The sequence below is a fragment of the Ochotona curzoniae genome, unplaced genomic scaffold (genome assembly GCF_017591425.1).
Source record: "Ochotona curzoniae isolate NIBS_2020 unplaced genomic scaffold, NIBS_Ocur_1.0 scaffold_1037, whole genome shotgun sequence".
Classification (NCBI taxonomy): Eukaryota; Metazoa; Chordata; class Mammalia; order Lagomorpha; family Ochotonidae; genus Ochotona; species Ochotona curzoniae.
The window spans coordinates 30,082,175-30,200,127 of NW_024467083.1; the positions used below are offsets into that span (position 1 = coordinate 30,082,175).

The 117,953-nt window shown below is 47.5% G+C and overlaps 7 protein-coding genes and 1 non-coding gene across 18 annotated transcripts; 5 read left to right on the forward strand and 3 right to left on the reverse strand.

Moving 5' to 3' along the window:
- Window positions 1-2,441: 2,441 nt before the first annotated feature.
- Window positions 2,442-5,122, forward strand: TNFAIP8L2 (TNF alpha induced protein 8 like 2). 3 transcript variants are annotated; one of them, XM_040998800.1, is made up of 4 exons: window positions 2,442-2,502; window positions 3,581-3,644; window positions 3,844-3,901; window positions 4,015-5,122. In XM_040998800.1, the coding sequence occupies exon 4, from the start codon at window positions 4,075-4,077 to the stop codon at window positions 4,627-4,629; it is 555 nt and encodes a 184-aa protein (XP_040854734.1). In that variant the 5' UTR covers window positions 2,442-2,502; window positions 3,581-3,644; window positions 3,844-3,901; window positions 4,015-4,074; the 3' UTR covers window positions 4,630-5,122. The 3 variants fall into 3 exon arrangements, with proteins under 3 accessions (XP_040854734.1, XP_040854735.1, XP_040854737.1); XM_040998801.1 differs by having other exon boundaries at window positions 3,844-3,900; window positions 4,066-5,122; XM_040998803.1 differs by having other exon boundaries at window positions 2,484-2,502; window positions 4,071-5,122.
- A 355-nt stretch (window positions 5,123-5,477) lies between these two features.
- Window positions 5,478-12,248, reverse strand: LYSMD1 (LysM domain containing 1). The gene is made up of 3 exons (XM_040998749.1): window positions 11,355-12,248; window positions 6,941-7,305; window positions 5,478-6,597 (listed from the first exon to the last, which is right to left on the reverse strand). The coding sequence occupies exons 1-3, from the start codon at window positions 11,532-11,534 to the stop codon at window positions 6,462-6,464; spliced, it is 681 nt and encodes a 226-aa protein (XP_040854683.1). The 5' UTR covers window positions 11,535-12,248; the 3' UTR covers window positions 5,478-6,461.
- SCNM1 (sodium channel modifier 1) lies at window positions 12,246-18,317 on the forward strand. Of its 3 annotated transcripts, XM_040998745.1 has the most exons (7): window positions 12,246-12,443; window positions 12,680-12,750; window positions 12,941-13,029; window positions 13,109-13,206; window positions 13,305-13,393; window positions 16,899-17,096; window positions 18,161-18,317. In XM_040998745.1, exons 1-7 carry the CDS (start codon window positions 12,393-12,395, stop codon window positions 18,258-18,260), a joined length of 696 nt encoding a protein of 231 aa, XP_040854679.1. In that variant the 5' UTR covers window positions 12,246-12,392; the 3' UTR covers window positions 18,261-18,317. The 3 variants fall into 3 exon arrangements, with proteins under 3 accessions (XP_040854679.1, XP_040854682.1, XP_040854680.1); XM_040998748.1 differs by lacking the exon at window positions 16,899-17,096 and having other exon boundaries at window positions 12,259-12,443; XM_040998746.1 differs by lacking the exon at window positions 12,680-12,750 and having other exon boundaries at window positions 12,259-12,443.
- Window positions 18,318-18,872: 555 nt separating this feature from the next.
- Window positions 18,873-22,391, reverse strand: TMOD4 (tropomodulin 4). Of its 2 annotated transcripts, XM_040998743.1 has the most exons (9): window positions 22,229-22,391; window positions 21,887-22,043; window positions 21,507-21,623; window positions 20,946-21,035; window positions 20,637-20,767; window positions 20,437-20,544; window positions 19,929-20,072; window positions 19,337-19,481; window positions 18,873-18,979 (listed from the first exon to the last, which is right to left on the reverse strand). In XM_040998743.1, the coding sequence occupies exons 1-9, from the start codon at window positions 22,349-22,351 to the stop codon at window positions 18,957-18,959; spliced, it is 1,038 nt and encodes a 345-aa protein (XP_040854677.1). In that variant the 5' UTR covers window positions 22,352-22,391; the 3' UTR covers window positions 18,873-18,956. The 2 variants fall into 2 exon arrangements, with proteins under 2 accessions (XP_040854677.1, XP_040854678.1); XM_040998744.1 differs by lacking the exons at window positions 20,946-21,035; window positions 21,507-21,623.
- Window positions 22,392-24,249: 1,858 nt separating this feature from the next.
- VPS72 (vacuolar protein sorting 72 homolog) lies at window positions 24,250-33,564 on the reverse strand. Of its 2 annotated transcripts, none has more exons than XM_040998845.1 (6): window positions 33,361-33,564; window positions 29,525-29,677; window positions 29,239-29,353; window positions 28,718-28,894; window positions 25,032-25,176; window positions 24,250-24,854 (listed from the first exon to the last, which is right to left on the reverse strand). In XM_040998845.1, exons 1-6 carry the CDS (start codon window positions 33,475-33,477, stop codon window positions 24,443-24,445), a joined length of 1,119 nt encoding a protein of 372 aa, XP_040854779.1. In that variant the 5' UTR covers window positions 33,478-33,564; the 3' UTR covers window positions 24,250-24,442. The 2 variants fall into 2 exon arrangements, with proteins under 2 accessions (XP_040854779.1, XP_040854781.1); XM_040998847.1 differs by having other exon boundaries at window positions 24,250-24,821; window positions 33,361-33,546.
- Window positions 33,565-38,841: 5,277 nt separating this feature from the next.
- Window positions 38,842-88,821, forward strand: PIP5K1A (phosphatidylinositol-4-phosphate 5-kinase type 1 alpha). Of its 4 annotated transcripts, none has more exons than XM_040999206.1 (15): window positions 38,842-39,363; window positions 61,818-61,852; window positions 64,721-64,801; window positions 66,975-67,105; window positions 67,813-67,930; window positions 68,106-68,258; window positions 71,938-72,237; window positions 74,434-74,639; window positions 79,578-79,661; window positions 81,535-81,583; window positions 81,757-81,841; window positions 82,838-82,984; window positions 83,170-83,299; window positions 86,930-86,974; window positions 87,295-88,821. In XM_040999206.1, the coding sequence occupies exons 1-15, from the start codon at window positions 39,282-39,284 to the stop codon at window positions 87,368-87,370; spliced, it is 1,722 nt and encodes a 573-aa protein (XP_040855140.1). In that variant the 5' UTR covers window positions 38,842-39,281; the 3' UTR covers window positions 87,371-88,821. The 4 variants fall into 4 exon arrangements, with proteins under 4 accessions (XP_040855140.1, XP_040855139.1, XP_040855141.1 ...); XM_040999205.1 differs by having other exon boundaries at window positions 38,923-39,363; window positions 61,815-61,852; XM_040999207.1 differs by having other exon boundaries at window positions 38,923-39,363; window positions 61,815-61,852; window positions 86,930-86,978; window positions 87,295-87,379.
- On the forward strand, window positions 79,391-79,481 carry LOC121168917. Its single transcript, XR_005885782.1, has one exon.
- A 9,842-nt stretch (window positions 88,822-98,663) lies between the features above and the next one.
- PSMD4 (proteasome 26S subunit ubiquitin receptor, non-ATPase 4) lies at window positions 98,664-114,407 on the forward strand. 2 transcript variants are annotated; one of them, XM_040999209.1, is made up of 10 exons: window positions 98,664-98,771; window positions 110,088-110,228; window positions 111,120-111,234; window positions 111,594-111,680; window positions 112,246-112,314; window positions 112,479-112,694; window positions 113,066-113,183; window positions 113,379-113,510; window positions 113,606-113,673; window positions 114,140-114,407. In XM_040999209.1, the coding sequence occupies exons 1-10, from the start codon at window positions 98,746-98,748 to the stop codon at window positions 114,308-114,310; spliced, it is 1,143 nt and encodes a 380-aa protein (XP_040855143.1). In that variant the 5' UTR covers window positions 98,664-98,745; the 3' UTR covers window positions 114,311-114,407. The 2 variants fall into 2 exon arrangements, with proteins under 2 accessions (XP_040855143.1, XP_040855145.1); XM_040999211.1 differs by having other exon boundaries at window positions 113,066-113,174.
- Window positions 114,408-117,953: the final 3,546 nt, after the last annotated feature.

A 117,953-nucleotide genomic window follows, 5' to 3' on the forward strand; every position in this document is an offset into this window, starting at 1 on the left:
TTATTTTCCAACAAGATTATGACTTTTTTTAAAAGATAGATTTATTTTTATTGGAAAGGCATATATACAGAGAGGAGAGACAGAGAGGAATCTATTCACTGATTCATTCCCCAAGTGACCGCAATGGCTGGAGCTGAGCCAATCCAAAGCCAGAATTTAGGAGCCTCTTCCAGGTCTCCCATGCGGGTGCAAAGTCCCAAGGCTTTTGGGCTGTCCTTGACTGCTTTCCCAGCCCACAACCAGGGAGCTGGATGGGAAGTGGAGCTGCCAGGATTAGAACCAGCACCCATATGGGATCCTGGCACGTTCAAGGCGAGGACTTTAGCTGCTGAGCTATTGTGCCGAGCCCATTGAGTGACTTCAAGGTTACCATGAGCTGGTCTTGGTGCTTATTCTCAACCTATGTTTGGGATGTGCAGAATGAGATCATGTATTGCTGAAAATGATTTCTGTGAGCTTTATCCCCTGGATGTGTTCACTGCTCTCTAGCCTCTGTTTTAAGCTTGCTTTCTTTTTTGAAGTTCAGTTAGAGATCTTTCATCTTCTGGTTCGCTCCCCAGATCGCCACACCAAATCCAGGGTTTCATTCTGATCTCCCCTGTGGGTAGCAGGGCACTAAGCACGTGGTCCATCCTCTGCTGCTTTTCCAAGCACATTAGTAAGGAGCTGCACGGGAAGTAGAGTAGCTGGGACTGCAGAGTTAGAGAGGGAGAGGCTGGCGTCGTGACACAGTGGGTTAAGATGCACCTGTGAATGCAGGAATCGCCGATGACTGAATCCCCTTTGGGGTCCTAGCCACTGCACTTCCAACACAGCGCCCTATGAATGTCCCTGGCAGGGAGCAGTTGCAGATGGTCCCAGTGCTTGTCTCCATGCCACCCACATGGGAGACCTCGGAGTTGCTGGTTATCTCTCTGGCCCAGCCCAGCTTTCGTGGTCATTCAGGGGCTGACCCAGTCAATGGAACATCCCTTCCCCTCTCTGTGACTCTGCCTCTCAAATGACTACATCTCTTTTTAAGAAAGATTTATTATTTGTATTCATGTGAAAGGCAGATTTACACAGGGGAGACAGAGACGGTCTTCCATCTGCTGGTTCACTCCCCAAATAGTCACAATGGCCCAAACTGAAGCAATCTGAAACCAAGAGTCATGACCTTCTTCTGGGTCTCCCATGTGGATGCAGGGGCCCAAGAACTTGGACCATCTTCCACTGCTTTCCCAAACTATAAGCAGGGAGCTGAATTGGGGCCCAAGAACTTGGGCTGGATCAGAACGGAGCTGCTGGGACAAGAACCAACACCTATATGGGACACTGGCACCATAGGGAGGAGTAGGGTTAGTCAATTGAACCACTAGGCTAGCCTCAAATAAATGCACTTTTTGAAGAGAAAGAAGAAAAAAAAAAAAGTAAAGAAGCACTCAAACATAGGATGTTGGTGTTGTAAACACACCATGCTAGCTCCTCATAATCCCTAAATTTCTATTAATAGAGTTAATTCTATCATTCAACCTGTATTATAGTTATCTGAGTTTATCCTCCTGACCAAGTTGTAGGATTTTTGATAGTAAATATGACGATGGAGTTTTTCTCAAGTTTAAATCTTTTCAGTTCAGCAGCTTAAAATTAGTGATTTGGTGCTGTGCTGACATCTGCTGGTCACATATGGTTCTGCAGCCCTGGTGCCAGCTTGTTCCTTTCTGGATAAAGAGCTGGAACTGTCCTGGCAACCCTTATCTGCCAGCCACTTAAGGATGCTTTGGCTAGCACTGCCCGCAGCCCCACCCTTCAGCTTTCAGAACTTTCCTCATCTCACCAAATCCCAGAAACATGAAACTTACATTTTCCCAATATCAAAGAAAACAATTTTTAAAGATTTATTTTTATTGCAAAGTCAGATATACAGAGAGGAGGAAAGACAGAGAGGAAGATCTTCTGCCCAATGATTCATTCCCCAAGTGGCCACAACGGCTGGAGCTGAGCTAATCTGAAGCCAGGAACCAGGAGCTCTTCCAGGTCTCCCACGTGGGTGCAGGGTCCCAAGGCTTTGGGCCATCCTCGACTGCTTTCCCACAGGCAGGGAAGTGGAGCTGCCAGGATTAGAACCAGCATCCGCATGGGATCCCAGCGTGTTCAAGGCGAGGACTTTGGCAGCTAGGCCACTGCACTGGGCCCAACCAAAGAAAATTTTTAAATGGCATCCCAAGAAGACGGTAGCAAGGGAAGTATGAAGCAAAAATTTGAGATCAGCGCATATATAATGTCTGCTCCCCACCTCAAAGAATCAAGGCTACTCCTTTTGACCTTTGTCTTATTCCTAGGTTGTTCCCGGGTCACAGGCCTTCTTGGGTGACAGTGGTGATGAACCGGAGGTTGAGCAAAGTGGGTAGGCGGGGCTTGAGGGGTGGGGCCTGATCAAAGGGCCTCTTACTCAGAAGCTTCTCCATTCTGTGAGCTTGCTAGGGGACATCCAAGGCAAGACTGGCACTGAGACGACAGCAGGTGAGGTGTCACGACAGGAGGGAAGGTTTTACGGTAGGTGGTGGCCGCTCAGCCTCAGCTTTCCATGACTCAAAACTCTCGCTTGTAGAGTCTGTGGGTCCCTAGTAGAGCTTAGCTTTCCCTGAGGCTGAGCAGCCTCTAAGCAAAGACTGTTGGGTGGGGATGGGGATGGGGGACAGGGCTAAGGGACAGCGTGGATGCCGGTCCGTGACAGAGTGCTGAGATGCAAAGGAAGCTGAGGCAACGTGGAGCTAGACAGGTCAGGGCCGGGGGAAGAGCCTGGCCAAGCCAGAGGGTGACAGGGGAACGCAAATGATAGAAGAAGGGAGACTGGAACAAGGATTCGGGGGAGGTCAGCGGACCAAACCCCAGATGGCAACAGAGGCAATGGAGGGCTGGTAACAGGAAGGCCAAGGAAGAAGGAGAGCTTGCGTGGGGCAGACTCTTCTTACAGCTGCAGAGCACAAGCCGGAAAGTCCCAGGGTGCTCTGGGAGCAGAGCAAGCTTCCAGATTCCCACTGGACTGTCTCAGGGAAGAAAACGCCCCCAGGTGCCCATCTCCCCTGACTCTCAGACTCCTGCTTTGGTTTGGGGGACAGGGTGAGGCTGTTCCTCACTGCGGTCACAGCCACATCCTGCAGAGCAAGGGCAGGGGGAAGTAAGAGGCAAAACAACCAGAACCACAGGCAAAGACCTGTGGGAGAGAACCGCGGCTGTGTGCAGTGGCTCTGCCCCCAGGAGGGTCCCGGGGCAGCCCAGCAGAGGACGGTGTGAGTGCTGCCTGGCCAGCCTGGGGCGCCTTGTGCTCCAGCGCCACTGACAGCACTTGGGGGGAAGGCATTTCTTCCAACTATTTGGTTTGAAGCCCATTGTTATCAGTTACTAGTGACTTTGGCTAAGTTGTCTCATTTCTTCTCTCAGTTTCAGTTTTCTCATTGCGAAATGGGATTTTACAAGGGGTTGGGAAAACAGAAATAATGCATCTAGAGCACGTGGCATGTGGCGGGCTCTCGGTAAATGTCAGTGACTCTCTCTCTTAGGACTCCAGGCACCCTATGTGTGTCTCATTTCCTTACAGGCAATACGGCACTCTAGTCGACATGGGCTTTTGAAATCAGAAACACAGCTGTGCTTGATTTCAGGTAAGTTATTTGATCTCAGTTTCCAGTTTGCTGGGCTGTACAACAAGGATCGTAGGGCCTCTCCCTCATCGATGCAAGGCGCACACAGATATCAGTCAGTCCCCAAAAATGGCAGCAGTGAGGTTCTCTGCCAGGTAGGCCCTCTCCTCTGCATCATGGCAGGCCAGCCCACCGTGTGCCCCTATTTCTCTGGTCACAGCTGCCTCCGCTCCTCATGCTGTTGTGATCAAGACTTCTTCAAGCACTGAAAGAACAAGGTAGGAGCAAGGCGGGGAGGACTGAGGGGCTGCGGGAAAGAGGACACACAAAGACGATAAGACAGAAACTACAGAAGAGACAGAAAGGGGAAAAGCCATTTCTCTGTTTCTAGGGAAGCCAGTGGCCTCTCTTCTACGGACTGACCACATCCCCTCCCCCTCCCGGCAGAGCCATGGAATCCTTCAGCTCCAAGAGTCTGGTCCTGCAAGCAGAGAAGAAGCTACTGAGTAAGATTGCGGGTCGTTCCGTAGCTCATCTCTTCGTCGACGAGACAAGCACCCAGGTGATGGATGAGCTCTACCGTGTGTCCAAAGAGTACACGCACAGCCGGCCGCAGGCGCAGCGGGTCATCAAGGACCTCATCAAGGTGGCCGTCAAGGTGGCCGTGCTGCACCGCAGCGGCTGCTTCAGCCCCAGCGAGCTGGCCCTGGCTACCCGTTTTCGCCAGAAGCTGCGGCAGGGTGCCATGACGGCACTCAGCTTTGGCGAGGTGGACTTCACCTTCGAGGCTGCGGTGCTGGCCGGCCTGCTGACCCAGTGCCGGGACATGCTGCTGGAGCTGGTGGAGCACCACCTCACGCCCAAGTCACACGGTCGCATCCGCCACGTGTTCGATCACTTCTCCGATCCAGGCTTCCTCACTGCCCTCTACGGGCCTGACTTCACGCCGCACCTTGGCAAGATCTGCGATGGGCTCCGGAAGCTGCTGGACGAGGGGAAGCTCTGAGAACCTAGAACCTTCCACCTGGGCAAAATGGCTGACTGGACAAAACGGACGAGGGGCTTTCTAACCCTGCTCCCCTGCACTAATCCTTGAACCCTCAGGCTTTGTTCTTCCCTGAGAGAGCTTCCGGCTCAGAACGCCTCACTTCCAAGCTGCTGGAGAAGAAGCCATGCTAGGAGCGAGGGCTCTCTCCCTCTCTAGCTCAGGACAGCAAACAAAGCTGCCCGAAAAAGTTGAAATGAAACTTGGGTCTGCATTTCTCCCATAAGGGACGTTTGAAACAGGGAAGCCCCCCCTTTCCTATGACTCATGGCAAGGGAGGGGGTACAGTCCATATATTCCCTCTGGGGACACTAAAAACAGAAGGGGGAGGGGGACCCTTGGAGACTTCCCAGTCCTCCAACTAGGAAGATTCTAGAAGTTCTGTTGCAAAGTGCAAGAAAAGTGGGCTAGGGTACGGGAGATTTTCATAGGGAAATAAAAATACTAGCACATGTACAGGGCTCAATGTTTACTATCTCCATCTTCTTAGACCTGCGGCCACCACAGGGAGACATAAACACCACTTATCTCACTTCTCACCATTTTCTTTCTTTTTTTTAAAGATTCATTTTATTTTTATTGGAAAGTCAGATATACAGAGAGGAGAAAAGACAAAGAGGAAGATCTTCCATCTGATGATTCACTCCCCAAGCAGTCACAATGGCCAGAACTACTTCTGGGTCTCCCATGCGGGTGCAAGGTCCCAAGGATTTGGGCCATCCACAACTGCTTCCCCAGGCCACAGGCAGGGAGCTGGATGGGAAGCGGGGCTGCCGGGACATGAACTGGTGCCCACATGGGATCCATAGGCAAGGATTTTAGCTGCTAGGCTACTGCGCCAGACCCCACTTTTCATCATTTTCATACAGGAGACATATTTCCTACCATCACTGAGGTACCCTTGCCTACTTCTAAGAAACAAACAAGCTGTTCTGCTGATCAATGTCACAAATTTCAAACAACTATGCAGTTGAGGGGCATGGGATAGATAAGTGGGTTCCAGTGGGAGGAAGGGGCATAACAGACTCCCCAACCTGTCTTCCTCTTTACACCCCAAGGTATTCCTCCTTTCATCTCTTCACACCAGGACAGGCTGAATAGAGAAACACATCACAAGGGTCAACTGGCGGACTGGAGGGTTCAGGTCCCTCTCCATCCTGCCCGTCTTTACAGTGAACATTGTGGAAAGGTTACAAAGAACCCCTAGGTCAAAGCTGATCCGCTGAGGCTAGCGGAAAGGCCCGGCACAGTCTGCCCCTCCTCAGCAGTAGCACTTAGTTCACTGACTGCCTGCACCCTAGTCAGGCCTCCCCGGGGGTACCAGCAGTCACTGGCTCCTGTTCACAGGTGGCCCTCACCACAGGCCATGTGGCACCTTGTTTTTTTTTGTTTGTTTAATTTTTTCTCAGCTAAGAGTAGGAAGGAATAGAATACAACAAATAAATAGTACTTGAACATAGCACCAAATAAATTATATGACTTCATTGGAGACCAGGGGAGCCCCTCTTTCCCTGCTCTAATGGCAGGGCCCCGTGAAACGGACAGGGAAGGCAGCCAGGGCGCAGAGAGAGCCTTCTGCAGCTGCGGGACAGCACTAGGTTCAGTCCAGGAACCAGGAAGGAGTCCAGTACCCACCCCTACTCTTGCCAAGAGAACTGCCCCAGGCCAAGGAACTCTCGAAGGGCAAGGGGGCTGGAGCTGACAGAGGCAGGCTGGGAAGCCATGTTCTTGAGCCTCACCTCAGGCTCCTCTCCCCTTCAAGCTGCTGCTTCTTTCGACCAGTTATGGAGACATCAGAGTTTGAAGATTTCATCCTCCTGGTCCCGTAGTGTCCGGGTCCGAGAGGTCCGGGTCAGGGGCACAGGACCTAAGACTGCTCGCTGCTGCGTCCGAGGGGAGTTGAGCTGGAGATCTGCCTCCCCAGGGACCCTGTAGGTGAAGAAAGCAGGGGAGACAGTAACAGGTCAAGGGACGAAACCTGAGCATGGGCCAGGCGAGGTGCGAGGGGAGCCTCCATGTGAACTGGTTGCCCTAGGAGAAAATCACGATGCTTTCTGGGCAAATCAACCCCAACACTGCTTCCCACATGGTCAGTCACCCTGAGGACAAAGCCCAGTGTTCCACTGTCCCCACCATCCAGCAGCCACTGGCTCTGGGGCCCCCTGGCTGAGAGCTAGTGTCTGGCTTCTGCTGGTGCTGAACTGACTTATGGTGTCTGGCTGGGGAGGAAGGAGTCTCTGGAAGATCTCCTCAGCGACCATCTTGGACTCACCCACTTTCCCCCCATTTCAGCTTCTGAGCGGCAGCTTTCTTTGACAGGCTGATCTGTGAGTCAAGCTTCTTCAGGAAATCGGAGGCTGAGAGGTCATGGGTGGGTGTGGCAAGTTCCTGGCGAGCCGTTGGGGGGACGTCACCGTTGGCATGTCCTGCACCTGTCTCTCCTTTCTTCCTCTCCGTGGAGTGCGGCCAAGCATCATCCTTGCTTGGGTGTCCATCTTCCTCTCCATCTTTTTCTTCCTCAGAATCCAAACCACTGAACAGGTCTCTGGGCTCTGTCAGGATGGGGATGTAGAGGGTTTTCTTCAGGAAGATGGAGTCATTTGTATAAAGGCGGTTTGCACGCTTAATCTGTTCCATCTTTCAAAGAAAGGCAGCAGAGTTAAGGACAGTAACAGTGGCCAACCTCTCACGGCAGCTCAAGCTTTCTAAAGGAATAGCAGAGTTGTATCTGGCCTGCTAACAACCATGCCCAAGTGCAAGTTGGAATTACTTCTATTTTTCACAGTTTTTTTTTTTTAAGATTTATTTATTTTTATTGAAATGACATACATACAGAGAGGAGGTAGAGAGAGAAAGATCTTTCATCCGTTGGTTCATCCCCCAGGTGGCCCCAACGGCCGGAGCTGAGCCAATCTGAAGCCAGGAGCTTCTTCTATATTATAGTTTTTAGCTGTTTTTGATTTCAGAGGTTCTTTGTTTTCAAAATTATTGGAGGAAAAAGTTTTTATTTATTTAGAAGCCGTTATTATTTAAAATATTATGAAATCTTATTACTTTTAAAGATTTATTTCTATTGCAAAAGCACATTTTACAGAGAGATCTTCCCTCTGCTGATTCACTCCCCAAGCAGCTGCAATGGCTGGAGCTGAGTTGATGTGAAGCTGGAAGCCAGGGGTCTCTTCTGGGTCTCCCACACGGGTGCAGATTCTCAACACTTTGGGCTGTCCTCTGCTGTCTTCCCAGGCCATAACGGGAGCTGGACAGCAGGTGGAACAACCAGGATACAAACCGCTGCCAATATGAAATGCCATGCTTGAAAGTGGAGGATTAGCTGGTTCAGCTATCGCACCGGGCCCAAATATTACAAAAACTTTAAAGTATTTATTTAGGGCCCGGCGCAATAGCGAAATGGTTAAAGTTCTCGCCTTGCAAACACAGGGATCGCACATGGGCGTTGGTTCTAATCCCGGCAGCTCTACTTCCCATGTCCCTGCCTGTGGCCTGAAAAAGCAATCGAGGCCGGCCAAAGGTTTTGGGACCCTGCACCCACATGGGGGACACAGAAGAGGCTCCTGGCTTCAGATTGGCTCAGCTCTTGCCATGGTGGTCACTTGGGGAGTGAATCATTGGACGGGAGATCTTCCTCTCTGTCTCGCCTCCTCTCTGCATATCTGACTTTATAATAACAATAAATAAATCTTTTAAAAAATGCATATGTGGGTGAAGTATTTAAAAAAAAAACAAGTAAATGAACAAATCTTTAACATATAGAGTCTGGCACAGTAGTCTACTGGAAAAAAGTCTTTGCCTTGTACTGCCAGGATCCCATATGGGCACTGATTCATGTCCCGGCAATCATGCTTCCTGTCCAGTTCCCTGACTGTGGCCTGGGAAAGCAGTGAAGGATGGCCCAAAGCCTTGGGACCCTGCACCCACATTGGGAGACCCAGAAGAAACTCCTGGGTTCTGATCGGCTCAGCTCTGGCCATTGTGCCCACTTGGGGAATGAATCAGCAGATGGAAGATTTGTGTCTTTCATCCCTCCTCTTTGTATATCTAACTTTCCAATAATAATAAATAAATCGTAAATCTTTAAAATATATATCCTTTAAAATACATACCAAGGTATGTATTATGCATTAACCTAGCTGCTGAAGTCCTCGCCTTGCATGCACTGGGATCCCATAAGGGCATCGGATTGCATCACAGCTGCTCCACTTCCCATCCAGCTTGCTGTTTGTGCTCTGGGAAAGCAGTCAAGGATGGCCAAAGCTTTGGGACCTTGCACCCACGTTGGAGACCCGGAAGAACTCCAGGCTCCTGGCTTCAGATTGCCTCAGTTGTGACCTTTGCAGCCATTTAGGGAATAAACCAGCAGATACATCTTTCTCTCTCTCTCTCTCCCCTATAACTCTCTCCTTCAATTAAAAATAAATGATTCCTTTGGGCCCGGCGTGGTGGCCTAGCCGCTAAAGTCCTCCCCTTGAACACGCCAGGATCCCATATGGGCTCCGGTTCTAATCCCGGCAGCTCCACTTCCCATCCAGCTCCCTGCTTGTGGCCTGGGAAAGTAGTCAAGGATGGCCCAAAGCCCTGGGACCCTGCACCCGTGTGTCAGACCTGGCAGAAGCTCCTGGGTCCTAGCTTTGGGTCAGTGCAACACTGGTTTTTACTGTCACTTGGGGAGTGAAACATCGGATGGACGATTTTCCTCTCTGTCTCTCCTCCTCTCTGTATATCTGACTTTGCAATAAAAAATAAACAAATCTTTAAATAAATAAATAAATAAATGAGTCTTTTTTTAAAAAACAGAAAAATTGTGGGCTCGGCATGTGAGTCTACTGGTTCGGGTCCTGGTGTCCTGCTTCCCATCCAGCTCTCTGCTTGTGATCTGGGAAAGCAGACAAGGAAAGTCCAAGGCCTTGGGACCCTATACCCACGTGGAAGACCCAGAAGCAGCTCCTGGCTCCTGGCTTCAGATCAGCTCAGCTCCAGCCACTGCAGCTGCTTGGGGATTGAATCATCTGATGGAAAATCTTCCCCTCTGTTTTTCCTCCTCTTTGTATATCCAATTTTCCAATAAAAATAAATAAATCTTAAAGAGAAAACAAAAATTGTTAGTCTTTTAATCTAGCTAAACACATTTTGTGTGTGTGTAAGCTGAAACTGGATTTTTGAGAGAAACTTCATCGACCACAATTATATATATAATTTATTTTATCCTATTTTTTATTGAAAGGTCAGATCTACAGAGAGAAGCAGAGACAGAAAGATCATGTGTCCACTGGTTTACTCCTAAAGTGGTGGCCACGTTCGAAGCTGAGCTGATCTGAAGCCAGGACTGTGGAGCTTTTTCTGGGTCTCCCACGTGGGTGCAGGGTCCCAGGGGTTTGGGCCATGCTCTGCTCCTTTCACAGGCCACAAGCAGGGAGCTAAAAGACAAGTGGAGCAGCTAGGATTCACCCATATGGGATCCCGGAGCATATTAGGCAAGAATTTTAGGATCTGGAGCCAAGGCCTAGTAGCTAAAGTCCTTGCCTCGAACGCGCTGGGATCCCATATGGGCACCAGTTCTAATCCTGGCGGCCCCACTTCCCATCCAGCTCTTTGCTTGTAGCCTGGGAAAGCAGTGAAGGGAGGCCCAAAGCCTTGGGACCCTGCACCCGTGTGGGAGACCCGGAAGAGCTCCTGGCTCCCAGCATCTGATCGGTACAGCACCAACCGTTGCGACCACTTGAGTGAATCATCGGACGGAAGATCTTTCTGTCAGTCTCTCCTTCTCTCTGTATATCTGACTTTGCAATAAACATAAAGAAATCTTAAAAAAACTTTAGCCACTAGGCTACCACACAGGGCCCTACGCAACATGCTTACATCTGTCAAATCCCTTGCATTACCTGCGCTTTGCACACAGTGAGACTGTAAGTTAGAAATAAGTATGAGAATGGCATATTATGAACTTAAAACTGAAACCCAGCTTTCCGTGGGTTAAGTCAAGAACTATTACACCAGCGTCACACAGGGCATGTGTTCGGGTCCTGATTCTCTATTTGCAACCCAGCTCCCTTCTGATGCACGTGGATAGCAATGGGGATGCTTTCCCTGGTGCAACGGGATGTCCCCAGCGCTTGGTCCCTGCAGCCACATGGGAGATCCCAAAGCTCGAGGCTCTCGTGGCTTCTGCCGAGCCACATCACTCTGGAACCATCTGGGAGGGATCCAGAGGATGCAAGATCTGTGTCTCTCCTCTCTCCCTGTAACTCTGCCTTACTAAACAATAAAACAAACCCCGGAAAATAATAAAAGTTCTTCATTGTCGTGAGTTAGAATTTTCCTATGTGGTTAAACAGTACAGACTTCAGAGACAGACCTCTGACAGTTACTCGACCTTGGTCAAATCGATGAAGCAATTTAAGCCCTTATCATCATCATCATCATCATTATTTTAGTTGCAAAAACGGCACAACAGCTGACCACTTGATAGGTGCACAAGGCTCCAATAGGCTACTAATATGCAAAGTCCCCAGCACCGTGTGTGGCTTCACAAACAGGAGCGGTTCTTCTCCACGGGGTGGCAAGGCAGCAGCTGTCCCAGCCACAGGGCACCGCTGGCGGGGAACAGAGAGCCCTAGCAGGCCATTTCAGGGAGACCTGGCTGCCGACACCCCAATCCTTAGAAGACTCACCGTCACCCCGTATTTGAGAGCCAGTCCAGCCAGGGTGTCTCCAGGCTGCAGCAGATGCTCCAGGCGTCTTTCTCTCACGGGGGAGCAGGCCGACTGCACCAGGCTCCCGTAAGAACGCGCCCGGCTCCCCTGCAGCAGTCCCGACCCCCCCAGAGGGGGCTGTCTCGAGGGAGAGGCCATCTCCTCACGCTGCAGATCGCTGTGGGGTTGCGACTTAGTGGTTGATCCCGCGAAGGGACAGGGTGCAAATCCGTGAAATTCTGGGGACTCCTTGCTCCCCTCGGCGCTACGTCCGCCCCCTCAACACACACACACTCACAGCTTCTCCTCCCTCCACGCCCCTTCCCACAGATCTGTCCCCCAAGGAGGCTGTCCTTGGAGTCTCCCTAGCGCCCCTGCCACACTCGACCCCCCCAACTCTTGGCTACACCGACCTCTGACCTTTGAACTCTGGCCACCCTCCTCAACACTCTGCCCTCAGTCCAGCAGCACGGCATTGGGGCGCCCCTACATCCCAGTTCTCTCTGGTCCCTGGGCTCGTGAGCTAAGGGGGCTGGGAAAAGAAAAATCAGGCCCACTCCAGAGCGCGGAGGAAGCGCGTGGAGACAGTGGGAGTGTGGTACACTTTCCACTCAGCGAACGCTCGGTCCGCGTCAGATAAGTCACTCCCTCACATCCGGGGCCCACATCTGAGTTCTTTTTTTCTCCCGACGCTTAGACGCTCCGAGACGCGAGGACCCAGATGCAGCGGAGTTTCGGCCAGCCCTTGACTAGAAGACTTCATTTCCCAAAAGGCTTCGCATCCGCGTGGTCGCGGGGCACTCTAGGAAATGCAGATGCCCTCAGCGCGCCGCGGGAGGCATTTCCGGACGCGCATGGCTTACGTCAAAGGGCGTTGCCGGGAGTACGGAGGCCGCCCGGAAAGAGCGAAGGGAGGAGAGGAGGAAAGGAGGCCGACCCCTTCTCCTACGGTGGCCTGAAGGAGTGGCGAAGTGGTTGCGAGGGGATTGATCTTTTGTGGGATTTTTACAGTCCGTAATGTCTTTCAAGAGGGAAGGGGACGACTGGAGCCAGCTCAATGTGCTCAAAGTAAGCGCCAGCGGTGTGGTTCCGCCTCTGCAGCCTTGAGGAGCTTGGTTTCGTTGCTTTGGCAACAGGGCGCGGGTTGGGGGCGGAGACGGTGGGGAACCAGACCACCGGGGCTGGGAAAGCGACCCCTGGCCTCTTGGCTTCGCGATCCCTGTCCCTGCCGTCCCTGTCTCATCCGACTCCTCCTCCCTGTCGTCTCCCTTTCATCCCCGTCCCCACGTCCCCCCACCCTGCAGAAACGAAGAGTGGGAGACTTGCTGGCCAGTTACATCCCGGAAGATGAGGCGCTGATGTTACGGGATGGACGGTGAGGGCGAGCGTGTCAAGCCCGAGGCTCTATGGTCAGAGGCGGAGAGGGGCATCAGGGATTGCATGAGGAGAAGTGTGGTGGAGGTTGAGAGACCTCGGAGTTGGGCTTTGCAAGGGTTACTGAGGCAGAGTGGGTCCCACAGAAGGAACCCTCCCTCCCTTCCCAAACATCGTCTTCTCTCCCGCAGCTTTGCTTGTGCCATCTGCCCCCACCGACCGGTGCTGGACACTCTGGCCATGTTGACTACCCACCGTGCAGGCAAGAAACATCTGTCCAGTAAGTGTGGACTAAGAGAAGAAACCCTCCAACTCTCTGCAGACACCCCTGGCTGGTACACTTTTCCCCTTCTCCTCAGGCCTGCAGCTTTTCTACGGCAAGAAACAGCCAGAAAAGGGCACGGAGCAAAATCCAAGACAGCAGGGTGACTCGAGGAGGGATGAGACCCAGACTGAGGTAAGCAGAGAAGGCGAGATTCCTTCCATCCAGGCAGGGTCCTGCTGCCTACGCCAGGCTGGGAAGGCACTGACTTTGTCTCCTGCCCCCTGTGCCAGGCTCCTCTGCTAACCCAGACCCGCCTCATCACCCAGAATGCTCTGCACAGAGCTCCCCAATATAACAGCTGCTGCCGGCGGAAATACAGGTGTGTGGGGAAGGATGGCTCTAAACATTTTTAATTGTAACCTGAGGAGTACTAGTGTTCTGTAGATGTTAGTTGCTTTTTCAAGGAAAGAAAAGAAGAGCTTTTGATTTGCAAATAAGATTTGCAAGTGATACTTCTGCAGTTTTAACTTGTGGAATAATATTATTTTTCAAGGGCTCTACAAGTGTTTACATAACAACGTTTAAAAGCTTTGAGCTAAGCTGGTGTCAAGCCTCAGCCTGTGGTGCTGACACTCACACGGGCGTGTTTGTTCGAGTCTTCCCTGCTCTGCTTCCAATCTAGCTTCTTGGCTCCTGGTTTTTCAGGCCGACACAGCTCTGGTCATTGTGGTCATTTTAGTAATGAACCAGCAGATGGAAAATCTCTCCCTGTTCTTCTCTGTCTGTAACTCTGCATTTCAAATAAAAACAAATCTTTTTTATTTTCTAAAGATTTTTAAATTTTTTTTTATTGGAAAGTCAGATATACAGAGAGAAGGAGAGACAGAGAGGAAGATCTTCTGTCTGTTGACTCACTCCCCAAGCAGCTGCAGTGGCCGGAGCTGTGCTGATCCAAAGCCAGGAGCCTGGAGCCTCTTCCAGGTCTCCTACATGAGTGCAGGGTCCCAGGACTTTGGGCCTCCCTTCACTGCTTTCCCAGGCCACAAGCAGGGAGCTGGATGGGAAGTGGGTCGCGGCATTAGAACAGGCACCCATAGGGGATCCCTGGGCCTGCAAGGTGAGGACTTTAGCTGCTAGGCTACCGTACTCAGCCCCCTTTTTATTTATTTATTTATTTATTTATTTATTTATTTATTTATTTATTTATTGAAAGGCAGAGTTACAGAGGCAGAGAGAGATTCTCCAACCACTGGTTCACTCCCCAAATGCCTGCAACAGCTAAAGCTGAGCTGATCCAGGAGTTTCTTCTGGGTCTCCGATGTGAGAGTCCCAAGGCTTTGGGCCGTCCTCCACTGCTTTCCCATTTTATCAGCAGGGAGCTGGATGGGAAGTTGAGCAGCCGGGATACAAACCAGCACCCATATGGGATTCCTGCACCACAGGCCAGAGAATTAGCTCACTGTGCTGACCCCCAAAAGAAATTTTTATTTTATTTTTACAGTCTTTGTGTGTATGTGTGTTTGTGTGTGTTAAAAGAATTTAATCTGCCTGTACATTTCTGTCCACACAAAACTACAGAAATCAATACATACTTTACAAATATTTACCTGTCTGGAGACATTCAAGTTATATTTTTACAGTCTTGTAACTTTATTTAGTTGTCATACACATTGTAGATTAATTTTTTTATATTTTCATTTCGAATTTTTTAATTGTGTGGTACAATTTCATATAGACTGGGATTTACCCCAAAAGCTCCCACCCCCGACAGATTTTTCCCCATTTTACTACAATGATATAGTCCTTCATAAGGAATCACAATTCCATCAGTCTCTTATTTAAGTGTACCCCGACATTACTGGTACAAACAATGTCAGACAGTCCAGCATCCCATTGTCTACACATTTCCAACAGTTTCATTGGGAGTCCATTTTTAATCTGGAAGCAGGAATGAATGTTTCATTATACCCCCACATCTGGATATGGTGGACCCCAGTATTCCATTACTATATACATTTCCATAATTGAGAAGCCATGAAACAAGGTCAACAACTGGTATGAATTAGAACAACTGCAACAACAACGATGACAAAAACAAATTACAGCACAATGAAAAAACGCTCCACTGAGTAACCAACCATGGGTGACAAAAAGGAAGCACAGAAGGCTCTTGGGAAAAATGATGACACCGTGTAACCCATGAGCCAGCAATAAATTTGACAAGAGAAAAGAAAGTCTTTGGAATAAATAAAACTGAGATAAAAACATCAGAACAAATGGGATGTAGCACCCCCCCCCCCAAAAAAAAAACACCAGTATGGATTGGATTATTGAAGTTACTCTTTCCATGCTGGTTTCTTTATGTAAGAGAGAACATATGGTATTTATTCTTTTGTGACTGACTCATTTCACTGAGCATAATGCTCTGTACTTGGGACCACCTAGTTGTAAATAGTATGATTTCATTCTTAACAGTTGAATGATATTCCATGGAGTAGATATACCACACTTTCTTTAACCACTCTTCTTTGGACGCACATCTGGATTGTTTCCATGTCTTTGCTATTGTAGATTGTAGTGCTGCAGATGTAGGATTACAGATCCCCTTCTCATATGCAGATTTCATTTCAATTGGGCATATTCCTAGCAGCGGGATAGCTGGGTCATATGGCAGATTTATTTGCAGTTCTCTAAGCACTCTCCATACAGACTTCCACAGTGGTTGTATTAGCTTACACTCCTACCAGCAGTGAAGGAGGGTACCTTTCTCCCCACATCCATGCCAGCAGGTGTTGTTAGTTGAGTTCTGAATGTCAGGCTGATCTCACTGGAGTGAGGTGGTACCTCAATGTGGTTTTCATTTATATCTCTCTGATGGCTAGGGAGCCTGAGCATGTTTTCTTATGTCTGTTAGCCATTTGAATCTGTTCTTTTGAAAAGTATCTGTTCATTTCCTTTGCCCATTTTGTTACAGGGTTGCTTTGTTTTGCTGTTCCTGGGTTTCTGAAGCTCTTTGTAAATCCTGGATATTAGTCCCCTATCACTTGTGTAGTGTACAAAACTTTTCTCCCATTCTGTTGGTTGCTTCTTCACTTTGTTGATGTTTCCTTTGCTGTACAGAAGCTTTTTAGTTTGATGTAGTCCCATTTGTTCATTTTGGCTTTTGGCATCTTTTTCTAAGAAGTTTTTCCCTGTTCCTATTTCTTGGAGTGTGCTTCCTATGTTTTCCTTTAATACTTTGATGGCTTCTGGGTGTAGATTTAAGTCCTTGATCCATTTAAAGCTGATTTTCATATAATGTGGACGTCTGCAGATTTTTTAATATACATAGGTACATAGGTAACCAAAGTACAGAGCTCATTTAGCGAATCTTCATCCTCATCACATTTTCTGGATTATCTCACACAGAAGCAGTATGGGACATTCCTTATTCTTTGGCCCAGACAGTTTTGTTGAGCCTGGTATCAATGCACACATCTGGAGTCCCCATCTCTTTCATGGCAAACTTCCGGATCTCTCTGAGCGCCTAAGGAGCACGGTTCTTGAAGCTCACCCCATGGATGCCCTTGTGAATGTTGTTGGTATACCCCCACATCACCACCTCACTGATGGCAGAACAGCCCTTCTTGCCACTCTTCTTTGCAGGAGCCATTTTCTAGGGCCCAAGCTGGAAGAGGCCCTAGAAAGCTGTGCTCACTCCCAAAAGAAATAAATCTTAAAAAAAAAAAAAAAAAACTTTATCCCAAACGATCCCAAAATTATTTCTGTGAGGAGCACGTCCATGAGGGATGCAGTTGAGGGGTCACTGCTGTAAGGGGTTAGAAGTGATAGTCATAGAAGATTTGGTCCCTTTATTGCTTTATTGCTTTTTATTCTCTACCCAGACCAGAAGCTCCTGGTTCCTCTGTCTCTCACTCCTCTTTGCCATCAGCTGCAGAGGTTGAACTCCAAAGTGAGAAAATGAGCAGGGAGCCTGAGTGTGGGCCCAGCCCACCGGCCAGAGAGGCAGCAACCATCCCAGCCCCTGCACCCGTGAGCCCCATGAAGAGACGAGCCCTGGATCACTACCTCACTCTCCGAAGGTGAGTGTGCCAGATCACTTCCCTTGGATTTTTCTCTTTTCTCTCCGATTTTTTTTCCACACTTAGTTATTTTTTTTTTTTTGTTACCACTAACTTCTTAAATGTTTTTATAAAGATTTATTCATTGTGGCTGGTGTTGTTGTATACTGGATAAAGCCACCGCCTGCAACAGTGGCATCCCATGTAGGCGCTTATTTGAGTCCCAGCTTCTCCGTTTTTGATCCAGTTCCATGCTGATGACTATGGAAAAGCAGTGGAAAATGATTCAAGTGTTGCAACCATCTGGGGAGTAAGCAGGAGAGTGGAAGATCTCTCTTTTTTGTCACTCTTCAGCTTTTCAAATAAATAAATCTTTAAAAAATTACTCATTTATTTGAAGGGGGAAAGTGACACAAAGATCTTGCATTCGCTGTTTCATTCCCCAGATGGCTGCAATGGCCAGAGCTGGCCCAGATCAAAGCTAGCATCCTGGAGCTTCTTCTGGGTCTTCCACATGGTTAGCACAGGTTCAAGTCCTTGGGTCATCCTCAGCTGCTTTCCCAGGACATTAGTAGGTTGCCGGATTAGAAACAGAGCATCCGGGCTCGGCGGCGTGGCCTAGCAGCTAGAAGTCCTCGCCTTGAATGCACCAGGATCCCATATGGGCGCCAGTTCTAATCCCGGCAGCTCCACTTCCCATCCAGCTCCCTGCTTGTGGCCTGGGAAAGCAGTGGGGGACGGCCCAAAGCTTTGGGACCCTGCACCCGTGTGGGAGACCTGGAAGAGGCTCCTGGATCCTGGCTTCAAATCGGCATAGCATCGGCCATTACAGTCACTTGGGGAGTGAATCATCAGACAGAAGATCTTCCTCTCTGTCTCTCCTCCTCTCTGTATATCTGCCTTTCCAATAAATAAATAAATCTTTTTTTAAAAAAAATAATCAGAGCATCCAAGAATGGAAGTGGCACTCTGATAAGGGGTACCAGCATTACAGGTGGCAGCTTAGCTCACAACACTACCCCCTCACCACTCACTTTTTAATAAACCTTTTTCCCTGAATAATTACTTTTTTCTGATGTTTCTAGTTCCGGGTGGATTCCAGATGGAAGAGGTCGATGGGTAAAAGATGAAAATGTTGAGTTTGACTCGGATGAGGAGGAACCACCTGATCTGCCCCCAGACTGACACCCCCTTTACCCCATTCATTTCACAAATAAACAAGAGTTTACTTCGGGGACCTCACTTTCCTCCAGTGTGGTTCCTTGTTCCATCACAAGATTTCCCATCTGTTCCTTCTCAGCCTCCCTGCTGCTTCCCTGGGATGTATATAGCCCCTCCTCACACTTCTAACCCCTCCCCCAGCGTTTACCAGAGTCATGCCAAGCGTCAGCTGCACGCAGCCCAGTGCCCTATTAATAAGTCCATCAGCAAGAGATCTTTGCCCTTCATGTTGTCTGCTTGCTTCTCCACCCACCTCTGCTTGGAAGTACCGCTCCTCTCATGAGCACTGTGGACAGGCCCCAGGGGGCTTGGCCACATCTGAAAACAGGTCCTAGGCTTAGTGGCCTGTGAAAGGAGAAGAGATTAAAGGTCCTGGCAGGATTCTGGGGAACACCGGGCGGGGAGGAGGGGTGCAGGGAGAGGCACTCCCCCATTGCCTCCTGGTAACCTGAACTGCCCTGCCTGCTGGTCCCCAGGGTATAAATAATCCCCCTCCTGAACTGGCAGGAATTTGGGGGGTTAATGCCAAGATTCCCAGCATGAAGGCCAAGACAAGAGGCAGGCTGAGAGGACAGCGGGCCTTTATTTACAGGAAAGGGGGATAGAGGAGGATTGACATGTCCACGGCACCGGCTCTGGCTGGCAAAAGGAAAGGCTGTGTCATCTCTTCTTTTGCTGGCGACCTGCAAAGGGGCAAGAGGAAATCCATGTCTTTCTCCCATCTCCTGCTTCTGGCAAAGGCACTCATGCCCTTCCCAGTTCCTCAGCCAGACTCATAAAGTGGTAGCGTGTTTGGGCCACCTGACCGGTCCACCTCCCCATTAACAAAACAAAAATAAGGAGGCACACCACAAATAAAAACATCATGATTCCAAACTAGTATAATTATGTCTAGCTTCCTTTCCTCCTCTCTATGGTCTGTGTTTGGGGGCAGGGAGACTTCTATGTTCGGATTCTTTCTGGGATTTAAACTTCTCACATGAAATCACTTCCTGACCCTCTGCCACGCACACACCACACCACATTTGCAGTTGACTCACGCAGCTCGTTGTTTCGGGTCATGGCCTGGGCTGCCCGCGCTCGTGGTCCCTGCTGTGTAAAGTGGTAGCCGAAGCGCACAATAGAGGGACATTGCTCTAGTACAGTGGCCATCTCCATCTCCACTGCATCACCAGGCCACTGGCGCTGTAGGAGGGAGATGGGAAAGCTGTCAGCCACTGTTCTCCATCCTAGACCACAGACTCCTTCAAGTAAGACATTGAGGCTAGTGTTTCCAGAGTGGGGGCAAAGAAACAATGAAAGGTTGGGGCTAGCACAATGGCTCAACTCACTATTCCTCAACCTCCAAGTATCAGCATACCACACGGGCACCTGGTTGTGTCCCAGCTGCTCCACTTCCCATCCAGCTCCCTGCTTGTGGCCTGGGAAAACTGAAGGATGGTCCAAAGCCTTGGGACCCTGTATCCACATGGGAGACCTGGAAGAGAAGCTCCTGGCTTCTGACTAGCTCAGCTCCGGCTGTTGTGGTCATTTGGTGAGTGAACCAGTGGTTGAAAAATCTTTTTCTCTGTCTCTCCTCTCTAAATCTGCCTTTCCTATGAAAATAAATAACCCAGAGATGAGAATGCTGACCTGATTGTCTACACGGAGCTCGGTGAGTGTGTCATTCTCCCGAACTGCTTTCAGCACAGCCATGAGCCCTATGCTGCTAATGAAGTTGGATTCGATGTTCAGGCTCTGGACGCTACGATTCTCACGCAACATGTCAGCCACCGCCTGGGGAGCAGGGATTTGGGTTAGAATTAACAGTTTCACAGACAACTGAGGAGAGAAAGCACAGGAGCAAGAGAGAAACATGATTGAAACAAGTCCTTGAGGAGCTGCAGGTGGGGTAGGCGAGACAAAGTGGTAGGAAAAACTGGGAGACTGTGCAGTGGAATTCGGCGATGTTAGAAAGGATTGATGCTCATTGGGGAAATGATCTCTGGGTTTCAGACTGGGGAGCCTTAGGACGGCAGATCAGTATCTCCTTAAAGGTGTCCCTAACAAAGCGTGGTGGGGATAGCACCACTTAACACAACCCTATGAGGTGGGGCATGTCAAGGTGTGGCAGAGGGTTGTAGATGTCTTCTAGTCTTACATTGGCAATAGGGTCACCACTCCTTGTGGCCACCAGACTGAAACTCCGGACATAGGTGTTTGTCTTCATTGCCTCACATAACTCACTTAGCATGGGTATTGGGATATCCTATGGAGCAAAAGAGAAGAAGGAAAGTTAAGGGACTCTCGTATGTCAGTAGTTATCCCAGTGTCATGCCTGGGAGGATGGGAGTCAAATACCTGTATGTTGTTGAGATTTACTTCCTCTAACTCCTTGTCATTGCTTCGAACCCTCTTTAAGATCTCCTCGATGTTGGCAGGATTTGGAGGCTCATCAGGTACTGGCTTGTACTTGTCAGGCTGTACCACACCTGGTGGGTGAAGGCAGGGAGGGACCCCAACATGGCCCCAATAAGAGCTGCATTGGCTCTTGGGTACCGTGCTCTAAGTTCTTCCCCAGATTCACCTGTTTGCACCCTTTGTGACCTTTTCTCAGATTCCAAGACTTCCTGCCCAGAGCCCCAGGGGCCATCCTTCTCAATCACTCACTGCTAATGCCTTCAGTGTTGCAGATTTCTCCGCTGCAGATGGCGTCATAGTACTGCTTGTTGCTCATCAGTGTGTACATGCCCAGAATTGCTGGAGAGGGAGAGCAGAGCAGGCACCGAGGTTTAGAAAGGACCAGGTTTAGAAGGGTTTTTAGGTCCCTCCTTCTCCCTTTTGCTGAATCTGCTGCATTTATGAGGCCTGACCATTTCTACTCTCCCAGGGGGGCCCTCAGGGGTCCCTCTGGAAGCTGTCAGAAGCAGCAGATTCTAAACCACTGAGCTAAGGCTAAGGGAAGCTGCCAGAAGATGCAGCATGCAGAGATCCAGTCCCTGAATACGCCACTTTGGTTTTTACAATCCCCCAAAATTGCTCTGTGAGATGTTAGTTTATTGAGCTAAAAGATAAGTCAGCCCCTAAATAAGAAAAACAGAAGCTATGGTCTGAGGCTCTCTTTTGGCTACCTATGTCCTAGGACAGGACCTTCAACAGCAGTCAGACTTCAAGGCAGCAGCCCTCTGACCCTGAGCCTCCAACCCTCCTCAGGTGCCCACAGCTGCCCACCTGCAATGTCACACATTTCAGCATCCGTGGCATTGGCCAGTGCCTCCTCTAGCTCAGGCTCCAGGGTGATCTGCTCCTGTGCCGGGATCTCCCTCTTGGGCTCAATATATGGTTTCCCTGATGAAGAGATAAAGGATGGTCTTCAGTTGGAGGTCATTTCCCCAAAGATGCTGGTCTCCACCTTCCTTTCCTTCTCCAGGAATGCCAGGGGACAGTGTAAGCCTGAGTCCTCAGCAAGCTCAGGACTCAATGGTCCTCTGACTTCTTGCAAGAACTGAAGGGTACAGGCTGGAAAATAAGAGGGAAGCTGGGCAGGGGAGACACAGGATAGTTGTTGGGCTCTAGGAAGTGTGTAGGCATGGAGGCCAGGGTCCTCATACCCTTCTTCTCGCCTGTGTAGGGCACCAAATCTTCACGCTCTTTGACCTCCAGTGCCTGTTGCTCCAGGTACTGTAAAAGGGCATCTCGGTCCAGGGGCCCCGTTGGGCTCTTCTTTGTCTGGTCACGTTGTCTTAGTCCAGCTGGCAGAAGCATGTTCTTAGGGACGAGTTTGGGGAAGCAAGTCAGAACTGCCTTCTGACCTATCTTTCAATTCCCCTGACACTTTTTTGTCCCCCCACGGCCCTCTTGGGAGACTCCAGACCCTATAGGTATCCCTGATCCCAACACCCTTCGCCAAATGCCTGGAAACTGCCCAAGGTGCCCTGGGCCGGAGCCCCTACCTCGGGGTCCATCTCCTGTAGCTCGCAGTCCAGCTGCTCTAGCTCCTCAGGGCTCAGGGTCCTGAGGATCTCATCTTCATCTATATCTCTGTATTTCTCCAGTTCCTTCTGATACGATGACATGGTGGCCCCCACCCCTTCCCCACTGTGTGGCACTCAGACCCTGAGAGACATTGAGAAAAGTGATTGGACAATGGAAAGAGAGACAAGGACACAATAGTGACACAAAAAAGACCAGCCACAGGGCGGAACATTGAACCCAATATTTCAGAAGTCAAACATCTACCTGGGGACAAGAAGATGGGGAAGATTAAGTTGTTTAGAGTTAAGATTAGAGTCTCCTTCTTCTTGCTTCCCCAGCTTGCAGTCACTCTGGACAGGGACCCCAGGCGTCCATGCCGGGTTTGTCTTCCCACTGTGTAAGAGAGAAATCCTGGCAGTACCCCTGCCCTATAACCTCGCCCGTCAGTGCCTCCTCCCCTCGCACAGCTGCTGGAAGTTGTGCCAGAGTACAGCGGGCTCCATGCCCAGTTCCTACGAAAAGGGGGAGAGGGATGGCAAACAGCTTCAGGAAAATCTCTCCTCTCTTCTCCATAACCCAGCCTTTTTTTCTGAACCATTTACAGCAAGCCAGCAAAGTTGAGCAAGGCAGTGTGTGTGTCTGTGTGTGTGTATAAAATTTTGTACCCTACCTTCATGACTGTTCATTATGGAGGATCCAGATTTTACTTTCTGTTTGCTAAGATTCTCACCCTAAGGGAAAGCAAGGATTTCAAGAACCTGGGGGCAGTTCCAGGTTGGGGGAAGATTGTAAGGCCTCAGAAGAAGGCACGCAGTCCCCATGGTGTGTCCCTGACTTTGGACAGGAAGGTGACACCAGACCAATGAGTGAGAAATACCTTCTCAATGGAGTAAAGGTTCTCTAAAAAGAGTCAAATTGCACAATATTTTGCAACATAAAACACACACACACAAGCAGTATATGTATCTATATACACCATGCTGAATACCAAAGACCTGGAAAATGTGAGGTACACTGACAAGGTACATTACCCAGGACAATGGCAGAAACACACACTGAATGACAGCCAGCGACAGATCATGGATTGCTCCCCACTCCTCGCCCATCTTCAGCCAGGCTCTCATCCATTCACCCCTTCTCCGCACCTACCAGTCCCAGCCGTCACCTCCCTTCTTTCTGTCCGTCAGTCTGTCTGCTTCACTGGAGCACTGTCCCGGTGGCAGGAGGAGCCCGGTGCCGGGGGAGAGGGTGGGGGAACAGTGAGCTCAGCATTTTATTATTTTAGCTCTGGCCAGGTGGGGGGTAGTGGGAGATCACATATACACAGCCCCCATACCCTGCCCAGCCCTGAGAGCCTCTAGTGGCCATGAACAGCCATGGCACCTCCTCCCAGGTATTCATTAGCAATGCATCCTGGACACTGGAGTTCTACAAGAAATCAGATAGTTCCAACCTACTATGTGCCTGCTATGGTTCAAGCTGTGAGCATCAGGTGACATAAACTTAAAGATTTTGGTTTCCATGTCTAAGATGGTTAAATTGGGCCCAGCACCACAGCCCAGCTGCTAGAAGTCCTTGCCTGGGATCACAAATGGGCACTGATTTGTATCCCAGCAGCTCCACTTCCCATTCAGCTCCCCGTTTGTGGCCTGGGAAAGCAGGCGAGGATGGCCCAAAGCCTTGGGCCCTGCATCCACATGTGGAAGGCCCGGAAGAGGCTCCTGGCTCCTGGCTTCAGATTGGCTCAATTCTGGCTGTTGTGGCCACTTGGGGAGTGAGTTAGCAGATGCAAGATCTTTCTCTTTGTCTCTCCTCTTTGAATATCTGACTTTCCTAAATAAATAAAATCTTTTTTAAAAAAAGATTGTTACAATCTAGTTGTAGGAATGAGGTATTTTAAAAAGGACAGCTTGTATTCAAGTTATCTAACAAATGCAAAGGATTCGATAAATCCATTCACTACAAATACTTTCTGTTCCCAATTCTAGATAAGACATCAGACAGAAGCAATCTATTTTATTAGGTTAAAAAAAAAACATACAACAAAACCCGTAGCAACTAGGGGAAAAGATGCAGAAAGAGGATTGGGCAAACATCAAAGATGACAAAAGGGGAGTTGCAGAGAGAGGTCAGGGAGAGGCAGGAACTCCAGGTCAGGGCAGAACAGTGGTTTCTAGGATCTAGGTATCGCTTCATTTGATGACAATTTTCTGGCGCAACGCTCGGGGCCCAGAGCCAGGGAGGGGCTCAGCAGGTGGGGGTCCAGGGCCCAGGGCCGAGGCAGTGGGCGGCAGTCCATGCGCAGTGATGTACTTCTTATAGGCCTCACGGATGATCTTGAAGGCCCGAGCAGTGGCGTAGGGTATGTCTGTAACAGGGTCTCGGTACAGAGCTGGACGGTGGGTCACTGGGCAGACCTCCCGAACAGGGATCTTCGGGGGCCGTCCTTGGGGGAACCATTCCTCAAATGTCGCATCATCACTAAAAGTGATGAAGGTACGTGAGCAGCGAGCAGGGGGTCCAGTGCCAGCATGGGGAGTCAGTGTAGAAGCTGTGGGAGCGGGATCAAGTCTGGAGGAAAAAACAGAGACAAACCACGAAGAGCTGAGATCACAGGAAGAAAAATCAACGGACTGAAGAAAAGGGAAGAGGGAGGAAGGGTCATGGAGACATCCTGAGCACTCAACTAAGTGACAGGTGGGGAAAGCAACTAGGCTGCAAGGAAAAACACAGCTGACCCCAGCAGGGAGGACCCCTTTTCTCTTCCCAAGAGTCACTCACCCTTCTACATCGACATTCTCTTCCTTGGGGCCCAGCTCCCCAATAAGTGGTACTGTCACTGAATGATAGGTGATTATGGGCCCAGGGCACTTGCGCTTCTTGTGAACCTGCTTCTTCTTGTCAGCCTCAAGCCTTTCGTATGTCTCTTCAGGATCAAAGGAAATAAGAGGGGAAGGTCAGTTTCCTTTCCTCTCATATTTGATTTCTGTCTTATTATTTCTAAGCTATTTTCCTGACCATCTAGTTATTGCCAATTACGCCAACACCCAGGGAGGCCCCCTAGCAACTTCCATCCTGTAAGTTTTCTGCTTGTCCCCCTTATTTTTTGGAGAGGCATAAAGAAACAGATGGGCATAGACACAGATAAAGCAATGAGACAGAACTCCCACTGGTTCAGTCCTCAAACGCCTTCAAGGGATCTCAGCCAGATGCTCCAGCAGGGAAGTGGGAACATAATCCCATTTGGGTGGCAGGGTCCCAGCTACCTGAGTCATCACCCCTGTCTCCCAAGGTCTGCATCAGCAGCAATCTGGAATCAAACCCACGCACTCTGATGTAGGTCATGGGTGTCTTCCCACTAAGCCGATCATTCGCCTCTGCTTGTACCTCCCAACATTCTCTCCATGCCACATTTCTCAAGCACATGAGTCTGCACCCACTCAGAGAGAACTTGGGACATCAGAATTAGAAGACTTTCTGACAACCAACTGTTTACTTCCCCAGATGCCAGAATCTCCTCTACAACAGCATGGCCACTTACTCCAGCACAACAGAGTTCTTTCCTATTCTGACTTGACATACACTTCCTGGCAAGTTAGGCCTTTTAAGGCCCTAAAGGATACAATCTGGCCTCCACGTGGAAGTTCTGTAAACACGGAACTGAATGTTCTTGTCCCAGATGAGTCTTCCCCAGGCTGACGACAAGACCTACTACACTGAACTGTTCTTCATGCAACATGGTTTGAGGCAGCCCCTCAGTTATGGCTCCCCAGTACAAGTATGCTCTTCTACTATCGTACTTGTCAGCTTATGGAAGAAGTTGCAGAGGGCAGCCTACTTAAGATTTTTTTTTTATTTGTATAGTATCCTAAAGAGAAAAATCTGGATTAATTAACTGACAATCAAAAAGTAGGAAATCATGTTAACTATACAGTTAACATACAACTATATAGTTAACATACAACTCTTAAAAAAGCAAAAAACAAAAAATAAGGAAACTTGGCAACTGCCAGTCTGCATCCCCACTGGGCGACAATTTGCTGAGGTAGTTCACGTTCCTTTCAGGCGCCTCCCCCCGCCCCACATGTGCACTCTGCGTGTTACCTCCCGGGACCAGTGACACCGCTCTGACACTGAGTTACCTCCCGGGACCAGTGACACTGCTCTGACACTGAGTTACCTCCCGGGACCAGCGACACTGCTCTGACACCGAGTTCGAATGTACTCACATACATACCAGGGGCCATGACTCACACAGAGTCATGCAGCACTGCCCACACTGCAGGCACTCAGTAAGTATTTGGCAATAATAAATAAACGAATCAAAATACTTCTGGTCATTTTCTTCTGAATGAACTCCAAACACTGCATCCTTCTTCACTGGGGACACTGTAAACACAGCCCTCTGAAGTCTGATCATAAAAGGTTCCTCTGCGGGGAAAGGCACCTGATAACAGTGGCTCAAGCTGCTGCTTGGGACACCTGTAGCCCCGATCAAACTGCCTCATCTGAGTTCTGGTTATTTCACTTCCAATCCAGCCCCTGCCAATGAACATCACGGGAGACAGCAGCTGATGGCTCCAGCACTTGAGTCCCTGTTACCCAATGGGAGATGTAGATGGATTTCTGGTCTAGCCCTAGCTACTATGGCATCTGGGGAGTGAACCAGTGATGTAGTAACTCACTCTTTCAAATACAATGAAAAAAAAATTATATTTCTTAACATATATATATATGTATATTTTTTTTTCTCAAGAAAAAGGATCCTCTGGAAACTTTTCCACTGATCAAATCTCTTTTGTATCTGACTTTTGTTGCTTTCTCTATCTTGAGCCATCCATCCAACCACTCTTCTATTCTCTGTATTCTTTTGGAACCAAGCAATCTATATTTTAAAACTATCACTAAGTGGGAAATGGTTGGATCCCCAATGAGAACAGATTCTAAGCATTTTAAGTTTGGAAACTTTTGAGATTTTCTTTAGAATATTTATGGAATTCTTGTCAATAAACATGTTCTTAAAAAAAAAAAAAAAAGGTTGGGGCCCGGCGGCACGGCCTAGCGGCTAAAGTCCTCGTCTTGAACGCCCCAAGATCCCATATGGGCACTGGTTCTAATCCCGGCAGCTCCACTTCCCATCCAGCTCCCTGCTTGTGGCCTGGGAAAGCAGTCAAGGACAGCCCAAAGCTTTGGGACCTTGCACCCGCGTGGGAGACCCGGAAGAAGTTCCTGGATCCTGGCTTCGGACCGGTATAGCATCGGCTGTTGCACTCACTTGTGGAGTAAATCATTGGATGGAAGATCTTCCTCTCTGTCTTTCCTCCTCTCTGTATATCTGCCTTTCCAATAAATAAATAAATCTTTTTTAAAAAAAAAAGGTTGGGCCCGGCGCGGTGGCACAAGTGGTTAAGTCCTCGCCTTGCACGCCCGGGATCCCATATGGGCGCCGGTTCTAATCCCGGCAGCCCCGCTTCCCTTCCAGCTCCCTGCCTGTGGCCTGGGAAAGCAGTCGAGGACGGCCCAAAGCTTTGGGAACCTGCACCCGCGTGGGAGACCCTGAAGAGGCTCCTGGCTTCGGATCGGCATAGTATCGGCCCGTTGCGCTCACTTGGGGAGTGAATCATCGGATGGAAGATCTTCCTCTCTGTCTCTCCTCTCTGTATATCCGCCTTTCCAATGAAAAAATAATAAAAATAAATCTTTAAAAAAAAAAAAAAAAAAAAAAAAAAAAAGGTTGGATCCAAGATATCTCAAGCAAATCATCTTTTATGCTACAGGGAAGTCCTATCTGACTTATGCATGTTTACCTATGTAAATAATAACATACACATATATAGTAATATATACAGGGGCATATAAGACTATAAAGCTGTAACATGTGTACAGATGTGTATTTACTCATGCATACTTCGTTTAAAAAAAAAAGCACAGGTTCATGGAAAAACAATATTACATACTGTAGGTGATCCCATCCACCATTTCTTTCAATAAAAGTATGTGCCAGAGAACATTTAAAGGTATGTACTAACTGCCTCCTCAACTTCTCAAGTCCCTGAGACTCATTATTCATAAAGAAATGTTAATTCATGATGTTGCTGTACACAATTATATCCTTAGCAGCACCTACACTGAGGAGATTTTTAGGAAGTTCTTAAAGCAAGTTTTCTTTTGTGATCTGAGCAACTCTACTGATTTTTCCACTCTCCTGTTTCATCATTAAAATATGCATTGACACTCATTTTGCGAACAAAGAATGATTCAAGCTAAAGAATCTGCCTGCAGTCTTCACTTAGATAAAAAGCAAGACAAGGATCTGAATTCACTCTTATTTTATACCAAAGAATCTCAATACGGCTTGTCCCTCACACTGGCCTAGTCCCTGGCCATTTCATTCTCCTGCTCCCCATGTCCCCTGCCTCACACTGCTGCTCCTGCGCCTTGGTCCCTCTACTTCTCTTCAGACTGACCCAGTGACCGTAAGTTGAGCTCTTCTGTGATCTTGGCCTCCCTGAGGAGCTCTTCCTGGGTCAGTGGCCGCTCACAGTGGGGTCCCTTCCGCCGCCGTGACTGGCCTTGTCTCTCCTGGACCCGAAGGAACGTTTGTCGGGTATGCTCAGCTGTAGACTGACGCATGGACTTGCGACCTGGGAAGGAGTCAGACGGGAAGAAATCTTTGAATTCATGTCTACCTCTTTATTGGTTTATCTATTTGAAAATTATATTTGGGAAGAACTTTAAACTTATATAAAAGTGCAAAAATAATACAAAGACCCTGTATTCTTTGTCCCCAACATCAACTCTTAACATTTTGCTTCATTTGCATTTCACTTTTTTTTTGTTACCCTAAATGAGCTGTGAGTTAAGCTGCATATATCATGGCTTTCCTTTCATAGCCGCAATAAAGCTGTCAACGTTAGCAAATGGAACACAGATAAAATAATTAATTATCACAGTCTAGCTTTGTTAACTGACCCAACTGCTCACTCACTGTCAGAGCCATCATCCTGCAGCTCTAGCGGCAGCAGCGCCTTCTCCTCTCGGGCCTTCTGAGAGCTGCTGGCTGGGGTGCTGACCTTCCGAGGCCTCAAGCTCTTGAGAGGCTCCTGCAGATGGAGTGGGACCAGACACCAGAGAACAGAAGAGAGCGGCAGAAAACAGATGAGGGTCTTAGTGAAAAGAAACTGGCATTGCAGCCATGGGACTGAAATGAGGGTATATGGGGTCCCCGACAGAAGGGGGCATAGGAATCAAGGAAGCCAGGAGTCCCCCTGCACCTTATAGGCTTTGGTAACCACTCGGCGCTTCCTTCTGGGCTCTTCCACTTCTCCATCGCTGGATGGTTCATCCCCTTCATCAATGTCAAAGTCGGAATCCACCTCATCCTCTGTGTCTGACTGGTCCCCTTGATATTCATCATCTCCCGACTCCTGAGGACACAGCAGGTGAGCAGGTGAGAGCTTACTGGCACTGGAGTTACCAATGCCCTTCCAGGAGGAACAGAATTCACTCTCCTGATAAGGGCTGTCCCACTCTCCTTTCCTTTCACCTGGTCAAGAAGCCCTACTTGTTGGTCTTTGGCTCTCATGTCACATGGCTCTTCCGTTAACGGAGCGCCCCTTATCTAGGACACTGTGTAAATCCTGGGGGACAAAAGCTTATGGTTTGCTCCCCACCTTGGGTGGGGGTCAGCTGGTGAAGGACAGGACATTATCACAGGAAGGAGCTTTAATACAAGGCCACATATACAGCATTGCATGGCAACTACAGGATATGATAGGAAGGCTTATTGCTACCAGCTGGTACTGGAGAAAGGTCCACACTTTGATCTCTTAGATCAGAGATTGGGAAACGTTTTCCATAAAAGGAAAGACTACAACCAGTAATGGGAGGGGGGTGTGTTGTGGAGAAATGGGCGAAGCCGAAACCTGTAACAAAGGGCATCCTATGTGGGTGTTGGTTCTTTTGTTGGCTATTCCACTTCTGATCCAGCTCTCTGCAAATTATGCACGGGAAGGCATTGGAAGACAGTCCAACTCCTCGGACCCCTGTACCCACATGGGAGACCCAGAAGAAATTCTTGGACCAGCCCAGCTCTGGTCATTGTGAACATCAGGGAAATGAACTAATGGATGGAAGATTTCTTTTCTGTCTTTTCCTCTCTTTTTTGTAACTCTGACTGTTGAAATTAATAAATCTTAAAAGAAAAACAAAACAAACAAAAGTAGTGGGCAGATCTGGGACACAGGTTTTAGCTTGGTGAACCATGCTTTAGAATCCAACAAATGGGGCCAGTGCAGTACTGTAGTGGCCTGAGCCGCTGCCTGTGATGTGCATCCCATATGGATGCCACTTCACATCACACCTATTCCACTTCTGATCCAGCTCCCCACTTACGGCCTGGGAAAGTACCAAAAAAATGGCTCAAGTCTTGGGATCCAGTACCCATGTAGGCGACCCAAACGAAGCTCCTGGCTTCAAGGTGGACCCATTTGAGGATTGAACTAGCAAATAAAAGATCTCTCTCTACACTTCTTTTTCTCTCTGTAAATCTGTGTTTCAAATAAAAATAAATCCTTTTTTTTAATTACTTATTTTTATTGGAAAGGTAGATTTCTACAGAGAGAAGAAAGAAAAGTCTTCTGTCCACTGATTCACTCCCCAAGTGGCTGCAACAGCCGGAACTGAGCTGACCCAAAGCCAGGAGCCAAGGCTTCTGCCAGGTCTCCCATGTGGGTGCAGAGTCGTAAGGCTTTGGGCTGTCTTCTGCTGCTTTCTCAGGTCATAGGCAGGATATGGATGGGAGGTAGAGCAACCAGGACTTGAACCAGCACCTGTATAGGATTCTGGCGCAAGCAAGGTGAGGATTTAGCCACTGGGCTACCACACTGGGTCCTAAAAATACATCTGAAAGAAAAGTCCACAGAATGAAGATTATCTGGGCCATGACTGTCAAACATTTAGACAGTAGAAAGATCACGCACAGATAGCAAAGCAGGAAAAGAGGCCAAGAAGTACAAGTGCACAGAGCATGCCTATGGACAGAACTGCGACTTGGGCAAAGCAGAAAAAGCTGAAAGGTTATTTCTGCTAAGAAGTGTCCTTTCCCACACTGACAACTCTAGAATGGTTCCACTCACTGCTAACACTGGAAAAGACGGCTGCATTTGATATATGGATTTACAACTTCACGCTAATAAATTCATGATTTTTACATTGCAGGCCGGCGATTTTTAATCACTTCATTCTCCTTACTTGTCCCAGCACTGATAATGATTATTGCAGCAAAGTTACTGAGAAAACTAGGTGACAAGGGTAAAAACTGTAAAACTATGTACAATGCATATTCCAAAACGTTATAGACGTGAGTTTCAGGAGCTGAAGTGGAAAATCTGAAGTATGATTTAGACCTAATGTAATACAGGTTAGGGCTAGAGTGGCAGCCACAGTGGAAAGGAAGGAAAAAAATAGTTTAGGGTGCAGGATCAGCTGGGGTGGGTAGCACCTCAAGCTTGTGACTCCCTATCCCCCCAACAACGTAGACTACTACACTAATCCTGGTGCACAGGCTGCCAGAGGAAGCAGCTAACAGACAGCAACACAGTCACTTTATATTAGCTTAGTGACGAATCAAAACTCTTCCAATACATTACGCATTACCATTGTCTTCTAGTCATTAATAAACATGACTAGATGAGAGAATGTTTATATATTACCTACAGGGCGGGGTTATATCTTAAGCCCATTGGTTCCTTTACTTAGATCTGGTTTTAGGATGTAAGGGTAAATTCTCCCTAGAATTTAGTGCTGAATTGGTTTGTGTCTCTTGAGGAACATGTATGTATGTCTGCTACTTAAAAACAAAAAGAGATGTAACTCAGTCTGGCTGCCAAGAAGCTCACAGCTCAACTCAGCATCAACTGCTCTTCCCACGCCAGGCCCGCTCTGGGGCAGTTACTTTGTTACTTTGGCTTTGTCTCTACTTTCACTGCCCCTACTTTTTGTTTCTGTCATAAGCCTCTTTAAATCCGTGTTGGAAACATTCAGAGTACATATTAAATAACGACTCATAAAATGACAGAAATAGGAAAATGGCTTCACAGGAGGGATGAGAAAGTTCTATTTTAAACCAGCCAGTTAGGGATGTGGAAGTAATGACCCAGAAAGACACCCAGCCCTGTGGAGTCTACCTTCTTTCATATCTTGAACTCTCCAGCCATCTGGAACCGCCCCCTTCAAACCACCCCTCTTACTACAGGGTAATCTTAACGAAGTACAAATCTAATTCCAGAAATGCAATGTCTCCTTCTTGCCAGCCCTACCAGTCTTTATTCCTCCAAGAAAAGGAGATTACACCTGCAGATCGCAGTCCAGGATCTCCAACCCCTTCACGGGCGTTCTTCACCCTGTCAAGCCCTAAGTTGCAGACTTGTTTTGTTTAAACATTCCCCCCACCCAGAGATCTTCATCCTGACCATCAACCTTGGGTCCTACAGTTTGCACAAGCTTATCCTACTGGATGTTTGACTGATGGTGAACCGGGTCTGTCCTCGCGTCGGAATCGGGGGTACACACAGAAAACGTTTTTCAGACAGTCCCGCTGAGCTGATCACCATCCACATCCTCGGCGCACTCCGCCTACGCAATGTGTATGGAAAGGGATGGCTTCAGTTAATAAATATTTAGAATGTGCAGGCCCAATGCGGACGCCGCACGCAGCACCACAGGGATCATGCTGAAGTAAGAGCTGCTGTAACTTCACGGAGCTTAGGGATCTAACAGCAAATGACAAACCAGTCCACAAGCCAAGCCTCGCGCTGTGAAGGCACGAATGCTCCAAGGAGAAATGTTTCCAGCCAAACACTAACACCGAAGCCCCGAAGTTGAAAAGGAGCGGGCGACTTCCTTCGACACCCGGCAGGTGAGCGTCAGGAGAGCCACACTCCGGGGGCGCCCCGACCTGGGACCCCCTCCCGCCGCCCCTCGAGGCCGCCCCTTCCGGGACCGCAGGTCCCCCCTCTCCCTCCGGAGACTCCCCGCCCCCTTCTTTGTCCAGGGGCTTTCCTTCTCTCCGCTTCCCCCACCCCCTCACTTCCTGGGCCCCGACTCTTGCCTCGGTGAAACCCCCATAAGTCGTCTGATAGAATTCATCTTCCTCCTCCGCCTCCAGGAGCCCAGAAAGCCGGTTCCCGGCGGTCTTCCGGGGGGCCCGGCCCCCGGCCAAACTCATGTCGCCCACGGAGCCTGCGCCGCCGCCTCTCCCCCAGCGCCGTGCTCGGCTCGGAGCTCGGCACTCGACGCCACTGCCTGCGGAGCGGAGGCCGCCGCGGGTGGGAGGGAGCCGTCGGCAGGCAGAAGCAGCGGAACGTCGAGAGGTTCGCGGCCCCGCCCCCTGAGGCTTCTTGGGTATTCAGCCCCGCCCACTCCTGCCTTGAGCCCCCAAACCACCTGCCAATGAGTCCTCCCCTGATGGTGACACTAGGATTAACTACAGAATGTGGCAGTCAACAGATTTTTTTAATGTTTTTTTAAAAGATTTATTTTTATTATTATTATTTTTTCATTGGAAAGGCAGATATACAGAGAGGAGAGACAGAGGAAGATCTTCTGTCCGATGATTCACTCCCCAAGTGAGCACAACGGCCGATGCTATGCCGATCCGAAGCCAGGAGCCTCTTCCGGGTCTCCCACATGGGTGCAGGGTCCCAAAGCTTTGGGCCATCCTCGACTGCTTTCCCGGGCCACAGGCAGGGAGCTGGAAGGGAAGTGGGGCTGCCGGGATAGAACCGGCGCCCATATGGGATCCCGGGCGTGCAAGGCGAGGACCTTAACCACTGCACCGTGCCGGGCCCTAAAAAAGTTTTTTAAGGTTTATTTATTTGAAAGAATTACTGAGAGAAAGAGGCAGAGAAAAGAGAGAAAGAGACCTTCCGTCCGTGGGTGCACTCCCCAGATGGCCATTATGTGGGGTGGAGCTGGGGTTGGGGTTGGACCAGGCTGACTCCAGGAGCCTGAAACACCATCGTGGGTGGCAGGGGCCTAAGCACTCTGGGTGCTCCTCTGCTGCTTTCCCCAAAGGCGCAGGCAGGGAGCTGGATGACAAGGGCAGCAACTGGGACATGAGCCGGTCTTCAGATGGCGTGCCAGCATTGTAGGTGGTGGCTTAACCCCACAGACCTCAGTGCTGACACCAACAAATATTCTTTCAGAAGTCAGTGTCCTATGTTCCAGTCTGTTTTTCATTTTGATGCCAACAGAAACCTTTCAACAAATGCGGACTACTAACTTTCCTCTCAAAAACTTTTCATGGAGGCCTGCTTGGAGGGCCACTGCATTGACCCTTCCCTGGAATGTCAGCATTTCCTATGGGCCATGGTTTCAAGCCCTGCTGTTTCACTTCCGACCCAACTGCCAGGTAATATGGCTGAAAAGCAGCAGATTGCCCAAATGCTTAGGCCCTGCCACCCACATGGGAGAGCAGGATGGAATTCCTAGCTCCTGGTGTGGGCTTGGCCCTGCCCTAGCTGTTGCATCTGTTTGTGGAATGGATGGAAAAGCTGTCTTTTTTTTTTTTCCCCTTCCTCTTTCTATGTAACTCTACCTTTATATAAATATATCATCTTAAAATCTTTAAGGGCCTAGCACATTAGCCTAGTGACTAAAGTGCTTGCCTTGCACGTGCCGGGATCCCATATGGGCGCCAGTTCCCAGCTGCGCCACTTCCCATCCAGCTCCCTGCCTGTGGCCTGGGAAAGCAGTCAAGTACAGCCCAAAGCCTTTGGACCCTGCCACCTGTGTTGCAGGCCTAGAAGAGACTCCTGGCTCCTGGCTTTAGATCAACTCAGCTCCAGCCGTTGCAGCTGCTTAGGGAATGAACCAGTGGATGGAGGATCCTCCTCTCTGTATCTCCTTCTTTCTGTATATCTGACTTTTTAAAATAAGTAAATCTTAAAAAAAAGAAGGATGCAGTTTGAGTCTGAGCAGTTAAAGCTCTAGCTGCATAGCCTTGAGTGAGTTACTTTATATTCCTGGATGTCTTTCCATCTGTAAAATTAGGGCCAACACTGTGGTGTACAGGAAGAAGCTTCCACATATGAGGTCCTATATGGATCATGGTTGGAGTCTTGGCTGCTTCACTTCCCATCCAGCTCCCTGCTTGTGATCTGGGAAAGCAGTAGAGGATGGCCAAAAGCCTTAGGACCCTGTACCTGCTTAGGAGACCCAGACAAAGCTCTTGGCTCCTGGCTTTGGATTGGCTCAGCTCCAGCCATTTTGGCCCCTTGGGTAGTGTACCTGAGGATGGAAGATATTTCTATCGTTCTCTCTGTAAATCGCCTTTGCAGTAAAAATAATAAAACAGATCTCTTTTTTAAAGATTTATTTTTATTTTTATTACAAAGTCAGATACACAGAGAGGAGGAGAGACAGAGAGGAAGATCTTCTGTCCGATGATTCACTCCCCAGGTGAGCACAACAACCAGTGCTGTGCCAATCTGAAGCCAGGAGCCTGGAACTTCCTCCAGGTCTCCCACGTGGGTGCAGGGTCCCAATGCTTTGGGCCGTCCTCCACTGCTTTCCCAGGTCACAAGCAGGGAGCTGGCTGGGAAGTGGAGCCACTGGCTTTAGAACTGGTGCCTATATGGGATCCTGGGGCGTTCAAGGCAAGGACTTCTAGCTGCTAGGCCACCATGCAGGGCCAAAAATGGATCTTTGGATCTTTAAAACAAACAAACAAACAAAAAAACAACAACAACAAAACAACCATCATTGGGAGGTGGTAACTGCTGTTAGCCTGGCATCCATAATCCTGGATAATTAGCCTCTCCTGTCCTTCTAGTCACACCTCTTGCTACATTGTCCTATTCCAACATCACTCCTCTAAGATACCCAAGTCCATCATGCCTTTGTGCCTGTTCTTCTCCTTAGGAGCCCTTTCATTGGTACATGGAAAAAAATTCTAATTTTATAGGGTGGTGAAGCTTTCCTGTGTATTATCATCTCTCTTTCCAGGCACAGTTCCCACAACCACTGAGATCATGATTCTTTGGGATAATGCCAATCTCAAATAAGTCTGTAGTACTGTTAAAACTTGGTGTCATCTGTTTACTTTTTTTTTTTTTAGCTTAAAAATGTAATTCTTGGGCCCAGCAAGGTTACCTAGTGGCTGAAATCCTCACCTTGCATTCACCAGAATCCCATGTGGGTGCCAGTTCTTGTCCCAGCAGCCCCATTTCCCTTCCAGGTCCCTGCTTCTGGCCTGGGAAAGCAGTCAAGGATGGCCCAAAGCCTTGGGATCCTGCACCCACAAGGGAGACCTGGAAGGCGTTCCTGTCTCCTGGCTTCAGATCAGCTCAGCTCTGATCTGCGGCCACTTGGGGAGTAAATCAGAATGGCCTAGTGGCTAAATCCTCACCTTACATACACCAGGAATTCATATGGTTGCTGGTTCATGTTCCAGTACCCTATTTTCCATCCAGGTCCTTGCTTGTCATCTGGGAAAACATTGGAGGATGGTGCAAAGCCTTGGGACCCTGCACCCATGCAGGAAGCCCAGGGCGAATCTCCTGGCTCCTGGCTTCAGATCAGCTTTGCTCCTGCCGTTGTAGCCACTTGGGAAGTCAACCAACAGACAGAAGATCATTCTCTCTGTACACCTGCCTTTCCAAAAAAAAAAAAAAAAAAAAAAAGAAAGAAAAGAAATATTCAAAAAAGGGGAATTATTCTAAAACTTAAAGGATGCACTCACATGAACTTACATCATCTGTATGTGTGGCCCTATTATTGGCACAAGGATTTTCCCTGTTTCCTTAAGTACATATTCGGTAAGCTCCCTTTTCCGTTTCCTTGGAGGCTCTAAGCTAACAGGTCGTGTCCTGCCCTGCTTCCACGCCCTGCCACGTCACCCCAGTTTGGCTATGCCAGGAATGTTCCTAGGGAAGAGTAGCTGTATGACTCAGAAGGCACCCTAGGGATTACATGGAGGTAGAGACAAAGTTTAGGGGGAAAAAATGGGAGACATTCGCTTCTTAAAATACCTATAATTTTACTTTTGCCTGCATCCATTCAAATATTTAGGAGATAGGCTGTGCCAGGCACTATTTTACAAGCTTGAGATATAAAAATGGCTACGATATGATCTTTGCCCTGAAGAGATCAGCTTATGAGGAAGATAAACAGGTAAACAGACTGACATAATACAAGACTGTATGTATCAAAGTAGTTATTTTATGGTGCACAAGAGATAAACAACGATCTATAAGAAGCTACAAGAAAACAGGGATTTCTTATTTGAGTAGGGCTGACATCAGATTCACAGATCAGCCCCTAGGGAGAAAAGATCCCTGTTGGATAACCCTTGTCATTCAGGAATTTATTGGTTATTCCCGCTGTTGAAATCAGAGATAGCCTTGTCTCTACATTAGCTAGTTTCTATGGTAACTCAGGGAATAACAGCAAGCCCAGTGCCTTTTTTGGGAATAAAAGTAATGTATTACAAAATTTTGATTTCCTGAAGGCCAATGAGCCAAATCCTCTGTCTTACACCCCCTGGTTCCTGCTTTTTAGTTGGGTGGGAGATACAGGAATAAGGCCATCATAAATTACGTCAATATGACACTGCTAGAGAATTACAAATGACAACCCAATCTCTCCTGTGGCTATCTTGGCATGTGAAGGAAACCCAACTGGCCAGCAGGTGGCAATAGGGAGAGGCTGAGATCTCTGCGGAGGACATTCTACACACACTGGAGGTCCTGGGTTTCCTTTGGTGGGCCTGTTGACATCTCACTTCCGGATGTCAACAAAACCGAGGATTTTCCCATTCTCTTCATATTTGTTCATTCCACGTATAAAGACTGGGGCATCATATGTGCACAAGAGGAGTGGAAGATAGCAAGGGTGAACCAAACCCAGGCCTCACCCTCCAGAAGCCGACGGTTTATTCAGGCAAGCCTTCAGGCTTGCCCACTATGTGCCCAATCTGCAGAGTGGGAGGGCCATGTTTCCACGTGCTTTCATGCCCTTTGCAGTATACACCGTCGATGACAGAGAAGGGCAGCGAAGGCTGTCGTCTAGTTACCTTCCATGGCTCCTTTTGGCTCCTTTAGATCTAGTGATCGAGCTGTTAAATATTTACTCAGTCCTGTCACTGTGTCCAGCCTTGACTGAGGCAAGGAAAACATCTATTTTCAACGTCCTCCGAAGGAAGACAAGGCAGGCGCACACGCTGAACAGTCAACAAGGTCGTAAAAACGGACAACGGCAGTTTTTATCGGCATGTGACGTTTTGCGACATTCGACTTGAAATTGGCGCGGAGTGTGCGGAGTTCTTCCCGGGGCTGGGAATTCCAGAGTCTCTCTGGCTCCCGGAGTGCGGAGCGCGCATCGCCCAGGCTTCTCAGCGAGCTGACCCGCCGAGCCACCGTAGGGGCCGTCGGCCGTCCGGCGCGCGCCGGGCTGCCTCACCTGGGAAGGCGTTAGGACGGGAGGTACTCGCCTCACGTGACCATCACAAGTCTCCCCATAGGCTCTGGCTCCTCTCTCCTGCCCACGGAGTGGCCCGCGGAGCTGCCCGCGCGCACGCGCACTGCTCGGATTTCCTCGGCCACCTAAGAGCGGAGCGGCGGGGCTGGGCGATAAACAGGCTGAGGCTGGGAAGGAAGGGGAGGGGGTGTTCGTCGCTTATCTGGCCTTGTTTTCCTTAGACGTGTGCTTTAGTCGTGACAGGGGGTCCCAGCAGGCAGCTTGAGCCTACTCTTCCCTTGTGAAAGGGGGAAAGCAGCCCCTGCGGAAGGCGGTTAAAGTTACGTAGGGGGAGCGAGACGGGAGTTCTCCCCCGTGCTAGGCGAATGGTGCGGCCCTGAGCTGGTCCAGGAGTTGGCTCGAAGAGTCTGAGAGGCCCCAGAAGGGGGGGACGGGAAAGTGGACCTCAGAACGCGGGTTCTGTGAAGAGACGTGGGGAAGATTCGATTCCGAGGAGAGCAAGAGTCCGGTTCAGAGGGAGCGAGGACGCTGAGGGGGGAGGGGGCTGCCAAGATGGCGACGGCCTCTTGTGGGCCGTCGGCGGTCGGGTGTTCAGCCTTGGATTCCGGGATCCCTTCTGGTACCTCGGTCTCAGGTAAGCCTGGCGGGCCGCGGGCAGGGAGGCTCATGAAGGCTGTGGCGGTGGCAGGAAGAGCGAGACTTGGGAAGGCACCTGTGGCTCGGGTCCGTGCGAGGGATTCCCGGGAAGGGGGAATAGAAGGCTGGGCTTTTCGAAAAGAGGACTAGTTTCTGAGCGGGCAGGGGCAGTGGAAGGAAAATGGAGGCCTGTGAAGTCGAGAGGAGCTACTTCGTGGGAGAGGCAGGTCCAGGACGAGTTGATGGATAAAACATGTCAGAGAGAAGACCCGAGACTTAAAAGGGATTGGAAAGTTGTCGGGGTCTTTTGGGTTGCTGGGGAGGAAAGGGGATTGTGAGTTTTGTTGGATGTGAGAGTTACTGGAATTGTATGATTAGAGAGCCCCCCGCCCATCAACACCACTACCACCACCACTGCGTCATTCGTTCGCACTTGGCCCTCACTCCTAGTTGAGCTAAACTGCTTTGGAGAGTGCTCAGCGACGGGAAATAATGAGAAGTTTCGAAGCAAGAAGTTTTGAGGATGTGGGATGTTGTCGCTCAAAGCCCCTCAGAGTAGATGGCGAGGCTGGGATGGAATCTGAAGGTGCAGGAGCGAGGTGGTTTTGGAAATCATGTCAAAGCTGGGGGTGTGAGCTTGCGCTCCAGGTACTGCGGGTGGGGGGACTATTGCATAATAGGAAATGATGGGAAGAATGCTTGGGATGTGTCAGGAAGCTGGAACTTGGGGGAACGGGAGTAGTTAGGAACTAAGGAAGATTGAGGGAGGCCCACAAGGACAGCAACAGATTTTGTGTAGGAGGGAAAATGTGTTTGGGTGGGGGAGTTTCGTGAGTCAGAAACTGTTCTAGAGCTTCCATCCTAGTTGTCCCGCTGTGACTGTTGCCTTTGCGCTGGAAACAGGAGGGGCTGCCAGAGGCTGGGCGCCTTGCTGACATTACCTCAAGGCCTGAGATTGCGTCCTTGCCATTTGGAATTACCTCAGTAGGTGATGATTCCACCTTAAACACTGCAGCTCAAGTGAGAAGAGCTGATAGTCACGAATAGCTTCTTCACAAGCTGTCGTTTTATTTATGTGCTCCTATTTTTAGTTTCTTGAGAGATGATTTTTACCTTTCCTGTGACAGCCTTAGAGGGCCGCAGCAACTCATGTTGCCTCCCACACATTACAAGGGAGGGGTGAAAAGTGATAGAATTTGTATGTATGTTAACTTTTTAATTTGTAACCCATTGCCACTGTTCCCACATCCAGAGAAGAGGGTGGATGGGTGTGGTCTTTAAGCGAACTTTGCAGTGCTGAACTCAGGTATTCTGTTAGAGACCAAGGTCGACCTTTAAAGCAGTGATTCTGCCCCACAGTTTGATTAAGCCTCAGGAATTACCTGCCCAATTAGGCCAATTTAGGAGTCATAAGAAATTACCTGATGTGTCTTCGGTTTTCTTCTGCCTCCTATTTCAGGTATCTTATTAGATACCTGTGTATCTATTTTTTTAAAGATTTATTTTTATTATTATTTTTTTATTGGAAAGGTGGATATACAGAGAGGAGAGACAGAGAGGAAGATCTTCCGTCCGATGATTCACTCCCCAAGTGAGCGCAATGGCTGATGCTATGCCGATCCGAAGCCAGGAGCCTCTTCCGGGTCTCCCGCGCGGGTGCAGGGTCCCAAAGCTTTGGGCCGTCCTTGACTGCTTTCCTGGGCCACAGGCAGGGAGCTGGAAGGGAAGCGGGGCTGCCAGGATTAGAACCGGCGCCCATATGGGATCCCGGGCGTGCAAGGCGAGGACCTTAACCACTGCGCCACCGCGCCGGGCCCTACTGTGTATCTTTTTATGTTTTATGCCTGGTCTTAGGGATGGGCAGTTCTGTTTTGCTTTAAACAGGTCAAATAGTACATTTCAGTGAATTTATAGCTCCTTGACTCTTAATGGTAAATCAAGGTGAAGAATGTCCAAGTTAATGTATCTACAAATCACATTGAATTTGTTAGAAATGAATTTAAGGTTTAAAAAAAAAAACCTCTGGAAAAAATAAGTCTTAAGTGAAAAATGAATTGCCTGGGACTGGCACGATGGTGCTGGCTTCCCTTAGGTAAGTGTTTGAGTCTTAGCTGTTCCACTTTGAATCCCGCTCCATGCTGGTGATCCTGGGGAGGCAGTAGAAGATGGCCTAAGTGCTTCGGCCCCTGCAGTGGTGTGGGAAATCTGGATAAAGCACCTGGCCCAGCCCTGACCTTTCCCTCTACCTCTTATACTCCTGTCTGTCTCTGTGCAACTCTGTCTTTCAAATAAATACATCTTTTAAAAAAAATAAATTGCTTTAGATTACATTTCTTAAACTTTGGTAGACCCTCCTGTGCTTCTTTGACTTCTACTGAAACAACCAAATTAAGGAAAATTCTGAGGATGGCATGTATGCTAAGGTGCCTGTGGCACCAACATCCCATATGGGTGCGGATTCTTTTTGTTATTGCTGTTGCAAAGTCAAACACACAGAGAAGGAGAGACAGAGAGGAAGATCTTCCCTCTGATTCACTCCCCAAGTGACCACAAGCAGGGAACTGGAAAAGAAGCAGGGCTGCTGGGATTAGAATCTGCGCCCATATGGGATCCAGATGTGTTCAAGGCAAGGACCTTAGTCACTAGGCCGCTGCACCAGGCCCCAAGGTGCTGATTCTTGTCCTGGCTGCTCTACTTCCAATCCAGCTTCCTGCTTATGCTCTGGGAAAACAGCGAGAGATGGCCCAAGTCCTTGGGTCCTGCCCCCCCAGGTGGGAGACTGGAGGAGGTTCCTGGCTTCAGATCTGCCTGTTGAAGACATTCAGGGAGTGAAGATCTCTGATTCTGCTTCTCTCTGAATCTTTTCTTGTGTATCTGCATGTTGACTTAGCTTTGAGATTAGTGAATTTTCTAAATTTTTTTCTTTTTTTTTTTGTTTGTTTGTTTTTGTTCATAAGGCAGAGAAGGAGGGACAGAGATCTGTCCACTGCTGGCTCACTGCCTAAGTGCCCACAACAACTAGGGCTTGGCCCTGACCAAACCGGAACCCAGAAACCACTCTGTCTCCTGCGTGGGTGGTGGCACCTCAAGCACTTGAATCACCATCAACTGCCTCCAAGGGTGTGCATTATTAGTAGGAATCTGGATTGGAAGGCCGGTAGAGGAGCCAGAACTTGAACCAGGCCCTCAAGAGATATGAGCATCCCAAACAGCATCTTCAGTGCTGCCCCATTTGCATGACCCAGTACATGTTAATAGATTTTCTTCTTTAAAAGATGTTTTTAGGTATTATAACATGTTTGAGCTAATGCAGGATAGGGTTAGGGCTTTATTTGTGATTGGAGAAGAGTTTGGATGGTGACAAGGGAACTAGGAAATTGGCAAGAGTGATAGTTTGATTTCTTTAGCTGTTAAAGAAGGCTAACCTGGGCCCGGCGCGGTGGCGCAAGTGGTTAAGTCCTCGCCTTGCACGCCCGGGATCCCATATGGGCGCCGGTTCTAATCCCGGCAGCCCCGCTTCCCTTCCAGCTCCCTGCCCGTGGCCCGGGAAGGCAGTCGAGGACGGCCCAAAGCTTTGGGACCCTGCACCCGCGTGGGAGACCCGGAAGAGGCTCCTGGCTTCGGATCGGCATAGTATCGACCCGTTGCGCTCACTTGGGGAGTGAATCATCGGACGGAAGATCTTCCTCTCTGTCTCTCCTCTCTGTATATCCGCCTTTCCAATAAAAAATAATAAAAATAAATCTTTAAAAAAAAAAAAAAAAAAAAAGAAGGCTAACCTGGGAGCAAGTGCAAGGTGTGGGAGCCAGGTGTATTTGCTGAACTCATCTTAAAACTGGTTTCTTGTTCTTAGATGTTTCCCTGAACTCTGCTTCAGTTTTGGTGAAACTCTGAAATTCTAAAGTCATGATTCATTTGTGATGTGGAAAGTAGATGTGAAATGATTGTCAGAGTTCACAACAGCCTGATTGTGTTAGAGAAGCCGTTCATAACCTTAGAGTTCAGAAAAGTGGGGGACAGTCACATTAGGAAGACGTGATTTTGAGGAGTTCCCTGCCTGCGATCAACTGTTATCTAGATACCACTTAAACTATAGCTGGTCTTCTGTACAGTTGACCTGTGAAATACAGAAGGTGCAGTAAGCCCTAATGTCTAAGAGACGTTTAACATCTTTTCTAGTGGAGTAGCTGTCATGCTTGAATTTGGATGAGGCAAATATAAATGAAATCAACTTTTTAATAATTTTGAAATCAGCTTTTTTTTCTTATTTATTTGAGAGAGTTACCCAGAGAGAGGAAGATACACAGATCTTCCGTCTGCAGGTTTCTCCCCAAATGGCTACAACTGTTAGGGCTGAGGCAGACCGAGGCCAGGAGCTTTATTTGGGTCTCCTACATGGCATCGGGCCACACATTTGAGCCATCTTCTGCTTTTCCCAGATCATCAGCTGGGAGCAGGATTGGAAGTGGGGCAGGACAGACACAAGCCATTTCTCATATGGGGTGCCCGTGTTGTAGAAAGAGGTTTCACTCACTACCCACATTGCTGGCCCCATATGCATTCATTTTTATAAGAAGACTTGTTTGCTATGTGTTTTGAAGACAGGCAGATGGTTGCAACAGGCATGACAGAGCCAAAGCCAGGAGCCTGGAACTCCAAGTCTCTTCCTTGGGTAGTAGGGGCCCAGGCACTTAGGCTGTTTTCCTCTGTCTGCACATTAGCAAGGGGCTGGATTGGAAGCACAGCAGTCAGGACCCAAGCTTTATATTCTGGTATGGGATGCTGACATTGCAAATGTTTTTTTTTTTTTTAAAGATTTATTTTTATTATTTTTTTTATTGGAAAGGCAGTTATACAGAGAGGAGAGACAGAGGAAGATCTTCCGTCCAATGATTCACTCCCTAAGTGAGCGCAACGGCCGATGCTATGCCGATCCAAAGCCAGGAGCCTCTTCCGGGTCTCCCACGCAGGTGCAGGGTCCCAAAGCTTTGGGCCATCCTCAACTGCTTTCCCGGGCCACAGGCAGGGAGCTGGAAGGGAAGCGGGGCTGCCGGGATTAGAACTGGCGCCCATGTGGGATCCCGGGCGTGCAAGGCGAGGACCTTAACCACTTGCGCCACCGCGCCGGGGCCACAAATGTTTTTAACTCTCTGCCTCGTAATATTGGTACCTGTGTGTTCATTATTACACTTTATAAATAATGTAGAGACGATGAAGTTTGCTGTGTCATTTCAGCTGTTTAGTGTATAAAATAAAGTTATTTCCTGTTCTCCATTCCTATATTTGAACAGTGGCACTTCTTAATAAAATCAGCTTTGATGAGGTGCTGTTAACAGTGCCAAGGTCTGTCAAGCCAGTGTTCGGAGATCTTGTTTCTTTATCTCTGGTTGAACTGCATGTGGACCATCAGAGCATGAAATTAATCTATTTTATGCCCCTTTAACTAGAAAAAAAGGTGAAGAGCTTCTGTTTTGGAGAGCTAATATAAAGTCAGTGGAAGGGTCAGAAAGGCAAGTTATTATGCTAAGGGTTACATTGCTCCTCTGAAATAGTAGCCTTGTGATAAAAATCACGTTAGTCCCCCAAGTAAATACACTTGAAACCTTATATCGACAGGAATGAGAGCTCCCTCACCTTCTGAGTAGGACGTTTCGAAATGGTCACTACTGGACCTGACATCGTAGCCTAGTGGGTAAGTCCTCGCCTTGTGTCTGCCGGAAACCTAAAGGGGTGCTGGTTCTAATCCTGGTGGCCCTGCTTCCCATCCAACTCCTTGCTTGTGGCCTGGGAAAGCACTGGAGGATGGGACACTGCACCCATGTGGGAGACCCAGAAGAGGCCCCTGGCTTCAAATCAGCTCAGCTTTGGCTATTATGGCCACTTTTGGGGAATGAATCAACAGACAGAAGATCTTTCTCTGTATCTCCTGACCTGACTTTCAATAAAAATAAAAATACAATAAAAATATCTTTTTTTTTTTGTAGAATGTTCTTCACTATGAATTTTCTTTATTTTTTTATTACAACTTCTTTAGAGATTTATTTATTTTTATTGGAAAGGCAGATATACAGAGAGGAGGGGAGACAGAGAGGATGATCTTCCGTCAGATAATTCACTCTCCAAGCGGCCGCAACGGCTGGAGCTGAGCTGATCCCAAGCCAGGAGCCAGGAACTTCTTTCCGGGTCTCCCATGCGGATGCAGGGTCCCAAGGCTTTGGGCCAACCTTGACTGCTTTCCCAGACCACAAGCAGGGAACTGGATGGAAAGTGGGGCTGCCGGGATTAGAACTGGCGCCCATGTGGGATCCCGGCGTGCTCAAGGCGAGAACTTTAACCACTGTGCTATCACTCTGGGCCCAATTTAAAAAATCTTAAAAAAAAAAAAAGTCACCGTTCACCTTTGTGATGTTCATCAGAAGCAGGTGATTTGGAAGGAGATCCACACTGCTTTTCTTGGTCATCTCCCCCCCCCCCCCACTCCCCGCTTTCTCTCCCCGCTGCCAATTGCTGAAGGAAACCCCAAAAAAGACAGGATTGTAGTATTTTTGCCTGATATGTTTTTAGTAGAGTTAGCTTCATTAATTTCATCACAAGTAAATTGTTCTGTATTCTGGAGACTTCAGTGGTAGAGGTACTTGTGGGTGTTGTGTCCCCACTTTTGTGTTTTTTTGCTTATTTTGTGTTAAGATTTGTTTGTTTGGGACCCTGTGTTGCGGCTCAACTAGCTAATCTTGCCTTTTCATCACTGGGATCCCATGTGGGAACTGGTTCATGTCCCTTGGGACCCTGCACCTACTTGGGAGACCCAGAAGAAGTTCCTGGCTCCTGGCTTCAGATTGGCCAGTTCCTGCCATGCGAAACTTGGAGAGTGAACCAGCAGATGGAAAATCTTTCTCTCCTCTCTGTAAATCCTGCCTTTCTAATAAAAATAATTTTTTTTTTTATCTGAAAGGTCGAGTGGCAGAGAGAAAGAGAGATCGGTCTTCTGATTCAGTCTCCAGTTGTTCATGATAGCCAGGGCTGGGTTGAACCAAAGCCAGGAGCCAGGACCCCATCATTGTCTCCCACATAGGTGTCTGGAACCAATGCGTTTGAACCATCGCCCAGGCTGGGTTGGAAATGAAGAGTAACCAGACTGCAGCTGTGACTCTGAGATAGCATGTGGACCTCCATGCAGTGACACAGTGCCTTGCAGTCTGTTTTCTTTGTGTATAGTATAAATTACTTGTAAGCTGATCTGTTGTTTTGCTTTTAGGATTTGTTTATTTATTTGAAGGGTATAATTAAAGGGAGGGAGATAGATCTTCCATCAGCTGGTTGACTCCTCAAATATCCTCAGTGGCCAGGGCTGGGCCAGGCCAAAGCCAGGAGTTACTTCTGGGTGTCCCGCATGGGTGGCAGGGGCCATCTTCTACCACTTTCCCAGGCCATTAGCAGAGAGCTGGATCAGAGGTAGAGCAGCCAGGGACATGAGCTGGTACCCAAATGGGTGGCTTTACCTGCCATGCCTCAATGCTGGTCCCATTCTTCTCTTCTCCTCTACTCTAATGAAAAATGAAGCAGTATAGATCATCTCATTGTACTGAGGAACTGAAATTTGCAAGTAAAATAGTGGGCTTTGCCCTTGTCCTGGTCAGAATATTACCAGATACCATTTTGTTTGATATTTTATTGTAAGTAAGGAGAGAGTTTTCTGTTTTCTCTCTCCACAGGGGAGTTTTAGCCTCCCTCCCTTTTATTTTTTTTGATAGGGCTGTAACAGCCAGAGCTGAGCTGATCCAAACCCAGGAGCCAGGGGTGGATCTCCCACGTGGGTGCAGAGCATCCTCGACTGCTTCCCCAGGCCACAAGCAGGAAACTGGATGGAAAGTGGGGCTGTTGGGATTAGAGCTGGCGCACATATGGGATCCTGGCGTGTTCATGGCGAAGACTTCAGGCGCTAGGCCACCATGCTGGGCCTTGTCATTATTTTTCATTAGTTACTCTTGTTGCTTCCTAAGTCCGGAGTCATTTATAAAGAACTAGTCATTAGCTAAATCCTTGCCTTGCAAGCACCAGGATCCCATATAGGCACCATTTCATGTTCCAGCTGCTCCATTTCCCATCCAGCTCCCTGCCTGTCGCCTGGAAAACAGAGAATGGCCCAAAGCCTTGGTATCCTGCCACCCATGTGGGAGACATGGAAAAAGCTACAGGCTCCTGGCTTTAGATCAGTTCATCTCTGGCCATTGTGGCCATTTGGTGAGGGAACTAACAGAAGATCTGTCTCTCTTCCTCTCTGTAAATATGCCTTTTCAATAAAAATAAAGAAATCTTAGGAAAAAAAAACTCTGTTAATCAGAGAGGAGAGAGACAGAGGAAGGTCTTCCATCTGCTGGTTCACTCCCCAAGTGGTTGCAATGGCTGGTGCTGAGCCGATCTGAAGCCAGGAGCCCCATATTCTTTTCTGGGTCTTGCAGGTGAGTGCAGGGTCCCAAGACTTTGAGCCATCCTTGACTGCTTTTGCAGACCGCAAGCAGGGAGCTGAATGGGAGCAGAGCCACCAGTATTAAAATTGGCAGCCATATAGGATCCTGGTGCATGCAAGGCAAGGACATTAGCCACTAGACTACAGCACCGGGCTCAAGAGCTACTATTTTATTATCATGTCTTTCTTTGCTGATACAATGGAAAACTATAATCTTGATGTGAGCTGGTTAAAGGGGAAGTGGTTGTTTTATTCATCAAGCTACACATTTTCCCTAGTAAGATTTTGGAGTGTTTTTTTTTTTAAAGATTTATTTATTTTTATTGGAAAGGCAGATATACAGATAGAGGAAGAGAGACAGAGAGGAAGATCTTAAGTCTGATGGGTTCGCTCCCCAAGCTGCTGCAATGGCTCATACTGAGCCAATCTGAAGCCAGGAGCCAGGAGCTCTTCTGGTCTTTCGCGCAGGAACAGGGTCCCGAAGTTTTGGACCATCCTCAACTGCTTTCCCAGGGCACAAGCAGGGAGCTGGATGGGAAGTGGGGCCTCTGGGACTAGAACCAGCACCCACATGGGATCCCGGCGTGCTCAAGGTGAGGACTTCAGCCACTATGCTATCGTGCAGGGCCCAATTTTGGAGTATTTTTGCTTGAGGTAAAGATGGCAACAAGATCATTGTTTACTTATTTGAAAGGCAAAATTACATAGTAAGAGAAAGGAGTCAAAGAAGATCTTCCATCTCTCCTCCATGAATAGCCAGCAGCATGGTCAGGTCTCCTATGCAGGTGACAAGGGTCAAAGCCATTGAGCAATCCTCTGTTGCTGTCCCAGGTACATTAATTAGCAGGGAACAGCCAGGACTCAACGTAATGCCCATATGAGATGCTGGCATCATAGGGAGCAGCCTAACCCGCTATGTTACAGGTTTGCTCCCCACCCCCAAATAGCCAGGACTGGGATTTGAACCAGCATAAATATGTGTTGCAGGCATCACAAGCAACAACTTCATAACACTTACCCCTAAATTCATGTCTCCTGTAAGTTTCTTTTTTTGAAAAAAGAGTGATTTCTGTATTTTAATTTGAAAGGTAAGTTTACAGAGGGGAGAGACAGGCTTTTCGTTTACTGGTTCATTCTCCTAAGGGGCCTGATAGCCAGAGCTCGGCTGATCCAAGCCGGGAGTCAGGAGGCTTTCTGGATCTGGCACATGCATGCAGGGCTTCAAGGACTTAGGTAACTCTCCACTGCCTTCCCAGGCTGTAAGCAGGAAGCTGGGTTCAAACTGAGCAGCCAAAACACGAACTAGTGCCCTTATGGGATGCCGGTGCTGCAGGGTAGAAGATCAGCCTGTTGAGCCAGGGCCCCAGCCCCTGCTATAAGCTTTTAATTCTTTGACCGTTTTCTGTTTAAAATAAACTTCCTTTAAATCTCAGCTTCTCCATCATTCTTAACTCTTGTCTCCAATCATTTTCTTCCTCTTGTGAAATTCCAGTCTGTTTATTTGTAATGGGTACATACGGTATGTATTCATTTATAACCATTTGATTCTTGGAGCAGTTCCCTGAGGTGATCTAAGCATCACTTAAGGAATTTAACGTATCTATTTGTCTTGTTTCTTTTTTTCTTTTTTTTGGTTTATATTTAACAGAGCAATATAGTAGGAACCTAGAATAAGCACTGTTCCAAAGGATTGATGAAGCTGACAGGGTATGGCTCGCAGAGGTCGGTTAAGGAGGGGTGAACAGGGAAAATTGGGTTAGAGAATGAGAAAATGGGGTTTGTTTTAATTTTGTTTATAGGGTGGTTAGGTGTGTTACCTTTTCTATGGTTCTTTTCTTTTTTTTTTTTTTTTTGGTAGTATACAGTTGTTTCAAAGTGCATTTATTGGGGCCCTTAATGTTTATTATGATATCATTAAAGCTGGGGTTTCTGTGCTGAAGTATGCCTGTCCTGATCCAATAAAATCTGTTCATTGTTTTTTCAAGATATGCAGAGCCAGATATGGAAATAGAGTTGGGAGGTGGCCATCTGCCAAAAATCTCGAATACCTCTTGGCCATGAGTGGTTTATACAGGAGACTCAAGTCTTTTAAGGAAGGACTTGAGGGTTTTTTTTCCCCTTAATAATTCCAAGCAGTGTTTTGTTGCCAAGTGACGTATACTTGAGGCCTGTGAAACATAAAATTTACCTTTGTAGAACTATAAAGAGATAGATTACAGAACTATCTAATTACTGTAACTGTTTCATTTTCCAAATTAGAAAGCAAGTGTTCAGAGATACTAGCTGTAAAGGTGCTGCATGTAGACTGTGTTATGAAAGTAAATATTGATAAATCTGCTGAGTCCTTGCTCTGTTGTTTTTAGTTACCCTGAACTGGGATGAGGACTAAAAGACCAAACTGTTTTTGAACATTTGCTTCTAGGAGCGTCTTGCCTTTCTGACTTTCACTGGAAAAAAAGAAAGCTACCATGAGTTAGCTTTTCCCTGAAGTGTGGCTTGGTTTTTGTAATCAGCTTGGTTCATGGTTCAATATTGTGGTGATGGTACAGTTTTTTAAGCACTGTTGCTTAGAGCTTTGTGCTCAGTAATATTTTTCAGGAGGCAGGCTGACATTTCACATACATTTCTGAGTATTTGGAGAACATATTGTACCTCTCACCTGCAAGGGTGTAGATAGGAAAGCATTCAGTAGTGTCAGTTAACTATGACCCCGGAGATTGCTTCTGATCCAATAGCTACAACTGGGTTGGTTTAGGTTTTATTTTTTGTGTATGTGTATGTGTTTGGGAAATACTTTGGCATTTTTGTTTTGTTTTTCTTTTAAATAGCTCAGAGTTTGCATTTTGCTTTCAAAAAGCACAGTTTTTTTTTTTTTTAAGATTTGCTCATTTTTATTGGAAAGTTTAGATTTTTGGAGAGAGAACGAGATGCAGATCTTCCATCTGCTGGTTCACTACCCAAGTGGCTGCAGTGGCTGGAGCTAAGCTGATCTGAAGCCAGAGGAGCCAGGAGCCTCCTCTACTGCCTTCCCAGGTGGCAAGCAGGGAGCCAGAAGGGAAGTAGAGCAGCCAGGATATGAACCAGCGACCATTTGGGATTCTGGCGAATGCAGTGTGAGGACTTTAGCCACTAGGCTATCATGCTGGGTCCTCTGTTGGTGCTCTCAATGTAGGAATTATTGACATGTCTCTGTAGATCATTGGTGAGTCTTTGAATTGATCCCTGGGATATCTTCTCTATGACCTGTGGAGATAAAACTCTAGTTGTTTGGGGAATGTGCATGTGACCGGCCTCTGGTGTTGCCAGGTTATATGTGTATTTCAAACGCTGCAGTCAGTCACACACTGCTGCTTAGTTTCTCATCTGGTAGATGATGTCACCTCCTCCCTGACAGAAATGGTTCTGCTCTGGAAAGCACAGGGAGAGGCTCTGCTGTGAAGGCCAACTGTGTGTTGTTTTATATGCTGCAGGGAAAAACAAGTCGCTTCAGATCTGTTCACCATCTGAAAATATCTTGGTGTAAGTTATCTCCTTTCAAGGCCAGCTCATCCCTCCCTCAAGTTTGCCTTCTTCGTACTTCTTAGAGTTATGCTGATGGTTCGTCTCTTCACGTTCTCTCCTTGCTTTTGATAATAAATTTGAGTGTCCAGTGGTTTAGTAACAGCAAGCAAGCTTGTGCAGAATCACAGTGGTGTCTTGACTAGTGTCCAGAAACCAGCCCTTTTAAGTGCCCTTTTCACCATTAGCAATTTTGAGTGGGGCCAAGGACTAAAATGAAATGCTTTCCATGACAGAATTACTCAGAAAAGTTTTCTGTCACACAGTATGATGATTCAGTTCTATAATTTAGCAAGAATTGATAAGGGTGTTTCCACTTGGGCATTTTACTTAGCTGGTTCTGAAATTATTTTAGCCTGCCCTGAAATTATTTTAGAACTATTAGAGATTTCCCAGCTTATTTTCATAATTCTAAGCTAGAGTTTTTTAAAAAAAATATTCTTGAAGTCTTGGCATCCAAAAATGCTATGAATTAGGTGTGCCTGTTTATAAGAGACCATTGATATTTAGAAGGGACATTGTTGCGTCTTGCAAAGTGAAGCTCTTGTATGTGAACCTCGCGTCACAAATTTGTTTTCAGTTATGTGGCATCTCAAAGTAATATGCAAACTTATCTGGACAATAAGACGCTGGACTTTATGCTAGATATGTGTTTGCAAGGAACGAATCTCAACTGAACTTGAACTGTGGTTATGCATCAAGGTGGAGGAATCCACCATGGGGGGAGGGGTATGGGAGGGGTGGGGGGGATCCCTAGTGCCTATAAAACTGTATCACATAATACAATGTTAACAACAATAAAAAAAAAAAAACACAAAATCAAAGTAATATGCAATTGAGAAAGTGTGTGAGCAGATAGGACCCTGCTTGGTTAAGGTTAGAATTGTCAGTGCCGTTCTAGGCCATTTTTCAGCTTTGTAACATTGTGATGTGACTATATGAGCTTGAGTTAATGTGTTTGGGGAAGGTGGTGGTTTATGTGTGGGACTGTTACAGTGGTTTGCTGGGGAAAAAAGGGCTATACAGCAACGAATGAGAATAAAGTCATTTCCATGTATTCTTTCTCTTTATAAAATAATGTATGCATTAAAATACTTGTTACAGAAGTATTATGTAGTAAAAGGAGAATAGACCGAAGTTACAAAATTAACCTAATCTCAGAGATGGTTGTATTTGACATTTTCATCTATATATAATGAGTGGGCTTTTTTCTTTTGTGTATAAATACATGTAAGCTTGTAGGTGTCACTTTGTTTTTTCCATTTTAAAGTTTAATATGACATTCTTCCTAATCATAAATATGCATAAAATAATGCTTATATTATTCCTTATTATAATTATACCATGACTGAATATAAACAGTGTCTTTTTCATTAGGTTTCTTTTAGTTTTAATATCTATATTAATAATTGTGTGCGATACTGCAATGAACAATTTTGCTAATCTGAACTTATTGCAGAGTGGAATGATTTGCAGTATAAATGTTGTGACCACTCAGTTTTTGTGGAGGATTTCCATCTCATTTTTTGGACTTTACCTGGAAAATTTTATTTCACATTATAGCTCTTGGAATCAATCAAAGTTCTACCTAAGACTTTATGCTTATTTCCTGCTATAAGCAAATAGAACTCCGAAGCAAGTGATAACTACCTGTTTTTCCTCATTAGGTTTCAACTTTCTGTGCTGTGGGCTCAGCCGTAAGAGAGGTAGATCTGATGCCTATCTGTGCTGAAGAAGCATGAGCTCCTGCAGTAACTGGCCCTCCTCCCCGTAACAATTGCATACTTTTGTAGTGGCAGTGCTGATGTCTTGGCAAACATCATTTAACCATAGCACAGCATTCATATCCCTTTTCCCCTCTCCAAAATATCTTAATATTGAAGTATCTTTTCTCACATTTTCACAGTATGAATCGGTTTTGTTTCCTTTAGAATTTCTCTCTGACTTTTGAGTTTTAGTAAGCTAGTCTTTTTTTTTTTTTCAAGGATTTATTTATCTATTATTGGAAAGGCAAATTTACAGAGAGAAGGAGAGACAAAAAAAGATCTTTTTTTTTTTTTAAAGATTTATTTTTATTATTTTTTCATTGGAAAGGCGGATATACAGAGAGGAGAGACAGAGGAAGATCTTCCGTCCGATGATTCACTCCCCAAGTGAGCACAACGGCCGATGCTATGCCGATCCGAAACCAGGAGCCTCTTCCAGGTCTCCCACGCGGGTGCAGGGGCCTCCCACGGCTTTGGGCCGTCCTCGACTGCTTTCCCAGGCCACAGGCAGGGAGCTGGAAGGGAAGCGGGGCTGCTGGGATTAGAACCGGCGCCCATATGGGATCCCGGGCGTGCAAGGCGAGGACCTTTAACCACTTGCGCCACCGCATCGGGCCCAAAAAAAGATCTTCCATCTACTGGTTCACCCCCCAAATGGCTGCAACAACGGGAGCTGAGCCAATCCCGAGCCAGGAGCCAGGAACCTTTTCCGGGTCTCTCACACAGGTTTTAGGCTGTCCTCTTCTGCTTTCTCAGGCCACAAGCAGGGACCTGGATGGGAAGTGGAGCAGCTGGGACTTAACCAATGCTTATGGGATCCCAGTGCATGCAAGGAAAGGATTTAGCCACTGGGCCATTGAGCCAGGCACCAGTAGGCCTGTCTTAGTTCTTCCTTTTCTCTTTTTGTTATTCCTGTTTCCTGTTATTTTTCCTGCACTCCCCACTCAGGTTTTTTTTTTTTTTTTTTTTTTGAGGGCGAAAGATTTGTTTATTTGGAAGTCAATTACAGAGAGAAACAGAAAATGAAATCTTCCATCTGTTGGTTCACTTCCAGGTGGCAACAATAGCCAGAGGTGGATCAGGCCAAAGCCAGGAGCATTTTCTAGGTCTTCCACATATGTGTATGGGCACAAGAAATTTGGGCCATCTTTCACTGCTTTCCCAGGCATGTGAGCAGACAGGTGGAGAGTATAGAAGTCAGCACCCATATAGGATGCTGATATGGCTGGTGGCAGCTAATCCCACTAGGCCACAGTGCTGGTCCCTTCCATGACCCTTCCCACCCTGTAGATGATATTTTGTAATTCACAACAATTGTTTTTATTTAGAGCATTTGCCATATGTTAAGTCTTATATGACTTAATTGAGATAATTCTATAATGGTGAATGTTACTTCCACATTTTATGGATAAGGTAGCCAAGGCTCAGAAAGCTTTAACCACCCTTGCCAAATTTGCCTGTTAATAAATGTTGCGTCTGGTGGTCAAATCTGGGTATTCTGATTGCAGAGCCCACATTCCAGCCCACTGTGCTTGTTTCTGCTTCTCTTTGCTAATCTGAAAGTCTGTATGTGAACTAACTTGACTTTAAACTAGAGTAAATATTTGTTGCTGAATGGGTACTGTCTGAACCAGAAGTCCTTGGTGAAGGAGAGAATAGTAAGGAAGGGAATTTTCCTTTCTAGTTTTAGCCATGCTCAAAAAAAAAAAAAAATTCTGAGGGTAATGTGGAATTTTTGATCATTCTTTTAGAAAATATTTTAGACATTTAATGTGAACTTTTCCAGTCACCGACAGTGCTTTTGTTTTTAATTAAAGCAAATCATAGTCCCCCATACATGAAAAAGAAAACTCTACACCTGAGATAAATGAAGGATTTCCCCCAATATTAAAATTGTCTTGGTACAAAGACTGGAAGGTGTTTTTTGCTACCAGTTAGGACTTTAGGTCAGACTCCAAGTATGAGACTTAAAATGCCTCTCTGACTGGCATTTCTGTGTTCACAACAAAGACAGTTTCATTGAAAGAAGAGAGGCACCTTCTACCAGGGACATTGATGGCTGTTGCTACGGGAGAGGAATATTGTTGTTTTATTGCTCATTTCATTAAGAGGAACTGAAGGTGGAAGGCTGCATTCTTAATTCTTTATTTATGAAAATGTATCTGTGAAAACTCTTTTCTTTCCCAGGGGAAGAAAATAGGTTTACAACATTGTGGCTGGCTTGGAGCCTCTTGTCTCTGTGTCACTCTAGGTGGTCAGAAAATTTTGAAAACAGTAGATGATTTAGAAAGAAGTTAAAGTAGAGGTTAGGAATGCAGCTTCCAATTTTGGTTCTGTCAGTGTCTTTGCTTTGTGATGTTTGATGGCCTTTAACCTCTTTGTTCTTCTGTGTTCCTGTTTATTTAAAAAAAAGAAGCATTGCGCTAAAAAATTTCAGGCTTTTTGTGAATTATTTTTCTAATATAAATGATGATTGCTTTGTTATAGGTTTGTTTGTTTATTTATTTTTAAAGATTTATTGGAAAATCAGATATACAGAGAGGAGGAGAGACAGAGAGAAAGATCTTCCATCCACTGATTCACTCCCCAAGTGAGCGGAACGGCCGATGCTATGCCGATCCGAAGCTAGGAGCCAGGAACTTCTTCCAGGTCTCCCACACGGGTGCAGGGACCCAAGGCTTTGGGATGTCCTTGACTGCTTTCCCAGGCCACAGGCAGGAAGCTGGATGGGAAATGGAGCTGCTGGGATTAGAACTGGTGCCCATATGGGATCTCAGCACGTTCAAGGCGAGGACTTTAGCCGCTACGTCGCACCGCCAGGCCCAAGATTTATTTTTATTGAAAAGGCTGGCCACTGCCTTCCCGGGAGCATTAGCAGATAGGAAGTGAAGTAGCTGGGACTTGACAGTTAATCGTATATGCAGATACTACATGTGCCGAAGGTGGTGGCTTAACCCATTATGACACAGTACCACCCCCTCTGTATTCTGGTTTTATTCATAGACATTAAATCTCATTCTTCTTGAAAAAAAAATGTGGCTGATGTTGCCTTGCTGAGTTGGGTTAATTTCTCTTTTTTTGCTTTTGTTCTTTCTCTCATTGTCCCTTCAACCCCCCAGTGACTTCCTGTACTTATACAAGAGAAGGCTTGTTTATGCAGTACTCTTCACGTTTGAGTTCCACAGGTTTCATCAATAGATAATTTCTTTTTGGCAGAACTTTGGACCAAGTGGTCAAACCTTAGCAGATGATACTGTTTCCCGTACTTTTACTTGGCCCCTCTTCATTGGGTTTTTGGGTGAATGCTGTTAACAGTGACATTGGTAAATAAACAGTTTTTTAAGTGTTTGTTTATTTTTATTGGAAAAGCAGATTTGTAGAGAGGAGAGATCAAGGGAAAATCTTTCATCCACTGGTTTACTCCCCAAGTGGCAGCAAAAGCTGTGACTGAACTAATCTGAAGCCAGGAGCCACATGGCTACAGGGTCCCAAGGCTTTGACCCATCCTCTGCTGCTTTCCTAGCCACAAGCAGGGAGCCAGAAAGTGGAGCAACTGGGACACAAACCGGTGCCTATATGGGATCCCAGTGCTTGCAAGGCAGAGGATTAGCGAATTGAGCATTGTACCAGGCCGAACATTTATAAAATTATCTAATTATTTTCTCCTTTATAGTTGGTTGGATCTCTTAGGTCTGTCAGTGGCTACTGGAAGTGGGGCTCAAGTCCCACCCATGTCCCTTATTCTGACATTATTTACATGGAAGTACCTCTGTTTCAGCTATAATACCTTTGGGACTAATCCCATTTTTGGAGTTCCAGACAGCAAACTTGTTAACAAAGTTCTGCTGATTGCAAATACTTTAAACAGTGTATCTGTCAGCCCTAGAACTCTGTGTCTGTGTGATAAAATTAGAAAAGGTAGCCAAGTAGAACTTTCTTTTTCTTTTTTTAAAGATTTTATTTTTATTATTTTTTTTATTGGAAAGGCGGATATACAGAAAGGAGAGACAGAGAGGAAGATCTTCCGTCCGATGATTCACTCCCCAAGTGAGCGCAACGGCCGATGCTATGCCGATCCGAAGCCAGGAGCCTTTTCGGGGTCTCCCACGCGGGTGCAGGGTCCCAAAGCTTTGGGCCATCCTCGACTGCTTTCCTGGGCCACAGGCAGGGAGCTGGAAGGGAAGTGGGGCTGCCGGGATTAGAACTGGCGCCCATATGGGGTCCCGGGCGTGCTAGGCGAGGACCTTAACCACTTGCGCCACCGCGCCAGGCCCCAAGTAGAACTTTCTAGGTAATGATGAAGTTCCATATTAATCCTCTGCCTTGAAATCACTTATCTGCGTTTTTTCGCTTCAGATGCAAGGCTTATTTTTAGGTGATGTTTCTTCTTGGTTCTACCAGGTCCCTTCCAAATCCTGACCTCTTACATAAAAGATGAGAGGCTTGGTGGTGATAAGAGATTCCGAAAAATTGGTGGTTTTTTTTTTTTTTTTTCTTTTCAACAGAGAGCACACTGACTTCCTAATTGAGAGTAACTCGTTGAGTAGCTGGGTATGTGCACATGCATCTGATTATGTTGGACAAGCCAGCAGGGGGGTTTGGAAAGAGCCAGGTGCTTTGAGTTGCGTTCTGCAATTTAATGTTGCAAGGTGATTGATCATTGAACCTGCTGGGGACCCAGTTTTGTCCTTGCATTTGAAATCACACATAGCATTTGTCTAGTACTGTATATAGAAGAGTTCACAAAGCACTTTGATTTAGCTTATTTAATTTAACCATTGTATAAACCTTCTAGAACAGGTTATTTTTAGGGACAAGCCTTTTTTGAATTGAACAGCAAAGCAACACAGAAGTGAAAGACAGATATCTTCCATTCACTGACTCAGTCCCCAAAGGACTACAGAAGCTAGGTCTGGGCTCAAGCTAGGAGCCAGGAATGCCATCCTGATCTTTCTGAAACCCACACTCCAGTATGGGACGTAAGTGTTGCCAGCAGTAGCATAACTCTGCCACAGTGCCGGCCCCAACTTTAATTGGTATCCTCAGCTGAGCAGCATGAGTGGCTTCCTGTGAGGTGCTTGGTTCTGTCTGTGCTGTGGTCCACATCCAAGCTCTCTTGGCACAGGAGTGTGTCCAGTAACCCCAGACGTCCATTGGGAGGAGCTCAGGTTCCAGGATCTGTGTGCCCTGTTGTGATAAAGGGGGCAAGTCAATACTTAGACTTAGCTAGAAGGTTGTAAGACACAAGAAGTTTGACTTCGCCAGTTACACTTGAAATTCTGCAGTAAGCCATTAAAACTTTTAACAATAAGTCCGTTTGGGTTTATTGTTCCTTGAAAGTTTCAGTCCTAATTTATTTAGCTAAAAATGTCCTATTGAATATAAATCTTCCTAGAAAGCATGTTAGATGATTGAACTCTGCTGAGAGGAGTAGCAGTAAGAATTAATCTGCTTTTCTGATCTTCATGGTCCATTTTATGCAATATATCTTCCTAATAGCTAGTTGACATTTTTCTTGTCTCCATTTTTGGGAAAAGGAATGAAAACCATCTGTTAATTTTTTTCCTGCTGTGACATATTAGTGGAGAGGAAACTTAGCTGCTCTGTTTAATGGTGCCATAAATGCCTAGTGTGTAACCTGCCTTTCTTTATTCTTTTTGAAAGATTTATTTTTATTACAAAGTCAGATATGCAGAGAGGAGGAGAGACAGAGATCTGTTCAATGGTTCACTCCCCAAGGGTCCCAAGGGACCACGACGGCCAGTACTGAGCCGATCTAAAGCCAGGAACCTAGAGCTTCTTCCAGTTCTCCCACATGTATGTGGGCCATCCTCGACTGGTTACCCAGGCCATAAGCAGGAGCTGGATGGAAAACAGGGCTGCTGGGATTAGAACCGGCACTCATATGGGATCCTGGCGCATACAAGGTGATGATTTTAGCCGCTAGGCTACCACACTGGGCCCTTTTCTTTCATATCTTTCTTTTTTTTCTTAAGATTTATTTATTTTTATTGGAAAGGCATATGTACAGAGAGGAAGATCCTCCATCCAATGATTCACTAACCAAGTGACCACAACTGCCGATCCAAAGCCAGGAGCCAGGAACTCCTTCCAGGTCTCCCACGCGGGTGCAGAGTCCCAAAGCCCTGGGCCATCCTGCACTGCTTTCCCAGGCCACAAGCAGGAAGCTGGATGGGAAGTGGAGCCACTGGGACTAGAACTGGCGCCCATATGGGATCCTGGTGCATTCAAGCAGAGGACCTTAACTGCTATGCCATTGCGCCAGGCCCCCTTTCATTTCTTAAGCTTTATTAATTTTACTTGAAAGAGTTATGGAGAGACTCATTTCCCATCTGCTGGTTCACTCCTAGATGGTCACAGTGGCCAGAGCTGGGCTGATCTGAAGCTTCTTCCGGGTCTCCCACGTGGGTGCAGGGTCCCAAGGCTTTGGGTAGTCTTCAACTGCTTTCCCAGGCCATTAGTAGGGAGTTGTATCAGAAGTAAGCAGCGGGGACATTGGCACACATGAAATGCTGGTGCTGCAAGCAGATTACCCTTTCATTTTACTTAAAATACAGAGATAAAACTGGGGAAACAGATCTTCCATCTGCTGGTTCACTCCCTAAGCTGCTGCAGTGGCCAGAGGTAGGGCAGGCCAAAGCCAGAAGCCTAGAATCCATCCAGGTCTTGCATTTTAGTGGTAGGTCTCAAGGCTAGGCTGTTGTATGTTGCCATTCATTGGTAGGAAGCTGGATCAGGAACAGAGTGGCTAGGGGCTTAGATATGGACGCAGAATCCCAGGTGGCAGTTAGTTGCTGTGCTAAATAACTAGCCTTGGATTTCTTTTCTTTAAATGGCGAATCTTTATTTCCTTTGAATAATCTGTATAACCAGATCAAAGTGATATCCCAGTCATCTTTTTGAAGATAAAGACCGATGTTCTCCAATGTGGGAAGCAGGGCAGGGAATAAAGTCTCTCTTCCTGAGCTGATCATGTGTCTCCAATGTGGTCATGAAGATTACAGGTGACAAACCCCTGGGAGTTCATTTAAGCTTTAGGTAGATTTTCTGTAGATGTGGTCTGTCTGTGCGCCTTCTTTCCTTTTTCAGATTTTATTTTTTGAAAGAGTTAGAGAGGTGGAGCGTGGAGGGGAGGCAGATCTTCATGCACTGTTAATTCTCTAAATGGCCACTTAGAGCTTTGGCTTGGCCAGGTGGAACTGGAGTCTGGAGCTTCCTCTGGCTCTCCCATGTGAGTGCAGGAGCCCAAGCACTTGAGCCATCTTCTGTGCTGCTTTTCTAGGAACATTATTAACAGGTGGGATTGGAAGTGAAGTAGCCAGGATACAAACTGGAACTCATATAGAGTGCTGATGCCCCAGTCAGTAGCTTTCTCTGCTATGCAACAGCGCCAATCCCAATACATGTGGTCACTTTCTAAATATGTGTATTCTGGAAGCTTTTAATAAGTTCAAGTAAAGAAAATGTCATCAGTAATACCTGTGAGAATTTTGCGATTTGCTAATTTAATTTACGGATTTATTTTGATCAGAAAGTCAGATTTACAGAGAGGAGAGACAGAAAGGTCGTCCATCTGCTGGTTCATTCTCCAAGTGGCTACAGTGGACAGAGCTGAGCTGAGCTGAAACCAGGAACAAGGAGCTTCTTCCAGGTCTCCCACGCGGGTGCAGGATCTGAAGGCTTTGGGCCGTCCTTGCCTGCTTTTCTAGACCACAAGCAGGGAGCCGGATGGGAAGCAGGGCCAGAGGGATTAGAACCAGTGCCCATAGGAGATCCTGGAGCATGCAAGACGAGGACTTTAACTACTAGGTTATTGCGCCGGGCCCAATACTTGTGAGGTTTAACAAACTTTTTATATAATTACAGTGAATAAATTTCTGTTGAATTTATAGCACAAATTAAATAAGGATGTGGAAGTGCAGAGTTGATTTGTCTATACAGAATGCTTTTTCATAATTTTGATATTTTCTAATACTTAGCTTTTTTTAAAAAATTAATTTATTTTTATCACAAAGTCAGATATACGGAGAGGAGGAGAAACAGAGACAGATCTTCATCCAATAATTCACTCCCCAAGTGACCGCAACAGCCAGAACTGTGTTGATCTGAAGCCAGGAGCCAGGAACTCTTATGGGTCTCTCATGTGGGTGCAGGGTCCCAAAGCATTGGGCCGTCCTCGACTGCTTTCCCTGACCACAAGCTGGGGATTGGATAGGAAGTGGGGCTGCCAGGACATGAACTGGTGCCGCCCATTTGGGATCCTGGTACATGCAAAGCTAGGACTTTAACCACTAGGCTTTTGTGCCAGGCCCTGTTGTTTTAACTTTAAAGGAAAAATTAATATCTCCAGTGATTCTTGGTAGCTGTTCCTCTTAATCATGATGATAATCAAATGAACTCCTTTGACATTGATGGATAAATCATGGGATTACATTTCCCAGGGAAGATGGGAACACTTAGGAAAAAAATTGGGGCTAGCAAAAGAAGAGAATACGCATATAATCTCTGTGTATAGGGAGTAAAAAAAAAGGGAAAGTTACCCATAAATTCATACTCAGACTCCTGTTTCATTGCTTCATTGAGCACATGTATATAGGCTTATAATTTTGTTTTGTGTTTTTGTTTATTTGCTTTTAGCAGCAGCACCTGGAATTAAGAAACCTGTGGCACCTGAGGTGAGTTTTATGATACAATGATTATAGAAAGTTCAATCCTGTGATAGAATATTTGCTTATAGAATCTTGATTATATACCTTCTTAAATCACAGGAAGCTTGACAAAGTTCTTTTGTCTTAATAGCCAAGAAATCATCTAACTTTAGTTCTGCTATGGTTTATTATATATGTTAATATCATTTATGGGGGCCCAGCATGTTGGCGTAGCACACTAATATATCACCCATTTTTTTAAGAGACTTATTTTGTAAGGATTACTTTATTTTTATTGGAAAGTCAGATATACAGTAAGGAGGAGAGGCAGAAAGGAAGATCTTCTGTCCGATGATTTACTCGCCAAGTGAATGCAATGGCTGATCCAAAGCCAGGATCCAGGAATCTCCTCCATGTCTTCCATGTGGGTGCAGGGACCCAAGGTTTTGGGCTGTTGTACTCGACTGTTTTCCCAGGCCATAAGCAGGGAGCTGAAAGGCAAGTGGGACTGCTGGGATATGAACCAGTGCCCATATGGGATCCTGGTGCTTGCAAGGCATGGACTTAGCCGCTAGGCTGCCAGGACAGGCTCATTGCCCCCCCCCCTTTTTTTTAAAGGTTTATTCATTTATTTATTTATTTTTATTGGAAAGACAATTTACAGAGAAAAGGAGATACAAATAGCTTCCATCTGCTGGTTCATACCCTAATTGACCACACACCCGGAACTGAGCCGATCCAAAGCCAGGAGGCTCCTCCAAGTTCCCCATGTGAGCACAGGGTCCCAAGACTTTGGACCATCCTTTTTCTTTCTTTTTTTTTTTTTTTTTCTGATGCAGAAAGCATTTTTTTTTTTAAATTATATTTTGGCAATCTTTACATTGTTGATTAGGGTAAAAAGTTACAAGGGCTAAAGGGAATATTGAGGAGAAGCCCCACCCAGTCTCTCACCCACCCCAGGTTCTGGATGTAGGGCATGCTCCGAGATCCTTGCTCAGGTGGTTGGACCATCCTTGACTGCTTTTCCAGGCCACAATCCTGGAGCTAGATGGGAAGCAGGGTTGCCTGGAGAGGAACTGGTGCCCGTTATGGGATCCCGGCGGATACAAGGCAAGCATTTAGCCATTAGGCTATCGTACCAGGCCCGATATCCTTTTTTAATCTTGCAGAAAACCTCAGTGAGTTACGCAGCTTTCCATGTTTTACAGATAAAAGGAGTGAGGATTATAAATTCTGTAACTTGTCCAATGTCATGTAAGAAAGTAAATTACTAAAAGTGAGATTCAAATTAAGCAGTCTGACAATCTCATTTTTGTGTTACTGCTTCCTGTTTCACATACTTTTACTGAATAGGAAGAACAACTTTTAAGTACAGGAAAGCTATTAGTTCCCCAGATTTCTTCTTTTTAAGCAAAATAATTTCAGCTTCATTAACTTGGTTCCCGAAGAGTGTTTCCCAATCCTCTCAGTGCTGACCCGTCTCCTGTATGTATTTCTGGGTCTCAGATTGCTGACTCTTTTGGACCAGGATAGCGGAACTTGAATATTAAGTTTAAGATTGTGACATCCGGGCCTGGTGCAATAGTGCAATAGTTAAGGTCCTTGCCTTGAACATGCCGGGATCCCATATGGGCACTGGTTCTAATCCCAGAAGTTCTACTTCTCATCCAGCTCCTTGCTTGTAGCCTGGGAAAGCAGTCGAGGATGGTCCAAAGCCTTGGGACCCTGCACTCATGTGGGATACCCGGAAGAAGTTCCTGGCTCCTGGCTTCAGATCGGCACAGCACTTGGGGAGTGAACCAGTAGACGGAAGATCTTCCTCTCTGTCTCTCTTCCTCTTTGTACATCTGCCTTTCCAATTAAATAAATTGTAAAAAAAAATTGTGACATCCTGTTTTTTCTTCTACTCGTCATTTTGCCTGTGGCTTCCTCTTTTCCTAAGTATTAAGCTCATGAAGAGTGGCTCTTCTGGTGCCATCTTCGCTCTTGGGAATAATCTAGATTCTGCTGTACTGGTCTTACTCCTCGTGGCTCTCAGAGGCTGTCATGTGGGCAGGGAGCAAACCCAGTGTCCCAGCCTGTTTTTGGGCTGTATAATTATTTGATTTGCCAGTGGCTAAATTATTCCTGCTTCTGAATTCATTTTGAGTAAATAGATTTGAGTTTGGGTTGAAGATTAGAGGAATAGTAATTTCTGAAATCTAGTGCATGAAAAAAGAAAAGGTTTATGAAAGTTTATGAAAGTTAAATTTTAACATACTTTGTTTTTTTGTGAACTCTGATTTTTAATTTTTTTTTCTGGGTCTGCCAGAAAGCTCCTTCTTCCTACTTTTTATTTATTTTTAATGACACTCATGTCTGTTTTTTGTGTCATTTTTCTGAGGTCTAAAAAAACATTAATCTTCCTGACTTTTCTTCTATGATCTTATAGTCACTGTGTATTTGCATGGGTTGCATCTTCTAAGCAATTTATACTTTTTTTAAAAGATTTATTTTGTAGACAGAGAAGAGTGAGTGAGAGAGGGAAATATCTTCCTTTACCTGGTTCACTCCACAAATGGGCACTCCTCAAATGGACTGGACCTAGGTGAAGTGGATAAAGCCAAGAGCTTCATCTGGGTCTCCCACATGAGTGGCAAGATCCCAATTACTTACCCTCTTCTGCTGCCTTTCTAGGTGCACTAGCAGGGCACAGGATCTGAAGTGGAGCAGCAAAGACTCAAACCATTGCTCATATGAGATAGTGTTGCAGGTAGCATTTTAGCCCACTGTATCGCAATCCCAGTCTGTTTATGAATGTTCTTAGTATAAAAAGGCTTTGGTTTGCTATACCATCACAGTAACTGATGATTATGTGACACTCTATACCAAGTAACCTTGACTTTTCTTTTGTAGGTTCCCTATACGCCTGGCATGACCATCAAGAAAATAGGCCACCGAAGTGTTGATTCCTCAGGAGAGACAACATATAAAAAGGTATGTAAGAATGAAATCCTCTGTTTTATTCTAGGAACTCAGTGGGGACAGCACTGTGTCTTTGTTATTCTGTGCATCTGTCACCTTTTGTGGTATTGTAGGCCTTTGCACAATTAGCCATGGTGACACTTTGATTTAAGAATTTATTTTGCAGTGCTTAATTGTCTCCTGTCATGTACACATGCTTAAGAAATTATTTATTTGTATTTGAAAGACAGATTTACAGAGGAGCAACTGGGATGCAAACTGACACCCATATGGGAGCCTGGCACACATAAGGGAAGGATTTAGCCACTAGGCTATCTAGCCGGGCCTGAGAAATTTTATTTTCATTCGATATAAAAATGTAACTAGGTTCTCGAAGCTATTCTTGTCTTTCCACTGGGGGCCATATTTCTCTCCTTTTTTTCTTGTTTAAATTTTATTTTATTTATTTGAAAGGCACAGTGATAAAGAAAGAGATCTTAGCTCTGCTTTTCACTTCCCAGAAGGTTGCAGCTGATGAGTTGGGCCTGGCCCAAACCAGAAGCTGGAAACTCCAGGTCTCACATGTAGATGGCAGGGGCCCAAGTGTGTGAGCTGTCTTCTTCTGCCTCCCAGGTACCTTATCTGGGCGCTGGATCGGAGTCAGAGCAGTCAGAACTCTTTCTCCCATCCAGGTTGTAAGAATGTTGATGAAGCCAAAGCCAGATTCCAGTCAGGTGACACAATGATGGAGAGCAGAGATAGGCAGCAAGTTTTTCTTTCCCATTCTTTCCCCTTTTTAAAATTTTTTTAAGATTGTGGTTTTTACTAGTGAATAATGTCTAGAATAGATACTCCTTTGAGTTCTATATATAAAATGAGTCACGAGAGGATTGAGCTGGTAGAGGAAAAATGAGAGAAGTGTCCTGCATTTTGGGGTGATCCTTGTTCTTCAGTTTAGTGGTGCTTAGAGTTGCCAAGGGACAGTGGGGGTGCAGCCTCATCAGGTGTCTCTTACCTGGTCTGATACAGGATGTGACAATTTGTCTTGGAGTCTTATTTCTAACCTGTGTAAAATTTGCATTTATTCTCTGCTTTTTAAATTTTTTAAAGATTTTGTTTATTTTTATTACAAAGTCAGATATACAGAGAGGAGGAGAGACAGAGAAGAAGATCTTCTATCCACTAATTCTCTTCCCAAGTGGTTGCAATGGCTAGAGCTGAGCTGATCCAGAGCCAGGAGCCAGGAGCTTCTTCTGGATCTCTCATGTGGGTGCTGTCCTCCTCTGCTTTCCCTGACCACAAGCTGGGAATTGGCTGGGAAGTGGAGCATCTGGGACATGAACCAGTGCCCATAAGGGATGCTGGCACTTGGAGTGATTAGCTAATTGAGCCATCACGATGGCCCTTCTCTTTGTCACTCTTGTCCTTATCAAATTCTTCCTGGTGGGAAAGCTTCTGCAAGCAATAGTCAAATCAAAGTATTGGTTAAGGTCTAGCAATATGTCATTGCCAGATAAGTTGCCACTGGCAGCACCAACGTTCTGGATGGATGCCAGTTCCACTCCTTGCTGCTTCATTTCTTTTTTTTTTTTTTTTAATTTAATTTGATTTTATTGATGCTTCATTTCTGATTCAGCTCCATGCTAATTTGCCTGGGAAAGCAGTAGAGGACAGCCCAAGTGTTTGGTCCCATGTACCCACATGGGAGACCTGAAAGTAGTTCTGACTTGTCCGGCCCCAGCTATTGTGGCCTTTTGGAAAATGAACCAGAGGTTGGAAGATTCTCTCTCTCTCTCTCTCTCTGTGTTTGTGTAACTCTTTCAAATAAACAAAACAAATCTTAAAGTGGAGTGGAGTTCCTAGATAATTAAGAACAGGAACCTCAGGAGTAGGACCTAAGATTCTTCTCCTCAGTACAGTGTGTCTTCCTCATGCTGATAAGAAGCTCTTGTTTTGTCAGGCTGATAGTAGGGAACACCTTGCCAGGGGAGTCAAGCTCAGATGGTCCCATCTTTGCTACTCTGTGTCTTTACTGTCCATATTTAATCTCAATGTGAAGTTTGAAGTGGGGCAACAGGAATGACCCAGTTTAATTCTATGTAGTGGAAGAGCATTTGCTTTCAAGTGTTTGTTCTTACTCCTCCTTCCTGAATTTTTATTGCCACAGTCAAACTTAATACAGGAAACTTTTATTTCTGTTTCTTAGACCACCTCATCAGCCTTGAAAGGTGCCATCCAGTTAGGCATTACACACACTGTGGGGAGCCTGAGTACCAAACCCGAACGAGATGTCCTCATGCAAGACTTCTACGTGGTGGAGAGTATCTTCTTCCCCAGGTATAGAGGTTAATTGATGTTCAGGCAAATGGCTGGAAATGTGACTTTTTTACTAAATTATCTGAGAAGCAGACACAGCTCGTATCCACATGCTTAGTCCCTGGTGCCCACAACAGGGAGGGTCACAGTAGGAGGCTGCGATCTCAGTATAGGCCTCTGACCTGGGTGACAGGAGCTCAGTCGCTCACACCATCACTGCTGCTTCCCACGATGTGCATAGGCAGGAAGGTGGAATCAGGAGCCTAAATCTCGAGTGTAAAACACAAGCTCTTTCAACTGTAGGCTTAGCGCCTACCTTCAGTGTAGATGTTTCAGGTCAACCCCAGGATAGTTTGAAGGGTTCTCATGTGACTAATTAAGGTATGTATCCAGTCCTCACCTAATGGTAATCAAGATGATGTTGGACTGGACAATTTGCAGAGCAGATGCTTGTAGATGTTTCTATAAGCCTCTGGTCTGTGAAATTAGTTGAAATTACCCATAAAAAAGAACCTAATGGATTGAGTAGGAAGGATTGTAATTCCTTGTCTCCATGTCTTGCTCCCCATATTGTGCATTTATTATCCTGAGGAAGTGACTCATCTAACCACTGTACTTCTCTTGGGAGCTTGGCATTTTTCCCTATGCCCATGTCTGTGTGTGTCTCCAGATGGGCTCCCTAAATGACAGGTCTAGGGATTTAGGATTTCTTCTGTTTAACTCCACAGTGAAGGGAGCAACCTAACTCCTGCCCACCACTACAATGACTTTCGTTTCAAGACCTATGCACCGGTTGCCTTTCGCTACTTCCGAGAGCTATTTGGGATCCGGCCTGATGATTACTTGGTAAGCCTCGGGATTTCAGGACCCTATTGCTTCATTAGGGGTGTTGCCAAAGGAATTCCCTTTTCGCAATTGTGTTTTGCTCTGCTGTTTTCTTAAACAGGCTTGCATCTGTGTTTGATTCTGTAGTATGCAGGCCCTGGTGTGTCTAAATCTGATTTTCTTCTCTCTACCTCAGTACTCCCTCTGCAGTGAGCCACTGATTGAGCTCTGCAACTCTGGAGCTAGCGGGTCTCTTTTTTATGTGTCAAGTGATGACGAATTTATCATCAAGACAGTTCAGCATAAAGAGGCAGAGTTTTTGCAGAAACTGCTTCCGGGATATTACATGGTAAGGTACCAAGGAACACTAGCTGCAGTACCAGTGAGTCTGTCTTCAGTTGGGTAAAACAGTATTTCTGTCTTAACAATGCAGTCATTCCTTCTACAAAAAATATGGTTAAAAAGATTTTCAAACACGGCGTAGTGGCCTAGCTGCTAAATTCTTCACCTTGAACGCATTGGGATCCCATATGGGCGCCGGTTCTAATCCCGGCGGCCCCACTTCCCATCCAGTGCCCTGCTTGTGGCCTGGGAAAGCAGTCAAGGATGGCCCCAAAACCTTGGGTCCCTGCACCCACGTGGGAGACCAGAAGAGGCTCCTGGCTCCGGGCTTTGGATCGGCACAGTTCTGGCCCTTGTGGTCACTTGGGGAGTGAATGATTGAACGGAAGATCTTCCTCTCTGTCTCTTCTCTTTGTATACCCACCTTTCCAATTTGAAAAAAAAAAAAAAGAAAGAAAGATTTATTTTTTTGAGAAGCAGAGTGCCATGAAGAGGACAAGATAGAGATATTCTTTCTAGTGGTTCATTCCTCATATATCTGCAACAGCCGACAGTGGGCCATGAAGAAACCAAGAACCGAAACATGGATGGCAGGAACCCAAGTACTTGGATCATCATCTGCTGCCTCCCAGGCTCATTAGCAGAAATATGAATTGGAAGTGCGAAATAGCTGGGATTCGAACAGCACTCTGATGTAGTTTAACCCACCTTACCATGCCAATCCCTGTTTTGTATTTGAAAGGACGTTTACTTGCTGGTTTGCTTCCCGAATGCCTATAACAGCCAGAGCAGGGCGAGACTAGTTCCAGTAAGTGGGAATGTCAGTCTAGGTTCCCCCATGAGTGGAAGGAACCTGACCACTTCAACCCTCACCTGCTGCCTCCCAAGATCTGGAATTGGGAGCTGGAGCCTGGGCCTCACTCAAGCACTATGTTCACGGGAATCAGACCCTGGCACTGCTAGGCAAAGTAGCCCCCCTTCTCCTATGTCTGTCCTTTTATTTATTTTACATTTTTTAACATGTTAACTTCAAAACACTTTTGAATTTGTAAAAGTGAGATAGTAATACAGAATTCCCAAATGCCTATCTCACCCTATTTTTTCCTATTAGCATCTCATACTATTCATACTAGTCCTTTCTCACAATTAAGGAACTAAAGCAGCTTCTACTTTTTTCTTATCTAAATTGAGTTAGTTTTTATGTTCCATATATGAGGAGAAACATGCAGTACTTATCTTCTTCCTGTGTCAGACATATTTCATTGAACCTTGTATCCTTCAGTTCTGTTTTGCCTCAGATGGCAGGATTTCATTCCTTTGAATATAAGCCACATTTTCTGTATCCATTCATCTGATGATGGACATGACATTTTGGTTAATTCCTTGTTTTGGCTGCTATGAACAATTTTTTAAAAAAAACACTTTTTATTTATTTGAAAGAGAGACTCTCCCAACCATTGCTTTATTCCCCAGTTGGCTGCAAATGCCAGAGCTGGGCAGGTCCAAACCCAGCCTCACATATGTGGCAGTTTCGCATGTACTCCCCCAGGCACAGTACCTGAGACCTGAACAGGTGCCCATATGGGATGCCGGCATCATAGGTGCAGGCTTTAATGTGCTTGCCACAATGTTGGCCACACTGTCTTGCTGTTTTAAAATATTTATTTAAAAGTTCCAGTGACATGAGGGAGAAAGAGAAAAAGGTGTGTCCACTGGTTCACTCGCCAGTCAAAATAGCTGGAACTGGGCCAGTCTGAAGCCAGGAGCTAGAAACTCCATCTTGGTCACCCACGTGGGTGGCAGGGTCCCAAGGTCCATTAATAGGGGGATGAGTCATAAGCAGAGCAGCAGGAGTTCAATGTAGCACTCCCCTATAGGTTGCTTGCTTTGGCAAGTTGCAGCTTAATCAGCTACAGCACTACATTGGCCATTATGTCGTAAGATTTGCTTAGCTTAGACTGCTTTATCTGGAATCCAGGTTGAAGGTGGTTTTGTTGTCTGCTTTTAGCCTAGTTCCTAATTTGAAGAACAAAGCAGGTTACTTTCCTGATACTGCCTTCTCAGTCTCAATCTGATAGTTTATTCTGGTGGGTTCTGGAGAATTTAGGAATTCTTTTTGTTCTTCATGGTACCCCCAAGAATACATGATAATCAGGGTTAAGGGATAGGTGTTATGTTTTTTTGTTTGTTTGTTTGTTTTTTGTTTTAAGACTTATATCATTGTTATTGGAAAGTCAGATATATAGAGAAAGAGAGAGAGAAAGATCTTCTGTCGATTGATTCACTCCCCAAGCAGCTGTGATGGCTTTAGTTGAGCTGATCCAAAGCCAGGAACCCCAGAGCCTCTTTGGATCTCCTGCATTGGTGCAGGGTTCCAAGGCTTTGAGCTTGCGAGGCAAGGACTTGAGCTGATAGGCTCCTGCACCGGCCTTTTTTTTTTTTTAAGATTTATTATTTTTTCATTGGAAAGGCGGATATACAGAGAGGAGAGACAGAAAGGAAGATCTTCCATCCGATGATTCACTCCCCAAGTGAGCGCAGTGGCCGATGCTATGCCGATCTGAAGCCAGGAGCCTTTTCGGGGTCTCCCACGGCTTTGGGCCGTCCTCGACTGCTTTCCCGGGCCACAGGCAGGGAGCTGGAAGGGAAGCGGGGCTGCTGGGATTAGAACCGGCGCCCATATGGGATCCCGGGCGTGCAAGGCGAGGACCTTAACCACTGCACCATCATGCCGGGCCCCCCCTTTTTTTTTTTTAAGATTTATTTATTTTTATCGCAAAGTCAGATATACAGAGAGGAGGAGAGACAGAGAGGAAGATCCTCTGTCCTCTGATTCACTCCCGAAGTGAATGCTATCGCCAGAGCTGAGCCCATCTGAAACCAAGAGCTTCTTCTGGGTTTTTCATGTGGGTGCAGGGTCCTAAAGCTTTGGGCTGTCTTGGGCTGCCTTCCCAGGCCACAAGCAGGGAGTTGAATGGGAAGCGGGGCCACTGGGATTAGAACTGGCACCCATATGGGATCCTGGCATGTGCAAGATCAGAATTTTAGGCGCTAGGCTACTGTGCTGGGCCCAAAGGCCTTGTGATTTTTCTTCTAAGCCTCTCTGAGTGCCCAGCGCGATGGCATAGTGGTTAAAGTCCTCGCCTAGAAAGTTCTGGGATCCCATCTGGGCGCTGTTTCTAATCCTGCTTCCCAGCTTCCTGCCTGGGAAGGCAGTTGAGGATGGCCAAAATCTTTGGGACCCTGTACCCACTTGGAAGACCCAGAAGAGCTCCTGGCTTTGGATTGACTCAGCTCCAGCTGTTACAGCTGCTTGGGGAGTGAACCAACCGACGGAAGGTCTTACTCTCTGTCTCTCCTCCTTTCTGTATATCGGCCTTTCCAATAAAATAAACAAAATTATTTTAAAAAGAAAAGAAAAAATTGTCTCTGGCAGGTATCCCTTGTATGTTTGGTGTCCTGACTGATTAAACCTTTTAACTATGTTGGAGGATCGGGGTCTAGTTTGATGGTGATTTTGTCATTGAGATAAATGCATTGGGAAATGTTAACTAGATGCCATGTGGGTCTGTGGGTGGAAAGATCATACTGAAGAAGTCATGAAGGGTGGATGGTAACTTTGCCTCTTGAATTTCACTGAAATTTAAGTAGCTTGCTGTGCTACTTGCTTGTTTTTGTGATTACAGAACCTCAACCAGAACCCTCGCACTTTGCTGCCTAAATTCTATGGACTGTACTGTGTGCAGGCAGGAGGCAAGAACATTCGAATTGTGGTGATGAATAATCTCTTGCCACGATCAGTCAAGATGCATATGAAATACGACCTTAAGGGTTCAACCTACAAGCGACGGGCTTCCCAGAAAGAACGAGAGAAGCTTCTTCCCACCTTTAAAGACCTGGACTTCTTACAAGACATCCCAGATGGACTTTTTTTGGATGCTGACATGTACAATGCTCTGTGTAAGACCCTGCAGCGTGACTGTTTGGTGAGTTTGTCATGTTTCCGTCTTAGACTCTGAAGATGTCATCCACTAAAATAGCTTGCTTTTAAGCATTGATTCTGTGGGAGATTTGACTCTGTTCCTTAGCTCCATATGTCTTTAACTTCAATTAACTTTTACTTTGGTTCTTTGCCATAACTTCACATTTTCACTTTCTTCTTGTTTAAACCCCCCTTACTGGTCTTGATTTCCTTCTGTAGCTATCCTGGCCTTGTAGTCAAGCATTCTCTGTATTTTCACACCCATAGCCTCATTCTTCAGGTGCTGGGCTTGCCTCCCAAATCCAGATTAATACCGAAGAAATTGAATCCTACTGAAAAAAAACCATGCAGAGCGTATGGCGGCATGTCCACAGATGTGTGCTGTCCAGCTCCACTTGCCCCTTTAGTATTGTTCATCAGTCCCTTTCCTTTTCCTCCCAATGAGAATTTCAGGTGTTTGACATTCTGAAAAACATTTTATTTTACATTCTTCTTTCACCTATTTTATTATTATTATATTTAATTTATTTATTTGAAAGACAGGCAGAAATCTACTGGTTCATTTCCCAAATGCTTTTTCTAAACCCATGTAAGTACCACTTGAACCACTTGATAGCCTTTTTTTTTTTTTTTTTTTTTTCCGTCATGGAAATACATCCATTGTTTGGGCTTTTTTTTTTTTTTAAGATTTATTTATTTATTTTTATTACAAACTGAGATATACAGAGAGGAGGAGAGACAGAGAGGAAGATCTTCCGTCTGATGATTCACTCCCCAAGTAAGCACAACGGCCGATGCTATGCCGATCTGAAGCCAGGATCCAGGAACCTCTTCTGGGTCTCCCACATGGGTGCAGGGTCCCAAGGCTTTGGGCCATCTTCCACTGCTTTCCCAGGCCACAAGCAGGGAGCTGGTTGGGAAATGGAGCTGCCGGGATTAGAACCGGCGCTCGTATGGGATCCTGGCGCGTTCAAGGTGTGAAGACTTAAGCTGCTAGGCCATGCCGCCGGGCCCAATACATCCAATGTTGTATGCGTGGGTATTAGACTGACTTGCATTTATTTATTTATCACATCTCTCACATCTGAAGTTCTGTGTCCTTGAGGACAGAAGTGCTCTCAGGTATTATCTTTTTATCCCTTTAAACAAACATAATAACTATACATGGCAGGGACTTTGAAATTGGATGGAAATAATCTTAGGAGGATTTACAAAAAATTTCCTCTGTCACATAATAGATTTGCCACACCCTCATTGTGGATTCTTTTCAAAGATTATCTATTTTATTTATTTGAAAGAGTTACAGATGGAGAAACAGGGAGAAAGTTGTTCCATCTGCTGACTCAACTTCCCAAAAGGCCACAACGGCCAGAGCTGTGCAATACTAAACCCAAGAGCCAGGGACCTCTTCCAGGAGCTTGAGCACGTGGGTGAGCTGTTGCTTTTCCCAAGCACATTAGCAGGAAACTGGATCTGAATTGAAGCAACCAGGTCTTGAATTGGCCCCAAGTGAGATACTGGCAGTACAGGTGGTAGCTTAATGTGTTATATCACAACACCAGCCCCAAGAGTTATAATTTTTTTTGTCACGAATAGATACAGGGTAAGTACAAAGAGAGTCTTATGGGGTAGGCATTGAGACTTGGAAAAAATGATTTGCACTTTTTTAAATGGCAGGACACACCAGGGCAGGTTTTTATACTCCTCTCTAAGGAGGTGGAAGAGCAAAGGGTTAACCTATAATTAGCTCTGGAGGTTCATTGTTAGTATTCATTAATGCTCTGATTTCCTATAAACAATTCTTTTTTTTTTTTTTTTTTTTTTAAGATTTATTTTTATTATTTTTTATTGGAAAGGCGGATATACAGAGAGGAGAGACAGAGAGGAAGATCTTCCATCCGATGATTCACTCCCCAAGTGAGCCGCAACGGGCCGATACTATGCCGATCCGAAGCCAGGAGCCTCTTCCGGGTCTCCCACGCGGGTGCAGGTTCCCAAAGCTTTGGGCCGTCCTCAACTGCTTTCCCAGGCCACAGGCAGGGAGCTGGAAGGGAAGCGGGGCTGCCGGGATTAGAACCGGCGCCCATATGGGATCCCGGGCGTGCAAGGCGAGGACTTAACCACTTGCGCCACCGCGCCGGGCCCTATAAACAATTCTTAAACTTTCCAAGGTTCAGATCCTGTTTTTCCTTTCCATTAGGTACTCCAAAGCTTCAAGATAATGGACTACAGCCTCTTGATGTCAATCCACAACATAGACCATGCACAACGGGAGCCCTTGAACAGCGAGACACAGTACTCAGTGGACACTCGCAGACCAGCACCCCAAAAGGCTCTGTACTCCACAGCCATGGAATCCATTCAGGGCGAGGCTCGGCGGGGTGGCACTATGGAGACTGATGACCAGTGAGTGGGCCGGGGCATCAGAGAAGAGAGCATAGACATTTCTTCTTGGGGATGGGACCTAGTTCCTAAAAACGAGTGGCTTTAGGAAAACAATGATTATTTTTGGTAGGCAGAGATGTCTTCTCTGCTGATTCACTGCCTGTGTATCTGCAAGGCTAGAGCTGCCAGGCCTCACTTGGACTAAAGCCCAGAGCCATACCTCAATCCCAATCTCACACACAGGTGGGAGAAATGCATTTCTTTCTTTCTTCCTTTCTTTCTTTGTTTCTTTCTTTCTTATATTTTTCACAATCTTTACATAGCTAATTGGGGTAAAAAGGTTCAAGGGTTATAGGACAGTGGGTAAGACTCTTATTTCCATATTGTTTCCTTCATGTTTAAAGGGGGTATTAAAGAAGGCCCACCGAATTTCCCACCCTCCCCAGGTCCTGCGTGTAGGGTATGCTCCGAGGTTCTTCTTCAAGTGGTTTTGATAGTTCACCAGTTATAAATTGCTGCCAGTCTTGCCACTCCAAGCACTATGAGGTCTTTGAAGAATCCACTGATTGTCATAGTCCATCATAGAGTCTCTGTTTGCCCCGTATTTCGCTGTCAACATATAGCTGAGATGGTTGATTGACCTGTTCTGTCTTCTCTCTTTTCTTGGTTAGGGTTCTGAGTCCAGCATTTTGATGGGGAGATCTCCAAAGAAACTTTGTCTGAGGTGTTCTCAAACCAGATTCTTATATGTGCTAGCAAGTACAGGGCCCGGCACGGTCCACGGCCCTGATCAGCTGGTGGTTGCAATTGCTGGGTTGATTCTGTTTTCAGTCCCGACTTCCACTGTAACCAGTGGGTGTTGCAGTCTAGCCTGGTGCTGCCCATCACATTCTCGGCCCTCGCATAAACCAGTGGGAGCTGCAGCCTAGTTGGAGCGACCCACAATAACTCCCACCAGGCCCGCCCCCTACCCTGGTTTGCCAGTATGTGTAGCAGTAGTCCAGTCTGTCCCACACACCATTCCACCCCAGCCCCTGTCCTGGTTTTCGTGCCCTCCCATAGAAGTAACCCAATAGGGATGAGCCCACTATTTCCCTCCCAGGCCTCTCTCCTGGATTATGCACTCTCCAAATAGTTCTGTGGTTTGGCTTGACAGAACTAGCCCCCAGTGCCAGCTTCTGCCCGCTGATGCTGTGGCTAAGCCCAAACAACCCTCACCCACTCTAATTTTGCTTGCACCAGTAGGAATAATCAGCCCAGCCTGGCTTTTCCCTCATCTAGTCCACCTGAGGCCCACAGGTGTTGTAGCCCTGCTTAGTCTGTTCTGCCCCTATCCCAGCTTATGCTCTCTAGTGGGAGTAGCTGTCCAGCAAAGGAACCCTCCCTTATTCCCCCTGCCAGCTCCGCACCCTCCCTTCCTGGTTCTCATGTGTGCTGGTTGGGTGCTGTGGTCACTTCTGGCACAGGCAACCTCACCTTGGCATTCCGTATTGTGCACTAGTTTTTGTTGCGACCACACCCGGCTCAACCCACACTGTCCTGGTGCTTGGATTTGCCAGTGGATGACGTGGACAGATTCAGCCTGGTCTTCCCCGAACTCCTGCCAATTGTATGCCAGTGGGTAACTTTCCATGGCCTGTTCTGGGCTGTTTCCTATCATGTTTCTTGCGCTTACCTGCCGGGTCTGTGTCCTGCCAGAGGAGTTGCCCAGGCTCCTCCATCAGAACCTCTCCCAATGCCAGGTTTCATGCTTACCAGTGGGTCCATGAGCCAACCCTACTCAGTCCACCACTTGTCTAGCAGGAACAATGGCTTTTCCTGACTGGCCTTCAACCCGAACTGGTTCTTGCTGTTGGATGTTTCAGCCCAGCCATGGCTCGTCCATACCCACATATGGCTCACACATGGCTCAGTTGGGGTTGAGACCTTACCTAGTCCATCCCACATCTTTCCTGGTCCTCCAGGACACCAGGGGGTGTTGGAGTCTGGCCCAGTTCGGTGCATCCAATCCCAGTCCACACTTGTGCCAAGGGAGACTGCAACCGTTTCCTGTTCAGAACACAGCCCCCCATTCCAGGCCACACGCCCCTTAGTGGGAGCCTCAACTCAGCTAGGGTTGTCCCCTTAGCTCCCCAACCGGGCCTGTTCCCAGCCATAGATCATGTGCATGCCAGTGGTTGCTCTGACTCAGCTTGGTCCAATCCCTCACCTGTCCTGACCTCTGCCTTAGGCACTGTGGCTTAGCATTCCTGGCTCATGCAGACCAGTAGATGCAAGAGCCTAGCTCAGCATAACCTGTGCTCCCTCCTGGTCTCTAGTTTCGCTTGTGGGCTAAGGTTTGCTCAGTCCTGCCCAGCCCACCCTGTTCCATTACCAATTGACACATTAGCCAGCTGTTGGAGCTACTTTGCCCAGCTTGTCCGACCCCCAGGTCTGGACCACATGCTCACCAGCAGGAGCTCTCATTCACCAAGAGAGTTTCCCAAGTTCCTCTACTTAATCCACTCCCAGACCCAGTTCTCATACATGCCATTGGGTTTAGGCCAGTGCCCGGCGCAGTCTGGCCTTCCATTTGGCCTTGTATGAGCTGGTGAACGTTGCAGCCTGGCCCACCCCACACCCTATTCAGGATGCACATTCGGGTGCTGCTGCCTTGACCAGTCCAGACTGTTGTGGGTTCCTTACCTGTGATGATGGCAGGATCCTTGATCACACCTGGCTTAGTCCATCACCACGCCATCTCTTAAACTAACCAGTGGGGCTAGAATTTCCACAGGGTTTGGCCCACACATCCCTCACAGAATCTGCCCCAGTTATGGTTCTAGTGCTAGTGAATGTAATGATCCTGCTTAATGTGACCCTTCTCCTAATCCATCATCATGTCAGGTAACAGGGTATGATTCTGCTGGACAAGCTCTGAGCCATAGCTTTTGCATGGACTGGTATTTGGTGGTCAGCATTGTTTAGTGATTTCAAGTTTTTCAAAGGAAGAGTAACTGTCATGGTGCACTGGCCGCCCAGGGACAGCTCACCACATGGTGGCTGTCATCTGGGATCCAGGCATGAGACGCCCCATCCTGAGATCCACCAGCAGCCAGGAAGCTGCTAGAAGTTTAAACTCCCAGGCCCAAGGTCGCATCCCTCCCCAATCCCATTCACTGCCCAATGAGGGTAGCGGCTGGGCCCTGGACCTGGCAATCACGGAGACCTCCCCCCTCGGTGTACTCACCATGAAGGTAGCAGCCCCCGGAACCCAGGCAGACCAGGGGACAGCTCACCACCTGCACATGGTGGCTGTCGTCTGGGATCCAGGCATGAGAGGCCAGGGAAAGGAAGGAGATGATCTTTTTTTTCTTTTTCTTTCTCGCTTTCTCTTTTTTAAAGAATTATTTATTTATTTATTTATTTATTTGCAAAGTCATATATGAAGAGAGGAGGAGATACAGAGAAGATCCACCATCCAATGATTCACTCTCCAAGTGACCGCAACGGCTGGAGCTGAACCAGTCCGAAGCCAGGAGCCTTGAGCTCTTCCAAGTCTCCCACATGGGTGCAGGGTCCCAAGGCTTTGGGCCGTCCTCGACTGCTTTCCCAGGCCACAAGCAGGGATCTAGCTGGGAAGTGGGGCTGCCGGGGTTAGAACTGGTGCCCATATGGAATCCCGGCGCGTTCAGGCGAGGATTTACAGCTGCTAGGCTACCATGCCAGGCCCTCACAAATGCAGTTTTTAAGTCATCAATATTTCTCAGATTTGAATCAGCAATAAGCTGGAATCAGGTACCAGAGCTGGGAATCAAGCCCAGATATAGGATGCAGGTGTCTTAACCCTTAGTCTAATTACCCACCCAGAAGGGTCAGCAACATTAATGCTTACAGAACTACAGAATGCGCTTTCTTAAAACTATGAGGGCCCGCATGGTGGTCTAGTAGCTAAAGTCCTCACCTTGAACGTGCCAGGATCCCATATGGGCACTGTTTCTAATCCTGCCGGCTCCACTTCCCATCCAGTTCCCTGCCTGTGGCCTGGGAAAGCAGTCAAGGACGGCCCAAAGTCTTGGGACTCTGCACCCGTGTGGGAGACCTGGAGGAGTTTCCTGGCTCCTGGCTTCAGATCAGCTCAGCTCCAGCCATTGCAGTCACTTGGGGAGTGAATCATCAGATGGAAGATCTTCCCCTCTGTCTCTCCTCCTCTCTCTATATATGACTTTGCAATAAAAATAACAAATAAATCTTTAAAAAGAAAAAAAAGACTATGAAAGAACAACTTCTTTGATTGCAGCTTGTAATATATCAGTGAAGGAGAACTTTCCAAGATCAAAGACCTAAGAAGCACACATACAGTCAGGATAGGTACTTGGCTTAAAGATTAAGCTACGGATCAGGGTGCTACTGTCCCATAATCAGATGTTTCTGATTTCCACTCATACCTCCATCTTCCTGCTAACGTGGATCCTGGGAGGAGTGGTAATGGCCCAGGTAATTGAACCTTTTCTACCCATTTGAGAGACTTGTGTTGAGTTCCTGACTCCCAGTTTGAGCCCACCAGTCCCTGCAGGAGTTTAAGGAGTAAACCAGTAGATGGGTATACTTTCTGACTACCTCTCAAGTAAATTCTAAAAATAAGAGTTCCACTAGGAATGTAGACACCACTCTGTAAGCTATTTTAGGACCTTATCGTGAACTGTTACAGACTTTGTAGAAGGCATGTTTCTCTTGAGATGTCATGTGACATGATTCTCAAGAAGAGTGTCTTAGTGGCTATCGAGAGATGATTGTCCCAACCCTGGCACCCCCTCTTGCCTGTGCTCAGTTGCCACAGGGGAGTCCGGCAGGACACACAGAACTCTCTCTCATAAGATCATTCTGTCAGTCTCAATGAATGCCATGTCCCTGACTCGAGGTTTAAGAAAAGCCTCTATTTCTAACGAATTTTCTTATTTTTTCCTTTGTGTTCTCCAGCATGGGTGGCATCCCTGCCCGGAATAATAAAGGGGAAAGGCTCCTGCTTTACATTGGCATCATTGATATTCTGCAATCCTACAGGTGAGCAACATAGGATTCCCAAATTTGGCAACAGGATAGGTGTGGCTAGCCACTCATAGTTTGTTTGCAGATGAGCTTGTTGCCAAGTTCTTTAGTTTGTCAGCTTACCCTGATGCCTTTCATGTGATTTATTTCCTTGGTTTTGTCTTCTACCCTAACTTCTTTAAACTACTGCCTATCTCCTCAAGCAATATGTATCTTCTGTGGAAAGTTGAGTCAGTCCTCAGAAGTACCAGGGCATTGAATATGCCATCTGCCTGTTTCTTTGAAAAACCTGTGGGAAGAGTCATCCTCCACATTCGAATAAAGCTGGCAACAACCCTCTTTCCAAAGACAGGAAAATTTACGAGAATTGTTGTACTCTGTGAAGTGTTAGCTTGTGGGGATAGTGTTGAGACACAGTGGGTTAAGCTGCTGATTTCAACAGCAGCATCTTGTATTGGAAAACTGGCTCAAGTCCCAGCTGCTGTACTGCAGTTCCAGCTCCTTGCTACGGACATGGGAAAGCAGCAAAAGTTGGCCCAAGTACTTGGATGCCTGCCACTACACATGGGAGACCCAGAAGGAGCTCCAAGCTCCTGGCGTTGACCTGGCCCTGGCCTTGGCCCAGCCCCAGCTGTGTGGCCATTTGGAAAGTGAATCGTGTGGATGGATGATAGCTTTTAATTTCTGCATCTTTTAAAAATAAGAAAGGGACTGTACTTTTAAAGACTTAGCCTGTGAAATAAAGGAGACAGTGAAGTAGTAATAAGGGAGAAATTAGAACCATTAGATCCCAGTTTTATTTCTATGTCATGTACTAATGAGGACTTGAATATTTGATTCACTGATTCAAAATATTATCCAATTTTATCTATGCTTTTTAGAATTGTCCATTTATTCTTCTAGTTTTCCTTTTACAATAATAGTTTTTAAAGGTTTACTTATTTATTTGAAAGGTAGAGTTAACACAGAGGGAGAGAGGCATTTTTAAGATTTATTTATTTTTATGGGAAAGATTTACAGGGAGGAGAGACAGAGCTTCCATCCACTGATTCACTCCCCAAATAGCCATAACAGCTATAGCTGAGCTGAGCTGAAGCCAGGAGCCAGGAACTTCTTCCAGGTCTCCGACATGGATGCAGGGTCCATTGACTTGGTACATTATCCGCTGCTTTCCCCCGCCACAAGCAGTGAGCTGGAAGGGAAGTGGGCAGCTGGGACATGAACTGGCACCCATATGTGATGCTAGTACTTGAAGGTGGGAGGTTAACCTGTTGAGCCATGGCACAGGCCCCAGTAATAATTTTTTTTTTAATGATTGCAATAAATATTCTTATCCTTGCCTTGCTGGGGACGTATAAGTTGATTTTTTTGTTTTGTTTTTTAAGACTTTTTTTTTTTTTTTTTTTTTTTTGGTGGGGGGATACAGAGAGAAAGAGAAAGATGTTTCACTCCCCAAGACCAGGAGCCAGAAGCCTTTTCCTTGTCTACCATGGGGGTGCAGGGTCCCAAGGCTTTGAGCCATCCTCAGCTGCTTTTCCATGCCACAAGCAGGGAGCTGGATGGAAAGCAGGGCCTCTGGAATTAGAACCGGTGCTCACATAGGATCCCAGCGTGTGTGAGGCAAGGACTTTAGCTACTAGGCTACTGTGCTGAGCCCTAAGCTGCCTTTTTTTCTGTGGGGAAGTAATTGGTGTATTTGGAAACAACATTGGTTGCCACATTGAACCACTACTGGGCTTGTTGCAACAGACCGTAAAGGATATACCCTCTCAGCTATGTCTTTTCAGGGTTTTTAATACCATTCTTTCTTTAATCACCACATCTAGAAAACTATTAAGGACATTCATTCAAAAATGATGAGATTGTTAATACAAAGTTTTCTTGGCAGGTTTGTTAAGAAGTTGGAGCACTCCTGGAAAGCATTGGTACATGATGGAGTGAGTAGAAGAGGTTTCCTTCTTTGTCTGCAGTTTCCCCCTCCATTTCTGCCTTTTTGTTTGTTTCCATTTCGGGATTTTCGCCTTCTGTGATAGGGAAAAACAGCCTTTGGAAGAGAAGTCCTTGTTTAGTCTCTTGCTCTAACTCTGTAGTGATCTTTTCTGCTTTGCAGGACACCGTATCGGTGCATCGTCCAAGCTTCTATGCTGAACGGTTCCAGCGCTTCATGTGCAATACAGTGTTCAAGAAGATCCCCTGTAAGTGGATTCTACCAGATGACCCCCCAGTGGCTCCCTTACCCCAAGAAATGAGGGGCAGGACACCTATGTCAGGGAGCTGCCAAGGCCTGCGGCCTCTCCTGCTGTGCCCACGTCCTGTGAGAGCTGCTTCTCGTCCTTGTGTCAGTCACTCTGTCTGTCCCAGTCGTTTCCGAGTCGCTGCTTTTCCCCTGGCTCTCCCTACATGTGGCGCTGAGGTGAGGGCCTCTTCTGGGTAACTGGTGGGATGGCAAAGAAATGTTTAGTTGTGGGTGGAGAATTCATGCTAAAGACTCAGACAAGCAGAACTCAATTTTTCTGTACAGAATAGGCGAGGATGTTACCATTGTGGCAGTTTATTCATGATCCAAATGTCAAGCAACCCTGGATCAGGTGGTAGAAGCTTTTATTAATTTCTGCTTAGCAAATGTTCTTACTCTCTTAAAATTCTGGCTGGGGAAGAGAGGGGTGTCAGTGTACTGCTTTCTTAACCTTCTGTGCTATTGCTGCTGGCACGTCTCAGCTCTTCCTTTGCTCATACACAGCAGTAGACCTTTGTTAAGGTAGAAAGTGCACCAGACAGTCCTAAGAGCCTTTCAGTCTTTTCAGAGTAATAAATCAGCAAGTATGCATTACTTCAGTGCTTATGTCTGTAAGTGCCAAAAAGATGCCGCATGAAAGGAGTGTCTTAGATTTTGCTGGGAGGGCATTAGTGGAATGAATAGAAGACCTTTCATTATGCAGGCACCAACGCATTGCGATTGCATATAGGATTAGGCAGGTGGGTATGTGTCATCTTTCCTTTAGATTTTCTGCTTCTTTCCAAATGAACAGATACCACCCCTCACTCCTACCTCTTCATTTACATTAACCCTCCTTCCCCTTTGCAGGAGAAGAGCTTTGAGTGTGTGTTGGGGACACTAGCCATTTGTATCTGTGTCTTGGTGATGGTTTCTGAGGTGGGTGCTAAGTAGGCTCTCTCTTTCCCTTTTGAAGTGAAGCCCTCTCCTTCCAAAAAGTTTCGGTCTGGCTCATCTTTCTCTCGGCGAGCAGGCCCCAGCAACAACGCCTGCGTTACTTACCAGCCATCCATCTCTGGGGAGCACAAGGCACAAGTGACAACAAAGGCAGAAGTGGAGCCAGGTCAGCGCCAGGGCTGGGGTCCCCATGTGATTGGGCGCTCCCACCCTCTTCCTGGGCCTTTGCCTTCTTGCCAGGACCCATAATCCTCATTTCTGTCCAGGAACAAAAAAATTGCTGCATGTTTTTTCCTTAGCTCTTTTACCCTGCTTTCTCCTTTTTTATTCATTTTCTTCCCATTTTTCCAGATGTCCACCTTGGTCGTCCTGATGTTTTACCTCAGACTCCACCTTTGGAGGAAATCAGTGAGGGCTCACCTGTTCCTGGCCCCACTTTCTCCCCTGCAGTTGGGGAACCTTCTCCAGTGCTAAACATAAGGTTTGTGCTTTGGCCCCTTTCTCTGCATCAGCTTCTCATCTCTGTCTTCAGATCCTTTAGAATTTCCCTAATGCATGTTTTTTCAAGTGATTATTGGTTGTCTTCTGATCTTGACTAGATTTGTTCAGATTTTACCATCTTTATTAAGTGGTCATCTCATTATAATACGTTGCCCTAAGTTTAGGGACTTAAAGAAATAAATAGATATCATGGCTTCTGTGATTCAGGAAATCACTAGATCTTAGCTGGGTTTTCTGGCTGCAAAGTGACAGGCAGGTGATTTTCCTTGTTAAGATCTGTTTATTTGAAATGCGGAATTAGAGAGCCTTTCATCTGCTGGTTTTCTTCCCAGATAGCCACAGCTGCCAGGGCAGGGACCAGGCCAGCACCAGGAGCCTGGAGTGTCTTTCACATATCCCACATTGGAACAGGAGCACAAGCACTTGGGTCATCCTATGCTGTCTTCGTAGACACCATTAGCTGGGAGCTGGGAGGAAAATTGAGCAGCCAGGACTTGAAGTGGCACCAGCATAGGGTACTGGTGTTGCAGAGGCTCGGTCTGCTTCACCACAATGCCAGACCCTGAAGGCTCAAATTTGGCATCACCTGGAAGTCCAGAGTTTGGTTATTTAAATAACGCCATGTTTTGGATGAGGTTCCCTGGGTGTAGTTCTGTAAGCCTAGTCCCTTGTGTAATTCTTTTCCATACTTGGACCTGTGAAACTAAAAACAAAAAGTTACCTTCTCACATATACAGCAAACATTGTTGGAACAGGCACTAGATAATTACTAAGCGTTTTTATTCGAAATGGGAAGAATGGAAGACACAAAGGAGACACTGATTCATTAACTCTTCTGCAGTTCAGGAATGTCTAAGTTGGCTTAATTAGGTCTTTTTAAAATTTATTTTTATTGCAAAGTCAGATATACAGAGAGGAGGAGAGACAGAAAAACCCTCTGTCAGATGATTCGCTCCCCAAGTGACCACAGTGGCCGGTACTGTACCGATCCGAAGTTAGGAGCCAAGAGCTCTTCCGGGTCTCCCACACAGGTGCAGGAACCCAAGAGTTTAACCTGTCCTCGACTGCTTTCCCAGGCCACAAACAGGGAGATGGATGAGAAGTGGAGCTGCCGGGATTAGAACCAGCGCCCATATGGGATCCTGGCGTGTTCAAGGCGAGGACTTTAGACGCTAGGCCATCATGCTGGGCCCTTGATTAGATCTTACAGCATGGAAATAACTCTCTGATTCAGCCTTGATTTTATCCTGAGGTGGTTGTTTTGTTTGTTTTCAAGAAAACCAGAAAGTGTTTGCAGCTATAAGTAGTTTTCTGGTTTTTGTTTATTTGTTTTTCCCCAGTGGAACTGAAAGGATCTTGTGGGCTTTTCATTTTACAGTGTTTTCTGTCCCTTTTGGTTAAAGTTATTTATTCTGGTATCATCATCTCAGATATTTAATTCCTGCTATGAATCTTGTTGGAATTTAATTCTTGAGACAGAACTTATACTTATTGCTTTCTTTTTTTTTCTTCTTCTTCTTCTTTTCCTCCCCTTTTTAAAAAAGATTTGAAAGTCCAAGTTACAGAGAGAATAGGGGAGAGAGTTTGAGCCTCCATCTGCTGGTTCGTTCCCTTAACGGCTGCAATGACTGGCTGTGGACCAGGCCAAAGCCAAGAGCTTCTAAGTCTTCCACGTGGGTACAGGGATCCAGGAACATGAGCCATGCTCTGCCATTCTCCCAGGGACATTAGCAGGAGGCTGGATTGGAAGTAGAGTGGTTTAGGACTCAAACTGGCAGCCCTCACTGCTTTGTTGTAAGTCCTAAGCTTTTTTTAAAAACCCTGGGCACCTCACACCATGACAGAGTCACCACCTATGGCACTGGCATTCCATATAGGCAGTGGTTCAAATCCCAACTGCTCTACATCTAATCCAGTTCCCTGCTTCTTGTCTGGGAAAGCAGCAGAGGGTGGCAACAATTCCTAATGTTCCTGTGTTCACATGGGAAACCCAGAGTAGGCTCAAGGCTCTTGGCTCCATATGGGCCCAACACCAGCCATTGCAGCTATTTGGATGGGAACCAGCAAATAGAAGATCTCTCTCTCCTTTCCATTTTGTATCTCTGCCTTTCAGATTAAGTTAAATGAAATGAAGACCCTGTTTCATTTGGGAACATCTGTGAGACACACTCTGAGTCTGAATGACTGAGTAATATGCTGAGGCACCGCCTTTCATTTGTTTCAAGGTCTGAATGAAATGTTTTGTCATTTTATTGTTCACAGTCATATCCTTTGTTACATCTGTGTAGCACATTTTCTTGGTAGTGCCCTAGATTGGATCTTTGCTTAATTTTAGTATTGTTAGCTCTGAAACAGGCTGAGCTTTCTCTGAATCTCCCAAGTCTTCTTTTATTTAGTAGTTCTTCTTTGGTTTATTTTTCTTCTCTTGTATTTGAATATAAACACCAAGAAAAAATTAGGGGTCACCTTCAACGTAAAATGGAAAGCTTCTAAGCCATATCATGCAGTCTACTGGGTAAATACTGCACTTTTCATATAACTGCACACACTGTAATTGGAACACTTTAAGCCTTTATTAGAATTCTTCAGGGGCTGGCACCACAGGGATAGGAGGCTAAGCCTCCAATTGTGGTACCCGCATTTCATATGGTTCGTTTCCCGGCTGCTCTACTTCCCATCCAGGTCCCTGCTTATGGCCTAGGAAAACAGTGGAAGATGGCCCAAGCTTTTGAACCCTGCCCCCATGTGGGAGATCTAGAAGAAGCTCCTGATTCCTGGCTTTGGATCAGCTCAATTCTGGCTATTGTGAACATATTTGGGTAGTAGAAGGGTGGAAGGATCTTGGAACCTACTTTAAAATAATAATAATAAATAATTAAATCTTAGAGGTTATTAAAAAGACTGTCCTTTAAGCCATTCCCACATTTTATATTTGTGTTATAACAGCATTCCACATCCAGGCACAAAAATCAATATTATCTGTTGTGTAACATTGTCCTAAAGTACAGTGGTTGAAAACAGCACATGTCTGTCCTAAAGCTGTGGTGTAAGTATATGCCTTTGGTTCAGGGTCTCAGAAGGTTATAGTCGCACAGTTGTCAAGGCAGTGGACTTATTGGAAAACTCATCTGGGAAGAGGATCATTTCCAAGTGTACTTACATGATTGTTGTTGAGACCCGACTCCTTACCTCATGGCTCTACGAGGCGTCTCACAGCATGGCACCCAGTTTCCCTCAGAGTAGTGAAGCAAGGGAGTATGTGTCCAGGTGGGGCCATCATCTGTGTAACCTAATCTCAGAATTGACATTCAGTATGTGTACTGCGTTCTGTTTGCAAATAGAATCACTAAAGGGCATGACTACCAGAAAGCAGGGGTGATTGGGGGCAGTCTTAGAGTGTGTCTGCCACACTTGAGAATTGAACACAGAGAATCCTAGGAAATATTTTGTAGTACTCAACTGAGAACACCTAAACCGGATAGCTTGCATGCTGTTTCTGAATGCTAAATTGATTCTGAAAGTAAATTTGAAGAAGTAATATGAGATTTCCATGTGAGTCTTTTATGTATTCTGATTCTTTACCTCTTTGCTTCCATTTTTCCCCCATCAGTTCAACCTTGGAGAAGCTGGAAGTTGTAGAACCAGAGTTCCCCATGTGAGTGAGTATCTGGTATCTTGGGGAAAATAAATGCTCTAAAAGGTGCGAAGTAGATCACAGTCATAAAGCAAACCACAACACTGATAGCCCACCCCTAGAAAAAGTGAATCATTGACAAAAACGGAACAGAAATTAATTGTTAAGGTTACGTGGTCAGGCTGGTCCCTAAATCTTACTTCCTAAAATATGTGGTGGGTTTTGTCATACTTGGGAGCTGATGCCAAAGCAGGAAACTGCCAGCTTGGTTGACTTTTAACTTAAATTCTATCTATGCCAATTCTTCTACATCCTTAACTTCATATCTTTTTCTTTTTCAGTGAGCAAAATAGCTCAGAAGACCTGGGTAAAGACTTATCAGCCGTTTTATGTCAGCCCTTGGCCCAGGATTGCTGAGTTTTAAGGAGTGTCATACGGAGGATAGGGGAGCTCTCTGTCTCCTTCTGAAGAAACTCCTCTCCCTCGTCCTTGTGAATGAATGTGGAGGACAGCAGCATCCTTTCTACTTCAGAACTGAGTGGCGTGAATTCTCAGCTGACTGACGTTGGCATCTGCAGTGGAATTTTTCATGCCCCATCCTTTGTGCTGCAAGAGCGGTTGCTGGACTTGATTCTCTTCCTCCTCATCTACCTTCTCCCAGGAGCTGAACTCTCCGTTTCCTCAGGACACGCTGCTGGCACATCATTCCCACTTGAGCTAAACCCCTCTCGTCCCTAGGAGAAGGTGCCTGTGATCTTTGTAAAGGTCTTTGGAGGTGTCAGAGTGTTTAACCACCTCCCTGACTTTCTTCCTTATCCTTAAGAAAAGAAAAGAATGAACAGCACAACGAGCCCGGTTTCCAGCCAGCCTCGGGGCAGCACTCCGGAAGCACTCCCTCTACGAGCCCTAGTATTTGTGAAGCGCAAGTGTGGCAGTTGCTCTGCCTGGAACTCCTCTCCTGATGACTTTTCTTAAGGCTGAAGGAATGAAGATAGTGGGACACGGGGGTTAAAAAATGTTTACCCCTTTTATGATAACAGTGGGGCAGCCAAGAGACTTAGGAAGTCATATCCCTTCCTAAGCAGGGCCCTATTCACTGCCAGGCCATAAGGATTATGATTTTACAATTTGTAGTGTATTCTGGTGGTTTTTCTAAACACAAAGACTTATCAAATGAATTTTAGAACATTCTCCGAAGGAGGTTGTTTCTTTGCTTTTTCCCATGCTTTCCAGTCGTACTCCTGGAGATGGGGACACTTGTGTCTGTTTAGCAGGGAGTTCATGAAGCTCAGAAAAGATCCTCAGGTTCCTGAGGAGCCAGCTGATTGCTGCCTCACTGAGATCGTTGCTCTGCTGCAGGCCCTGCCACCTGGCTCCTGCAAAAGTCGGAAATGGGAGCTGCGTAAGCCATCTCCGCCCCATCTCTGGGAGGCACGCATCTCCCTCGGCCCCTTTCACATGGGCAAGAGCAAGGAGGAGGCCTGGTGACTCGGGCAGAAGGGATTTCCATGCTCTCCCAACCCTCCCGTGACCATAAGCCCACACCCAAGAAACTGTCTATATTAGACACCCCAGCCAGTTTCTGGCTGCCTGTCTTTGCTGCCATGTTCTTTTTTTACAAGAAGGAAAGAAACAATTCTTGCTATTTTTTTTCAATAATTACTATTTATGATGTATTTAAGTGTTTTATTCAGGACAGAGTTCTGTAAGGGATGGGAGGGAATATTTGAGGGAGGGCTGGGTCTTAGGGAAAGGAATGGGAACCAACATTTTTATGAAGTGTCGCTATTTGCCTCCACTTTGTATTGTTCAGAAATGGCAAATGCAGTATAAAAGTAATAAATATCTGGTTTTAATGAGTCAACTTTCATCCGTTAGTGAGACCTGTTATTTCTTCCAACTGATTCTTTTTTGTGTATCATCTGCTCTACCCTCCTACTCCACCTCCCAAGCCCAGTTTGATTTGTGTTGCAAATGAACAAAGGCTGCATCCAGTTTTCCTCCAGCTCAGAATGACAGCTCCCTTCTAAACTAATCCACCACCCACACGAGCAGGAGGCCATATGGCTCCTACCAGCTAGTTACCAGTCCGCAGGGAAAGTTGCAGACAGGTTTTTTGTAGTGCTAGATGCTGTCCAGTGGTCCGTGATGGAGGTATTGAGCCCCCTGATTGACACTCATAAACCCCAGTTGGTTTCACTTGTTTGTGGATGAAGTTGAGCCTCTATAGAAGACTGCCAGTGCAGTTTTGGATCTTCAGCAGGTGCTGCACACCTGCCTGGGGTACCCTAGCACTACCGATGCTCACCTACGCATGTGGCACGCATCTCACCTCAGTGTTGCAGAGGGCCATCGTGGCCAACTGTACAGCTGTGTGTGTACCAGCTAGTGAGCAGTGCAGGAGAGGAGCTGGAAATGCAATGAAGTAGCTGTACTTTGACAACATAGTGTCCAGAAGAAAAGCATACAAATACTTGAAGTGTAATGCAGCTAAAGATGTAAGAACAGGGTCTGGAACAATGGGTAATCTGCGAGTCCACCCTGGAGCTTGAGACTCGAGGGCAGGCAGAGCTCCAGATCAGCACAGCACCCACTGGGCTTCCGAAGCCTAGGCTGGAGAACCCATGCACTGCTGGGCACAAGGATTATGGATTCATCAGGGAAAGGACCAAGGGGTTCTGGGGTAGGGAGGACCGTCATGGGAGTACCTTGCAGGTGAGGAATGACTCCTGAGACTCCCAACCAAAGGTCAGCGAGAAGACTGAGACCTGGTGCTTTGAAGGGGAAGTCACGAAGACCTTTATGGGTCAGATTGATGCTCCAGCCCGTATGGGAGACCTGAGATAAGCTTGTTACATGGAACATTGCTAACTACCACGCACCAGTGCAACACAAACTATGACTGGGGCCTGTCTGGCAGGGCTAGATCCCAGCACATGACAGTGTCATAGCAGGGGAAGGGTCACATTATGCTGGGCATTGGTGCCAACCAGCACGCAAGAGAACCAGGTCCATGGGTAGATCCTGTAGGGGATATGTGGGCCTAACTTTGGAAATACAAGTCCTGCTAGTTGATTGAGTTAGAGTTGGGGTGGGGCCCAGTGTAGGAGCCGAGTGGCTAAAGTCCCTGCCTTGAATGCACCAGGATCCCATATAGACACTGGTTCTAATCCCGGTAGCTCCACTTCCCATCCAGCTCCTGCTTGTGTCCTGGACACAAAGCCTTGGGACCCTGCTCCCGTGTGGGAGACCCAGAAGAGGCTCTGTACTCCTGGCTTCAGATTGGCTCAGCTCCAATCGTTGCAGCTGCTTGGGGAGTGAATCAGCGGATGAAAGATCTTCCTATCTGTCTCTCCTTTTTGTAATTCTGACTTTGCAATAAAAGTAAGTATTAAAAAGAAAAGTTGGCCTGGTGGTGTGGCCTAGCAGCTAAAAAGTCCTCACTTTGAATGCACCAGGATCCCATATGGGCGCCGGTTCTAATTGGTTCTAATCCCAGTAGCTCCACTTCCCATCCAGCTCCCTGCCTCTGGCCTGGGAAAGCAGTTCAAGGACAGCCCAAAGCCTTGGGACCCTGCACCTGCATGAGAGACCTGGAAGAGGTTCCTGGCTCCTGGCTTCGGATCGGTGTAGCACCGGCCATTGCAGTCACTTGGGGAGTGATCATCAGACAGAAGATCTTCCTCTCTTTCTCTCCTCCTCTCTGTATATCTGGCTTTGTAATAAAAATAAATAAATCTTTAAAAAAGAAAACTTGAGGTGGTGATGGGCTGAGGTCGGAGTGACCATGGAACCCACCGGTACTGATGGGTACTGGGGCTGTGAACAGACTGGGCAGGTACAGGCAGCAGCACCCACATGCGCACCTACAATAGGGTGTGGGGCAGATGGCTGCAACATCTACCAGTCATACCAAGGCTGGGATGAAAAGGGCATGCTATGCCAGGTGGGGCCTGGCACCTGCTGACACGTGTGAGATCTGGATATGGGCCGAGCAGGGGAACTTGGGAAACCTCCCTAGTGGGTCATAACTCCTGCTGGTGAGCATGAGGTCCAGGCCTGGGTGATGGGGAGGCTGGGCAAGGTAGCTCTGTCTGTTGACAAGTGTTTGGAAGGGAGCGGACCAGGCAGGGCCGAGCAGACCCTCGCCAATGGGAAAATGCAGAAACCAGGCTAGAGCACAGATCGTGCCGGGCGAGGCTGTCACACCTACCAGTTTGCATGAGCCAGGGATGGGAGCAGACTGAGCAGGGCCAGGTTGCAGCACCCACAGGTGAGAACTGAATCTGGGGGCTGGGTGAGGCAGGCCAAGCTACAGCATCCAAAGGCAAAGCCCAAGACGGGTGAAGGGCTGTGCCAAGCTGGGTCAGAGCAACCACTGACATGCACAAGATTTGTGGCTGTGGGCCCGACGTGGTGGCCTAGCAGCTTAAGTCCTCACCTTAAACTCGCTGGTATCCTATATGGGTGCCGGTTCTAATCCCTGCGGCCCCACTTTTCATACAGCTCCCTGCTTGTGGCCCGGGAAAGCAGTCGGGGACGGCCCAATGCTTTGAGACCCTGCACCCACGTGGGAGACCTGCAGAAAGTTCCTGCCTCCTGGCTTCGGATAGGCACAGCACCGGCCATTGTGGTCACTTGGGAAGTGAATCATCGGACAGAAGATTTTTCTCTCTGTCTCTCCTCCTAAAATTTTTTTTTTTTTTTTTTTTTTTTTTTTTTTTTTTTTTGTGGCTGGCTGGAATCAGGCCTGGTTGGGAAGCTAAGGGACACCCTGACTGGGTGGTGATTCCAGTGGTGAGCATGAAGGCCCAAGTGGGGGCTGCTGGTCTGGACATGGCTGCAGTGTTCCTCGGCACAGGTGTTGTCTGGGTCTGGAATGCACCAGACTGGGCTGGACTCCAGTACTCACTGATGCTCATGAGAACCAGGGTGGGTAGGGGATGGACTGGACTAGGTCTCTGCCCCTGCAGAGCCATGTGTGAACTGTGTCTGGGTGTGGACCAGGCTTGGCTGGGCTGTAACACCCAACAGTAAGAACCGGAATGGGTGAAGGCAGGTCAAGAAAGAACACTGTTCTGGCCAGAGATGGGCTAAGTAGGGCTGGTTCGTGGGCCCATCAGTGTGCACAAGATCTGGCGTTGGGAGAGACTCTGATGGAGTAGTTTGAGGAATTCATATTACCTGCTGGGTTGGGCCACAATACCAGCCGGTTAACATGAGGGCCGTGACTGGGGGTTGGCTGGGCTGGGCTAGGCTTTAGACCCCACCAGCGTGAGCTGGAATTGGGAGTGGGCCAGGCCTACCCAGGCTACAGCACCCACTGGCAAAAGCCAAGGTGGTGGTCTATGCCAGAGTGAGACACAGAGCTTAAACAGCATACGTGGGACCTGAAGATGGGGGAGGCAAACCTGGATGGCAATTGCGTGGGGCTCCCACACTGGTGAGCGTGAGAGCTGGGATTGATGGCAGACAAGGCCAGACAGAGCTACAACACCTGTTTTCTTGCCTATGAGCTGGATCGGGGGAAAAACATACCGAGCTCAGTGTAGCTACTGGTGCATGCACAAGCCAGAGTTGGCGAGGGTGGGTTGGGATTTGCCCTAGTATCAGCTGGCAGATGCTGACTTGGGGGGCAAATTCTGTTAAGTTAAACTGCAAAAACATCAGGAGAGTACAAGATCTGGGAATGGCAGTGAACCCATTAGGGAAACAGTGGGCACCTCCTTCTTGGGTTGCCACTCCCATTGGTGAGCATAAGAACCAGGACTAGGGGCAAGCACGGTTACACAGAGAGTAGCACCTGCTGGCACCAGTGTGGACTGGATGGTGGAGTTGGTGGGGATGAATTAGGCTTAAATGCTGATTGACATACACGAGAGTGGAATATGACGTGGGACAGACTGCACCTGTCAGCTGTCCATACTGGCAAGCACAGGATCCAGTCCAGGGGGTAAGCCTGGTGGGGGCTACTGGGATTCACTCTGACTAGGCTCCAGCTCCCACTGATTTACATGAGGGCCAAGTGTGTGGTGGGCAGGATTGGGCTGGGCTCCAAAACCCGTTGGTTTTGTGTAAAAGATAGGGCTAGAGACAGAACTGATCTAGCAATTGCAACCACCAGCATAAGTTGATCGGAGCATCAGACTGTGCCAGACCCTGTACTGGCAAGCACACACAAAAATCAGGTCTGCAATCACCTTAGACAAAGTTTCTTTGGAGGATCCCCCAGTTGAACCACTGGACTCAGAGCTCCAATCATGGAGAAATGTGCAGGTTCCATGGTCTAACCTTGGCATGCTTGTGTCAAGGCTGGGCCTCCTCAGTGGCTTAGACAAAACAATGGACAGCATAAACAGTTGCACATGGAGGATATGGCAGTACATTTGAGTCTGCAGAGGACACCTGGTATCATAACAGAGGATGGAAGACAGAACAAATTGATCAACGACCCCAGCTAAGTGTATGCACTGAATACCTGGGCAGAACTCCAAGGTGGACGATGTCAGCCGGTGGCGACTGGAGAGATATCGTGATTGGAGCGGCAAGATTGGCAGCAATACAGAACTGTTTAACTATCAAAACCACTTGAGCAGGACCCTTGGAGCACGCCCCACATCAGGGACCCTGGGTGGTCGGAGGCTGGGTGTGGCTTCTCTGTTTATCTCTCCCCTTCCCCCAGATACAGGAAGGAGAAAACATAAGGTGAAAACAATGTTCTTACCCACTTTCCTCTAGCCCTTGACCCCTCACACTCTAATCAACTATCTAAAAATCATAAAAAAAATAGGGGCCCGGCACGGTGGCGCAGTGGTTAAGGTCCTCGCCTTACACGCCCGGGATCCCATATGGGCGCCAGTTCTATCCCGGCAGCCCCGCTTCCCATCCAGCTCCCTGCTTGTGGCCTGGGAAAGCAGTCAAGGACAGCCCAAAGCTTTGGGACCCTGCACCCGCGTGGGAGACCCGGAAGAGGCTCCTGGCTTCGGATCGGCATAGCATCGGCCCGTTGCGCTCACTTGGGGAGTGAATCATCGGACGGAAGATCTTCCTCTCTGTCTCTCCTCTCTGTATATCTGCTTTTCCAATAAAAAAAAATAATAAAAATAAATCTTTAAAAAATAAAAATCATAAAAAATAAAAAATGATTCACATTAATCTTTTAAAAGATTTATTTATTTTTTCTATTGCAAAGTCAGAAATACAGAGAGGAGGAGAAACAGAGAGGAAGATCTTCTGTCCGATGATTCACTCCCCAAGTGACCACAACAGCCAGAGCTGTGCCGATCCGAAGCCAGGAGCCAGGAACTTTCTCCAGGTCTCCCACATGGGTGCAGGGTCCCAAGGCTTTGGGCCGTCCTTGACTGCTTTCCCAGGCCACAAGCAGGAGCTGGATGGGAAGTAGGGCTGCCAGAATTAGAACTGGCATGCATATGGGATCCTGGTGCTTTGAAGGCGAGGACTTTATCTGCCAAGCCACTGCATTGGGCCCAATTCAGATTAATCTTAACAAAATTAGACCAAAATGAATTTTTAAGTGTTTATTTATTTTTTTTAAAGATTTATTTATTTATTGGAAAGTCAGATATACAGAGAGGAGGAGAGACAGAGAGGAAGATCTTCCATCCGATGATTCATTGTCCAAGTGAGCGCAACAGCTGATGCTATGCCAATCCGAAGCCAGGAGCCAGGAACCTCTTCCAGGTCTCCCACACAGGTGCAGGGTCCCAACGTTGGGCCTTCCTTGACTGCTTTCCCAGGCCAGAGGCAGGGAGCTGGATGGGAAGTGGAGCCACTGGGATTAGAACTGGTGCCCATATGGGATCCTGGGGCGTTCAAGGCGAGGACTTCAGCCGCCGCTTGGCCACGCCACTGGGCCTAAATGTTTATGTTCATTGGAAAGTCAGATACACAGAGAGGAAGATCTGTCCAATGATTCAATCTTCAAGTGGCTGCAACTGCTGGAGCTGCACTGATGCAATGCCAGGAACCAGAAACCTCTTCTGGGTCTTCCACACGGGCGCAGGGTTCCAAGGCTTTGGTCCATTCTTGACTGCTTTCCCAGGCCACCAGCAGGGAGCTGGATGGGAAGCAGGGTCGCCGAGATTAGAACCGGCAGCTATGTGGGATCCCGATGCTTGTAAGGCTAGGACTTCAGCTGCTAGGCTACTTCACCAAGCCCCAGAATGAATTTTTTTTTTTTTAATGGGTATGGCAGTGACATGAAGGGAAGTTGGGCTAGGTGATGGTGAGAATCATTGGAAAGAAAAAGGCATATGGAGAGGTCAACAGTGGGATTGAAAGAGGAATTGGGATGCCTCAATTTTGAACTGAGTTTTGTCCACAGACCCAGCTTTCTTAGAGGGTGGATAAGCAGACACTTCTCACCAAGAAATTTGGTCTGAATGTGTTTTAGTCATTAAAGTTCTCTCTGCTTTGATGACTTAAATATTCACACAGCTGCTCAAAGGACTAGCTGCTTTTGAGGCCCTCTAGTGGTGAACAGCTGCCATGATTATTCTATAACTGCATTTATATTCAGATACAAACAAGGCCCATATGTAAACGTTCTATAACCGAAAAGACAACCAAAATAATAGTATCAAGGATCAGGTCCTCATATGTGCTAATATTTTGAGTACATCAGTCTCAGCTCTTCAGAAAGGTATTTGTAAGCGCTGGAATCTCATTTGCTTTTTTATTTTCTTAAATTTATTTTATTCCTTTTGCAAAAATCAGATATACAGAGAGCAGGAGAAACAGTGAGGGAGATCTTCCACCTGATGATTCACTCCTCAAGTGGCCTAATGGCCGGTGCCGCACTGACGCGAAGCCAGGAGCCAGGAACTTCCTCCAGGTCTCCCACGTGGGTGCAGGGTCCCAAGGCTTTTGGCCGTCCTCGACTGCTTTCCCGGGCCACAAGCAGGAGCTGAATGGGAAGCAGAGCTGCTGCGACTAGAGCTGGCACCCATATGGGGTCCTGGCGTGTTCAATGCAAGGACTTTAGCCTTTACGCCATTGCATTGGGCCCTAAATTTGGATTTGAAATAAAAATAAACCTTTTTTTAAAAAATGAGCAGACAGGACTTGCAGTGGTGTCTACCAGGAATGTTGGCAATGTCCCCTCCCTGCTTTACATGTTTACAATATACTTAATCCTTGGCCAGTGTGGTAACAACGTTTCAGGCTAATTCCCTTCTTCTTTTTTTTTTTAAGATTCATTTATTTATTGGAAAGTCTGATATACAGAGAGGAGGAGAGACAGAGGAAAATCTTCCATCTGATGATTTACTCCCCAAGTAACGCAACGGCCAATGCTATGCCGATCCGAAGCCAGGAGCCAGGAACTTTCTCCAGGTCTCCCACACGGGTGCAGGGTTCCAAAGCATTGGGCCATCCTTGACTGCTTTCCCAGGCCACAAGCTGGATGGGAAGTGGAGCTACCGGGATTAGAACTGGCACTCATATGGGATCCTGGCACATTCAAGGCAAGGACTTTAGCCACTAGGCCATGCCGCCAGGCCCAGGGTAATTCCCTTCTGTGGCACTAGCATCCCTTATGGCATGCGTTCGTGTCCCAGTTGCTTCACATTCTTTTTTTTTTAAGATTATTTATTTATTTTTAAATTAGAAAAGCAGATTTATGGACCTGGTATGGTAACCTAGCAGCTGAAGTCCTAGCCTTGCAAGCACCGGGGTACCATATGGGCATGGGTTCTAATCCCGGCAACCTCACTTCCCATGTAGCTTCCTGCCTTTCACCTGGGATAGCAGTCAAAGACAGTCCATAGCCTTCAGACCCTGTACTTGCATGGCAGACCTGGAGGAAGTTCCTGGTTCCTGGCTTCAGATTGGTACAGCACTGACTGTTGCAGTCACTTGGGGAGTGAATCATCAGAAGGAAGATCTTCCTCCCTGTCTCTCCTCCTGTCTGTATCTTACTTTCCAATAAAAGTAAAATAAATCCTTCAAAAATCAACAAGAAAAGCAGATTTACAGAGAGAGAAGGAATCACAGAGTGAAAGATCTTTCACCCACTAGTTCACTCCCCAAATGCGTGTAATGGCTCAAACTGAGCCAATCTTAAGCCTGGAACCAAGAGCTTTTTCAGGTTTCCCATGTGGATGTAGGTTTCCAAAGCTTTCAGCCATCCTCCACTGCTTTTCCAGGCCATTAGCAGGAAGCTGGATGAGAAGTGGAGCAGCTGGGTCAGGAACAAGCACCCATATAGGATGTTTGCTCTTGCAGTCGGAAGATTAGTCAAGTAAGCCATCGTGTGGGGCCCAAACTAATCTTAAAAATAAAAATAAAAAAGGTAGCGACCTGGGTTTTCCATTTTCGTTGAGAAAAAATGGAGGCCTAGACCGGAATGGAAGAGGAAATGAAGTAATTTTGAATGTCACTAGTAGTAGAGTTTGCTGGTGTCGACTCTGTGCTGGGCTCAGGGAGTGCTAGATGAATGTCTCTTCTGCTCTTGATTAAATGTAGGAGAGCGCTATGGAAGCAAACTCAATTTGCCAGTACAACAGCTAGTTAGAACTGAGTGCTATGGGAGGCAGGGGACTGGGGTGTGATGATGTTGGAACAAACATATCCACAGCATTTTCTTTTTCTTTTCTTTATTTTTGACAATTTTGACATAGTTAATTAGGGCATAAAGGTTCAAGGGCTACAGGAAAGTGGGTAAGACTATTATTTCCACATTTTTTTGTGTGTGTATCTCTGGTAAAGGGAGAGAAAAGGGAGAAGCACCACCTAGTCTCCCACCCAAACCAAGTCCCCAATGTGGGTTATGCTCCGAGGGTCTTGCTTAGGTTGTTTTGCTAGTTCATCAATTATGAATTGCTGCCGATCTCGCCATTCCAAGCAAGAGGAAGTCCCTGCAGAATCCACTGGCTGACAGAGTCCACCTTAAGAGTCTCTGTTTGCCCTGTTTTTCCCTGCCAATTCTTTGCTGGGGTAGTTGATTGATTTGTTCTGTCTTCTGTTTATGATTCCAGGTGTCCTCTGAGGGTTCCGATGGACTGCCATATCCTCCATGTCCACCTGGTTTTGCTGTCCACTGCTCCATCTGAGCCACTGAGGAGGCTTGGCTCTGGCATTTGCACTCCACGGCAGACCATGGAATCTGCACTTTTTTTCATCGTTAGGGTTCTGAGTCCGGCAGTTCGATTCTTTGGGAGATCCCCAAAGAAACTTTGTCTGAGGTGATCCCAGACCAGATTCTTGAATGTACTAGCAAGTACGGGCTCTGGCAGGGTTCATCGCCCCAACCAGTTGGTGGTTGCAATTGCTGGGCTGGTTCTGTTCCAGCCCCGACTTCCACTGGAACCAATGGGTGTTGCAGTGCAGCCTGATTCTGCCCAGTACACACTCGGCCCTCACGTAAATCAGTGAGAGCTGAGGCCTAGTCGGAGCGACCCACAATAACCCCCACCAGGCCTGCCCACGCCCTGGTTCCCGTATCTACGGTATTTTCAAACAAACGTTCCTATGCAGCTTCTTGAGGCTCCATTCCGCAGGGAACCCCACCTGGGAGTGCAAGGGCCAGGCAGATGCAGGTGGGTCCGGTTTTTTCCCTGGTGTTACCGCAGCAACCGCCTCCACCTCCTGCCCACCCACAACATCCTTGTAGTTTAGCGGCGCCTACAACTCCCAGAAGCCAACGGGAGCAGGCTGGAGGAGGAAGTCACCGGAAGCGCCGAGACCTGTAATTGGTGACGAGCCTACGGCCAATTGCTGGAGCTGTTGTTCCCCAGTGGAAGAGCCGGTCGGGGAGGGAGGAAAGAGTCAAGATGGTGTTGGAAAGTACTATGGTTTGGTGAGCAACGACTTGGCGACTTGTAGGGGCGGCTCTGGGCTGGCGGGGGCGCGTGGAGCGACGGGGCAGGGGCGGACCTGGCGTGGGGACGGAGGGCTGATGGACGGGACGCCTTCCGCGGCGCGGAGGAAGGGAGCTCCTCAACTCCCTGAGTCATCCGTGGGCCGAGAGGGGACAGGCCCGGGGACCCCGGGACCCTGGGACCCCGGGACCCTGGGACCCCCGACTCCTGCTGCCCCCTGTGCACCGCGGGTCAGGACACTGGGTCGCGACGATGTTAGTCACACAGCTGAAGTGGGGGAGCCCAGCTACAAGCCCAGGGTTCCTCGAAAAAGGCTCTGACCCAGACCAGCAGCTTTGTTTTTCGGTCTCTGCCTTCAAGCCAGAGTTTCTTGTAGGAGGTCGTTGTAGCCATTTGGGGATGAACCAGTGGATGGAAGATTCTCTCCCTCTGTAACTGTTTTTTTTTTTTTTTTTTTTTTTGTTAAGTTTATTTGCAAGGCAGAAAGTTAGAGAGAAGAGATGTTCTTTTCTTTGGCTCGGTCCCCAGGTGTCTGCAGGGCTGAACCAGCCTGAGGGCAGAAGCCAGGAGCTGCTGCAGGGTCTTCCGCTCGAGTGGCAGGGGCCGAAACACAGGGGGCATTTTTCACTGCTTTCCCGGGCGAAGTAAAGGGGAGCTGGATTGGAAGTGGAGCGTCGGAGCTTGAGCTGGCACTCATGGGATGCCGACTTTGCAGGCCGCAGCTTCACCTGCCGGCGATAACTTTTTATATGAAAAAGAGACAGTTATATATACGAGCCAAATATTGATTGGGACGTAGACGGTTTGTTTGTATGAAACTCGGGTGTCAATGGGAGTGCTATGTTTGAGTGGATTCAGATTCCCCACACCTGTGTTTTCTGCTATTTTCTGGTATTTCATTGTGTGTTGGTAGCTCTCTCACTTTTTTGGTCTATAAAATTAGAGCCATCCTAACGTCGACCTGTCGGACAGCCCAGCTGGTGAAACGTGTGGCGCTGGGCAGCAGTTAGTCACGGTGGTATGTGGGTATGGAGGGGCCCTTGGCTTGATAATAAAGGGGGAACCCTTGACATGTAGGGGAAGGGCTTGGGCAGGAGAGCTGAAGGGGGAACAGGCAGCACGTGAGGGAATGGGGGAGACTAGGGAGACTCACAAAAAGGGATTTGGGGGTGCAGGTAGTTCCCTCCTTAGATTTTATTTGGAAAATGGACTCAGGCCGAAGCCCATAAATGCCAAGCCGAGCAAATTGAGCCCCGGCCTGTGCATAGAAGACTGTCCGGGGGTGATGGAGGCAAGGCTGTGAACAAGTGGTACTTAAGGTGGGCGTCTGGCGTAGTGAGTGAGTCTCCCTTGGGGTTCCTGCATCCCAGGAGTGTGTGCGGTGGAGGCCTGGTTGGCAGCTGGTGACACAGCTCGAGTTTCTTTTTTTTTTTTTTTTAAAGATTTATTTATTATTATTTTTTTATTGGAAAGGCGGATATACAGAGAGGAGAGACAGAGAGGAAGATCTTCCGTCCGATGATTCACTCCCCAAGTGAGCACAACGGCCAATACTATGCCGATCCGAAGCCAGGAGCCTCTTCCGGGTCTCCCACGTGGGTGCAGGGTCCCAAAGCTTTGGGCCGTCCTCGACTGCTTTCCCAGGCCACAGGCAGGGAGCTGGAAGGGAAGTGGGGCTGCCGGGATAGAACTGGCGCCCATATGGGATCCCGGGTGTGCAAGGCGAGGACCTTAACCACTGCGCCACTGCGCCGGGCCCCACAGTTTCTGCTGCTTGGTTTCGCCCTGAGCCAGCCCTGGCTTTTGGCAGGCATTTGAGAAGAAGACTGACAGGAATCTGTCTTTACATCTCTCCTGTACCCCTGAAATTAATTACTTAAATAGATGAGTTTTTAGAGGATGCCACTAAAAAATACTTGTGATCTGTTTATTCAAAAGGCAGAGTTAGAAGAGCGTATGGAAGACACGGAGAGATCATTTATCCTCTAGTTTGCTCCCTGACTGGCAGCCGGCAGCAGAGGCTGGGCCCAGCTCAGTCCAGCAGCCTGGAGCTCCATTTGGGTCTCCCATGTGGGTGCAGGAGCACAAGACCTTGGGCCATCCTCTGCTACTTTCCCAGGCACATAACCTGGGAGCTGGGTGGGAAGTGGAGCAACGGGGACTTGGAACCAGCACCCATATGGGATTCTGACATCCACAGTAGCAGTTTGACTTGTTGCACCACAATGCAGGTCCCTGGAAAAAAAAATATAAAATTTTGTAAAAATATAAATTTTATAAAATATAAATTTGTTTTTATTTTAATTTATTTTTGGGATAAATAAAACTGAAATAAAAAACATCAAAATACATGGGGTGTAGCCAAAACAAAACAAAAACAGTATGGAACAGGTTATTGAAGTTATACCTTCCATGCTGGTTTCTTTTTTTTTTTAAGATTTATTTTTATTATTTTTTCATTGGAAAGGTGGATATACAGAGAGGAGAGACAGAGAGGAAGATCTTCCATCCGATGATTCACTCCCCAAGTGAGCGCAACGGGCCGATACTATGCCGATACTAAGCCAGGAGCCTCTTCCGGGTCTCCCACGCGGGTGCAGGGTCCCAAAGCTTTGGGCCGTCCTCGACCGCCCTCCCAGGCCACAGGCAGGGAGCTGGAAGGGAAGCGGGGCTGCCGGGATAGAACTGGCACCCATATGGGATCCCAGGCGTGCAAGGCGAGGACCTTAACCACTGCGCCACCGCGCCGGGCCCCATGCTGGTTTCTTTATGTAAGAGAGAACATATGGTATTTATTCTTTTGTGACTGACTCATTTCACTGAGCATAATGCTCTGTACTTGGGACCACCTAGTTGTAAATAGTATGATTTCATTCTTAACAGTTGAATGATATTCCATGGAGTAGATGTACCACACTTTCTTTAACCACTCTTCTTTGGACGCACATCTGGATTGTTTCCATGTCTTTGCTATTGTAGATTGTAGTGCTGCAGATGTAGGATTACAGATCCCCTTCTCATATGCAGATTTCATTTCAATTGGGCATATTCCTAGCAGCGGGATAGCTGGGTCATATGGCAGATTTATTTGCAGTTCTCTAAGCACTCTCCATACAGACTTCCACAGTGGTTGTATTAGCTTACACTCCTACCAGCAGTGAAGGAGGGTACCTTTCTCCCCACATCCATGCCAGCAGGTGTTGTTAGTTGAATTCTGAATGTCAGGCTGATCTCACTGGAGTGAGGTGGTACCTCAATGTGGTTTTCATTTATATCTCTCTGATGGCTCGGGAGCCTGAGCATGTTTTCTTATGTCTGTTAGCCATTTGAATCTGTTCTTTTGAAAAGTATCTGTTCATTTCCTTTGCCCATTTTGTTACAGGGTTGCTTTGTTTTGCTGTTCCTGGGTTTCTGAAGCTCTTTGTAAATCCTGGATATTAGTCCCCTATCACTTGTGTAGTGTACAAAAATTTTCTCCCATTCTGTTAGTTGCTTCTTCACTTTGTTGATGTTTCCTTTGCTGTACAGAAGCTTTTTAGTTTGATGTAGTCCCATTTGTTCATTTTGGCTTTGGTTGCCTTTGCTTTTGGCGTCTTTTCTAATAAATTTTCCCTGTTCCTATATCTTGGAGTGTGTTTCCTATGTTTTCCTTTAATACTTTGATGGTTTCTGGGTGTAGATTTAAGTCCTTGATCCATTTAGAGTTGATTTTTGTATAATATGACAGGTGTGGGTCTTGCTTCTTAATTCTGCAAGCTGCTATCCAGTTGTCCCAATAGCATTTGTTAGAGACCAGGATTTTCCCCTGGATTGTTTTCAGTTTTCTTGTCAAAGATTAGTTGACTATACATGTGTGGGCTCCCTTCTGGTGTTTCTATTCTGTTCCACTGATCTTCTTCTCTGTTTCTGTACCAGTACCAGACTGTTTTGCTAACCACTGCTCTGTAGCATGTCTTGAGGTCTGGAATTGTGATTCCTCCTGCTTCAGTTCTATTTTTCAGAATAGCTTTGGCTATTCATGGTCTTTTGTGGTTCCACATGAGCTTTTGTATCATTTTTTCTATTTCTGAAGAGAATGTTGTTGGTATTTAAATTGGGATTGTGTTAAATCTGTATATTGCTTTTGGTACTGTGGTAATTTTGATGATGTTGATCTTGCCAATCTAGGAACATGGTAAGTTTCTCCATTTTTCAAGGTCATCTTCTGTTTCCTTTTTTAATGTTTTGCAGTTTTTGTCATAGAGGTCTTCCACATATTTAGTTAGCTTAATTCCTAGGTATTTTTAAAAAATTTATTTATTTATCGAAAAGTCAGATATACAGAGAGGAGGAGAGACAGAGAGGAAGATCTTCTGTCCGATGATTCACTCCCCAAGTGAGCGCAGCGGCCGATGCTATGCCGATCCGAAGCCAGGATCCAGGAACTTCTTCCAGGTCTCCCACGCGGGTGCAGGGTCCCAAGGCTTTGGGCCGTCCCCCACTGCTTTCCCAGGCCACAAGCAGGGAGCTGGATGGGAGTGGAGCTGCCGGGATTAGAACCGGTGCCCTTATGGGATCCTGGCGCGTTTAAGGCGAGGACTTTAGCCGCGAGGCCATGCCACTGGGCCCAATTCCTAGGTATTTAAGATTCCTCTCCTCTATTTCAAAGGGAACTGTATTTAAAATTTCTTTGTTATTCATGGAATTATTTGTGTACACTAGTGCCATTGACTTGTGTGCATTAATTTTATATCCTGCTACCCTGCCAATGTCTTTTATGAGTTCCAATAGTCTCCTGACTGAGTCTTTTGGTTCTCCAAGGTAGAGAATCATGTCGTTAGAGAGAATTTCATTTTCTCTTTTCCAATTTGGATTTCTGAAAAATATTTTTAAATGTGTATTATTTTTTTTTAATCGATGTGAAATGGAAAGCAGTAGGGGTGGGGAGCAGCATTGGATACAGGGCTGTCAGAGTTCCAGTGTGGGTCCTTGTTGTTCCACGTCTGGTCCAGCTGCCGGCTTTCTGCTGAAGCAATGGAAAGGCACAGGATGGCTGGAGTAGTTGTGCCCTGCTGCCCATGTGGGAGATGGAATCCAGCATGAAATTCCTGACTCCTGGTTTCAGCCTGGTGTAGGGGCTGTTGGCAGCCAGTCTGGGAGTAAACAATGGATAAAGAAGGGTCTCGCTGTCTCTTCTTTTTCCTCTCTGTTAGTCTGTTCAAATAAATTAGCAGATCCCTAAAAAGAAAGAAAGAAGGCCTGGCGCAGTGGCCTAACCACTAAAGGTCCTCGCCTTGAATGCGCCGGGATCCCATATGGGCTCCAGTTCTAATCCTGGCTGCTCCACTTCCCATCCAGCTCCCTGTTTGTGGCCTGGGAAAGCAGCCGAGGACGGCCCAAAGCCTTGGGATCCTGCACCTGCGTGGGAGACTTGAAAGAGCTCCTGGCTCCTGGCTTCAGTTTGGCGTAGCTCTGGCTGTTATGGTCACTTGGGAAGTGAATCAATGGATGGAAGATCTTCCTCTCTGTCTCTCCTCCTCTCTGTATATCCGCCATTCCAATAAAAATAAATAAATCTTTAAAAAAGAGAGAGAATTAGAGTTAACAGACCTTCCATTTGCTGTTACACTCTCCAGATGCCTGCAACAGCTGGCTCTGGCCTAGGCTGAACTAGGAGCCCAGGTCTGCATGTGAGTACCCCACGTGGTTCGGGGTGCTAGGGACCCTGCCACTGGAACTATCCCCTGCTTCCTCACAGACTGCACAATAGCAGCTGGAAACAGAACTGGGATGGACACCCAGTTCCAGCATGGAATGTGTCCTGGCTAAGCAGTGTCCCTACAGCTGTACCAAACATCTGCCCTGGCCCAGGGCCTGGTTGTGTATGAGAGGGGAGGGATCTGTTTTCACCAGTGCCAGCACTGCCCCCCAGTGGTTCTAGGTTGTAACAAAGTGGAACATTTGCCTGGTTCTCCTGTCACTTCTCGCTGCTTTTTACCAACCTCCCCTTTTTTTTTTTCCCCACTTAAAGATGTCTTTATTTGAAAGGCAGAGCTACAGAGAGAGAAGGAAGGACACGTTGATCTTCTGTCTACCTTATTCACTTCCCAAGGGCTGCATTAGGCTGCTTCAGGCCTAAGCCAGGAGCCCAGAACTCCAACCAGGTCTCCGTTGTGGGTAGCAGGGGCCCAGGTGTTTGATCCGCCTTCCGATGCCTTCCAGACACGTCAACAGGGAACTGGACTGAAGTGGATTGGTACTCATAATCTCCAGGACGGGATGATGACCTTGCAAGCAGGGACTTTGCGTGCTGTGCTGCAATGTGGCTTCCCTCCCCCATGCTGCTCCTTCCTTTTTTTTTTTTTTTTTCGATTTATTTATTTATATTGCAAAGGCAGATTTAGAGAAGGAGAGACTGAAAAATCTTCCACATACTGGTTCACTCCCCAAATGACCACAACAGGCAGACCTGAACTGATCCAGAGGCACAGGTTTCCTTCCGGGTCTCCCATGTGGGTGCAGGGGCCCAAGCACTTGGACCATTCTCTACTGCTTTCCCAGGCCACAACCAGGGGGTTGGGTGGGAAGTGAAGCAGCGGGGACACTAACCAGCGCCCGTGTGAGATCCCTGCACTTGCAAAGTGAGGAACAGCTAATTGAGTTATCACACCAGGTCCTGCCCCTGTTCTTTATATACTTGCTACTTTGAAAGTTAGAGAGAGGGCCCGGCGCGGTGGCGCAAGTGGTTAAGTCCTCGCCTTGCACGCCCGGGATCCCATATGGGCGCCGGTTCTAATCCCGGCAGCCCCGCTTCCCTTCCAGCTCCCTGCCTGTGGCCTGGGAAAGCAGTCGAGGACGGCCCAAAGCTTTGGGACCCTGCACCTGCGTGGGAGACCCGGAAGAGGCTCCTGGCTTCGGATCGGCATAGTATCGGCCCGTTGCGGCTCACTTGGGGAGTGAATCATCGGACGGAAGATCTTCCTCTCTGTCTCTCTTCTCTGTATATCCGCCTTTCCAATGAAAAAATAATAAAAATAAATCTTTAAAAAAAAAATAAAAAAAAAAAAAAAAGAAAGTTAGAGAGAGAGAGAGAGACCATTCTCTCTCACTCCCCAAATGGCCTCAACTGGGTCTTAATCCCCTTGCAGCCAGAAGTCAAGATCTTCACTCAGGTTTCCCACGTGGGTGGCAGGGCCCCACGCACCTGGGCATCTTGTGCTGACTTCCCAGGTGCATTAGCTGGAACTCCAGCCAGCACTCAACTCGTTGTCAGAGGCTTAACCTGCTCCACCACGAGAACAGCACCTCATGCCCCCGTCTTTTACTCCGATTCTTTGTCCCCTCCCTGCCCATATGCTGATCTCCATCCCCTCCACTCTAGTGATGCTCTAGTCTCAAAAGGCTCCTTGCTTCCTGCCTTTGGAGGGCTGCTTTCTTGGCTGCAGTGAGGCAGGTGCTTCCTTGCTGGAAGAATGATTGGAATTAATCTGTCAGGGGCGGGAGAGGGAAGGGGAAAGAGGATCCATGCCTGGCCAGCAGAGGCAGCCCTTGACCTCCGTTAGAGGCTGTGTAGGGGAGCCGATGGAGCTTCTGCTGGAAGAACCAGTCTGCTTGATGCTTACTGGGTGTTCAGTGATTCTGGTGGCAACTCCATAAGGGTGGCTGCATGTGACACGGAAGGCAGCTGGACCTGGAGCAACTCAGCAGTTCTGGAGTTAGTAAATAGCAGAGTAAGATTTTGAACACTGCCCTGGGTTCCCTTTTCTGTATACTTATTTCCAGAAGCTGCTTTTTTCTTTCTTTTTTTTTTTTTTTTTCAAATTTTATTTTAGATGATCTTTACATAGTTGATCAGGGTGGGGAGAATGGAGGGTTAGGGAAAAGTGGATGTGATCATTGTTTCCAAGTTTTCCATTTCTTTTTCTGGTATCTGGGGGTAGTGGAGAGACAAGGGGAGAAGCCATACCCAGCCTCCCAGCTGCCCTAGCACCCAGGCTTGGGGAATGGCCACCCAGTATCGATCCAGGGTCCTGATATGGATCACGCCCCAAGGGTTCTGCCCAGGTAGTTTTAGTCGTTCTCACCGATCCAAGGATGAGGGAACACTTTCCATGTCCGCTGGCTGACGTAGTCCACCTCAGAGTCTCCATTCACCCAGATATTTGCTATCATTGTTGGGCTGGGATAGTTGTCCAATCTGTTCTGTCCTCTTTCCAGAAGCCTCTTTTTTTTTTATTTTTTTTTTTTTTATTTTTATATTCTTTACATACTTAGTTAGAGTAAGAAGGTTCAAGGGCTACAGGAAAGTGGATAATACTAGTATGTTTTCCATATTGTTACCTTCATGTTTAAAAGGGGGGTATTAAGGGAGAAGGCCAACCCAATTTCCCACCCTCCCCAAGTCCCGGATGTAGGGCATGCTCTGAGGTTCTTGCTCGAGTGGTTTTGATGTTGCAACAGTCATGAATCGCTGTCAATCTCGCCACTCCAAGCACTATGAGGTCTTTGAAAAATCCACTGATTGACATAGTCCATCATAGCTGAGATGGTTGGTTGACCTGTTCTGTCTTCTCCCTTTTCTTCGTTAGGGTTCTGAGTCCAGCATTTAGATTAGGAAGATCTCCAAAGAAACTTCTTGTATGTGCTAACAAGTACAGGGCCAGGCACCGTCCATCGCTCCAATCAGCTGGTGGTTGTAATTGCTGGGTTGGTTCTGTTTTCACTCCCGACTTCCACTGGAACCAATGGGTGTTGCAGTCCAGCCTGGTTCTGCCCCGCACATATTTGGCCCTCACCTAAACCAGTGGGAGCTGCAGCCTAGTTGGAGCGACCCACAATAACCCCCGCCAGGCCCGCCCCTACCCTGGTTTGCCAGTAAGTGTAGCAGTAATCCAGTCTGCCCCACACCCCATTCCACCCCAGCCACTGTTTAGTTTTATGTCCTCCCGTGGAAGTGGTAACCCAAGAGGGATGAGCCCACTATTACCCTCCCAGGCCTCTCCCACTCCCAGATTCCAGCTGCCCAAAACAACCCTCGCCCACTTTAATTCTGTTTGCACCAGTAGGGATAATCTGCCCAGCCTGGCTTTTCCCTGATCTAGTCCACATGAGGCGCACAGGTGTGGTAGCTCTGCCTAGTCTGGTCTGCCTCCATCCCAGCCTATGCTCTCCTGCGGGAGTAGCTGTCCAGCAAAGGAACCCTCCCTTATTTCCCCGCTGGCTCTGCCTACTTCCTTTCTTGTTCTCAGGCTGGTTGGGCGCTGCGGTCCCCTCCGGTACAGGCAACCTCACCTCGGCATTCCATATTGTGCACTAGTCTTTGCTGCAACCGAACCTAGGTCGACCCACACTGGTGCCTGGATTTGCCAGTGGATGACGTGGACAGATTCAGCCTGGTCTTGCCCCTACGTCTGCCAAGTGTATGCCAGTGGGTAGCTTTCCATGGCCTGTTCTGGGCTGTTTCCTATCATGTTTCTTGCGCTGACCTGCCGGGTCTGTCAGAAGCCTCTTTTTAAAAATATTTATTTTTATTTGATGAGGGAAAATATAGTGATGGTGTAATGGAGATTATCGTATCCAGATGTGAAGATGCAGCAGTATGCAGCTCTACCTCCAAATCAACGATGGACTTCCAATGAAACTATTAGAAAAATCTAAGCAATAGGATGCTGGGCTATCTGGCATTGTCTGTATCAGCAATGTCAGGACACACTTAAATAACAGACTGATGGACGTATGACTGCTTAGGAAGGACTATACTATTCTGATCCTATGGGAAAAATCATTTGGGGGCTGGAGTTTTGGGGAGGGGGTAGGAAGTCCTATACTTTATGCAATTGTACCATAAGATTTAAAATAATAATAATAATAATAATAATAAAGAGTTCAGAAAAGCAATGTATCTATATAAATTAAAAAATATATATACATTGAAAGACAGGGAGAAAGATATCTGGTCTGTAGCCAGGAGGCTGGAGTTTTTCCTGGGTCTTCCATGTGGCTGCAGGGATTCAAGGAGCTAAGCCATCCTCTACGGATTCCCCAGGCCATAAGCAGGAAACTGGATGGGAAGTGGAGCAGCCAGAACACAAACCGGCACTCACATGGAATGTCAGTGCTGCAGTCTGAGGCTTAGCCTTCTATGCCACATACTGTCCCATCCAGAGGTTTCTTACTTACCTCTGCACTGTTATCAGACAAATCACACCAAGGGAAAAAATGGAAATATGTATATATATACACACACACATATTTTTTTATGTGTGTGTATGTTTATTTGTGACGTGGGGAGAGACAGACTGAAGGATAGAAGCAGCTTCCATCATGGGTTCACTCACCAGATGCCCGCCCCACACCTGTTTGTTTTTTTACCTGCCAGTTGAAAGGGAGTGGGTCCTCTGGGCCCAGCCTCCCCGCTTCCATAGGAGCTTTGCTTCGCTGGCCACCGTGTGGTCTCTGGGAGCAAGAGCCCGTGTTCCATGCTGTCTGGCTTCTTCTACATTGTGCAAAGTTGCATAGAATGAGATCCCAAATCCACTCAGGCTCACGTTTAGTTCAGTCCTGCTGTTGACACTGTTAACCACGGGCTGACATTGTATTTCTTTTTTTTTTTATTATTGTTGTTTACATTGTATTATGTGGTACAGTTTTATAGGCATGACATCGTATTTCTCTGCACTCAGTGCTGCCCAGAGTCAATCACTTGAACTGTCACTGCTGCTCCCCATGGTCTACACGAGCAGGATGCTGCGTTCAGAGGCAGGAGTTGGACCCAGACACTCCATTATGGGATGTGGGCATCCTACATAATTGGCATATATATAACATATTGTATTCACTGGCGTTGGCAATGTGGCCTCTCAGGTTAAGCTTTTCCTGTGGTGCCAGCATGCTGTGTGGGTACAAGGTCAAGTTTGAACTACTCCATTTTGGATCCAGCTCTCTACTAATGGACCTGGAAAGTATCCCTGTGAATATGTTCAAAGTTACTTGTTGCCCACATTTGAAATGCCTGTCCCCGTGACAAAGCTTTACAGTGCTCCAGTGCAGCTTATGATGGAGTGCTCGTGAGATGCCCTTCGCTCACAACCTTAGGTGCAGAGCAGAAAGATTTGTGGAGATCCAATTGCATTTCACTCCTCTGGTCATTTTGCATCCTTATTTAAGACAACACTGATTGCACTTGCCTCTAAGTTCCACCAGGACTGCGGAGTGCTGCCACTGGGAGGGGTCTGGAAGGGATCCCTGAACCAGAGAGGCCATTTGGGGGACCCCTTTCATTATTCCCTTTTCTTCTCTCTCTCCTGCTCTCCCAGCGTGGACAACAGTGAGTACATGCGGAATGGGGACTTCCTGCCCACCAGACTGCAGGCCCAGCAAGACGCCGTCAACATCGTGTGTCACTCAAAGACCCGCAGCAACCCCGAGAACAACGTGGGGCTCATCACGCTTGCCAAGTATGTGGGCAGGAGGGGGCGGGGACTCTGCAGGTGGCTGGAGGTGCTCCCACCAGAACGGGCTGGCGCCGGCGGGCTGTCACTACAGGAGGTGCTGGCCTTTTGGGCTGCTCATAAACCCGCCTTTGCTCACTCTCCTCAGGGTGAAACTTCACAGGAAAGTACAGCTAATACAATATGTATGTACCTAAAGATGTATTTATTTGAAGAGCAGAGTGATAGAGTTTCAAAAGACAGGTTTTTTTTTTAAGATTTATTTTATTTTTGTTGGAAAGGCAGATATACAGAGAGGAGGAGAGACAGAAAGATCTTCAATCCGTTGATTCACTCTCCAAGCAGCCACAGCAGCCAGAGCCGAGCGAATCCGAAGCCAGGAGGCCAGAGCCTCTTCTGGGTCTCCGTCTTGGATGCAGGGTCCCAAGGCTTTGGGCCGTCCTCAACCGCTTTCCCAGGCCACAAGCAGGGAACTGGATGGGAAGTGGGGCTGCCGGGATTAGAACCAGCACCCATATGGGATCCCGGCGCATTCAAGGTGAGGACCTCAACCACTGCTCTGTTGTGCCAGGCCCAGTAAATAAATCTTTAAAAGAGAGAGAGAGATTGAGTTCAAGTCCCAGCTGTGCCCTGCAGTCCAGCTTCCAGCCAATGCACACTGTAGGAGGTGCTGGCTGTTTGTTCCCTGCGCTGCGTGTGGCAGGCTGGGTGTGAGGTCTTGGCTACTAGTTTTTGATTTGGCCTCGCCCTGGTTGTTGTTGGCCTTTGGGGAGTGGATTAGCAGCTGAGAGGTCTGCCTGCCTTTCAAGTAAATATATAAAGAAAAGAAAAGAAATCTTTAAAAAGAGAAGTCAGCCCTGGTTTGGGGATGTCTAAAATGCTCTGCCTGCGTCCCAGTGACTGTGAGGTGCTGACCACGCTCACCCCCGACACCGGCCGCATCCTCTCCAAGCTGCACACTGTGCAGCCCAAGGGCAAGATCACCTTCTGCACTGGCATCCGCGTGGCCCACGTGAGTCGTCCCGAGAGCCCTTGCTTGTTCCTCCCTTTCTTCATCCCCTGTCGGTCGTCTAGATCCAGAGCCAGGGCAGAGGGGGAGAGAGAGCGTGGAGTGGGAAGGAGGTGATGTGGCGGTGTGAGTCCCAGTTTGTGACAGTGTGGAAGGGGAAGAAAATCTCTAGTCATAGCAGTGAGCAGCCCCCTACCCAGAGAGAGACGCAGCGGGGAGGGTGGGGAGGGGAGGTGTCATCCACGTGAGCAAGAAGGTAGACTTGGCATACCCAGAGGCTGTGAGAGAACAGGGGTGCTGGGACCCCGGAAGGAGCCACTGGCAGCCTGAGGCTGACTCAGGCCTCGCTCTTCCTTTGCAAGCTGGCCCTGAAGCACCGGCAGGGCAAGAACCACAAGATGCGCATCATCGCCTTCGTCGGGAGCCCCGTGGAGGACAACGAGAAGGATGTGAGTGGCACGTGACAGCCCGTGGCTGGGAGTGAGGCCGTCCGGCCCTTAGCCGAGCCTGGCGCGTGCACAGGGCGCAGCAGCGCAGGGGAAGGTGGAGTGTGGGATCCGGTGTTTCTGTTGGGGGACTTTGGGGAGGGCCACACATTTCTGTCTGCTTTCTTGAGGCAAACTCTTACCCCCATACCCGACTCAGTGTGGAACTAGTTTCTTCTCTTTTCTTTTTTTCTTTTTTTTTAAGATTTATTTTATTTTTATTGTAAAGTCAGATATATAGAGAGGAGGAGAGACAGAGAGGAAGATCTTCTGTCTGTTGATTACTCCCCATATGGCCAGAGCCAAGCTGATTTGAAGCCAGGAGCCTCTTCTGGGTCTCACGCGGGTGCAGGGTCCCAAGGCTTTGGGCTGTCCACAGCTGCTTTCCCAGGCCACAAGCAGAAGCTGGATGGGAAGTGGGGTGGCTGGGATTAGAACTGGTACGCAGTGCGTGCAAGGTGAGGACTTAAGCTGCTAGGCTACTAGGCTGGTCCCGGAACTGGTTTCCAGATGATTCTCTCCTTTGCAGCTGGTGAAGCTGGCTAAGCGCCTCAAGAAAGAAAAAGTCAATGTTGACATAATCAATTTTGGGGAAGAGGTGAGTAAGGTTTGGAGCTGGGGATGAGGGGTGTTGGTTTGGTTACAGAGTGATCCTTGCCCCAGGGAGTGCTCCCAGGGTGGGAGGGTAGCCACTGCTGGGGTCTCAAGGACAGAGGATGGGGAGCAAGGCCTCAGCAGGGCACCCCCATATTCTCCCCGCAGGAAGTGAACACAGAAAAGCTGACAGCCTTTGTAAACACACTGAATGGCAAAGATGGAACTGGTTCTCACCTGGTTACGGTGCCGCCTGGACCCAGCCTGGCTGACGCGCTCATCAGCTCTCCGATCCTGGCTGGGGAAGGCGGTGCCATGCTGGGCCTGGGAGCCAGTGACTTTGAGTTTGGAGTGGATCCCAGTGCTGACCCCGAGCTGGCCCTGGTGAGTACATGCTGACCCTGGCAGAGTCCCAAGGGCCATCTCTGTTGCCTTCTGCCCATGAAGGTCTCCTTGTGGGGCCCTGAACAGCCCCAACCCCACTTGCACTCCCTCTTCCCCATCACTCACTCTGATCTCTGGCAGCTTCAGTGTTGGACTCTTTCTCGTTCACATGTTCCATCAAAACTCCAGGCCTGCCCCGGGTTGTCCTCTCCCGCACTGCCTGTCAGCCCTCTCGCTTTCTCCTAGCTTTCTTCATCATGCTCCTTCCCCACCTATCCTGCTTCCTTTTCCGCCCTCGGCTGACACCCCAGCTCCCAGTAGGAGTGGGGCTGGAGAGTAGCCGCCCCTGACTCTGTGCTGCCCCTCCCCAGGCCCTGCGCGTCTCTATGGAAGAGCAGCGGCAACGGCAAGAAGAGGAGGCCCGGCGGGCAGCGGCTGCCTCTGCGGCGGAGGCTGGGATCGCCACGGCTGGGGCTGAAGGTGAAAGAGGTGGAATCCAACGTCCTGGGCCTAAGGGTGCTACATGGCGAGGGCAGGGGTGGGCAGTGTGTGTGTGTGTGTGTGTGTGTGTGTGTGTGTGTAAGGAGTATGCGTGCAGCAGGGCTGGCCTGAAGTGGGGGCTTTTGCGGTGGGTGGGCATGGGATGTGGCACCAGATCCACTGGGTCCCTCTTGCTTGCACTAGACTCGGATGACGCCCTGCTGAAGATGACCATAAGCCAGCAGGAGTTCAGCCGCTCGGGGCTCCCAGACCTGAGCAGCATGACAGAAGAGGAGCAGATTGCGTATGCCATGCAGATGTCCCTGCAAGGTGCAGGTGGGTCAGGGGTCAGGGCCGGAGCCCGTGTGCAGCGCTGCTCCTGTTGTCAGGCTCAGGCAGTGGCACTGAATGGATGGCCCTCCTCTCCCCAGAGTTTGGCCAGGCCGAGTCGGCAGACCTGGACGCCAACTCAGCTATGGACACGTCGGAGCCGGCTAAGGTGAGGCTTGGCGGTGACCCTGTGCCTGCATGTGATCGCGTTTCTATCCAGGAACCATGCTGAAGTCACACCATGCTGGTGATCTGAGTTGGGCATTGAGGTCCTGGGGTTCTCAGTTTTCCATTCCTGTTGACAATTCTGTGTTGTCATCTTCCAGGGAGTGGGAAGCAGGTCTGGGAAAGGGAGCAGGAGCTGAGGTCTCTGGTGGCCAGCATCTGCTTGCACCCCCGAGCTCAGTTAACACAGTGCCTAGCCTCTGCTCTGGTGCACAGCAGTCAGCGTGTCTGTGTCTGGATCCTCTCTGAGGGTGTGGGTAGCACCACATCCTTCCCCAGCACAGCCCTCTGCTGCTCTTGGTCAGCCGTCCGGCCTAGCCCCACACAGGCGGGCAGCGGGGCTGGGCACAGCGCTGCCTGCCTCCCCAGCAGCCACACCCCGGGCCCCGCCAACACGGCCTTTCCTGCAGGAGGAGGATGATTACGACGTGATGCAGGACCCCGAGTTCCTTCAGAGCGTCCTGGAGAACCTGCCAGGTGTGGATCCCAACAATGAAGCCATTCGAAATGCCATGGGCTCCCTGGCCTCCCAGGCCACCAAGGATGGCAAGAAAGACAAGAAGGAGGAGGACAAGAAGTGAGACTCGAGAGACAGGGTGGCTGATTGCCCAGGTTGGGATGGCATATAGTGCTACAGAGATTGTAGCCATTGCAGTTCAATAAAGTTCATCAAATTTTCTTTTTCTTCTTTGCGTCAAATAATGGTAGCTTCGAGTTAAGGAGGGGAGGCGCCCCTGTGGAGTTCTCCCTAACCCTGAGCTGCTACTGCTCCTCGCCCTTCTGCCTCATCTGTCATGCTCCCTCCCTCCGCTGCCCTGACCCTGTTATCCTTTCTCACTGGGAGACACTGCTGATAATCTGTTTTATGTTAGGCCCTGGGCCCCAAACTAAATGGAAAGCAGTGCTGACCCTTGGGGACTCAGTCTGCAGGAAGGCAGCCTGTATGGGTGCAATTGTGTATGTACAGCCAGTGCCAGAAGAGAGGGGCTGGGTATGGTGGCACAGCAAGTTAAGCCCTCCCTGACACCCTGTCACCCTGCCAGCCTGAATTCTGGCTAGTCGGGCTCCCTGCTGATGCTCCTGAGAGGCCACGCACATGGGAGACCTGGATGGAATTCCAGGATCCTGGCTTCAGCCTTCTGTGGGTATTTGGGAAGTGAGCCAAGAGAGATACGGAAGATCTCTCTCTATCACACTGCCTTTCAGATGGGATTTTAAAAAGAGGGAGCATCTGGACAGGGATTCTCAGGTTGCAGGGGAGCGCCATGAGAGACTGGTGGCCTGGGAAAGTGGGAGAGGACGGCCCACAGCCTTGGGACCCTACACCTGCCGGGAGACCCGGAAGGAGCTCCTGGTTTCAGATCACCTCTGGCTGTTGAGGCTGCTTGTGGAGTGAACAGCAGATGTAAGATCTTTCTTTCCTTGTCTGTAAATCTGTCTTTCCAATTAAAAAAAAAAGTTGTTTTGCCATTGCCCCAAATCCTACACTGCATCTGGAAGGCTCGTGTACACACAAGGTAGGCATCCAGTATCAGCTTCTGGCATCATTTGTTTTAAAAGTCCATTTTTCCCAGTGGTCTGACTGAGCCAAGAGTCCTGTTTCATTGCCAGTGTCCTGAAGTCAGACCTTACAACCAAAATGTGCCCATTCCACAAACAGAACTAAAACCTTGTGCTCAGATTCTGTTACTAAGTAAGTGCCACTTCTCAGTAACATTTGTATCTAAATATTTTGAAAGACTAAGTATTTTAGGCCCAGCACGGTGGCCTAGCAGTTAAAGTCCTCACCTTAAACACGCCGGGATCCCATATGGGCGCCAGTTCTAATCCTGGCAGCTCTACTTCCCATCCAGCTCCCTGCTTGTGGCTTGGGAAAGCAGTCGAGGACGGCCCAAAGCCTTCGGACCCTGTACCCGTGTGGGAGACCTGGCTCCTGGCTTCGGATCGGTGTAGCGCCAGCCTTTGTGGTCACTTGGGGAGTGAATCATTGGATGGTGGATTTTCTCCGTCTCTCTCTTCCTCTGTATATCTGACTTTGTGATAAAAATAAAATCTTTAATTTAAAAAAGATTAAGTATTTTTAAAATTGAACATTCTTAGGGACCATCACTGTGGCAATGTGGGTAAAACTGCATTTCATATGAGTGTCGGTTCAAGACCCACTTGCTCCACTTTTTTTTTTTAATTGGAAAGTCAGATTTCACAGAGGAGAGATAGATCTTCCATCTGCTGATTCACTCCCCAAGTGACCACAAGTCACCAGAACTGACCGATTCAAAGCCAGGAGCTAGGGGCTTCTTCCAGGTCTCCTACATGGGTGCAGGGTTCCAAGGCTTTGGACCGTCCTCCATTGCTTTCTCAGGCCATAAGCAGGTTGCAAGATGGGAAGTGGGGCAGCCAGAACACATGGGATCCCAGTGCATGCAAGGCAAGGACTTCAGCCACTAGGCCATTGTGTAAGGCCTCCTTTTTTTTTTTTTTAATTTTTATGGTTTTCTGATTCTTTTTTTCTCTTTTTGTATTCTTTTAATAATTTATATTTTTTAAAGATTTATTTTTATTTTTATTGGAAAGGTGGAGAGACAGAAAAGATCTTCCGTCCGATGTTCACTCCCCAAGTGAGCGCAACGGCCCATGCTATGCCGATCCGAAGCCAGGAGCCTCTTCTGGGTCTCCCACGCGGGTGCAGGGTCCCAAAGCTTTGGACCATTCTCAACTGCTTTCCCAGGCCACAGGCAGGGAGCTGGATGGCAAGCAGGGCTGCTGGGATAGAACTGGCGCCCATATGGGATCCCGTTGCGTGCAAGGTGAGGACCTTAACCACTGCGCCACTGCGCCGGGCCCAATAATTTATTTTTTATAATGTTGCCATAGTTACAAGGGATGCATGCCCATATGGGCCACTGACCAGGGTGAGGAGGGTTGAGGAATGGGGGAAAGTAGGTAAGACAACTGTTTCCAATCTCTCTTTTTTTTTTTTTTTTCCTGTAGCTGGGGAGAGGGGAGGGCCACTCCGAGCAGCCCAATCACAACAGTACCCCGGAATGGGGGACAGCCATCCAATGTCATCCCAGGGCCCCCGATGTGGGACATGTTCTGAGGATACTGTATAAGTGGTTTTGATAGTTCTGAGATGCTGCTGATTTCGTTTCTCTAAGGTTGAGGAAATCCTTCCAAGGTTTATTGGTGGACATACTCCACCCTTAGCTTGTCCAGATTCTTACTGTCAAAGCTTGTCCAGGAGAGCTGTCCAATTGGTTGTTCCCTCCCTGTTGCCAGACATCCTCTGCAAGCATCAATGAACTGATTTTTATTATTGGAAAGTCAAATTTAGAAAGAGGAGATACATACAGAAAGATCTTCATCTGCAGTTTCACTCCCTAAACTTCCAGAGCTGCTCTGATCCGAAGCCAGGAGCCAGGAGCTTATTCCTGGTCTTCTGCATGCGTGCAGGGTCCCGTCTTTGGAATGTCCTCCACTGCTTTCCTAGGCCACCAGAGGGAGCTGGAAGGGAAGTGGAGCAGCTGGGATGTGAACTAGCAGTGAATGCAAGGTGAGGACATTAGCCACTAGACTACTGCACTTGGCCAAAAACTAAGAACAGTTTCTGTCTGTAACATCCATACCACTCTTCCCACCTCAGCTGTACCAGGGAACAGTCCTCACCACCCTCCACCCTGGCTATCCCTCCTTACTCCTGGTCACAGGAAGTTCTCTGGCTAAGGTCGCCAGTGCTGGCCTCTGCCCTCTTGCATCATGAATTCCACTTGCACAGTCCTGAGCTTGCCGGGGCGCTGGCGGCCGCTGAGCCCTGCTCCCTGAGGCTCTTTGGAGCCCTGAGCTCCTGCTTTGTTGGCTGGTTTCTCTTGCTCTGCTTTCTGGAACTATTTGCTTGTCCTGGTCTTAATAGTAACAGTGGACCTTGCAGGATTGGACCTTCTGCACCACTGTGGCTCAGAAAGATGCTCCTTGCCCCGCTCCTGTACTTGAAGGTAGAGGTCTAACCTTATTCAAGTAATAGGCATTTTTAAAATGTAGAAAGACATTCAGACAGAGATCTCCCATGTGCCAGCTCACTCCCCAGATGCCTTTGATAGCTGGGGCAGGGCCAGGACAAAAACGAGGAGCCTGGAACTTGTGCCAGGTCTCTTTGGATGAGAGGGACTGAAGTACTTGGGCCATTTCGTGCTGGCTCCTAGGGTGTGCGTTAACAATCATCTGGCT

Coding starts and splice junctions, on each gene's coding strand:
- TMOD4 (XM_040998743.1), bottom strand. CDS start 22,351: ATGTCATCGTATCAGAAGGAACTGGAGAAATACAGAGATATAGATGAA. Junction 19,482..19,928: donor AGCTCCGTGTAGACAATCAG/GTCAGCATTCTC, acceptor TCCCTCCTACAG/CGCCAGTGGCCTGGTGATGC. Junction 18,980..19,336: donor GACCCGAAACAACGAGCTGC/GTGAGTCAACTG, acceptor GCCCCTTTGCAG/GTCGCCAGCAAAAGAAGAGA.
- LYSMD1 (XM_040998749.1), bottom strand. CDS start 11,534: ATGGCCTCTCCCTCGAGACAGCCCCCTCTGGGGGGGTCGGGACTGCTG. Junction 7,306..11,354: donor CTCTCAAATACGGGGTGACG/GTGAGTCTTCTA, acceptor TTTCTTTGAAAG/ATGGAACAGATTAAGCGTGC. Junction 6,598..6,940: donor CTGAAATGGGGGGAAAGTGG/GTGAGTCCAAGA, acceptor CTTCACCTACAG/GGTCCCTGGGGAGGCAGATC.
- PIP5K1A (XM_040999205.1), top strand. CDS start 39,282: ATGGCGACGGCCTCTTGTGGGCCGTCGGCGGTCGGGTGTTCAGCCTTG. Junction 67,106..67,812: donor GAGAGTATCTTCTTCCCCAG/GTATAGAGGTTA, acceptor TTAACTCCACAG/TGAAGGGAGCAACCTAACTC. Junction 82,985..83,169: donor AAAGGCAGAAGTGGAGCCAG/GTCAGCGCCAGG, acceptor CCATTTTTCCAG/ATGTCCACCTTGGTCGTCCT.
- PSMD4 (XM_040999209.1), top strand. CDS start 98,746: ATGGTGTTGGAAAGTACTATGGTTTG. Junction 110,229..111,119: donor GGGCTCATCACGCTTGCCAA/GTATGTGGGCAG, acceptor CCTGCGTCCCAG/TGACTGTGAGGTGCTGACCA. Junction 113,674..114,139: donor ACACGTCGGAGCCGGCTAAG/GTGAGGCTTGGC, acceptor CCTTTCCTGCAG/GAGGAGGATGATTACGACGT.
- SCNM1 (XM_040998745.1), top strand. CDS start 12,393: ATGTCTTTCAAGAGGGAAGGGGACGACTGGAGCCAGCTCAATGTGCTC. Junction 12,751..12,940: donor CTGATGTTACGGGATGGACG/GTGAGGGCGAGC, acceptor TCTCTCCCGCAG/CTTTGCTTGTGCCATCTGCC. Junction 17,097..18,160: donor CACTACCTCACTCTCCGAAG/GTGAGTGTGCCA, acceptor TGATGTTTCTAG/TTCCGGGTGGATTCCAGATG.
- VPS72 (XM_040998845.1), bottom strand. CDS start 33,477: ATGAGTTTGGCCGGGGGCCGGGCCCCCCGGAAGACCGCCGGGAACCGG. Junction 29,354..29,524: donor TGGTTACCAAAGCCTATAAG/GTGCAGGGGGAC, acceptor CTCCATCTGCAG/GAGCCTCTCAAGAGCTTGAG. Junction 25,177..28,717: donor GCTCAACTTACGGTCACTGG/GTCAGTCTGAAG, acceptor TTGATCCTGAAG/AGACATACGAAAGGCTTGAG.
- TNFAIP8L2 (XM_040998800.1), top strand. CDS start 4,075: ATGGAATCCTTCAGCTCCAAGAGTCTGGTCCTGCAAGCAGAGAAGAAG.